Source organism: Orcinus orca, chromosome 10 (genome assembly GCF_937001465.1).
Source record: "Orcinus orca chromosome 10, mOrcOrc1.1, whole genome shotgun sequence".
NCBI lineage: Eukaryota > Metazoa > Chordata > Mammalia > Artiodactyla > Delphinidae > Orcinus > Orcinus orca.
In genome coordinates this window covers 83794239-83924478 of record NC_064568.1, presented here as the reverse complement: position 1 = coordinate 83924478, position 130240 = coordinate 83794239, and the positions used below count along the sequence as shown (strand labels likewise).

General features: G+C 40.0%; 1 long non-coding RNA gene and 27 other non-coding genes across 28 annotated transcripts; 10 read left to right on the top strand and 18 right to left on the bottom strand.

Annotated features, from left to right (window-relative positions):
* The first annotated feature begins 1878 nt into the window (after positions 1–1878).
* TRNAQ-UUG (transfer RNA glutamine (anticodon UUG)) lies at positions 1879–1950 on the top strand. Its single transcript has one exon. It is a non-coding gene; the product is annotated as a tRNA-Gln (tRNA).
* A 4086-nt stretch (positions 1951–6036) lies between these two features.
* TRNAS-GCU (transfer RNA serine (anticodon GCU)) lies at positions 6037–6118 on the bottom strand. The gene has a single exon. It is a non-coding gene; the product is annotated as a tRNA-Ser (tRNA).
* Positions 6119–12093: 5975 nt separating this feature from the next.
* Positions 12094–12165, top strand: TRNAA-AGC (transfer RNA alanine (anticodon AGC)). Its single transcript has one exon. It is a non-coding gene; the product is annotated as a tRNA-Ala (tRNA).
* A 15654-nt stretch (positions 12166–27819) lies between these two features.
* On the bottom strand, positions 27820–27891 carry TRNAA-AGC (transfer RNA alanine (anticodon AGC)). Its single transcript has one exon. It is a non-coding gene; the product is annotated as a tRNA-Ala (tRNA).
* Positions 27892–33262: 5371 nt separating this feature from the next.
* TRNAA-CGC (transfer RNA alanine (anticodon CGC)) lies at positions 33263–33334 on the bottom strand. Its single transcript has one exon. It is a non-coding gene; the product is annotated as a tRNA-Ala (tRNA).
* Positions 33335–38561: 5227 nt separating this feature from the next.
* TRNAK-UUU (transfer RNA lysine (anticodon UUU)) lies at positions 38562–38634 on the bottom strand. Its single transcript has one exon. It is a non-coding gene; the product is annotated as a tRNA-Lys (tRNA).
* Positions 38635–42633: 3999 nt separating this feature from the next.
* On the bottom strand, positions 42634–42705 carry TRNAA-UGC (transfer RNA alanine (anticodon UGC)). Its single transcript has one exon. It is a non-coding gene; the product is annotated as a tRNA-Ala (tRNA).
* A 4299-nt stretch (positions 42706–47004) lies between these two features.
* On the bottom strand, positions 47005–47111 carry LOC117198903 (U6 spliceosomal RNA). Its single transcript, XR_004480159.1, has one exon. It is a non-coding gene; the product is annotated as a U6 spliceosomal RNA (small nuclear RNA).
* A 745-nt stretch (positions 47112–47856) lies between these two features.
* On the bottom strand, positions 47857–47929 carry TRNAF-GAA (transfer RNA phenylalanine (anticodon GAA)). The gene has a single exon. It is a non-coding gene; the product is annotated as a tRNA-Phe (tRNA).
* Positions 47930–48938: 1009 nt separating this feature from the next.
* TRNAA-AGC (transfer RNA alanine (anticodon AGC)) lies at positions 48939–49010 on the bottom strand. The gene has a single exon. It is a non-coding gene; the product is annotated as a tRNA-Ala (tRNA).
* A 1743-nt stretch (positions 49011–50753) lies between these two features.
* On the bottom strand, positions 50754–50825 carry TRNAA-AGC (transfer RNA alanine (anticodon AGC)). The gene has a single exon. It is a non-coding gene; the product is annotated as a tRNA-Ala (tRNA).
* A 2108-nt stretch (positions 50826–52933) lies between these two features.
* Positions 52934–53005, top strand: TRNAA-AGC (transfer RNA alanine (anticodon AGC)). Its single transcript has one exon. It is a non-coding gene; the product is annotated as a tRNA-Ala (tRNA).
* A 5906-nt stretch (positions 53006–58911) lies between these two features.
* Positions 58912–58983, top strand: TRNAA-AGC (transfer RNA alanine (anticodon AGC)). The gene has a single exon. It is a non-coding gene; the product is annotated as a tRNA-Ala (tRNA).
* A 5439-nt stretch (positions 58984–64422) lies between these two features.
* On the top strand, positions 64423–64495 carry TRNAF-GAA (transfer RNA phenylalanine (anticodon GAA)). Its single transcript has one exon. It is a non-coding gene; the product is annotated as a tRNA-Phe (tRNA).
* A 476-nt stretch (positions 64496–64971) lies between these two features.
* LOC117198901 (U6 spliceosomal RNA) lies at positions 64972–65083 on the top strand. Its single transcript, XR_004480156.1, has one exon. It is a non-coding gene; the product is annotated as a U6 spliceosomal RNA (small nuclear RNA).
* A 4580-nt stretch (positions 65084–69663) lies between these two features.
* TRNAT-AGU (transfer RNA threonine (anticodon AGU)) lies at positions 69664–69737 on the top strand. Its single transcript has one exon. It is a non-coding gene; the product is annotated as a tRNA-Thr (tRNA).
* A 925-nt stretch (positions 69738–70662) lies between these two features.
* On the bottom strand, positions 70663–70735 carry TRNAF-GAA (transfer RNA phenylalanine (anticodon GAA)). The gene has a single exon. It is a non-coding gene; the product is annotated as a tRNA-Phe (tRNA).
* A 728-nt stretch (positions 70736–71463) lies between these two features.
* TRNAA-UGC (transfer RNA alanine (anticodon UGC)) lies at positions 71464–71535 on the top strand. The gene has a single exon. It is a non-coding gene; the product is annotated as a tRNA-Ala (tRNA).
* A 3967-nt stretch (positions 71536–75502) lies between these two features.
* Positions 75503–75574, top strand: TRNAA-CGC (transfer RNA alanine (anticodon CGC)). Its single transcript has one exon. It is a non-coding gene; the product is annotated as a tRNA-Ala (tRNA).
* Positions 75575–79104: 3530 nt separating this feature from the next.
* On the bottom strand, positions 79105–79176 carry TRNAA-AGC (transfer RNA alanine (anticodon AGC)). Its single transcript has one exon. It is a non-coding gene; the product is annotated as a tRNA-Ala (tRNA).
* A 3868-nt stretch (positions 79177–83044) lies between these two features.
* Positions 83045–83117, bottom strand: TRNAR-CCG (transfer RNA arginine (anticodon CCG)). The gene has a single exon. It is a non-coding gene; the product is annotated as a tRNA-Arg (tRNA).
* Positions 83118–84301: 1184 nt separating this feature from the next.
* On the top strand, positions 84302–84374 carry TRNAK-UUU (transfer RNA lysine (anticodon UUU)). Its single transcript has one exon. It is a non-coding gene; the product is annotated as a tRNA-Lys (tRNA).
* Positions 84375–86832: 2458 nt separating this feature from the next.
* On the bottom strand, positions 86833–125185 carry LOC117198882 (uncharacterized). The gene is made up of 5 exons (XR_004480144.2): positions 123958–125185; positions 123439–123546; positions 90892–91002; positions 90640–90769; positions 86833–88074 (listed from the first exon to the last, which is right to left on the bottom strand). It is a non-coding gene; the product is annotated as an uncharacterized LOC117198882 (long non-coding RNA).
* TRNAA-UGC (transfer RNA alanine (anticodon UGC)) lies at positions 88151–88222 on the bottom strand. The gene has a single exon. It is a non-coding gene; the product is annotated as a tRNA-Ala (tRNA).
* TRNAF-GAA (transfer RNA phenylalanine (anticodon GAA)) lies at positions 91622–91694 on the bottom strand. The gene has a single exon. It is a non-coding gene; the product is annotated as a tRNA-Phe (tRNA).
* TRNAA-CGC (transfer RNA alanine (anticodon CGC)) lies at positions 102181–102252 on the bottom strand. Its single transcript has one exon. It is a non-coding gene; the product is annotated as a tRNA-Ala (tRNA).
* Positions 106579–106650, bottom strand: TRNAA-AGC (transfer RNA alanine (anticodon AGC)). Its single transcript has one exon. It is a non-coding gene; the product is annotated as a tRNA-Ala (tRNA).
* Positions 123740–123811, bottom strand: TRNAA-AGC (transfer RNA alanine (anticodon AGC)). The gene has a single exon. It is a non-coding gene; the product is annotated as a tRNA-Ala (tRNA).
* Positions 125186–130240: the final 5055 nt, after the last annotated feature.

Genomic DNA, 130240 nt, shown 5'->3' with positions numbered 1-130240 from the left:
ATCCATATAGTGAGCTTCCCCCCTAACGGCAGGAGTAGCTATTCCTGTGAGCCATGCTGTAAACAGTCCTGTGAAACTGGCCCCAGAAACCTAAGAAGGAAAATCTGGACGTGTTTTCAGAGTCTAACAAGTCATTACAGGTGGGCAACCAGGAAATTCCCACCTGGCTCATGCTCCTTCAAGGCAGTGTGCTCTGCCAGGCAAGGTATTCAAAGATGCACGGAGCAGGCAGTGCTAGAGTGGATGCAGGTAAGCAAAGAGAAAACGCTGTTTCAAGAGGAAAAGGCTGTGGCACGGGTGGATTCTGCTGGAGGTCTAGAAGCCTAGGAATCATTGCAAGTGTCAGCCTTAATTCCTCTTCCTCCTCCCCACCCAGCCTGCCCCCACGGCCTTGTTAAGAGCGCTCAATAAATAATAGATGTCTGAGGAATATTTGTTGAATTGCTGAATGCCTCCTTTTCCCCATTCTCTCTCTGCTTCTACTTTGTTCCCTGTTATTACTCACATTTTGGCATTTCTGATTCAAGAGACTTTGAAGGATCAGAAGGTCTTTTTTAGAGATCTCTAAATCAAAAATTTTTACCTTTGAGGTTTGTAAATGGTCTTGAGTGAGTCGCTAAACCCAGTGAAATTGTATATACAATCTTTGTCTATGTGCGCGAGTCATCAGATCATCAAAAGGACTGAGATGGAGCTCCCCATTCATTTTCCTAGCCACTATTAACATGTTGCACTTATCTTTTGTGGTTTCCCCCTAACCAACTGTTAACCCTTTGCAGTCAGGGATTCTATCTTCTACATTTTTCATTTTCTGCATTCTGTGATCACCGCCATACTGAGCACAGGAGGCAGTCAGCATGGAGTAAACATGACTTCTAAGTCCTCTACTGAAGGGCATTAATTTTTTTTGTAGATTTTTCACTTTTAATTACTAAAGTGACTATATCTCACAAAAGTGAACACGACAAAAAGTGAGAAGCTCCTTGATTCCCAATTCCGCTTCTTAAGCTATTTAAAAATGTATATATAAACTCACAAACTATGACTTACAAAAATTAGTTCATGCTATATATTACAATTCAGCAAATTTCTAGGTTGTGTTTATTTGTTTTAAACTTAGATTAAATCCTCTCCAGAAACTGCCAAACCAACATGTGGGTACCTACATCTATCCCATTCTTTTTAGTATATTATTTCCGTTGAATGGATGGGCATATTTTCAAGTTTCTGATATTGCGAAATATTACAGTGAACAACCTTAGACATATATTTTAATTTTTTAATTTTTTGTATTTCTGTAGGATGGCTTTTTTAAGGAAAAATTGCTGAGTAGAGATTATTTTGATAGATATTGCCAAACTGCTCTTTGGAGGGGTATTTATCATGAGTTTCACTAAGTGTGTCAAGACTGCTCTCCAAGGCCCTGGAAGGGGTCGCCCTGTATGAACATATGTTTTTGTAAAACTTGCAAAAGTATATTATAATGGAAATTAGTTAAGACTGCGACCTCTTTTTATTCCAATTTTTCCTCAGATACGTTATATATGCTTTAGAGTAGCTGTATCTGTTGAGAATGTCTATTCTTTTTCTTAAAAAGGACCCCCTTGTGTCCTTTTTAAGAAACTTGTGTAAGTTTCAGACTTCACAAAATCTGGATCCGCCTCTGCTGGTCTTCCGAAAATTAATTTATGCTCCCAACAGAAGCAGAAGAGAGAGTGCCCGGATTGCCCTGAATGATATTTTGCCCAATGCCTCTTCCCCAGCGACAGTAAAGCGTCAGATTTCATTATCAGCGTGGTCTCACTGGGTTAGAGCTATTGAAAACTTATGAAGGAAATATTTAACTATGATTACAGACGGAGGTTTACCTTTTCGGTTGGTCCCATGGTGTAATGGTCAGCACTCTGGACTTTGAATCCAGCAATCCGAGTTCGAATCTCGGTGGGACCTCTCTTGGGGGAACATTTTATAGTTCTTGGGATCATATCTGAACCGGAAAGAAAGCGTTCCTCTGCTTTACACATTTGTGGTCGTGTGCAATAGTCTTGGCTTCTACGACTCTGTTCAAACAAAAGGACAGAATACTTCTCCTGGGAACTAACGAATTCTTTAAAATTAAGCTTTCCAATCGCACAAAGTTCAATAGCAAGGAGGCTGACTAGAAATGGTCAGCCTCCCAGCAACCTCATGAACTTTTCAGGGCTCGGGCGGAACAGCTCCAGCAGCGCAATTCCTTGATGGAGACCGCATCTCAAAACCTCCAAGGTACCAAGGCCTCCTCGCCGCGCCCGCTCCTAAGCCCCACGTGCCGAGTTGCCGAGCCTCGGCCGGGAGCGCGCTTTCTCCGTCCGAGGTCACTTCTCACCTCCTCTTCCCATTCCCATTTCACCGAGACAGTTCACTCTCCTCTGCCTTCTCTCATTCCTTCTTCTCGTTCTCATCACCCACCCCAAATGCGAAGCCGGCTTGGAAACTCCTCGAAAGCCTGCAGCCGCGGAGCGCGCAGTTCCTGCCGTCCAAGCAGAAAAACTCACGTCTCTCCCCGCGTCTCCCCTTTCCCGCAGCTCGGGCCCGCGGGAAATGGAGCGAACCTCTGAACGCGACCTCCTCAGAAAGTGCCAAACACCTGCACCCGAAGCATCCGGGAAACGGTTCTATGGAGCTGAGGCTCAGGGTAAAGAAATGTCCCCCTGAAAAAGTACTCTGTGTGTAGACAGAGATCACGTTGGAGACAAAGCTGATCAAACGTAGAAAGTCCAGTTAGTTCTAGATAGCCACTCGTTTGCCATTAGAATGAGAAACGCAGGCGAGTGGGAGGAAAGATTTCCTTCAGCTGGACAGGAACTAAATTAGGAGGAGACAGGTATCTATGTTCTGTACAAATTAATCTCTTCTGTGTCATAATAGGCAACCCTTAAATCCAGTGATCTATTTTCAGGTTCCTTCTTGCTTCAACATTTTAATGTTCTCATATGTAACCAAAAAGTAAATCAAGTCCTACTCTCACCAATTCCAGTAACTCACTAAACTATAAATATTTCATTGACTCATATTATGATTTACCATTGGCTACACAGAGACTTTGTAACAAAGTAAGGTTACTAAGTTTATGAAAACAGATTCTTTTGTTTCCCACTATGAGCACTTGATTGTATCTCTACGTAGATGGTCTGTGATGATGCTAATTGCAGGGGGAAATAACATTTTCTGCTTGGAGTGTTGCCTTAGCAGGTGTGGTCCTTGTTGATGCTAGTATGATCAAAAGTATCCTCCAAAGTATCCTCTCTTTTCTGAACTGACCTGATAGCCTTCCCGGGGTGGGGAGTTTCTAACTGCATTCTCTCCAACCAATGCCACCTCCAGCCTGTGGTTCTCAGACATCTGCAGCACTAACATCCTAACCCAAAGCCAAAACCTCAAATAGACTCCAGAGTTCCAACCACCCTCCTGGAACTTTAGGAAATGACGTAACAAAAGGGAGAACCACTTCATCTCAAATACTGAAGGAAAATTAATGACATAATCATTATGGTCATATTTAGCATCAAGGACCCATCTGTCCTAGCTCAAATTCAGTAAATCAGACATTATTCCAAGCCTCTAAATTACAGTAATGAAACATACCTGGCTGGAGGAGGTACCTGCACTTAAGTGACCCAGGGCTGGAGAGAAGGCCAAGGAACAGCTGATATAGGGAGGCAGAACCAGTAACAGACGCATGAGAGGCTGGGAGAGCATGTGGACACTTCTGTAGGGACCTTATCTGGTCTGTGGATCTCCCATTCTTTAAGGAAGCTGAAGGAATCCCTGTGGATATTAACAAGGACTCCCTCCTTGACCAAACTTGTGTCAAGCTCCTCTGAGCCCTCTTACAAACCATCTTTGGCCTGCCCAGCCCAGTTTTAGTAAAGAATCCTGTTGATTCCAGTCTGGGCAAGAATCCCGCTAAGCCAGTTTATCTAGAATCCCCCCAACACCTTTGATGTCCAGTCAAGTTCCCCTTCCTTCACTCTTGATATTTAATCAAGTTTCTTTCAGTAATTTTCCACCCAATGACTCCTTACTCTGCCCCTTCGGTTAAAAATCCTCAGCTGCCTCTGTTGCATTCCGAATGGAGTTTAATCTTCCTGATTGCAATAGTCTTAAAGTCTTCCTTGTCTGTTTGACTCCATCTGGTGCAATTTTTCTTTCACAGTTTCCTCAAAGAACTGATAGACACATCCTGGGAAAACTGCTTTTTCAGAAAAGAGAGCTAACTCAGGATTTGAGGGTGCAATAAATGTAGAGAATGTGTGTCCAATGTAGATGACTGAATTAATTAATGGTAGCCAATTTCCTGAGGATATAAAAACAGATTTTAAAATTTGTCCAAGATATGAGGATGTGGCTGGTAAAATTGAAGGCAGGAGCAGATTTCCTGGGCTGAACATTTACAGAAATAAAGAGCATTCTGGGTGATTGGATGTAATACATAGATACCTCAGCCAGACACAAAGCTTTAAGATCAACATGAGAAGCATCTGGATGCTTTATTAAATTACAGATTCCAGAGCACACTCCCTGAGATCATAATTTAATAGATCAAGAGTGAGGCCCAGAATTCTTCATTCACAACAAGCACTTGAAGCAGCCTAGAGATCATACTTCAAATACTGCTCTCACCTTAAAAAAATAAAATAAAATAAAGCAAAAAATATTCTATCTTTATAAATGTAACAAATATTTTGTTGTAGTAAAAGAAATGAAAATTAAATTGCACTGCAGTATCACTATCACCTACTAAAATAACAGAGAAGCCAAAGTTGACAACATAGCATATTGGAGAGGGTGAAGGGAGAAAGAACCTCAGTCATCACTGGCTGGGAGTATAGATTAATAAAATTCCTTTGGAGGGCAGTTTGGCAGGAGGTGTGAATATTTCAAATGCACATATCTTAGGACTCAGCAAACTCCTTTCTAGAAATTTATCTTGCAGTATTACAAATGCACATATTCAAAATTACATATACATATATATGAATAACTTTATACATAAATGTTATTTATGTATAATATTCTCTCTGTATAATCTCTCTCTGTATAATATCTCTCTGTATAATATTATATATAAATGTATAAAGTTATTCATTGCAGCATAGTTTGTAAAAGCAAAAGATGGGGGGAAAAACCTAAATGTCCAATAGAGGGCTGGTTAAATAATATACAGTAACCCATATGTTGGAATACCATGTGTCCTTGGAAAAGCATAAACTGTCACTTTTTTTTATAATATGGAAAGATATATTGCTTAGGGGAAAAGGGGAAGGTACAGACCAATATGCATAGTATGTTATCATTTGTGTTACCCCTTTTTGAGATAAAAAGATATATTTATTGCATGTGGTACATATTCATATATGCTTAATATGATTCTGGAAGGAATTAATAACAATGGCTATCTGTGGCGAATGTAATTAGGTGGTTGGAAAATAAGAAAGGATGCAAGAGTTTTCTGTATAGCTGTATATATATGATATTTTAATAAATATTTAAATAATTTTAAATTAAACTATATTTTATGTATAAAATACTTAAATAAATTTATTTTATAAAATATTTTATATACATATAAAAATATTTTGCCCCAAAGTTCTGACAAGTTGGAGATCACAGCAGAAACTACACAATACTGACATTCTTCTGTTCTGCTAAAGGAGGAATCCTTGGATCTAACAGGAAATGTCATGTGGGATATATTTTCAGTTTTGTCTCTTTAACAAACTTGGTGAAAATTGCAGTACAGTTAAAAATAGGCTGAAAATACCCTGCAAGTGTAACACAACATATAATAATTTGTTGTGTATATCTAGGCAATGTTTTATTATATCGCTCTTCCTCGAAAAAGTCCGTGTGAATATAAGTACACCTCCTGCTCTGAGGCAAGTTGCTATAGTTGTTCATAGGCACTATCCACATGACAAGTAGGAAGTGAGTCAGTGAAGAACACCCTGCTCACACAGTGGCCACCCTGAAGGCGCCAAGGTCCAGAGAACCTCACGACGAGGGTGGGATTCGAACCCACGCGTGCAGAGCACAATGGATTAGCAGTCCATCGCCTTAACCACTCGGCCACCTCGTCTGATGATATTGGGACAAAATCATGTCCTTCATTACTGCAGTTCCGTTCTGTCGTACTATATCTAATTGCCTTTCTTTTCTGGTTTAATTCTGACTCAATCCTCACAATCAGATATTTTTTTATATACATTTCACAGCAACCATAAAACTGAAAATGACACTTAGAGTGGTTCGATTACTTGGCACATACAAAATGAACAGGTAAAACCAGTACACGTCGGTATTTAAATACATAGGTCCTTGTTAAACACATGAATGAATGAACATAGCCAGGATTTCAACCCTGATTTGCTGACGCGGCTCCAGTCAGCTGCCCTGTGTTCTCCCAGAGAGTAGGGTGCCTCTGCCGCTGCACTCTGCATTCGAGGGGCCGAATTCCCTACGTCCTGATTAGAACACGTCCCGGGATTCCTGTTTTCTGGGAGAGACCAGGAAACATCAAAACCTGGCTCTGTAGTTCTTATATTTGCTTCTGAAATATGCTGGACTGCTGAAAGACTCCTTCATTTCGGTCTTGTTACCTTCTCTGGGGCTTGGGATTCATCAGTCTGAGACACACGGCAACGGATGAAAACGTGGTTGAAAAAAAGTATCAGCAGAAAACCCGCAACTGTCCTGACCGGGCCGTTTTGTTTCTAGAGCAGATTGGCGTCTTAGAGCAGATTGGTGGCCCTTCCCCACCGAGAAGGGCCAGGTGGGGAAATCTTCACTAGTGCAGGAGCCAGGATGCCTGGGTCCTGTTGTGGTTCTGTCCCACTCACCGTGTGACCTCGGGCAGGCCACTTCACCAGTTCCATATCCACTCCTTCCCTCTCGCCTCCACAATTCCACCACCACCACGATTCTTCCCCACCCTCCCCACCCCCAGGAGGAAGATGAACTTGACAACTTCAAATAAACTCAGCATCAATAAACCCCTGTCACTCGCTAGGGTTCAACTGCTTTTCTACATTTAGTGCAGACTTTTGGAGAGAAATTTGAAAAGACTCTCACATGCCCAAATGCTGTAGCTCCTTCCTTCCTATGAAATCTCTACTTCGGTTCTCAACTTTGGCAAGAGTGACCCTCTTCTTTCCCTCTCATGTTCTTTTACTGAATTTCATAAACTCACCTTCAACATACAACATACCCTGAACCACTTCTTTCCCACTACAGGTTTTGGCCCATAAGGAGAAGTCCAGGCTCAGTTCCTCCACCTCTCTGCTCTTCTGATGTTAAATATTCATCCCCACAGTTGTATTTCTATTGCCGTTTGGCTTCAAGATAACCTGCTCCTCTGCTGATCCAGGTCGGCTTCCTGCAGTTCTTGTTCCCAACTGCTCTGATTCCCAGGCACCCTAGGCAGGGCTCCCACATCTAGAGCTTTATCACTAGTCACCCTGACCTGTGCTCCACGTGCTCCTGAATGACTTTAGGCCCCATATAATATCATATTTGTTTGTTTTGAGTGACCTCCCTAGAGAATTCTCCAACTCTTTGTGAGACCAGAAATGTCACAAAGAGTGCACTATCTAGGGGCTAATTGTTGGGAAGTAGGAGGTCCATCAGAGCTTCTAGTCAGTCATAATTGGTGAACATTTCCTTTAATTTTCCAGTTTTTAGAGCTGCATTCTTTGCATTACTTGACTTGTGGCTGCTTCCTCCATCTTCAAAGCCTTCAGTGTAGCATCTAGCTTCAGTCCACACATTGCCTTCTTCTTCTTTGCTTCCCTCTTATAAAGACAGTTGTGATTATATTTAGGACCCATCCAGATAATCCAGGATAATTTTCCCATACCAAGACCCTTGATTTATTCATATCTTCACTCTCCTTTACCAAATAAGGTAACATTTACAGGTTCCAGGGTTTAGGACCTAGATATCTTTGACGGCTGTAATTTGGCTTACACAGTACATATATTTTTGAACCCAGTGATATAACTCCTGGGCATATCTCCGAGATATTTAGGGAAAACTTTACAACGATGCTTACTGTAAACAGGCACAACATCTAATTTTGTCTTCAATCTAGTCATTAGTCCTCCTCTTTTCTCTTCTCTACTCTTCTCATTCTAAATATTATTAATGTGTGAGTTCTCCCACAGAAAAGCCAGAGTATTGGGGCTTGGTGTGATCCCTAGTTTTTATTTTCAATCCTTCTTGAACATTATTTTTCCACTCTCATAGCTTTTTCCTCTTTACCTTCTCCTGCCAAAAATCCATAAAGAACAATTTAACCTAAAGTAGGTTTTGGAAATTTCTACTTCCATAGGTAACAAAAAACCTTTTTTCCCATCGAAAAATTACCTGGATCCTTATTTTCTCTAACAGCAGTGAGCCTGTTATCCAGACCATGTTTTCTGAGAAAAAGTATTTAAAGAACATTTTTCTGTAATATGATTGATTTCACAGAGGGGTCATATTTTTCCCTGCGGTTCCCCTTGTATCTTCAGAGATCCTTATGACCAGTAAATAATATACAGTCCCAAAGACATGGGGAATTCCTGAGCTGGGGAAGATGGTGGTTATCAAAGGGATACAACTAGATTACTCCAGGTTGAGAAGTTCCAGTTTAATACCAACAACAGTAAGAATAGCCACCAAATAGTAAAAGCACACTCTGTTCTAGGTCCCAGTGAATAAAAGTTTTGTACATTTCTTCTTTAAACCTCACAACAGTCATGAAATATAGGTATTATCATTTTCAGTTTACATGTGAAGAAACTGAGATTTAGAGAGATTAAATAACATATCCAACCCAGGCACCTGAGACATCTCCAAGGCCATTTCAACCCCCAAATCTAGCAGGTTGCAAGGCTCTGTAAACAAATAGATAATACTGTTTCCCTTTTCTCCCTAGGCCAGTGTTCTCTATTGCAAAATCCAAGTGGTGTTTGCTCCTGAAAAAATGTCTGTCTCACATTAGGTTTCACTGGACTTTCTCATTCAGAAAGCAGAATTGCCCAGCATGACCTCTGGGGAGGGTAAAGGGATCTTGCTAATTTGCTCCTTAGGCCTCTTTTGTGGTTTCTTAAAACCTTTTAAAAACTTTCTGAGGAGATGTTAAAATGAGTATAAATTGAAGAAGAGGAAATATATGCTATAGAGCATTGCCCTGTGGAGAGTATGGACCTGAAATCTGGCCCTGTCAGTACTGATCTTGAGGATGTTTGGGCATCTCCAGAGGGAGCTGCAAGTTGGAGGGACAGAGGCAAGACTCCACCATTGGATTTGAGAGTATTTTAGGAGGGGAAATGCCAATAAAATGATCCAGATATCACTTCTCATTGCCTTGTCTGCCTAAGAACAAAATGGAAAAACAACAACAACAAACAAAAACAAAAAAAAACAGAAAGAGAAAAAAGAGAACTCCCACTTAAGTGTAGAAACACTAAATCAGGGGATTCAGGTCACATACAATTCTCTAGTACTCTGAAGATAAAAGCTTACCAAAAACTAGTTCATTTAATTTTCCTTTTCCCACATAAAAAGATTCTTGTTGAACTTTGATAGTGCATCTTGATGCTCTGTGTTAGCCACTATACATCATGTCTTAGGAAACAATAACGAATTGCTCTTTTCTTTTACTTCAAGGTTAATCATGATATCCTTGGTAAACACTTTACCGTGGAAGGGAAATCTCTTGTGGAGATAAACCCCAGGCAGAAACAGGAAGAGGAACCCCCCAGCGACTGAAATAACATATCTCTGAACACTGTTCTTGTGTTTGAAAACTTCATATTGAAGTATAACAAACATACAGAAAAAGTACACAAATTATACTTGGCAACTTTTCATACAGTGAACCCATTTGTGTAACCAACACCCAGATGAAGAAAGAGAACATTCCCAGTATCCCAGAAGCTCTTCTCCTGTCCTCTTCTAGCCACTACCCACAAGACAGGAACTGACTTAATTTCTTATACCATACATTAGTTTGGGCAGTTTTAAAATTTCATACAAAAGGAATCATACACTCTGTTAGTTTCTTTCACGCAACAAGTTTATGTTTGTGATTTTCCCCCCCTTATCCCTATTTGCTTTGGGTATATCAGAGGAGGTAGGACTCAGTTAAAAAAACAAAAACAAATTCCCCAGCCCAAATTCTCATCCTGATCATCAGCTCCCTCATCCACTTCTGTTGAGCAGAATCCCAGTGTTGGGTGTTTATTTACTGGACATGAGGACAGACTCAGTCTAGGAGAGTGTGAACAAGACAGTGGCTTAGAAAGTAAAAAGGACTCAAAAAAATGAGGGAGACATTTCAAACAGACATAGGAAGCCAGTTTGAAGGGACTCCCAGTGGCCAAATCTGGGACTATTTGTGCACCAAAGTAGTTAAGTATCATAATCAATTATAAAGCATCAAAAAACTAGAAATCCATACAAATGATTGTTTAGTAACATGCCAAGCACTGACTGTAAATATGGTGGAAGGACTGGAGTTGGAAAATCATTATTCTGTAACAATTGTAACAAAGATTTTCTCAGACTGTGCATGTTAAATCTTGGGGGAGATTTTGATGAGGAACAGGATATTTGCAGTCTGAAATCACTGTCCTACAAAGCAGGGATCAAAATTAACCTCACCAGTGAGTGACAGATAGTCCTTACCTGTCTCCAGGTATGGTACTTTGAGAAGCACACAGCATTATCTACGTAGTAATCCACTGGGGAATGCATAGTCTGAATCTAATCGGGAGAAAACATCAGTCAAAATCAAAGTGAAAGACATTATATTTTTAAAAATAAAAGAAAAAATACACTATTATTGAAATGGCACATTAATGTCATGAAAAAAAAAGAAAGGCTGAGGAAATGTCCCAGATTAAAGAAAACTAAAGGCATGTCATCTAAATACAATACCTGACACTAGACTAGATCCTGTACTCTAGGGGGTAATTGGTCAAATTGGAATGCAGACTGCAGATTAAATACAGCTATTTATTTAATGTTAAATTCACTGAAGTTCATGATCGTACAGTGGTTATGTAGTAAAGTATTTAAGGGTAAGTGAACATGATATACTGCAGCTTACTCTCACATGGGAGAGAGAGGGAGGACATAGGGTTAAATATTAACAATAGCTAAGTCTGGGTAAAAGGTATATGGTTATTTGGGGTAATATTTTTATTTTTTTCAAAATTTTAATAACTTTGAAATTCAGAGGGAGAAAAAGAGAGACTGCACTGGACGTGCCGGAGAAATCAATGCGTGTGAATTGGGCCCGGGCCAACTCTTTAAAGTATAGGAAGCTTCCCCCCTTCCCAAACCTTCCGAGGTACTAATAATTCTTCATAGCTCCCTGGTTCCCAAGGGATTGGTCGAGGAGAAACAGAAGCCAGTCCTGCCTTGCCTGCTCACCTTTTATCTAAATAACATCCCAGCCCAGCCCAGCCCACCCTCGACTAGCTCCGCAAGGCAAGGGGACTCCAGGGTTTTGCCGGAGGTAAGTGTTGCTAAATTGGACGATCTGGGCGCCTACAGTCCAGGACATCGTGAGCTCGCTGGGATGTTCCCTGCCATCACCACGAAACACTCAGTGGATTTTTCTGGCTTCCGGAAATGGAGATGATTTGAGGGTCTTTGTTCCAAGGGAGTTGGTGCTGGACGCGGGAACTGGAGCTCTGCAGGCGCGGACCCGCTTTGACTCCACCTCTGCTCCCTTCCCAACGCCACCTCCTCAGTGGGTACCCCGGCTGCCCAGCTACCTGAAGCCTTACATGTGGAAAGGGCAGGAATGGAGGGAGGCTGGAGAGAGTGAGAGACAACAGATTGTCGAGACAACAGATTGCCTCTTTTCAGCCTCCTTCCTTTGGAGTCTCATTCTGTTGCTTTCTTATGAGGCCGCTGCTCAGTCTGTTTCGCAAATGGAGAATTTTACGCAAATGGAGAATTTTACATTCACGTTTCCTCTGCAATTTACTAAATCTTTGAGAAGCAAAGAAATAATGATTATAAATCACGAAAGGAATCCGAAGAAAACCAGTTGCAGTTGGGGGTGTAGCTCAGTGGTAGAGCGCGTGCTTAGCATGTACGAGGTCCCGGGTTCAATCCCCGGCACCTCCACCAGTTTTGAGAGGATGCATTTGTGATCAAACCACTTTTCCTTTCATCTCTCCCTTTAAACCTGGTGTCTTCTTTCATTCAATTTTCTGCCTACCTGTACTGCCTTTGTAGTACCCAGTTTCACCCCGAGAGCGTTGCCACCACCAGAAATGTCCTAAATCCTACGTGACAAGCGTTTTTGAAAGATAATTGGCCTGATTTCCTTGGATGCCAAGTTAAAAACAGAAAAGAAGAAAACAGAAAACAACAGACTCTAGGCTTCATTCACTTTCTTCTGAATTCTGAAGAGTTCTTAGAGCAAAAACCAAACTGGAGGTGGAATAGCAGGAAAATATCTATGATTTCTTCCTTATGAGTGTCCAACCACCCCATACTTAGTTTTCTTAAATCACTAGATATGGAAGCAGTGGGCTCCAGTCATAACCACAAGGTTCTATGCACAGAGAAACAATAAAGCACTGTCTGTCATTGTACGTGATGCCTTCCAAGTCTAAACTGAATGATACAGAGTGAATGAAGACTGGCTGCTTCAGTGAATCCAGACCATTGCCGCTTTGCTGAGATAACTTATTGGGAGTGTGAGAGATCAAGCATCTAAATATCTCCTGTTCAAGAAAATTTCAATCAAAATAAATGACATGGGCTCATTTCAGAAATAAATCTGAGTGAACGACCACTTCCACTTTGCCAACACAAACAAGTATCCCACAATAACAATATGTCTTAACCAATCTAAAAATCAAAGCTGATTTGCTTAGGCCCACCTAGTCTGAAACATTGGTTTCATAATATAAGAGGGAAAAAAAATAAGTTGTCCCTTTTAAATATATTGATTTCTAGGAATTAGTTTTTATTCTGGAAAATAATTCTGTACAATATATATTTTTAGTAAGTTTTTATCATCTGTACCACCTATTTAAGTCACTTTAAGTATATCTGTGGTCACAGAGATTTAATTTCTTCATGACAAGATAAGGATATCCACTATCGTTACTATTTTAATGCTATAATGGAGGTACTAATCAAGGAATTTAGCATGAAAAAGTAATTAGAGGAGTAGGTAGTGGATAGAAAGGGATAAAACTCTCTCTATATATCTTGGTAGGGTTATATATCTAGAAGCTACTCCTCAGAACAGAAAAGCTACTACAAATGGACAATTTAGTAAAGAACCTGGTTGTAAAATTAATACACACTCACACACACACACACACACACACAAGTCTTCCTACATCCAGACTTTGGAGGGTTTTGGTTATTGATTCATTATTTTGAAAGCTGACAAATGAAGGAAAAGAATCAAGTACTTATACTACCTCACATACGGAATGTATGTCAGGATAAACATACAGTTGATGAGGAAAATTTTTTTTCTTTAGAAGAATGACAGCTAATACATGCAGAAGGAACGATAAAATAGAGTCAACATTTTGCAGCTGATATTGCTATAATGCATCCTGGTCACAATCATCAGTGGTTGCTACAACCATGAGGTGAAATTGGATGGGGGAGCTCTAGAACAGATGGAGCGGGCTGACATACCCGATCAATTCCTCTCTAAAAGTGAGACTGCTACACAACATGTGCCTCTTGACACAGTGAAATAGAACATGCCCGGGACCACCAATGAAATACTTTTATTAAAAAATTAGTGCTTTGTCTAATCTAATAGATGGAACCATCTGTTTACAGTAAATATTGGGAATATAGGAATATATTTAATAACATCACAAAAATGCAATCAGTCAAATCCAGAATGTGGGACATTCTGGACAAACGGACCCTCAAGAAAGAAATGGCATGGGGGATAAAGGGAGGTGGAACTGATACAGATTAAATGACATGTAAGGAGAATAATAGACAAATGCAACATATCTGGATCCTGATTCAAACAAAGTAATTGGAAAAAGAAACAATCAAACACATACTGAGGATTTGATTATATTAAGAAGTTTTATTATTTTTGCTGGTTGTGATGTTATTGTGGCAGTGTTAAAAAAGAAATTTTATAACTATTAGTTGTACATGGGAAAATATTTATAGTTGAGATTAATATCTGGAACTTGATTTTTATTCCAGGAGGGGAATAAAAAGCACAAAAAGAGACAAATAATAACAACAAAACTATGATAAATGCCGAAGTTGGGTGGTAAGTACATGGGTATTCATTATAGTATGATTTCTACTTTGTTTTAAAATATCCAAAACAAAAAGCTAAAAATTTAATACTTTATTTATATAATATGCTTTATATTGTATATTAAATATATTTAAATTTTTATTTTCATCAAAGAATCACTTCTATTTCTTTTTTGTTTTTTCTTCTTTCTCTAGTTCCTTTAGGTGTAAGGTTAGATTGTTCATTTGAGATTTTTCTTGTTTCTTGAGGTAAGATTGTATTGCTATAAACTTCCCTCTTAGAACAGCTTTTACTACATCCCATAGATTTTTGGATCATTGTGTTTTCATTGTCATTTGTCTCTAGGTATTTTTTGATTTCCTCTTTGATTTCTTCAGTGATCTCTTGGTTATTTAGTAACGTATTGTTTAGCCTCCATGTGTTTGTGTTTTTTATGGTTTTTTCCCTGTAATTCATTTCTAATCTCATAGCATTGTGGTCAGAAAAGATGCTTGATATGATTTCAGTTTTCTTAAATTTACTGAGGCTTGATTTGTGACCCAAGATGTTATCTATCCTGGAGAATGTTCCATGGGCAATTGAGAAGAAAGTGTAATCTGCTGTTTTTGGATGGAATGTCCCATAAATATCAATTAAATCTATCTGGTCTACTGTGTCATTTAAAGCTTCTGTTTCCTTATTTATTTTCATTTTGGATGATCTGTCCATTGGTGTAAATGAGGTGTTAAAGTCCCCCACTATTATTGTGTTACTGTTGATTTCCTCTTTCTTAGCTGTTAGCATTTGCCTTATGTATTGAGGTGCTCCTATGTTGGGTGCATATATATTTATAATTGTTATATCTTCTTCTTGGATTGATCCCTTGATCATTATGTAGGGTCCTTCCTTGTCTCTTGTAACATTCTTAAAGTCTATTTTATCTGATATGAGTATTGTTACTCCAGCTTTCTTTTTTTTTTTTTTTTTTTTTTTGCGGTACGTGGGCCTCTTACTGTTGTGGCCTCTCCCGTTGCGGAGCACGGGCTCCGGATGCACAGGCTCCGGACGCACAGGCTCAGCGGCCATAGCTCACGGGCCCAGCCGCTCCGTGGCATGTGGGATCTTCCCGGACCGGGGCACAAACCCGTGTCCCCTGCATCGGCAGGCGGACTCTCAACCACTGCGCCACCAGGGAAGCCCCTCCAGCTTTCTTTTGATTTCCATTTGCATGGAATATCTTTTTCCATCCCCTCACTTTCAGTCTGAACGTGTCCCTAGGTCTGAAGTGGGTCTCTTGTAGACAGCATATATATGGGTCTTGTTTTTGTATCCATTCAGCAAGCCTGTGTCTTTTGGTTGGAGCATTTAATCCATTCACGTTTAAGGCAATTATCTATATGTATGTTCCTATGACCATTTTCTTAATTGTTTTGGGTTTGTTTTTGTAGGTCCTTTTCTTCTCTTGTGTTTACCACTTAGAGAAGTTCCTTTAGCATTTGTTGTAGAGCTGGTTTTGTGGTGCTGAATTCTCTTAGCTTTTGCTTGTCTGTAAAGCTGTTGATTTCTCCATGGAATCTGAATGAGATCTTCCTGGGTAGAGTAATCTTGGTTGTAGGTTCTTCCCTTTCATCCCTTTAAGTATATCATGCCACTCCCTTCTGGCTTGTAGAGTTTCTGCTGAGAAATCAGCTGTTAACCTTATGGGAGTTCCCTTGTATGTTATTTGTCATTTTTCCCTTGCTGCTTTCAATACTTTTTCTTTGTCTTTAATTTTTGCCGATTTGATTACTATGTGTCTCGGCGTGTTTCTCCTTGGGTTTATCCTGTATGGGATTCTGTGCTTCCTGGACTTGGGTGGCTATTTCCCATGTTAGGGAACTTTTCAACTATAATCTCATCAAATATTTTCTTGGGTCCTTTCTCTCTCTCTCTTCTCCTTCTGGGACTCCTATAATGCGAACATTGTTGCGTTTAATGTTGTCCCAGAGGTCTCGTAGGCTGTCTTCATTTCTTTTCATTCTTTTTTCTTTATTCTGTTCCGCAGCAGTGAATTCCACCATTCTGTCTTCCAGGTTACTTACCGATTTTTCTGCCTCAGTTATTCTGCTATTGATTCCTTCTAGTGTAGTTTTCATTTCAGTTATTGTATTGTTCATCTCTGTTTGTTAGTTCTTTAATTCTTCTAGGTCTTTGTTAAACATTTCTTGCATCTTCTGGATCTTTGCCTCCATTCTTTTTCTGAGGTCCTGGATCATCTTCACTATCATTATTCTGAATTCTTTTTCTGGAAGGTTGCCTATCTCCATTTCATTTAGTTGTTTTTCTGGGCTTTTATCTTGTTCCTTCATCTGGTACATAGCCCTCTGCCTTTTCATCCTGTCTCTCTTTCTGTGAATGTGGTTTTTGTTCCACAGGCTGCAGGATTGTAGTTCTTCTTGTTTCTGCTGTCTGCCCTCTGGTGGATGAGGCTATCTAAGAGGCTTATGCAAGTTTCCTGATGGGAGGGAGTGGTGGTGGGTAGAGCTGACTGTTGCTCTGGTGGGCAGAGCTCAGTAAAACTTTAATCCGCTTGACTGCTGATGGGTGGGGCTGGGTTCCTTCCCTGTTGGTTGTTTGGCCTGAGGCAACCCAACACTGGAGCCTACCTGGGCTCTTTGGTAGGGCTAATGGCAGACTCTGAGAGGGCTCAGGCCAAGGAGTCCTTCCCAGAACTTCTGCTGCCAGTATCCTTGTCCCCACGGTGAGCCACAGCCACCGCCCCCCCCCCCCCCCCGCCTCTTCAGGAGAACCCCCAACACTAGCAGGCAGGTCTGGTTCAGTCTCCCCTGTGGTCACTGCTCCTTCCCCTGGGTTCCGATGTGCACACTACTTTGTGTGTGCCCTCCAAGAGTGGAGTCTCTTTTTCCCCCAGTTGTGTCGAAGTCCTGCAAACAAATCCCAGTAGGCTTCAAAGTCTGATTCTCTAGGAATTCGTCCTCCTGTTGCCGGAGCCCCAGGTTGGGAAGCCTGATGTGGGGCTCAGATCGTTCACTCCAGTGAGTGGACTTCTGTGGTATAAGTGTTTTCCAGTCTGTGAGTCATCCACCCAGCAGTTACAGGATTTGATTTTACTGAGATTGCGCCCCTCGTACCGTCTCATTGTGGTTTCTCCTTTGTCTTTGAATGTGGGGTATCTTATTTGGTGAGTTCCAGTGTCTCCCTGTTGATGATTTTCCAGTAGTTAGTTGTGATTCTGGTGTTCTTGCAAGAGGGAGTGAGAGCACGTCCTTCTACTCTGCCATCTTGGTTCCAATCTCGCAATCCTCCCTTTCTTGAGCAAGGATTAAATTAGCCTTTTACATGTTAAGATTGAACAATCGTGATTTATTTAACATTTTGAATATAGAAGCTAAAAATAGGTATTGTGGGGTTACGAGGTTAGGAAACAGAAGCTGGTCTTTCAATAAAATAAAATTACAGTTAAAGTTATTGAACTTAGCATAGGGAAGGCCTACTTAAGACACACAAAGAAACCACTACATAAATAAAAATATTGGTTCACTTGCCTTGGTCAAATATGACCTTTTGACAAACTGATAAACCAGGATAGACCATTTATACATATATAAGCTACATATGATGAAAATTGTTATTAAAAATAAATGAGAAGCTTCTACAAATCAATTTCCAAAGGAAACCAATTAAAAATAAATAAAATAGTTTATTTTTTCTTATCTAATCAACAATTTGGATGAAGGTGGAACTTATGTAAGGCAACCTTGATTGTTGAATATATTAACGTGCAGTGAAATATGTAATTGGGTGTGTGTGGTGTCTGTGTTTCAATCTAAAATGAACTGCAAGTGCCATTTATTTTTACTTAAAATACTTTGGACAAGAGAATTTAATATCTTGTCCCAAAACTCTCCCGTTAGCTAATAGGCACTTATTTTGAAGTCAATCTGATAAATTATAGTACTATTTATAGCTTTATACTTCAAGTTAGAAAGAAAGAATGGAAGGATGGAAGGAAGGAAGGGAAGAAGGAATTTCATGTTGTGTTTTTGCCAAAACAAAATTTTTAAAAATTTAAAGGACATTACAGGGGCAAAGTCTGAATAAGGCCTGTATATTAGATAACAGTACGATATCAATGTTAATTTCTGATTTTGGTACTGTGGTTATATTAGAGAATACTATTATAGGAAACATACACTGAAGTAGGTAGAGGTAAAAGATCATCATGTCTGCAACTCTCAATGATTTATATATATACATATATAATAAATTAAATGAGATTAAATATTCAGATCTGGGAAATTTGAATGATGATAAATAGGAATTCTTTGTCCTGTTCTTGCAACTTTTCTGTAAAGCTAAAATTACTTTAAAAGTAATAGTTAAAAGAAAAGGTAAGAATAAAATATAAGTTCAGATAATCAAATCCCTTAACAAAAGCCCACATTTGGTGAATGGCAGATCCAGGAAATGGATAGATACTTTATCACCTAAAACTCGATGCTCCTTTCTTTTCTGTGCATGGTCAGTCACTTTATTGCCAGACTTTTCTCTGCATTCATATATAGACAGATTTTGTTTTTTTACAATAAGAGTTTGGTCCATTGAATGAATAGTGCTTTCTTTAGAGGGAAGAAAACATCTCTGAATTGAATTGAAAGCCACTTCACTTTTTAATCTATGCCCCAGTGCAGAATCTTAGGAGTTTTCTGTTGAGTTTGCACTGTAAGGAGACCAACTGAGTTCTTTGCTGAGTATGAGGAGACTACAAACCTCCATTAAACCTCGTTACAAAACCGCACTTGGGGTTCAAATAACCTTAGAAGAGCTGACCTCGAATTTCTCTTATTTTGGTAGTTAAGAACTTCCAATAAGAAACAGAATGGAGAGTTAAAATTTCCAGAGAACTCCCTGTTAGCACAAATACCTTCTCACTCACTAAAACATTGGTGAATTCATCATCATTAGATAGAGAGAGAAAGGATAGGATTATGAATTATTGATCTAAAATTAAGGAAAAGGAATGGATGCATTTACTTTATTTCTGTCAAAGTTTTACTCTAAAACTGTCTTGGAAAAAAAGTCACTGTCAGCAATGCTTCCCCTGGAGTTGTAGAAATAGGTTCTTTCTCATTTGGGGGGATTTTCTCCCTAAAACTTGATGCCAGTTCCCTTTTATTATTTTTTACATTTATGTTTTCTGCACCTCTGGTTAAGTTGCTTAAAATCTACTCTTTTTCATTTTAAATCTATCTTCCAAAAAGAAAACAGTATGCTCTGCCTCTCTTTCCTACATAATTCTTCCCCTTTTTTGCAACTCAAGTGTCCCCCTCTGTGACTTCCCAGATTAAACAGAATTTCTCATATATGTTCTCCTAAATCTCAGTCATTCTTTTTTGTAGCATTTATCATAGTCATGATATTATATTTCTGTCTGTGATCATGTAATTGATTTCTATCTCCTCCTTCCTTCCCACTAAGCTCTTAACTCCTTGGAGGTGGAGACCAGACCTGTTCAGCTCACCTTTCCACATGCTGAATGAGTAGGCATACAATACATAATTTTTGGAATGAGGCGATGAACGAATGTTTCATAGGTATCAGCTAAAATAGATAAAGGTAGATCTTCTGCTGCTTGGGGCCAGCTGTAAGAGTTGTTTTTCTGCACAGATCTTCTTTCAGAACTCATTTCATTGATCTCACATCCAGAAATATAACTTCTTGAACCTGATATGCTGGCCCAGAGTCATGATACTGATGACCAGATGTTTGCCTCTAATGGTCCAATTTTAGTCAGCCTAGGAGAGGGAATAATAGTCCCATAAAAATCAACATCAAGAAGTAAAATATGCCCCTATAACCGCCATGTTTCCTTAATACCAATTTGGGATTTACTTTATTGGTTTATGAAAGTCAAGGATTTTTTTTTCAGTGGTTCATGGACACCTAAGATCTTAAGGGGATCAGTGAACACCTTCAAAGAATATAAAAAATTTATCCATATGTCTGTTGGAGCATTTTTTCGTGGTGATCATTGGCAAGTTTTCATCAGATAATCTAATGAGTTTATGTGCCATACAATTTTAAGAACTATTATTTTAAACCATACTGGATACTGTTTGATTTTATAAATAAGATTATTTGACATTTTAAACCATGACTTTGAACTGGAAAATATTAGGTTTAGACCCTAATTTGGTCATTTATTTCCTAGCTGTGATTTGGGCAAGCTACTTCATTTCTCTCCAATTCTCAGTTTTCTCATCTCTAAAATATGCATAATAATGCTTACTTTTGTGAGTGTTTTTAGGGATTTAAAGGTATGTGAGGAAACACAAAAATGCAACATAGTAAGTGTTCGATAAATTGCAGCCATTTTTCATCTATGTATAACTTAAGTAAGATTGCTTGGTGTTTGAGAAACCAGCAGAATATATTTTTAAATGATTTGAATAAAAAGTTTTCCAATTTTACTCTGGAAATCTCTATTCATAATTGATATTGAACACCTAAGCAGTTAAATTCCAGTACAGTATAACCATATGATAGACCATCAGTAGAGAGCCTGAGGGTGATTGAGAATGCAGGTGTACGAGAATGCAGGTGTAATTAGAAGAGGTGAAAAAAAACCTCCAACCACTGCGATTAAAGAAAATATCAGACAAACGACTTTTAGGAGGGAAAACAGACACCTCATTAGGCCCTGCTGGGATTCAAACCCAGGATTATCCTATTTACGTGACAGGCTCTTTAGCCAACTTAGCCACAGAGCCTGCGGTTCGAAAGTTAAGGCCTCCTTTCTGTTCAAATCGTACTCAATTAGGTGAAAACCTGAGTTAATTAGAGTCACTGCTCACTTTCTTCTCGAATAAATCGACCTTGCAGAGCAGACAGACCCGCGATGGAGACTCCTGGAACTTAAGACTCCCATCAAGCCTAGCAAAACGCATACACGCACTCACACCGTAACAGATAGAACAACCATGGAATGGGAAAGAGTAGATACGAGCCGAGTGTTCGTTGTGGAGGAGGGGACTTCTCTGAATGAGGCCAAAGAAGTTCTTATATTCCATCCGATTGTAGTAATTTAGAATCCTCAAGTAAGTGGATATTCTAAAAGTAGAGTGAAAAGCTTTAATAGCAGAATAGGTCAGTTAGAACTTCAATCAAATTAATGGCATTCCTGGTTGTTAGAAGAGGGCACACTTGTGCACTGAAAAACAAACAAAACGGAGACAAACAACCCAAAATTCCAAACACATTCAGACTCTGCTAACAGCTGTCCGCTTGTGCTCTGCTTGGGGAAGTAGGAGATGGTCATTCAGGAGGCAGCTCGGTCAGAGTTCACTTAAAGGTTTTATGATTCAAATCCCAGGAGCCTTTGCCTGCCCGGGCTGGGAAATGACCTCTGTTCCTGCAGCTCTTAGGAAGGTGCACAGATGGAAATCACAGCTCCCTAGGCTCTGGGAGGCGTCGCAGATCGGGAAATTCCTCCTTTTCTATACTACCTTCTTCTTATTGGTTCTTCAAAAGGATGTTCTTTAGTATTTTCCTCATGGACCCTCAACTTGTAGAAGCTAAACAAACATTTACTGATTGTACAATTACGAAATTAAGAATCCATTCTTAAACTGTTAACACTTGCCTCCTGGTTTTCTGCCTGTAATTGGAATAAGGCTGGCGCTGAAAAGGGAGTGAGTTCATCAAATTAGCAGATGCCACGGCATATCCACCCAGCTTCTGCTGCCTGGTTAAAATACAAAATGCGAGGACTCCAAAATTCTTTATTTAACCAAGTAAAGGCTGAAAGGAGCTCTGGGCCTGATAATACCTTTGAATCCCAAAGTCTTTTTTAATTCCTTTCTTGGGTCAAATGGTCTGGCACTGACATTTTCTATCCCATTCAGAATGTTTTTATAGTGAATATAAACTTATTTTCTTGCTAACCAGGATAGTCACTTTTTAATTTAATATATGCTAACAAATTTCTATGATAAGGGTCATGCTACTACTCCATTTACGGTTACTGTATATTTGGAAAATATACAGTTTGGAAAACAGCACCTTCAAAATAATAATGGACAAGGAATCATGGTGCTTCTGAATTCTAATTGGCTCAATTGTTTATGATCAGGACTGTATAAATTTCAGTTACAAAAGCACAATTGGGATGACAGCATTTTTGGCTAAGTATTGTTCAAGTATTGTCCAACAAGAGTGATATTACTGAGTACCTACTATGTGTCAGGGGCTGAAATTAGTTCTATGGATACAACTAGGTACCAGATGGCCAAAGATGATAGAAAATAGAACAAGAAACTTTAATAAAAATTTAATATGATAATAAAAGAAGCACAAGATGATAGATGAGCACCTAACAAGGGCTTGTAATACTCTGTACTATGAACACTGCCCAGTTCAATACATTTTTTGATGATTTCTCTTTAATGTATTTCATTTTTTGTAGAAAAAGTATATTTTACATATATATATAATGTATAACTGTACAAGTAGTACTTGGAAACATCTTTAAAACTTTCATGTTAATCCCAGGTATTTAACCAAAATAGGAATCTCTGCCAAGGTGGAATGAAATAAATCTGACCAAGGCCCAACAGTAGGAAGGTCTGCAAGGCGCATGAAATAAAATTATCATGAGAGTAGAAAGAGTCAGAATCCATGGAACCTATTCCAATGAGGTCCTTCCGGAAATAGCCTTGCACTCAGGTAAACAATACGTATGAGAACTGAAAGAGCAAATAACATATGAGACCCCAGGACAATTTGATGCACAAGTGCTTGATTAATGTTAGACCCAAAATAACTAAATGAGGGATATGAATATGGATAGTGGAACAGGGGATTTTTCGTAACTGCAATGATTTCTCATTACCCTAATGAATGCTTCCTCTGTTGAGAATAGGGTGATTCAACATAATACTAGCTAGTAGATGTTATCAGTTGAATTTTGTCCCACTAAAAATTCATATGTTGAAGTCCTAATCCCCACTACTTCAGAATGTGACTGTAGAAGTAGTCGAGAAAAAGGGTCATTACTAATGTAATTAGTTAAGACAAAGTCATCCTGGAGTAGGGCAGGCCTCTCTGTTACAATATGACAGCGGTTCTTGTAAATGGGGGAAATTTGGAAACAGACATACACACATGTGAACATGAAAGTGGAGATTGGGGAGGGGGATGCACCCATAAACCAAGGAATACCAAAGATGGTCAGCAAACCATCAGAAGCTACAGGAGAGGCATAAGAAGATTCTCCCTCATAATCCTCAGAAGGAACTACCCTGCCAACACCTTGATTTTGGATTTCTAGCCTCCAGAATCATGAGATGATAAACTTCTATGGTTTAAACCATGTAGTTTGTGTTATTTTGTTACAGTAGCACTAGGCATCATCCTCTGAGTATGAGCTAAGTTTTTTCCTAAATTTTGCCCCGAACTTAACTGAAGACAATCTATTTTAAAAAGGGTTGAGAACTATATTCAATTTTCTATGATAAACCATAATGGAAAACAATATATATAAAACAATATGTATATATATACATTCTTATGTAATATATATATATTTCTATATAGATATCTGAATCACTTTGCTGTACAGCAGTAATTAACAAAACATTGTAAATCAACTGTATTTCAATAAAAATTAAAATAAAAAGAGAACCAATGAATAAGGGGTGATGGGAGGTAAGTGTGAGAAGGGCTCAAGTACACTAACTAAAAAGCTGAACAAAAATTACTATAAATTTTTTATAGATATACATACATGTAGTAAAAGATTAAAATGCAGATTGAAAAGATACTAATGGACTTCAGGATGGTGGTTACTTTTATGGAGAGAGGAAGGGGAATGGGAAGTGAGGGGTGATGCTTCAACCATACTTCTAAATTATTTCCTTAGGGAAAAAAGAAGATCTGGGTAAAGGGTACATGACATCTATTATAATATTCTCTGTATTTATGCTTTACTATTTCATAATTAATTTTAAGTTGAATAAAATAAAATATATTTGCATAAACTTTCACATTATCGTATTAGAAAAATAACAAAAGTAAAAGTAAAGATTAGTGCACTTGCAAAGCCCCAAGTATTCACATATTTGCTTTACATGTAGTAGAGCCTCTTCCCTTAACAGATATTGCCAGAATTTCTCTAGTTTCTAGAAAATAACAGAGCAGAGACATAATCTTTGCCATTAAGTAGCTAAAATGTTAGTTGACAAAACAAAATGTATCTATGGATAATGATACTGTAGCTTTACCTAGGCCACATGGAAATGGGCTTTCCCTGAAGCACAGTGACATAAGTAAAGGCAAGCCTTCCAACATTTTATGTCAAACATACCAGAAAGCTAATACAAGGGGAAAAAATAAAGGCAATGACTTGGAATAGCAATCTAAAGTTTCCTCACTTTGTGAAACAACCATTCAAAATAACTTAGAATTTACCCTAAAAGAAAAGTTCGGGGGAAAAAAGTAGTAGGACCCCTTAAGGATTAAGCACAGGAAGTTCTATGTGAGCAAATTAGCTCTCCCCAGTATAACTTTTTTCTGTCTCTTCAGTTTATTTTCATTTTTAACTTTTATTGGTGAATAGCTTATTTAGAATACCAAAAGATATGAATATTGCATTTTTATGCACCTAGCACATTTGTTACTTTGTTCATTACTAGAAAGTTAATCCTTTTTTTGCCATTTGGTAGCAACTGTGAAATAGCTATTCCAACCCCCTTATCCAACCCTCCTCTCCTTTGATCACCTCACACTCTATGAATTCAAAAAATGATCATCAGATTGCCTTCCCTGAATGTTTAAAATCTCCCAGATTTACAACATTTTCCTGAGGTCCTGTTGTCTAGAATGCACTCGGTGCTTTGTGACCACCTAGAGGGGTGGGATAGGGATGGTGAGAGGGAAGGGATATGGGGATATATGTATACGTATAGCTGATTCACTTTGTTATACAGCAGAAACTAACACAACAATGTAATGCAATTATACTCCAATAAAGATGTTTTAAAAAAACAAGCCTTCCATTATAAAGTCTTAGCCCCAAGTTATCAGTATCAACTCCCCTTTTTCATGAGGAAATTTTATTTCAGAAAATGTAGTGTCTTTCCTGCTTCAAGTCTAGGTCAGAGCCATCTCAAACTACTGATAGATATCCCCGAATTTAAACTTTGGGGTGGGGGGAAGCTTAGAGTATATTTGTTCTGTCCTGGAAGGCACTGAATTATTAAGTGATCTACTTTCTTCCCAGTGACCAGCTTTGCAAACACAGGGATCTCAGGAAGTAACAGTTTTCATTTCACAGTCCTTGAACAACTGTGGTAAGATAAAAGAGAGAGAGAGGTGTTTCTCTTTACTTAGCAGAATGGTATGTGAAATTAAGTTATATCCCATGGATCACCCCTGTCTGCCCTTGACTTGGCCAGTCTGGGGGCTGCTCCTGTATCTGTGACTACCTCAGTCACCAGTGGTGTTTCTAGATAAGCTTAGACTAACTGAGAAAGGGATAAGCCTGCAGGTATACCTCTCTTATGCCTCCTCCTACCTTTGTGGATATTTTGAGATAATTTAAATAGAGAATTTCTAGACCAGTGGTTCTCAACCTTAGCTGCATATTCAAATCACCTAGGGGGATTTTTAAAACGCTAGTGTCCATTCCACACTCCAGACAAATTAAACTAGAATCTCTCAGAGTGGGATCCAGGCATCAGAAAATTTTAGAGCTCTCCAGGTGACTCCAATGTGCAGCCAAGTTGTAGAACCACCGCTTCACTTTTAAAGAAATTTGTAGGCTCAGGGAAACTGTATTGATTTCATCTTTCCCTCCCATCACCCAGTACACACTTTACCTACCAGATAAAATAATTTAGTTAGGACACTGTTCTTGGATTGCACCTAAAACTTTTTTATTGGTTAAATTAAGGTGAGTCTTTTCATGTGGTTTGGAATAGAGAAATCTTAAAAACAATCTTTGATGAAGTTGATCATAGTCTGGTGACATGAAGTGACAAAAAAATCAGGTGGTAAGTCATAATTACAACTCGAAACTGGTTCCTAGGTAGAACTGTTGGTATCTCACCACTACTAGACTTGAGTGTGGGTAATATGGCATATTGAAAATGGGAGGAACAAGAAAGGATAAAGTCTGTGAACTATTTCCTTATTAACCGCTCAGCTGGTAGATGCTATGGCTACTATTTTAAGTTTGTTCAAAGTGTTCTAATATCTTTAGAGCTATACCAGAGTTAAACTATTGTAGATCTGTAATAAATATTGGCAAGACCAATTGTTCAATACATGACAGCACAGGATGATTTAGCTAATAGAATGCAAGCTTCAGCGCACCACACTTTCAAAGGCCCATTTTAAGACCCATACTTTAATTTTGTGGTTTTTCTTAAATAGTCAAGAGGCACAAGCACTAGATCCACCCATGAATGACAGACCAAATCATTAAAGAGTCCAACATAAAGGATCGCAGCCATTATTATTTTTTAACACTGGGCTCTTGTACCTCTAAGAATTTGGTACATTCCATCCCCTAAGGTTCAGGAGCCCTTAACTGCAGCCAGGCAAGGGACGCCTGGAGCTGCTGGAGGCCTTGCTGAGAAATAAACGAAACAACAAAAAACTGTTTTCTAAATTCCCTTCCCTTGCTAATGTGACAAGGTGTCGCAAATTGGAAGTTGAGACAAAAGCACCAAGATACAGGAGATGCTGCATTCCAAAGGGGAATAGCACTTCAACAAAACACACAAAGGAGTGAGCCAAAGAAAGTCCTTACCCACATGAATGGTGTAAAAGGGCTAGGTTTAGAAAGAGAAGCGGATTTTTGGAGAGAATTAAAGTCAGTAACTTTAGAATCAGTGAGGCAAATTCAGAGATTACAAAAGAGATCAGTATAGAAGGAATCAAATCCACAGCGATGTGAACGCTGCGAGCTCTGGCAAAACGCACTGAGGGGGAAACATGTCTGCGTCGAAATGTTTCTACTTCACTCCTTTGTGTTCGATTTCTGAGAGAACTGTCACGTTTTAAGAAGCGAAATTTACCCAATACTTTCACAGCCTCCGGCCTGGGAAAAGCGTATTTTCTTTCTAGGGGAGCTTCCCGTGAAATCCATCTTTCTTATTGAGCCTCAGAGTATGAAACCAGAGACAGAAGCTCAGCCTACCGTCCCATCTCCCGTTCGAAACCCCGCAGCAAAATTAAGTGAAAATACTAATCCGTTCGCAAATCTTCCATTTAGAGTTTACATGAATAACTGTCATTTTGTTTTTTCATGGAACAGGGACTAAAGTCACTCTTGATTTCACTTTGTGGAAGACCATCTCTAATCCCTGCTGAGGATGGAAAGGAATAAAATTTTTAAACGGAAAGGTTACTAGCATAACCCGAGCAAACTGTTAAGTACCTGGAGGCAAGATGGTTAATCTTCAGATTCTACAGGAATGGGCTGTGATCGTAAGGCAGAAGAGAATTGTTTCCGGAGCTAGGAAACAAAAGGTTGGAGATGCTGGGGATCGAACCCGGGACCTCATGCATGCTAAGCATGCGCTCTACCACTGAGCTACATCCCCATCGCGCTTGAAAGCTGTTTTCTAAACTACCTTCATGAAATAAAACAAATTTACATTTTAAAACAAAATTATTTTGTTCTTTTCTAAACGATACAATTTTCACCTTCTATTTTATAGAACTCTGTTACCAAGGAATTCCTATTAACCTGTATCTTGCAGACATTCAGTGACTGATGAGAATACACTGATCTCGGAAATCTGAGTAGGAAACAGTCTCACAGACCCTCCTTTTCTGAGCGCTTGTCTCGTTTGCCAAAAGATATGTGGAACAAAGGAAAATTCCTTACAGGAAGGATAAGAAAAATACTTTGCCAATGACTGTCTTTAATTATGAAACCTACCAATCTATCCCCAATTCCCCTCCCCAATTCTGCACCCTAGTCCCGGACTCCAGAAACCGCTATGTAACTATTAGAAAACAAGGAGCCAATGACGGTATTTCTGATAGAAAAATAAATTCCTTCCACTCTTAGCAACTGGGAGGGCTAAAGGGTAAAGATGTTGGATTGCTTCCTAAGGCCTCTGATCCTCATTTTATCCAAAGAATACAAATCAAATCCAAGGAATACGAATCCTCGGATCTTGTTCTGATTCTTTGGAAAGAAAAGCCAGGAAGTAAGAAACGTGTTACTTTTAAGATTGAGGCAAAACCTCTGCTTCCGGGTTGCTTTATTTTTTCTGCAGAGGGAGTGATCCTTTGGAATTCAGATCACTCTCAACAAGGGTCTCAACAAATCAAGAAGGTTTTATCCCTGCCTAGTTCTGGGAAGTCCCCAGATATAGTAACCTGTGAGCAAACCTGGAAGAATGAATAAGAATGTCAAATAGAAAGGAAACGAAAACTGAGGATACAACATGCATACAGGAGTGGAACTGTATGTAGTTCAGAACGGTTTGAGTTGGGAGGTGCAAGGTGGAGATGAAGGCAGAGAAATCAGCTTGACCAAGATGACACCTGCATTTCTCATCTTTTCACCTTGCTAAGAGAACCTAAATTTTATTCATGTAGTAGAGATGGTGGTTCCAGACAGTTTACATAAAACATGAGTCATCTAAAATAATTATGGTTTTTCCATTTCTTTTTGCCAGGGATTGTTTTAATGGTAGATCCATGACCCTCTGATGGATAAGTTACACTAGGCAATCAGCCTAAAATCTTCGGATTTTTTTCAGGATAAAAAGAGAAACATGTGAGGAGAGCCACACATCTTAATTTAGCATTGCTATTTGATTTTCAAATAGTAGTCTGCAAGCTTGAGAGAAACATAAAAATTGTATATTTTTTGTAAATAATGATTATTCCTTTAAGAGAAATGTTAAAAAGCCTTGCTGTGAATATTAGTTATCTATTGCTGAATAATACTCCAAAGTGTACAGGGTTAAAAAAAATAATATTTATTATCTCAGATTCTGTGGGTCAGGAACTCCAGTGTGGCTTCGCTGGGTAATTCTGGCACCAGGTGTCTCTTGAAGTTGAACTCAGGGTGTCTACTATGCATGCAGTGCTCTGAAGGTTGGACTGCGTCTGGAGGATCTGCTTCCAAGATGGCTCATTCACATGTGGGTAGGAAGCCTCAGTTCCCCCTCATGTCTTGGTGACTGACTCAAGTGGGAGAAGACTGCACAAGGGTGTGATTACCAGGAGGTAAGGATCATAGGGGGTCTTCTTGAAGGTTAGCTAAGACACTGTGTTATCCTTAATTGTATATCAGTACTTATTACAATACCCAGTGTAAGTAAATATTTGAATCATTTTTAAAATGTAAATGAGTGGATGGATAGAGAGATGGATGTTTGCATAAATGAATAAACAGGAGAATACTTTCAGTGGCTACTTAGGAAATTTTAAAAGTGAGAAATCATGAAATTTGGCTTCAATCCTCTCAATTCCATTCAAAGAAATGGAAAATGTATAACTTATCAAAGCTAACATAAAAAGTTATAGAAAATCTGATTTAATATATTGCCATTTAAAAAATTGAATCGGGAATTGAAGCAAAATTTCCATAAAATTTGATTTCCAGTCTGAGATCAATTTACTGGCATGTTCTATGAAATCGTAAAGGAAGCATTAACCTCTGTGTTGTACAAAATATTCTGAAAAACTATAAATTATTTTAGGAGATTAGTATAATACTGATACCAAAACCCAGTGGAGAAAATACAAGAAGGAAAAATTATAGGACCATTTCACTGTAAGTACAGAGACAAAAACGTATAAAAAACTAGCAAACAAAAAAAAACAAAAAAAAACTAGCAAACAGACTTCCAGTTTCTGGTTCCATATATAAGAGGCTGGGAAGTCACCACTCCATTCTATCAAGAAGGAAAAAGCTGAGCAGACTGAAAAATCAACACCTCTTCTTGAATCTATAAGAGAGGTGTGGACACAGGGCAAACGGCTGCCCCCAAGAATGGAGAGATAGACAGGTGAATAAAGGGAGTGATGACTTACCTGAACAGTGACTCACAAGTGGAAACCACAGGAAGAACCAAAACCTGAACTGTAATGATAAATTGCTTAAGGATCCATGTAAGCAAGTCTGATAGTTAAAAACTCCAGGGACCCTGAGTCATGGCCAGGGCAGGGTGGAGGTGGCATCCCCACAGTTCTGTGAGTTTTACCCCTAGGAGTTTGACCAGATTCTCATATTAAATATGCAAATATTGGGGGGAAATTCCTTCATGCTTCCAGCAGAGTGGGGAGAAGAGGAACCCTGTTGAAATATGCCAGAGCACTCTGTTGTTCTTAACAAGGCCTGCCTACTAAAGAATCTATTTAACCAGACCCTAACTTGCTGGGGTTTTGTCAGAGCCTAATTGTCCTGAAGGAAGGGAAATACTCAGTTCCAGCTGGCTCTAGACTTTCACATGAGAGAGGGAAAAACCCAACTCCAGCATACTCTAGCTATGTTGTCCCACCTAAGTCGGGGCATTTGCGGGGGCGGGGGGTACAATTGAGAAACAGTTGTGAAGTTCACGACCCAGAGGTAAAAGATCATTAAAAGACTGAGACCTAATCATTGGACTAGAGAAAGCTTCTCCTCCCCCAACATCTCACCACTACATTACTAAAGTCCTATATATCCTTTTATCAAGTAAACCATGTCAGGCTATACAGAAAAAATTACACAACATATCAAAAGGCAAAAAACAATTTGAAAAGGCAGAGCCAGAAGAGAACCAGACATTGCAGGGATGTTGGAATTATTAGACCAGAAATTTAAAACAACTATGACTAATATGCTAAAGGATCTAATGAATAAAGTAGATAGTATGCAAGAACAGATAGGCAATGTAAGGAGAAAGATGAAAATCCTAAAATAAACAACAGAAAAAGAAATGCAAAAGATTAAAAACACAGTAATAGAAGGAAGAATGCCTTTGTTAGGTTTATTAGTAGAGTGGACATAAGTAAGGAAAGACTCTGAACTTGAGGCTGTATCAATAGAAACCTCCAAAACTGAAAAACAAAGAAAACAAAGGCTAGGGAAAAAAAAAAGAACAGAATACCCAAGGACTCTAGGACAAGCACAAAAAATATAACATATGTGTAATGGGAATACCAGAAGGAAAAGAAAGAGGGAAAGGAGCAGAATATTTGAAACAATAATGACTGAGAATTTCCCCAAACTAATGTCAGACAGCAAACCACAGATCTAGGAAGTTCAGAGAGTGCCAAGAAGGATAAATGAAAAAAGAAACAAACAGAAAACTATATATAAGCATATCATTTTCAAACTACAGAAGATCAAATAGAAAGAAATTACTCCTGAAAGAAGTCAGAGGAAAAACAAAACAAAACATCTAGCCTATAGAGGAACGCAGGTAAGAACTACATTTCACTTCTACTAAGAAACCATGAAAACAAGAATAGATTAGAGTGAAATATTTAAAGTGTTGAGAGAAAAAACCACAGCCTAGAATTCTGTACCCTGCAAAATTTCAGAAGTGAGGGAGAAATAAAAAATTTCTCAAACAAAAATGGAGGGAATGTGTTCCCTGTAGACCAGTCTTGCAAGACATGTTAAATGAAGTTTTTTAGAGACAAGGAAAATAATATAGGTCAGAAAGTCAAATCTTCATAAGGAAAGGAAGAATATCAAAGAAGGATATGGGAAGGTAAATAAAAACTTTTATTTTCCTTAGTTGATCTCACAGATAACGGTTTGTTCAAAATTATAATAGCAACAATGTATTTGATTATATGGTTATACAAATATTGTATATATACTTATGTATGCTTATATATAACTGAAATAAATGATAGCAATGATACAATAGCTAGGAGGGAGGAAAAGTAGGATTTTTTTTATTACAAGGGTATTTACACTACCTGTGAAGAAGTATAGGGTTATTGGAAGGTGAACTTGGATTAATTGTAAATGTATACCACAAACTCTATAGAGGGGCCACTAAAAAAAGTTAAAGAATTATAACTGATAAGCTAAGAAAGGAGAAAAAAAGGTTTTTGTGGTTCCTCAAAAAATTAAAAATAGAACTACCATATGATGCAGCAATTTCACATCTGGGTATACATTATTAATATTGTGATTTATAATAAATGTATATTTGGCCTTCAGCCCTGCTGCTGGCACAGAGCTCCTAAAATCCTTAGAATTTCCTAAGTGAAGAGAGAGACAAAGGTGTTTTGTTATGTTAATGAGGTGAGCTTTGGCCTGCTTCTAGAGTTAGGGGCTGGTTGCTAGGAGAACAGTCATGCTATTAAGGGTGCCTTCCATTTCCACAGGCTATTCCTAACCTTTACTACATTTCCAGACCTCCTGTACTGGACTGTGACCAGTTTTTCTGCACAGAAACGTTGAGTAATGCCAAAGATGCAGTGAGAAATAAAATGGTAACTAGGTTAGTAACTATGCATAAAGAAATTCCTCTATGGTCATAGGGTGTACCCTTGAATACTGATGTGCAACTACCACATCAATACTAAAAACATGCTACCTTCTCCTCCCCTTAAAAAAAAATTACTGAGATATTTTATTTTTACTGATTATTTTCCAGTGGATAGTGGGAATGGATAGGACCTCCTTTAATTGAGCTAAATAAATCTTTGATATGCAGCTGTATTCCCTTTTCCTGGGTGCATTCATAGGATGAATTTACTTGTGAATTGTCCCTTTGGCTTTGTACTACTCACTGCGTAATAAGACACCCCAAGGAAGTTTCCAGGAAGCAGGGGAAATGGCGGTGGTTATTTAACAAAACGGAAGAGAAATAAGCACATAGATGGAAAATAGCTCGATTTAAAGGGAATGATAATGGGAGAAAAATGAGAAAGAGCTAGAATATTTTATTTAATAATGTAAGGCCAAAGGCTGAATTTGACAGCAACGAAAACGAGATGACCTACTGGAGATGCCGGGGATCGAACCCGGGGCCTCATACATGCGAAGCATGCGCTCTACCACTGAGCTACATCCCCTGCTGGAGGCCAATCACCGGGCAGCATTCCTGTCCCTTTAAAATCTCAAAGCGTTGTGCACAATTTTGGGTTTTTTTGTTTCCAACTAGAGAGTAGCCGTCATTGAAGACGAATTACATCTAAAGCCTCTTTCGGATTATATCCAAGTAGCCCCCTTCCGAGACCCGCCGACAACATCCAACTCGTATTGTTACTGAGAACAGAGCCCAATTTTAGTAGCTTCAGCACAATTATTCTTATTTTAGTAGTTTCAGCACAATCGTTTTTTCTCCCGTCAGTCAAATCGAACCCCCGGTGGAAAGAACTGCGGGATTTTTCAGGACCCTTTGAAAAATGGTCTACGAGCCAAAACAAAGGCTCATGGAAAATGAGACCCAATTTTTTTGCAGCAGAGTAAGTTGAATGGTCAAATGAATCTTTGGAGCTGCGTCTTCCAACTTGATCCCGCTTGGAGGAAAAAAAAAAAAGAAAATTGTCCAGATAGATGAAATGTGAAAATCCTGCCCTCATATTTGTCCCCAGAGGCAACGGCTTGTCCCACAGAGACCTTCGAGTCCACCTGACCACAGATAACCGGAGTGGTTATCTGTGAACTTTGGCTTCATAAAGAATCTTAGATTTAAAGAAACCCGCATTCCTTTGTTTCCCCTTTCCTTTATCCAGGGGCCAGCTTCTCGTTCCGCAGGCTACTTTACCCCGTGGAAGAATGAACGTGGACAAGACCTCCTAAACCAGCATCCGGGTCCGGAGCGCTTCTGCACCCGCAGCCCCGCTGCACTACCACAATCTACTGAAAAGGCTTTTCTGACCCCAGACCCAGATGCAGTGATTTTTGTCTCTCACTTCAGAAGTCATACAGCAGAGAACAGAAACTCTTCAAAAGTGAAAATGGCAACACCAAAGGCACGATTCATGATGATAAATTGGACTTCATTAAAATTAAAAATTACTGCTGCTCTGAGAAAGACACTGTTAAGCCATGGGCTGGGAGAAAATATTTGCAAAACACGAATCTGATAAAGGGATGGTATCTAAAATATACAAAGAACTCTTAAAACTCAACAAGAAAATGAAAAGCCGATTATAAATCAGGCAACGTATCGGAACAGATACCTCATCAAAGAAGAAACATAGATGACAGATAACCATATAAAATGATGCTCCACATCGTACATCATCAGGGAATTGTAAATTAAAGCAACAATGAGATACTACTACACACCTATTGGAATAGCCAAAATTCAGAACACTGACAATACCAAATGCTAGGGAGTTGTACGAACCCTACTCCATTAATTTCCCTCAGATATCTACCTACCCACAGTTTTCTGCTCTCAAAAGCCTTTAAAACCCTTTTCCTTTATCTCATCACTTCTCCACAAATTTATTTTTCTTTCCTAAGACACTATATAAGCTCAGGGCTAACTACCCCTTTGAGTCATTTATCATTGAATCCTCCCATGTGTATGCATGATGCATGCATTAATAAACTTTTGTTTCTCTGTTGTTAATCTGTTTTTTGTCGCTTTAATTTGCACAGTTCCAATTAACGAAGTTAAGACGGGTAGAGGAAAAGATGTTTTTTCCCCTCTTCTACACTACTTTATCATCCTAAATCCCAGATTGAGAATATTGAAGAGCCAACAGCCAACCAATGAGGGAAAATATACAATGTGCCTTTATTGTTTAAGCCACTGAGATTTTGTGGATGTTTTCTTTTACATCATGATCAAGCCTATGCTGAGTGACACGGGGAAATTATGCCTTTTGTTATATGAATAGCAATTCTATTTTCCCAGTCTGAATTTTTCATTGACTTTGCTTGTGTATTTTTACTTTGTTTTACAGGAGGCTTTGTTTTGTTCTGTTTTACTCTATTATTATTCAAATAATACATATTTATTGCAGAAAATTTGGAAAGTAAGAAAAGGATAAAACTACTAAACAAACTCTACCTATACTCTTACCACTCTTTCAGAAGCTCTCTTGAAAAATCAAATTTGTTAAAATTTTCCTTTAAATAATTTTGGAAATTTTTTTTGTTTGTTTTTTAGCGGTACGCGGGCCTGTCACTGTTGTGGCCTCTCTCGTTGTGGAGCACATGCTGTGGACGCGCAGGCTCAGCGGCCATGGCTCACGGGCCCAGCCACTCCGTGGCATGTGGGATCTTCGCGGACCGGGGCACGAACCCGTGTGCCCTACATCGGCAGGCGGACTCTCAACCACTGCGCCACCAGGTAAGCCCTAATTTTGGATTTTTGAATCACAATTGATTCAATAGCCTTCCCCACTCCAAAGTTATTAAAAATTTCACATGTGTTTTTGAAGTACTAGTAAGTTTTGTTTTCATAAATCTCAAACACCATTTAGAATTCATCCTGCTGTGAGTTGTGGGATATGGAGTCAAAACTTTTTTTCCAGGTAACTACCCAGCTTTTGCCACACCAATTATTAAATAGTCCATTTTTATCCATAATGGGGGATTATAACCCATTGTGCTCAGTAATTACCGTCAGAAATAAAGTATGGATACATAGTATTTGAATTGTGCAATTTATCTAACAGACACACATAGAACTCCTGATGAGAACAGAGTTCCCTCATAATGAAAATAGCATTATACCAATTAGAAGACTCTAAAGCCCAACTAATATCCTTTGTTTTACTCTCCTCCCTTCTTTTTTTCCCTGAAAGATATTGTAACTCTCTTTCTTTTCAAATGTGTATCTGAATTTCCTTTCAGATGAAAATTTTACCTTGTTTATGATAAAGTCCTTTGTTGAAAATATGTACATCTGAATCTCTTTTCAAATATATATTTTATCTTTTTACTGTGACACACTGTTTTCAAAGCATATACGTACTTGAATAGCTTTTTAAAAGTATATATCAATCTTTTGAAGTTGACTTTCTTGTGAACAGAAGGATCTCTCTCCCCAGTGGCTCCCAAAGTAATTTCTTGAAAACTGAGGGATTCAGAGTCTTGTGGAAATGTGACCACTGACTTAGAAATTTTAAATATGGCTTTCTGTATACAGGAAGTAATGGGGGGAATATCCACTGGCAGAAATATCCAATGGCATGTTTCCTCTCAAGTCTTAACACATGCATTTTTATGAGCGAATGATTTGGGTAGAAGACAATCTCTGTCACTCACAGGAAAACATATATTAGTCTTTAGGTATAGGAAAGATAAAGGATGGTAAAAGGATATTAAATATTAGCACTTTATCAGAAAGAATTCAGGTAACCTTACATAGTGGCAACTTACCAGTATTTGCACATAGCCGCTCCTGGACTGTAGTTCTCAATAAGTTCCCAAATAAAACTGAAACTCATAGCTCCTACATTGTGCATTTTTATTTCAGTTGACACATGTTGACTGGAAAAAAAAAACACCACAATGTGAGAGTTGTGAGTTAAGTTTTATTTGGGGCAAAGTGAGGACTATAGCCCAGGAGACAGTGTCTCAGATAGCTCTGGGGAACGGCTCCGAAGACGTAGGGGGGAAGGTCAGTATTATATAAGATTCTGGTGCAGGGGGTATGTGCAGTTAAGCACACATTTTGGTAGAGGCTTGCTGATGTCACCGTTAATGATTTTAGTGCTTTTCTAGATATGACAAGATGTAAGAATTTGGGCTCATAAAATCTCCTGAAAATATCTAACTATTTGAAGGCCTGTTGTGCCAGTTTTTCCCAGAGCACAGAGTGCCTCATTTCTGATCTCCACTGCAAACTCCTTTCAGGGTGTGTTGAAGGTCAGCGGCTGCAGTGGCTAGTGATTTAGTCCTTGTAAAGACAGATGGCAAGTGCCAATTTTTAGTTGGCACGCCTCACAAATATGAGTGAAATTTTGCATATAGATTTTGAGTTGAGTTACAAAACTGCTCTAATTTGCACATCTATATATTTTCTTCTGTTTATTCAAATGCATTAATCCTTAGAACTCTGCTGTCCAATATGGTAGCCACTAGCACATGTGATTCTTGAGTAATTGAAATATGACCAGTCCAACTTGAGATGTACTGTAACTGTAAAGTACACAGCAGATTTCAAAGACTTAGTAAGAAAAAAAAAGAATGTAAATTATCTAGGTAATATGCCTTTATATGGATTATTTATTGAGATGATAATATTTTAGATATACTGAATTAAATAAAATGTTATTAACTTCACTTGTTTCTTTTTACTTTTTTCAATGTGACTACTAGAAAATTTTAAATTATATATGTGGTTGGCATTTGTGCCTCATATTATATTGGGCAGTGCTTCCCAATTTACCGTGCTTTTGCTTATATCAGGAATGTACAAGACCCCACTTGGAATCCAGTTTGCTTCCGTCACAATGTAATGATTTACCAGGAACAATGGACATGATCCTAGTTATGCTTTACACCAAGACGCAGAGGCAAATTAAAGCCAGCCCAATTTCCCCACCCCACACATTTCTCTCCCTCATTGAGACCTGTCACTTTTCTGTTTCCTATTCCTTATTCTGGCAGTCAGATGAATCTATTGGACAAACTGAGAGACAAGTTCTTCCCGACAAATGGTGTCCTTCCAAGTTCAAAATCTACTTCATGGGATTTCTGTGAACATGAACAAAACTCTCCTATGGTCAGAAGCGGGCAAAAAGGAGATGAGATACCAATCACCTCACCTAGATTTCTAAGCATTTCCCGGGATTTCTAAGGAAGTTCAAGGAACATTATACTAGAGTCCAAGATTAGTCTAGCTTAATACACCTTTTTTTCTGGGAATACCGTTAATGAGTTCCCAATCTTCAAATCACAATAAGCCCTTTTACATTCTCACTCTACATACTGTCTCTCTTTTCCATAATAATAAAACCCCTCCCAATCACAGATTGCTGCAGAGTTGCCATCTTAGTGATCACTGTAGTTGCCAAATATCTCCACAAGACTCCAGCTTAAATTTTCTTAAACAGGCATCTTAATCATGTTCAAACCCAAGCTACTACTCGTTCCAAGCTCTATCTAACACCCACAAAGCAAAAACACAACAGACTGCCAAGAGGTATAAGGGGATTCATTCTTCTCCGCACACATTCCACAATCGAAACCCCCACCCCAACCCCCTTCTCCTGTCTACTTGGGCGAAGGTATGAAACATTTAGGATTAATCTGCTTGCCTCTGGCAGTTCATAGCCCAGAACAGGGACTTTTTTTTTTTTTTTAAATGTTAGGAAAGAAAAAGCTCATTTTCGCCCGAACAGGGACTTGAACCCTGGACCCTCAGATTAAAAGTCTGATGCTCTACCGACTGAGCTACCCGGGCCCGCGAGAAATATCTTCTCTTACAGCCTATTAAAGGTAAGTTCGTTAGGTTGGTTTCAATTTTCAGTTCTCAAAGCGTTAAAAAATAAGTCGCCGGCACAAGTACCTCACATACTCAAGCCAAAAGCAGCCGGCGGATCTCACTTCTACACTAACTAGCTGCCACCACAACAGGCAACACGTTTGAAACAATTTGACTTCCCTCAAAAATCCAGCGCTCTGAGGAGCTACCTCAGCTATTGAAAGAGCCCCACGATGCTCTCAAAAGCCAACAGTTTGGGTAAAAATGAGGGGGATCTTCTTGTGGGACAAAAGTTTGCTGCTCACTTCCCTAAAATCACGGAAAGCCAACATTTTCTTGTACCTATAGGATGCAAAGAAGAGAGGTGGAGCTTGGACACGTCCTTCCTACCCATCTACCCAAATCCTATTCATGTTTAGAGATTCATATTCAAGCCCTCTTCGCCCTACTTCGCTAACTCCAACCTCGCCTCCTCCCTCTTCCCATTCACGCACTGCTTCGCCTTTCCGCTCTGGTCCACTCTGCCAGCTCCTGCGTGAGATCTTCCCAATAACTCAGTCCACTCCATCCAGGTTCCGGGTGGTTGACACTCCAGTCAGGGTTTCCCAAACCTGCCAGATTTTGAGTCTGCGGAGCTTTCTAATAGTATAAATTACTGTCCGGCCTCTTCTAAATATGCTTTCGGACTTCATCCAAAATTCATATCTGGATTACCTGTCGGACAAAATAGGCGGAAAGTGGTTTTGCGCCTGACTGCCTGAGGTGTGAGATGCTCTCTAGGCATGCAAAGTGCTAGTTCCTTTCCCAGCCCACACATTTCCCCGCTCTCTCACATTCCGGAGAGAATTCCTTCCGAAAGAGGTTGTGTATTGTTTCCTCCTCCCTCTTCCCTCCTTCTGTCTTTCAAAACAGAACCTCAGTAAGGAAAGCAGTTGCCGGGTCCCGACCGAGTTGCTGCCCTAGGTTTGCTAGACACTCTCTGTCGCTCTGCATTTCTTGGTAGGTTTTGTAAATTCTTTCCGCTCTGTCATCTCTTTCCTTCCGGAAGGACCTAAATCCCCCTCTATCCGCCCCGTCCCTACCACCCTTCCGCAATACTTTACGCTGAAGATTTCCCTGGTGGCGCAGTGGTTAAGAATTCACCTACCTAAAGCTAGGGACTAAGGGTTTGAGCCCTGGTCCAGGAAGATCCCCTGATGCCGCGGAACAACTAAACTCGAGTGCCACAATTAGCCTGTGCTCTAAAGCCCGCGAGCCACAACTATGGGGCCCACATGCTACAAATACTGGAGCCAGAAATACTTGACTTTTCTATAAAATACTTAACTTTTCTTCTTTGTATTCTTCTGCATTACCTCTGTGGTCTTTTAGGCAGCTTTGGAGGCAGAGGAGGATGAAGTTGGGGGAAAGGAAGAATTTGAAGACAAGAAAAATGCCCCATTCCTGGGACTTTCTTTGGTGATGGAATGGAAATACCTTCCTGAGAGCTAGCTGTGGAGCAGACTTTGAAGCAAGCTGAGAGAAGTAGGGAAGATACCCGAAGCAGAAACAAAGAGCCGCAAGGTCCGAAATCAATCTAAAGCCAGCCATTCTTTTGTTTTCCTGCAATGCATACCAATGACTCCTAATTCTCCAATTCCAATGTGTCTTTTTCAGTCCGTGTGCTACTCTCATCTCAGGCGCCTTCTCTTCCATAGCCATGTAAAAATCCAGGTCTCTAGATGCAAGCTATCTGCTGAATTATAGACTCAGGTATGACCTTGCTTACCAGACATCTTCATCATCATGAAGTTGCTTCCTACACATTTCAAATTCATCTCATGTTCAAACAGTGCCAGAACCAGTGATTGTCTGTGGCAGACACTTACCCCTTTTCCTTTAGTAGCTGAAGGTTTTCTGTCTTCTCTTTCCATCTGGACCTAAATTTCCAGAGGTAACTTTCTGAGTTCCCTTCTTTGTACTCACTCCCCTGAATTTTTTGCTAGGTCTCTGGCAGTCAGGAGCAGCGGAGGTACAGTCCCCTGCTGTGATGATGTGGGAAACCGGTGGTACCATGGAGATGACCAGAGAAGGAGTGACAAATCCCAAGGTCCAAGCTGAAGCCACTTGAGGCACACTGACCATCAGGGAGCCAAAGGTGAACCTTAGAGGTCCTAGGTATTAGTTATTTTCTTTCCCTGGGAAAAGTGCCCAGAATATGGATTCCCTTGGGGGCTACAGTGTCTACAGTCCCAGTGCTCTTCAGAGACTTTCTGTCTTTCATGATTCTGCCCACTGCCTTCATTTATCTGAGACTGTATGGAGGCTCCATGTCTAATCCAGTGAGTATGAAGAGGAAGAGAGAGAAGATGCATCAGGGTTCCTGGCATGGAAAACACCAAGGGCAAGCTTTTGTTCTCTGCCAGGAGCTGCTAGGAGCCACTGGAAGGAAAATAAAGAGGACAACAGATAGCTCACTCAAAAAGGAATTTAAAAGCAGTCTCTACTTGGCATCCGCCCTAAAATAGACACTGCCTTGTAAAAGCATTTCTCAACTGGGAGGGTCCAAAAACGATGCCCTTGGATGTCTGTGCTTTAGGGGTTTACAGCAGCTGCTGGGTAAACTGGGCATCCTAAGGTCCAGTGTCTGTGGAGTCCTGTCTTCTCATCTTCCACTGTGAGTTGCTAATCCTACCCTCTCAGCCCTCCTAGCCTTTGAGAGGCTAAATGGAAATCTTTTTTGTTTGTACACATGAACCAGCTTCCCTCCCTCTGCAAAATTCAGCTTTTGCATTATTCTACTCTTTTGATATACAAACTAGCAACCAAAAAAAAAAACTGAAAATGGAACTGATTTTGATATATTCACCTAATGCACAATTATGTATAGCAACAAAGTTGTTGTATAATTTTAATTAGCTCTTTGTTTATACCAATAGTGTTTATTTTAGGAAACACAAGAAATTTATGCATCCGTCTGTTTTTATCCCTCCCTCTTCATCTCCCCAACCCTGCACACACTACCCCTTTGGTTGCATCTCAGAAATCTTTGGTGTGATGTTAAATCATGTATTCCACTTTATGACTTTATTTAAAATTCTAAAAACAAGAAACTGGAATTCCGTGGGCAAATGTAGGAAATGTAGAAGGGAAGACATTTTAATTCATTACTCGCCAATATCCTTGCAGCTTTATTTCAGCCAGGAGTGTGTGTATGGGGTTGGGTGTTTTCTACTACCTGGTCTGTGAAAATCTCCAATGAGACCCAATTTATCATCTGCCAAAATCCAGCTTCTAACAAAAATTTTTAATGCCTTAAGCCTAATTTCCACCCAAATCAAACTATTCCTGCCAGCTAATAGCTTCCAACCCTGAAACTTCCAATTATGTTCCCAATGTTCACGTTGACAGTCTCATCATTCCTTAGCACTGCTGTTTGGGTTGTTCAATGTTCTCTCAGTCACTCACTCAGAAAGATTTGGGACCCACTTCCCCCACCTCAACTGCTTGCGTCCAGTAATGGATGGAGGGGTGGAGGGAAAGGAGGTGGGGATGAGAAGGGGGAGGCAGGGGAGGCAGGTGAAAGCTTTTCTCTTGTCTGTTAGATGATGCAGATCTGACTGCTCATACAACGAAAAGAACTAAAAGAATAGGGCCGTTTCTCTTCCCCTTTATTCTGTCCTTTTTCTGTTCTGTCTTTATTTGCATATGCCAGTTGTGGTGGGAGGCTTCTTGCTTTGGAAGTGAAATGTCTGATGGGAATGTCTTTCTTTTCCTTTCTTCCCTTCTTCCCTCCTTCCCTCCCTCCCTTCCTTCCTTCCTTCCTTCCTTCCTTCCAGTCTTCCTCTCTTTCTCTCTCCTTCTTCTTGTCTTTATTTTGCTGTTGCCCCACCCTGGGAGGTGATAAGCCAGAGGCAGCAAAAATGGGAAAACTATAAAAGCAATCCACTGCCCTTCTTTTCGCAGAGGATATGAGAAAAGGGGTTGATAAAACTTAAGTGGAGGTGCCAGGGATTGAACCAGGGACCTCGTACATGCAAAGCACGCGCTCTACCACTGAGCTACACCCCCATACCTCTACCTTTTTCTAGCTATTTCATAAAATATTATTTCTCCGTCTTTTTTTTTTTTTTTTTTTTTTTGTAAGCTAAGAGTTCTCTGGAGAAAGTCTATCAGGTTAAATTACACTATTTCTGAAATTACTAAACTGGATACAGTCTAGTGGCTTCTCCCTGGCCTGCAGTTATTTAATTAACCCAGGAACAGTTGAAAGAATAATGCTTTCTAAGAGATAATTGACTGAGAATGTCTTACTTTTTTCTTTTTCTCTCTTTCTGTTCTTTTTCCTTCATGCTCCTCAATAATACTACCAATGGAATTGATTGCTCAAGATTGATGTTGTGAATCTGCCATGTTTGTCGTTTTGGGTTCAGGAAATCCTGAATGAGCCAGATCTTTCTTTTTTGTTTCCTTCAATTAAATGTTCCTTGGGAAGACAGACATCACCAATGATGTTGAGGCCCTTAGAGTGGAAAGGGATCAGGAGCAAATGGGTATGAAGTTAACTGTGCTATGAGCAAGAAAAAGTGAGTTAGGGAATATAAAGAGGAAAGTGGGAAACGTTTGTGCCAACATGGTTTAAGAGAGTAAAAGAAAAGGGCAGGAACAAAGGTGCTAGAAACCAAACCCAGTACTTCATTTTGTGCACTCTACTCTCACATAATCCAAGAAATTCGGAAAAATACCTGTCCCCACTGATTTCCATTATTTGCTACTGGTTCTCCAAGAATAAGTCTAGAAATGAAAAGCAAGGATTTAGAAATTTTAGAAGATCTTGTAAATTGCTTTCACTCCCAAGTTCATGATCAGAGGACTTGACTCATTTTAATAGTGTGTAGATCTAATGGGGTGCTGTCCAATTGCTTGGTGTATAGAATGTGGAGAGGGCAGCATACTAGAACGGGAGAGACAACACTTTATTCAACTTAGGCTTTCAGCTGGCACACTTGCACATAAACGTAGGTTAACAAGAGAAAAACAGAGCTTATTAATGTGTGCAACAGGCATCACACAGAAGAAACCTAAACAAAAAGTAACTCAAAGTGGCGGCTTAGCACCGCGGCTAATGAAATATATTCAACAAAGAACAGTAAATTTGTAGACAAATGACAGGATCGAGGAATGCAGTTTTCATCTTCCAAGGGCAGAAAACTGTGGGAAATTAAATATATGGGAAGAAACTAGTGGAGTAAGATTTGTTTGCAGATTCCTCTGGTGCGTCTCTGGGCTGATAAGAGTTTGTCTCCAGTAAAAGGAGAATTTATATCCTGCCTTTGGGTGGATATGGGAGGGTAGAGAGAGCTTTCCTGTGTGTGTGTGGTTTTTTTTTTTTTTTTTGCATCTTAATTAACTTCAGCTCAAAATAATTTTCGTGTCAAAGAGGCATATTTTGCGTGACATAATCTGGTTTCATACATAGTCATGTGCAGAGGGAGCATGTTACAGTGTGTGATATATTAGAGCTAATTTGTCACTTCAACTCAAAAGTGCATGAAGATCTGAGAAATTATGAGTATGTCTTTCTATATCTTATCATATTTAAATCCTTTTAAGTTGCTTTTTAAATTTACAGTTTGATGTCATTAGTTTAAAAAGCCATTTAAAATTACATTATTTCTACTTAAACTAATTTACTGAATGCTAAACTAGATGTATTTCACTTTATTTTATTTTATTTTTTGGCGGCGCCGCGCGGCTTGCAGGATCTTAATTCCCCAACCAGGGATTTAACCCACGCCCTCAGCAGTGAAAGCGCGGAGTCCTAACCACGGGACCGCCAGGGAATTCCCATATTTCACTTTTTTCCCACCCACCCCCCCCCCCGCAAAATAAGGAGGTAGCTCAATATGAAGAGGATAGAAGTGATTCCAAAAACCGAAGGCCAGTTTTAGGCAGAAATACGAACACTCACAAGGAGCTGGTCTCATCACGCAGAATGAGAAACACTCGCCTGCGGTTGGAGGTGCCGCGGATTGAACCCGGGGCCTCGAGCATGCCAAGCACGCGCTGAGCTACACCCCCTTACTCTTTTTGCTCTTGGAATAAAATTAAATGGCAATATCTAACTGCCTTGTGTTTCCAGAACCTGAAATTGTTAGTACAAAAATCCCTTATGTACGATTCCGTTATTTCTGAAATTCCTTTATTGCATTCTCTTTCCAGTCTACATGAAGAGAAAGGCATCTTCATGCTAGGCAGAAAGGTACATTCCTAGGATCTATTCACACTTGTCAACCTACAAAAGGTGAATAGAAGAAGGAAAAGAAGAGCTAGAATCAGTGACACTCAAGGAACAACTGGGAGAACTAGCCCCACAACTTAATTTCTTCATACAGATCCCCATTGTAAGAATTTGCTGTCACCTAGAATATCATTCTGTGTCAGAATGTAAGAAAGTGCTTAAAGATGATAGTAAGCTCAACAGATTACAGTATCTTCGAGACAATCTTGGAAACACTGAGCATTAAAATGAATAAGAAACAATAAAGGAATACAAAGTAATGGATGAAATAAGACTGCTAGACCAGAGAGTTGACTGAAATACTAGGTCTGAGTGAGGAGATAGCCAGCGTCAAAGGATCCTCAACTTTGCTCTGAGGATGGTAAGAATGACTCTGTTGTCTGTTACACAACATGGGGGCTTCAAAAGTTCAGTCTGAATTGAGAGGCCAGTGGCTCAAACAGATTACTCAGACACTTGTTGAATTAAAGTTCTAAAATCACATGTACTTTGGCTAGAGTAAGGTTCCATAAGTTCATTGAGGGTTCATTCATAGAAAAATCTAGAGCCATTTTGTGACCTTCAGTGATGCCTAAAGGATTAGTGGGCTAGAAGACATAAGAAACCCCCAAACCCTTGAAATAAGGCAATTATAGCTTTCTCTCTAGATTTTTGTCGTGGCTCCATTACTTGAATAGGCAGGAAGCTCTGGGAGCAGCATTTTTTCCCCAGCACACACCAGGCACTTATCGCTAGCTTATCACCTTCTAGAATACGGTGGAGGAAAAGCTAAGGAAACAAAAATGTGACTCATGTTTTTAGTAGGATGATGTTTCCTTTAACTGAAATTATCTGTAAGTCCCATGTTCTTCACTATAGAAAATGTACATTGCTTCCCCGACCCTCACCAAACTTGAGGAATTGGGAATGGGTCTTTCCACTTTTTATTTTTCTTATTTATGCCCTTTAATTTATTGATTTCAAACTTTTCCCAAATCTAAGAGCCAGTGCACTTGAACTGAATGAAGAAGCCTCTTCCCAGTGAGTGATAGATGATGAGCATCACTTACTGCCAGGTGGTGGAGAGTTTGAGTTTTGAGGCATTGAAACTTGTTGGGTTTCCCAAGGGAAACTTGAAATCCTGCTCACAGAACTCTAGGTTGAGTTCTGACTGTGGTCAATGTGACACATTTATTTTTTCAAACTTTCAAAATAAAAAACAGTGCTTGTTTAATGTAGCTGGAGGTAACAAGTGGATAATAGTAATAACAATGGGTTACATTAAATGATTATATCACCTCCTTGATAAACAGACTCCCTAAGAGGTGAAGTAATTAGTTGGCCACTAGTTCACAGCCAACATGTAACAGGGCAAGTTTCAAAGCCAAGCAGATTTCCTAGAACACCTGCTCCAGATCCTTCTTTACAGTCAGGAATCCTGAAGTCAAAAGACAGATAGAATGACTTTTGGATTCATTTCCGTTTGAAAATGTCATTATCACTCACAGGGAAAGGGATGGCCCTACATAATTTCTTAATGTTGAGCAGCTCTCAATGCTGTGGGGAAATGAGAAAGAAGGGAATGAATTCATAAATATGTACCACGAAATAAAACACCTTAAATGCAGCAATATGGCCTGCAAACCCTACTATGACATTTTGTAGGGGACGCTACAGCTCTGGTTCTGGACGCCTCAAGGAACGGAGGACACAAAGACAGGAGAGAGGAAAACAAAGTATTTCTGAGAGTGAGGCATTATAGCATCTCTTTCAAATGGAATTTTCTCTGCAATAAAGAGAATGCCAAGGAGTTTGCGACTAGGACAATATCTACCAAATAAATCAGTTGAATACGTGTCCACTAGCTAGACCTGTAGATTCGGGTAGCTCACTAGGTAAATTTCAGAATTTTTAATCTGGGGAAACAAAGTTTGAATCCCTAGGGGTTCAGGTTCCATGTGTTTACATTTATTCTCCAGTTATTTCTAATCGGCAAAAGGCTACTGAAGTCTTGCCTGCTTGATGTTCTGAATATCTACAATGGACTCTTCTACCCTAGTGGCTGGTAAACTATTGCGTTCGAGCTAAGAATGGTTTTGGAAAGTTTCATGGATGTGCATGTCATCCTTGCGCAGAGGTCATGGGAATTTTCTCTGTATCTTTCCAGTTTTAGTATAAGTGTTGCCGAAAGGAGTACCGTTTTTTATTTTTAAAGGTGAAAAATAAAACAAAAAATAGTATTGGGTGATATGTGAAGTTTATATGAAATTTAAATTTCGGTGTCCATATATAAAGTTTTATTCGAATACAGCCACTTCATTTACACGTCGTCTATGGCTACTTTAGGGCTATCACGGAGAGTAATTGCAACAGAGACAGCACGTGGCACCCTTTCCCCTTCCCACTGCTGCTGTGCGCACTACGCATTGCAGCGACTCAGTGATCTTTCCTCAAGTTTTTCAGTGTCCTGTGCATCTCTGAACCATAACATTTTATTGTTATTACTTTTATTAGTAGTGCTTGCACATCATGTGAAAACAAAACAAAACAAAAAGTGTGAACTGTGGCGCAACATTGTTTTTATTGTGCAATTAGGCTTTAGCATGCTAAAGGAACTCAACATTCGTGGGCATCATCCGAGTGAATAGGTACCGGTCCACGGCCTGTTAGGTACCAGGCCGCACAGCAGGAGGTGAGCGGCGGACGAGCGAGCGAAGCTTCATCTGCCGCTGCTCGTCGCTCCCCACCGCTCCCCACCGCTCCCCACCGCTCTCTATCGCTCGCATTACCGCCTGAACCATCCACACCCCTGTCCGTGGAAAAATTGTCTTCCACGAAACCGGTCCCTGGTGTCAAAAATGTTGGGGGCTGCTGCATTACGACGTTCCTTATTAATGCGCAGAAAGGAAACTCACCCCTGGGATCAACTAAAACTCTTAGTGTGCCGAAACCCGGGATCGAACCAAGGACCTTTAGATCTTCAGTCTAACGCTCTCCCAACTGAGCTATTTCGGCTACCTGAAAACCCCCTCTTCCTGACATTTCTTTTTTAATATTTAGATTGTTTTCAACTTCCGTTTTAGACGTTTTCAGATTCCTTAAGCGTGGCTGCCTAATTGTCCAATATACTTGCCTATCTGGAAAGACCTGGAATCTATACCTTCCACGTATGCCAGTTGCATCCAATTCCTGGCAGTATTGGATGAACACGTAAAGGTGGGAGAATTTGAAAAGAGGTAATAATGAGGGATTCAATAGAAAGCCTTTCCGCTCCTCTACATCCTGTCAGTTGACCCAGATACAGCTCAGAATCTAAAGGAAACTAAAGAAAATATTATTGGGGGGGGGTCCCTTATTTTTCTCTTCTTTTCATTCTTTCATCTCTCACAATCTCCAAAAATGCTGAGAAATGGAGTCCAATGATGCTGTGAATTTGCTAAAAGAATACCGTATACATAAATATTACCAGACTAAACTCTTGAGACGATATTCCCAACTGACAGGGAAGCAACTTTCACAAAATTTAGAAAATTTGAAACGGCATATCTCATCATAACAGAATTTCTTCACAAAAATTCCTTCAAAAATGAAAATGAAACTACAACCAAATCAGATTTTGATTGGCTCCTTCGTTAGCCAGGCAAGGAAATCATTTAGCATTGTGATGTTATAAACAGTGCACAGCACCATTTCATATTCAAGTATAAATAGAATATATGAGCAGGGCCTACACACATGAGTAATTTGCATGAGAAAGTAGCTTATGTTCCCATGGCTCCTACACTTGATACAATCCTCCATTCGTCAATCTACCTCTATAGCTTCATAGGGAGTTCCTACAACTAAAGAAGAAGAAGAAAAAAGAACCAGACTTGGTTTATAGGTGGTTCTGCTCATATACTGGTGAGCAGAGGTGAGCAGCTCTGAGGAGGTGAGCACTTTTCTCAACTCTGGGAGCTGCTAAACCACTGTAAAGAATAATTAATGTTATTCTGTAGCAGTTCTCAGCAAAGAGACTCCTAAGTGGAGGTGCCGGGGATTGAACCCGGGGCCTCGTGCATGCTAAGCACGCGCTCTACCACTGAGCTACACCCCCGATGTTGGGGGCTTATTTCATTCATATTAGAAATCAGTGAGGATTTGGTGAGTCTCGCAAAACCACCAATTGTTCTGTGAATTAACTTAACGAGCTCTAGCGGGTGCACTCCACCCAAAGTGCACTCCACTCACAAAGGTGAGCAGCTTCCATAGTACCTGAATGTTGGTGGTGAAGGTAAACCCTCTCAGTGGGCGTTACTTCAAGCAGGGCACGTGACTGTTCATTTTGCTTGTAGAGTAGGGATCTACACTAATTTATGAGAGGTGGCTAATAGTTTGGCTGGTAATTAGGAGCTTGGAAGGAAAATTATTGAAAAAGTGGTGACAGAGAGGTCTGGGAAAGAGGCGGGTAGTTAGAATTGCCCAAATGTGCAGTCTAAGGATATTTGTTTCCATGTGAATGCCCTCCAGAGAACAACCTCCTCAGAGGCGATCTAATAGGCAGTTGGACACGATGACCCATTCTGTTGATGTCTGGAAGCTTCTCTTTAGCCACCATTCTACTTGCCCAGTGAGCTCATGGACAAAGTGGCCATGATGACAGGAACAGAGGTCATACACAGGTTCAGCAACATGCACCTCTATGCACCGAAATGATGTAGTTCAAACCACTGCTAAGTGACTAAACTACCAATATCACAGACAAACTTTGAGCCCTCACAAGCTATCATTCCATGGGGGAAGCAGCTAAACCCCTGGTGTCAGGTTCATTATATTTGACCAATTCTGTATTAAGGCGACAGTGTATATCTCACTGGAATAAGTACTTAACCTGGATGTGGATTTTCCTTCACCTCCCACAATGCTTCTGCCAAAACCACCAACCATGGATTTACTGAATGTCATATTCAACAGCATCCACAGCATTGTTTCTGAGACAAGAAGCCAGTTTATAGCAAATAAAATTTGGCAGTGGGCTAATGTTCTGAAATTCACTGGCCTCACCGTAAGCCCCTAACCCTGAAGCAGATGGCCTGATAGGATGGTGGAATGACCTTTTGAATACTTGGTTATTGTATGAGCTGAGAGACAATACTTTGGAGCGGGGAGGGGGGGCTGTGTAATGATATCCAGGATATGGTGAATATTCTTAATCAGTGACTAATAATGGGAATGTGTGTCTCTCTCATCAGGACTCATGGATGCACGAATCAGAGAGAGGAAGTGGTCTTTTCACTGTTATGGCTAACAGACACAGGGGCATTTTGCTTCCTCTCTAATCCACTGATAACTTTTATTTGGACTCCAAAGTCTTTAGGTGATTTTTCTGGTGTCTCTTTGTGATTGGAATTTATGAATAAAAGGCATTATTTTATTTAAAAAGATAAAAACAGTGTGGAAAGGGTGTTTATTGAGTGATGTCAAAGAAAGCTTGACAGCCTAAAATCCCTAATTTCACTAAATCAGTACTCTGATGAATTCACTTTAGGAACTGAAGGGAGGAATGTGTGGTCAGCTAATTTGTGTAAATTACGGAGAGGGGACTAATTCCTCACGACAAAAATCTGACCTCCTTTCATAATCCCAATAAGGATACGTAACTCCTCATGACAAAAATCTGACCTCTTTTCATAATCCCAATAAGGATGGGTGACACTATTTTGGCTAAATCAGAACACCTGTGGATTCACTTAACCACCTGCAACCTTTCTGCACTTTTCTCAACCCTGGGAGCTGCTGAACCACTGTAAAGAATAATCAATGTTATTCTCTAGCGGTTCCCAACAAAGAGACCCCAAAGTGGAAGTGCCGGGGATTAAACCCAGGGCCTCGTGCATGCTAAGCACGCGCTCTACCACTGAGCTACACCCCCAATGCTGGTGGCCTATTTCATTCATATTAGAAATTAGTGAGGATTTGGTGAGTCTCGCAAAATCACCAATTGTTTTGTGAATTAACTTAACAAGGTCTAGCGGGTGCACTCCACCCAAAGTAAATGTCTTAACACCAGATTACTTGCTCAGAAAGACTGATGATCCATTGTTCCCTACTTCTGCTGACTATAGAAGATAATCATGCTTGGAGGTAGAAGAGTAGACAAGCACAGAGAAGGAATCATCACTGGGCAGATTTGCTTCTCCTTAGCCCACAGCTATTGCATTGACCAAGGCACAGTTGAAAGAATAATGCCTTCTTAAAGATAATTGACCGAGAATGTCTTACTTTTTTTCCTCTTTCTGTTCTTTTTCTTTCATGCTCCTCAGTGGTACTGCCAGTGGCACTGAGTCCTCAAACCTGATGATGTGAATCTGTTGTGTTTGTTGCCTCAGGTTCAAGAGATCCTACATGAGCCAGATTTTTCTTTTTTGTTTCTTTCAACCAAATGTTCGTTGGGAAGACAGACTTCAACAGTGATGAGGCCATTGGAGTGGAGTAAAGGGTTATGAATTTAACTTTGCTATTGAGCAGGAAAAGGTAAGGTAATATAGAGAGGAAAGTGGGAAAAGTCTGTGCAAGCATGGTTTAAGAGAGTGAAATAGGACAGTAATGGAGGTGCTAGAAATGAAAGGTTGCATCAAAGATGCTGGCTTGGAAATGCTGGATGAACATATGGCAAAATTAAGTTAAATGAAGCGATTTAGTATCCATATCAAGGAATATCAAGAAAGAAGTTATTGATTTAGAGAAGAATTGGATTGTCAAACCTGAATCTTTATGACCCTATTCTTTCATCTGCTTTCAGTTTTCACTACTCTAATCTGAGTGGTGAACTTATCCTTCATTTAAGAATGCTTAATACTATCTCCTGGACATTCCAGACAAATTTGGACATTCCAGACAAAGGGCAAAACTCTACCAGTGATGGCATGTCAGCTACAGGGATGTTTTGTCAGTAAGGAAAATGAGAAGGCTCAAGTAATTGTTAAAATGTCCAGGGATGTTCATCTCTTTCCCTCATGTCACTGGTTAATTAAGCAGTGAAATCAAGATACGAAATGTCACATAAATTCTCACACATATATATCATACATATAGCACTGACACACACACAATAAAGAGATTATTCTTTTATGTGTCATTTCACAGTGACTAAACCTCACAATACTCCCCAATGCACACACACACATAAAACCTCAAAGTAAAATGAAATTAAAAGTGTGATGCTGAGTAGCAAGTATATTGGAATTTCTTATCCTGCAACTTTCCTAGATTTTTCCAAGTAAACTTTATATTTTTATTTTAAAACTGTAAATGAAATCACAACCAAAATAGGTCAGTTAACAAAGCACAGTTGTTGGATTATGATAGTTCCATTTGGATTCCAAAGGTTTGATATAAAATTCCTGTAAGAAAATGAGATGTATTAAGAAACCTGGGAGACTGGCTAGTTTTGATGTCACTCCCATGATTACATATGTGTTGTCTGTGCATGTGTTCAAAACAGAATAACAGCAAAAACCCCTAATCATTGATAACAATGATGGCATTTGGACTGGAGAAGCCTGAGCCGGAGGCTAAATTCTGCAGTGAAGGGGAAGGAAATGATGATGAGAGATGACAGGACTAGGGGAAAATAGAGCGTCAGAAGATAGTATATTAGGAAGGTTTGCCTATCAGAGGAAAGAACCTCCAGAAAGGACCTCTAAGCAGCAACTGGCATCTGTACCAGAAGGAAAAAAAAAGTCTTTAATACAATTCACTTACACTGTAGATTTCAAGACGGTGATCCTACAACATATGTTTGGCTGAATCACCAGATGTTAAGGATGGGTAGACATAGTGGGTCTCAAATCTGAGTGGAAGGAGCGTCTTCTTGGGAGACCGTGACTTTGATGCTATGTCAAGCACAGTGGCACGGAATAGCTTGGCGGAGCGCTTCTTGCAAGAGACATTTACGTTGGGTGGAGTGCGCTCCCTAGAGCGCATGTAAGTTAATTCATGGAACAATTTCTAGTATGAATGAAATGGAACGACCTTGTCGGGGGTGTAGCTCAGTGGTAGAGCGCGTGCTTAGCATGCACGAGGCCCCGGGTTCAATCCCCGGCACCTCCACTTGGGCATCTCTCTTTATTGGGAACCGCGGCAAGCAAACCAGGAGTGGCTTAGGCTTTCTGAGTGAGAGAATATCCAAGTTTCCTGCCTTGTCCTGGTGCCACAATCTTCTTTGTCACTGTGGAATACAACGATGCTCGTGCTGAGTTACTCAAACCGTTTATTCAGGTTTTTATTAGCCATTTGCTCTCTAGCCATTTTGAACAATCACAGCTACGCCTTGGGATACACACAGCATAAGGGATGCCTGCCCCTACCCTTACTATTCTTAGGTATTGTGTGATGACTTCTGAAGTAGCCAAAGTGAAGCCAGGTACTTCTGATCCTCATGTGTCTTTGGTGGAAATAGCATTGGGCTTAAAGCAAAGATCCACAGGAGAGGAACAGAGGAAGTCTGTTCAAACTATTGCTCTTCAGACTCCCGCTGGGAGAAGTGTAGAATACAAGCAGTAAAGGAGAACACTGAAAATGTCCTAAAAGATATCTAGAAGAAAACTGGGTTTGCGAGGACTGACTTCTGCGTATGAGTAAGAAACAAGAATGTAAGGACTAAAGAACCTGCTCTCAGAGACTGAAACGGTCGACTTTCAGGTCGAAAGTTTGATGCGCTATCCGAGGTGCTGACACTTGTATTCTTGGACATCTATTCAAAAGTATTTGTTTGTTGTCCGGCTTACCTTTCTTTCTCATTTGTCCCTAACATTCCAAGCCCAATGCGCTAAAAGTCAGTTGCTGCCTCAGATACGTAAGCCCAAAGACACCGGCAGACCCTGCTTCTACGCTCAACATTGCTCCCACTACGGTCACACGGGAATCCAGATGTGGCTTTCCAGCTGCTCTTTATAAAGCTATCAATTCCAGCAGTACTGCACCGCAAACAAAAATTCAACCACACGAGCGCCCTACAAAGTGCTCAACTTGTTTAACCCGCGAGGAAAAGAGCAACTAGTAGCTCTCAGACTACGATAACTGGAACAAAACAAACTGGATTCTTGTGGGACATAACGTTTTCACCTACTTCGCTTAGAATAATGGAGCTTCTCTTGCGGTGGACCTGTAGAAATGCAGAAGAGATAAAGACCTTGGATACATCCACATACTCCCTCATCCAAATATTACTCGTGTTTAATTCTCATTCCCAAACTTTCTTCTAGCGTCTCGTTCTCCTGTCCTCCTTGGCTGCTTCTCCCACTCAACTGTCTTCCCCTCCCCACAGGATACTCTCCGCTCTTCATCCCCTCTCTTCTCCGTCCCCCTTCAACTCTCCCTTTCTCAGCATTAGTCTAGGAACAACCGAACCTTGCTGACCTTTCAGAGTCATTAGTCACATGTCAACTAATACTCTTTTTTGTTTTATTTTTTCAACCTTTTAACGTTCCCAAACCATTCTTAGCTCTCAGGCAATAGTTTACCAACCACAAAGTATAGGGTCTCAGAACTTGTAAATACTCAAACTTTAAGAACAGGCAAGCTTTCAGTAGACTTTTGCCAGTTAGAAATAACTGGAGAATAAATTCGAACAGAAGGACCTGAGCCCCTAGGGATTCAAACTTTGTTTCCCCGGTTTAAAAGCTCCAAAAGTTTACCTAGTGAGCTACCCAAATCTATAAATCTAGTTACTGGATATACATTCAGCTAATTCATTTGGTAGATATTATCCTAGTTGCAAATCTCCTTTGCATTCTCTTTATTGCAGAGAAAATTCCACTTGAAAGTGATACTGTAATCACTAGCTCTCAGGATTACTTTGTTTTCCTCCTTCTTTTCTGTCTTCCATTCCTTTAGGTGTCCAAAACCAGAGCTGTAGCGTCCCCTACAAAATGTCACAGCAGGGTTTGCAGACCATATTGCTGGACTTAAGGTATTTTATTTCCTGGTGAGTATTATGAGTTCATTCGTTTCTCTCTTCCCAATTTCCCCAAAGAATTGAAAACTGCTCAACATTATATGATTATGTGGCACCACTTCTTTCCCTATGAGTGATAATGACATTTTCAAAGAGGAATAAATCCAAAAGCCACTAATCTCAAGTGGTCCTTTGACTTCAGGATTTCCATCTCTAAAGAAAAGACCTGGAGTAGGTGTTCTAAAGCAAATCTGCCTGGCATTGAAACTTGCCCTGTTACATGTTGGCTGTGAACTGGTGGCCAAGTAATTACTTCATCTCTTAGGGAGTCTGTTTATCAAGGAGGTGATATAATCATTTAATGTAACCCATTGTTATTACTATTATCTGCTTCTTACCCTTAGCTACATTAAACAAGCACCTTTTTTTTTTATTTTGAAAGTATGAAAAAATAAATGTGTCATATTGGCCACAGTCTGAACTCAACCTAGGGTTCTGTGAGCAGGATTTCAACTTGCCCTTGGGAAACCCACCAAGTTTCAATGCTCAAAACTCAAACTTTCCTACACCTGGCAGTAAGTGATGCTCATTATCTATCACACAGTGGGAAAAGGCATCTTGATTCAGTTCAAGTGCACTTGTTCCTAGATTTGGGAAAAGTTTGAAACCAATAAATTAAAGGGCATTAAACAAGAAAAAAGTGGAAATACCCATCCCAATTCCTCTAGTTTGAGGGGTAAAACAATGTATGTTCTCTATAGCGAAGAACATGGAACTTTGAGGTAATTTCAACTAAAGGAAACATCATCCTACTAAAAACATGGGCCACATTTTTGTTCTCTCAACTTTTCTCCCACCATATTCTAGAAGGCAGAGAAGCTGATATCAGTTCCTGGTGTGCTCTGGAAAAAAAAGTTGCTCCTCCCAGAGCTTCCTGCCTATTCAAACAATGGAGCCATGACAGAAATCAAGAGATAATTGCCCTATTTTCAAGATTTTGTGGTTTCTTGTGTCTTCTAGCTCGCCAGTCTTTTAGGCAACATTGATGATCACAAAATGGCTCTAGATTATTCTATGAATGAACTCACAATGAATGTATGGAGTCTCACTCTAGCCAAAATACATGAGATTTTAGAACTTTAATTCAACAAGTGTCTGAGTAACCTGTTTGAACCACTGGCCTCTCAATTCAAACTGAAGTTCTGGAAGTCCTCAAGTTCTTTGACAGACACCATAACCATTCTTACCATCCTCAGAGAAAAAGTTGGGGATCCTTTGATGCTGGCCACCTCCTCACTCACACCCAGTAAACCAGTCAATAATCTTGTCTAGGAAGAAGTTGTTCAAATTTCTAAATTATCAATGATTTGTAAAATAAAAATCTTACCGGCACTTTCCAGTTTACAGGCCATATCTTTTCCTCCCTAGTTACTTTCTACATTTCTCTAAATTTGTAACCTTAAAAGCAATACTGAGGTTTCTTTTTTAATGTTGTAAGGAACCTTCCTTAAATCAACAATATCCCTACAGTAGAACAGAATAAACCACTGCAAGTCAATAGATGTTACTCTGGTTTCTAGCTCTTCGTATTCCTGTTGAGCCAAGAGCTCCATGTCAGGAGGGTAAATGCATGGACAAGATTCTCCAGAACAAAGCTGGGTTGTACTAGTCTTGGCTCATATCTAAGTAAGGGAAACAAAGAAATAAACAAAAAACTACCAGGCTCTAAAACAAGACCTAAATCCTGAACCATCAAATTGAAAGTTTAATTTTCCATCAAATTATCCAGGATTAAAGACATTTTGTTATGAAAACCTCTGCAATTCAAAGAATTTAGGTTTCTGCCTAACCTATATTTTTGATCCTTTCTTTTGCTTTATAAACCCAATGTGCTAACAAATAGTCACTCCAGACAAATCTTAGGTACAGAAGCTCAAAAGTGTCAGCAGATTCCATTTCTAAAACAAAAGGGTCTCCTCACAGCTACAATGGGGTCGAGAAAATGTGGTTTCTTACTGCTCTCTTTAACGCCACAAATACCAGTGACTATTTGCCAAAACCAAAAACTCAACTGCACGCATGCCCTCCTATGTACTGTCTGTCTTGTTTTGAAAGAAAGAGCAGTGAGACGTTCTGCAAACCTTGACATGCTTAGAAAAAACAAGCCAAGTATTACGTGGAACAAACAGTTTCAGGCTACTTCACTTAGGGTAAAGGGAACTTGTTTCCTGTTTACCTAAAGGAAGAGTCAAAGAGAATGCACCCACCAAAATCCTATGCCAACACGAAGTGTTCTTCACCTTCCCTCCTCCACATTTGGGTCAGATATTGTAAATTCATTCCCATCTCCCCATCAAGGTCTAAACTTCCAGAGGTAGCACACACAGTACTATGGTTTAAATCACTATGCGTTACCTTTTATGTCTTTCTGGCAGCATTTTGGCACAATGAGGAAGGAAGTTGTAAAAAGGAGGAATATTTAAAGCTTTTTTTGGAGATAATTTCAAACATAAAATACAGTTGCAAATCTATCTTATATATCCAGATTCATCTATTGTAACATTTTGCCACATTCATTGGTTCTCTTGCTCTCTCTCTTGCTCTCTCTCTCCACACATAGATTTTTTCCTAAACCATTTGACAGTGTTGGCAAACATATCCTTTTACCCCAACATACTTCATTGTATCCTTTTACCCCAACATACTTCATTGTATCCCTTATGTAAGCACAGTAAAATTGTCAAATGTAGAGAATTTAATATTGATACAAAACTATACCCCTCATACACAAATTTTGCTAATTGTCCCGATACTAGCCTTTACTCCATTTTTTTTTTTCCAAATCCAGGACCTCTCCAGGGTGACACATTTCATTTATGTTAATGTATTTTTAGACTCCTTTAATTTGGGACCATTTCTCAACTTTTCTTTGTCTTTCATGATATTTTCGTTCATTGACATTTTTAAAGAGCATGTTACAGTTGGTTTGTATAATGTGTTTCAATTTCGGTTTGACTGCCTGATTAGATTCAGATGATGATGCATTTTGGTCAGAATACAATAGGAGTGTTGCTGTGTCCTTCTCAGTTTATCTCATCAGAGGTACATGATGTCAGTGTCCCCATTATGATGAAGGTAATCTGATAATTTGGGGTAAGGTTTTCTCTGCTGAGTTTTTTAATGGTCAAGTTACCATTTTCATAAGAAATATGTGAGGATAAATACACTTTGATAAATACATCTTTCTTTATCAAACTGTCACCCATAGCTTGGGCACTGATTGATGAATTTTGCCTGAATCAATCATCACAGGACAGTGGAAAATGATGGTGCTGTCATTTCTTCCACACAATAATTGGCATACTACGTAGGGTAAACTTTCTTTTCCTTCCTTTCTTCCTTTCTTTCTCTCTCTTTCCTTTTTTCTTTCTTTCTCTTTCCCTTTCTTATCAGTATGAACTCAAGTATTCTTATTTTATCCATCCAGACTATATTCTTTTTGTTTATTACTCATTTTAATGCTCAGTGTTTCCAAGATTTGACTCATAAATACTGTGCTCAATTATCTTTGAGTACGTTCTTACATACTAGCTCAGAAAGATATTCTAGGCTCATCTTGTACTTTTTCTGTCCCAGCCCTCTGGTGACAACAAGTTCTTCCAGGAGCTTTGGTTCCTTCTAGTGGAAATCTGTATTAAGAAATTAAGATATGGGACTAGCTCCTTTCATTGTTCTTTGAGTGTCATTGATTCTAGGCTCTTCTGGGAGACAGGGTCAGGAAAGGGCTCTTCTTTGCCTTCCTCTATTCAAGTTTTGTGTAGCCGGGTCTTTGGGGGTAGGTTGACAAGCGTGAATCAGTCCTAGGAACGGTGACTTTTTGCCTAGCATGAAGTTGCTTTTCTCCTCATGTCACCGCGAAAGAGAATGAAAGAAAGGAGTTTCAGAAATAATGGTGTTGTGCATAAAGGATTTTTGTGATAACAATTTCAAGTTCGCAAAAAAAGCAATGCAGATAGATATTGCCATTAAATTTTCTTCAGCCAAGTTTGTAAAAGTGTAAGGGGGTGTAGCTCAGTGGTAGAGTGTGTGCTTAGCATGCACAAGGCCCCAGGTTTGATCCCTGGCACCTCCAGCGGGAATATCTTACATCTCGTTCAGCGTTTCTTTGGTCCTTGGCTTTCTTCTTATTCCCTGGTTTTCTTACATGTTGAAACTTCTTCGTCACTCATAATTCATGCTGATTTGCTCAAACTTATTTGTCCACCTTTAAAAGCCATCCACTCTAGTCACTGAGCAGTCACTCCTATGTTGGCTACAGTCTTTACTACACAAAAATTAACTACTGGGGAAAATTAGAGTTCTGAGAGCGGGAAAATCACTTTGACCATGGTCCCACCCCACCTTTCATCAAACTAGCATCAGGAATCAGTTCAACGGGGTTTTTCCCGGATTTGGAGAAAGTTTAAAATGAAGAGGCTAGAAAATCTGAAGTCAACCTGCTCTAGTACTTTGGGGAACAAAGTTCCTTCTCTGGCATGAAGAGCACAGGATTCTCCGGTAGTGAGACGTAGGACAGACTGGCTGCATAATTTGCTGGCCACAAGGCTCTCTGAAATGCACTGGTCACAGACACATGAGGCTGGCCATGATGACAGCTATAGGAGAGAACGCTCCAGCCAAAGAAGCAAGCCACTCTCTTGAGTCCTTGCCCTCTCTTAAAAGCTTGAGAGTGGATGTTCACCAGTGCCAGGTTTGAGCTGAGAAGGCAGGAGATACTCATTCACCACACAGACTTGCTGTCCTGTCCTGTCCTGTTTGGATCCCAAAGGAAAGAAGTAAAAAGAGTATAGGAAAACTTCTTTTCTCCTTCTACTTGTTCTGAACTCTCACTCTGGGTATGCTTGGGAGAGCATCACCTCTTGAAAAGGCTGCTAAAGGAGATACACAGCTGGAGTCCTAAGCACTTTTGGAAACATCAGAGAACACAGATTTAGGATACTGGTCTCCAGAAATTTGGGATAGTTGCTTGGTACTTGTGGGATGATTCCACCTTTTCCTACAAGTAGTTTTAACTTCGTGATCCTATTAATAACAATGATTTTGATGAATCAATATGAATTTGATTATACAATCCAGTTTATGAAGTAAAAAAGTTTTTGTGTCTCACCTAAACCAGGGGAAAATGTAGAGGGAGACCTGAATGCAAAGCAAGAGGTTTGAGGGAAAGAGAAAGGCTATTCTTGGTCACAGAAGAGGTGAATGGTTTGATTTATGTTAGTTTACTGTTTGTTGCAAACAATTGGCCACTTTCAAGAAGCCAAGTCACATAAAGTGATTGGCCATTGTAAAAGTTTCATTTCAGCAGTTTGGGAACATTGCATCTCTCTTACCTGATAAATTTGGCTGACTAGACGTGCAAAATCTCCAGTAGTTCTCTGAAATTAACCTACATACACTCTAGGGGGCGCACTCCACCCAAGGTAAATGTCTCGTAAAAGAAGCGCCCCACCAAGCTACTTCGAGCCATTGTGAAGTCGAGGTCTCCACGGAAGACACTCCTTCCACTCTGTCAGAGAGACTTGAGACCCACTACGTCTGCCCATCCCTTGTATCTGGTGATTCAGCCAAACATGTTCTAGGATCATGTTCTTGAAATCTACAGTATAATTGAATTGTATTAAAGACATTTTTCCTGCCGGTAGAGGAGTCAGTTGCAGCTTACAGATCCTCCCTGGAGCGTCCTCAGATACGCATACCTTCCTAACATACCTAACATACCTTCCTCTGGCGCTCTATTTTCCCCTGTTCCTGTCACTTCCCCATCGTCATTTCCTTCCCCTTCACTGCAGAATTTAGTCTCTGGCTCAGGCTTCTCAACCTTAATTGCCCTCAGTATCATCAATGATTTCAGCGTTTTAGCTGTTGTTCTGTTTTGAATACACACACACATAATCATGAGGGTGCCCGCAAAATAAGCTGGTTTCCCAGATTTTAAATATATCCCCTTTTCTTATAAAGAAAATTTTGCTTTTGTTTTGTTTTTTCCAACCTTGGAATCCAAATGGAACTATCATAATCAACTCTGCTTTGTTAACTGATCTATTCTGGTTGTGATTTAATTTACAGATTTAAATATGAAAATCTAAAGTTTACTTGGAAAAATCTAGGAATGTTGGAGGGTAAGAAATTTCAACACACTACTTAGCAACACGTTTTAGCTGCTCCGCGGCATGTGGGATCTTCCCGGATGGGGGCACGAACCCGTACTCCCTGCATGGGCAGGCGGACTCTCAACCACTGCGCCACCAGGGAAGCCCAGCAACACATTTTTCATTCATTCCTACTTTGAGATTTTCTTTGTGTGTCTGTGCATTGGGGGGAGGGGTGCATATTGTTACGGTCAGTCACAAGACACTGTGAAATGACCCATAAAGGAAGAACTTCTCTACTGTGTGTGTGTCAATGTGCTATGTATGGTGTATATGTATGAGACTCTATTTGACATTAGGCGATCTTTATTTCACTGCTTTATTAACCTGGTGACATGAGGAAAATACCTGAACATCACTGGACATTTTAATAACTACCCAAGCCTTCTCATTTTCCTTACTGACAAAATACCCTTGCAACTGGCATACCATCACTGGTAGAGTTTTGCCTTGTCTGGAATGTCCATATGTTAAGGGCTCCAGAAAGAACAATATTAAGCATTCTTAAATGAAGGATTAGTTCACCACTGAGATTAGAATACTGAAAACTGAAAGGAGAAGAAAAGTAAGGTCATAAAGATTCAGGTATGACAATCAATTTCTTCTTAATGTCGAAACTTCTTTCTTGATATTCCTTGACCTCAATACTGAATCACTTTATTTTTATTTTATTTTGCCATATATTCATGCAACAGGTTCAAGCTAGTATCTTTGATGCAACCTTTCATAATGCCTTGGCAGTCATAGTTTTTTAAATTAAGTGCCATTTTATAAAAATCCCTTGGATCACTAATGAAATTATGAAAAATATTAAACATCTACTCCTATTGACATTTTAGTTCAATCTTCCTTTCACAGAACTCTTTTTATTTTGAATTTATTTCATTTTATGATGTTAATGTTACTTATGTTTTAAGTATGTTGGTAGTTTAGTCATTTTGCAGTGGTTTCAATCTGCTCTATTTTAGTGTACAGAAGTCTATGTTACTGAGCTATATATGACTTCCATTTTTGTCACCGTGGCCAATATTTTCATAATCCCATTGGACAGGACAGTGACGGCTAAGGAGAAGCTTCCAAACATCAAGAGAACGGGTCATCTTGTCCAACTGCCTATTAAGATCCCCCTCTTAGGAGGTTGCTCTTTGGAGAGCATCTACATTGAAAATAATCCTTAGATTATTTAGTAATCTATCCTTCTGCCCATTTAGTAAAATCTATCCCTCTGTTTCTTTCCCAGACCTCTCTGTCATGACTTTTCAGCAATTTTCCCTCCAAGTACTAATCATCCAGCCAAACTATTAGTCACTTGTCATGAATTAGCGTGGATCCCTCTGCTCTATCTGTCCTTCCAAGTAAAATGAACAATCACGTGCCCTGCATGAAGTCACGCCCACTGGGGGGATTTACCTTCACCACTGGCCTTCAGGTGCTATGGTAGCTGCTTACATATGTGTGGCGTCAGCATAGGGTGCAGAATTACTGATAAACCAGTCCTGTTTTGTTTTGTTTTTTTTCTTCCTCAGTTACAGGGAACTCACTATGAGGCTATGAATGGGGGTTGAAGAGATAAAGTACCAAGTGTAGGAGCCATGGGAATATAAGCCACTTTTCTATGCAAATGACTCATGTGTGTCGGCCCTGCTCATATATTCTGTTTATACTTAATAATGAAATGATGCTGTGCATGCACAACTTTATGGCTAGATGGATTAGAGAACAAGTAGGTCACGACTGGAAGCTCAAGTCTCATAGTGACTCATGCCCAAGCATTTATTCTCTCTCATAACATAGACCAAAAACGATTTTTTAACAAGAGAATAAAAATTTGAGGAGGATGTCATAGTTTTGCACCAAATCCCAAAGGTTTGCCCTGTGATTCACTAATAGAAGAATGCCAAAAACTCCAAATACCATCTCTGTCTTACATAGACATTTGAGTACTCTGCTGGGTCATACAGGTAAAGTGATAGTGTAGCTTTCGTACAGCCTGGACCTACTGCAGAACTTTCTCTTGTTCTGGGCTTTAAATAAAACTGGTAGCTTTCCAGGCTACTTGTTAAGACCATTACATTATTAGGTCTGGAAGACTCTATATTGCCTCCAAAATTCAAAGAGGTCCTGTAGGGTTACCTTTCTCACAAGTTTTAAAATTTGTTCAACTAAGTCTTTTTCTGTTCCCTTCATAATTTTACCACCACCGGTTGAAACATATTGTGGCAGGTTGTAATGAATTGCTCTTTGTTCAACTTCTCACAAAATAGTCTCACCTGGAGTTTTTCCATGTAGACTATTCATGTAGGTTATTTCTTCAGTCACTTCAAACTGACATTGACTCCTTGAATAAACTACTGAATAATGTCAGTAACATCTGTTAGACTGACTCATCAAGAGTCAAAGAAAATGATGCCAGATCATTTGCTTATTTTTAAAATCAACTCGATGTTGCTCCTGATGTCCTCAAGGCTCAGTCAGCGGGGTCTTAGATTTCTTTTCTCTAGACTTTTTAAAAATTTTTTGGCCACACCCTGTGGCTTGTAGGGTCTCAGTTCCCTGACCAGGTGTTGAACCCCGGACTACAACAGTGAAAACCTGGATTCCTAACCATTAGGCCACGAGGGAACTCCCTGGATGTATTTCTTTGGCTACTACAAGTAAACACTCTGTAATTACTTCTCCGTGATAAATGGTTTCCTTGCATGACTTACAGAGGAGCCAATTATAGAATGACTTGGTTGCAACCTCATCTTCATTAAAAACATTTTTGTGTGTGTGAAGAAATTCTATTGCAATGAGATATGCCATTTTAAAATTTCTAATTTTTGTGACAGTTGCTGTCCTGCCAGTTGGAGTACTGTGACGAGTGTTTATGAACCTGTATATACACTGGTAGTGAACCTGTATATTGCATTCTGGTAATGAACCTGTATATTGCATTCTTTAAGCAAATTTATAGCGTTATTGGATTCCATACCTCAGCATTTTTGGAGATTGTGAGAGAGAAAGGATCAAAAAGAAGAGATAAATAAGGGATCCAAAAAAATATTGCCTTTAAGTTCCCTTACTTTCTGAACAGTGTCCTGGGTCAAGCCACAGGACGCAGGGGAGCAGAAAGGCTTTCCATTGAATCCCTCATTATCACCTCTCTTTAAAATCTGTTTTATACCTGTCCATCCCGCGCTGCCAGGAATTGGATCCAACTGGCATACATGGAAGACAATTTATTCCAAGTCTTCCTGGGTGGGCAAATATATTGGCCAACTAGAGAGCCATACTTAAGAAACCTGAAACCTTCCAAAGACCGAAGTTGAAAATAATCTAAATATTACAAAGAAAAGTCAAGAAGTCATTTTTTTCGGTTAGCCGAAGTAGCTCAGTTGGGAGAGCGTTAGACTGAAGATCTAAAGGTCCCTGGTTCAATCCCGGGTTTCGGCAAGCTTAGCATTTTAGTGAATACGAAATGATGCTCACGATACACCATACTCCTTTAGTATGTTAAAGCCTAATTGCACAATAAACACAATGCTGTGGCCATAGTTCAGCCATGCAGGAGCTCGCAGTTGAGGCCCACGTTTATTGTTTTTAAGTGATGTGTAAGCACTGCTACTTTAAAAAAAATAATAAAATATTATGTGTGCGACACTGAAAAACGAGGAACGATCACTGAGTCACTGTGATGTGTACTGCGCACAGCAGCAGTGGGAAGGGAAAAAGCTACCACGTACCGTCTCTGTCACAAGTACTTCCTGTTGTAGCCCGACAGCAGACATAGATGATGTGTAAATGAATGAGGTTGCTGTATTCGAATAAAACTTTATATATGGACACCGAAATTTGAATTTCATATAAACTTCACGTGTCACAAAATACTATCCTTCGTTTTATTTTTCCATCTTTTAAAATAAAAAACGGTGCTCACATACTTCGGCAGCACATATACTAAAATTGGAAAGATACAGAGAAGGTGAGCATGACCCATTGCGCAAGGGTGACACGCAAATTCGTGAAACGTTCCAAAATCATTCTTAGCTCGCAGGCAATAGTTTATCAGCCACTAGGGTAAAGGATCCCATGCAAATACTCAGAACTTTAAGAGCAGGCAAGATTTCAGTTGCTTTCTGCCAGTTAAAAATAACTGGAGTCATATCCCGGCCGCCCCGCCTTCCCCAATAACTACAGAACAAGTGCGAACATTGCAATACTAAACTGCTAGGGATTCGAACGTTGTTTCCCCAGCTAAAAATTTGAAAGCTTAACTAGCGAACTACCCAAACTTATAGATCTAGGTACTGCACATATAAACAACTAATTCATTTGGTAGATCTTGTCCTAGTGGAAATCTCCTCTGCATTCTCTTCATTGCAGAGAAAACTCCATTTGAAAAAACTCTATAATAGCTAGCTCTCAGGAATACTTTGTTTTCCTCCTCCTTTCTTTCTGTCTTCTGTGTCTTTAAGAACCAGAGCTGTAGCATCCACTAGAAAATGTCACTGCCTGAAACGGAAGTGTTTCATTTCGCCACAAGTATTGTGAATTCATCCTTTGTCTCTAATTTCCCCACATGCAGTTAAATTCTCAAGGAAGCACGCTACTCTTCCTCACATCCCTCTGCATTATGTTTCTCATTTTTATTGCCGGCTGTGTAAGCAGAGGGGAAGAAAGTTGAAGGAGTGAGCATTTGAAGATACAAGGGTAGGTTCCATAATGGGCTTCTCTCTTTGGGTGGATGGAACTGCTACTCAGGCAGTCCCTTGGCAAGCAGACCTCAGAGCCAGCTAACTTTGGGAAGACCAAGTGTCTTTTCATCTGGGCTGCAGTGCCCCTTCTCTTGATGTAGCCACAAGACCAGATTCAGAGTAGGAGCTTCACAAAATAAAGGAACTGAACAGACTAAACTCTTCTGCCAACTATTAGATCCTCGAAGACATCCAGAAAAGGAAGGTAATTAGTCAAAAACTTTTTCTCAGCAGCCACATGTCCGGGTGGATGTAGCTGAGTTGTGGCGAGATTACGGAGCATGGAAGAAGTCCTAGGTTTAATCTTCCCTATCTCCATGCTCGCATTTCACAGCTGCATTTTCCTGACCATGTCAGAACCTCTTCTCTTTTTTTTTGGTTTTTTCTTACTTTTGCTTTTGCATTTCTCTACTCATCTTTTCCTGCTCACATTCAAGGGAGACTACTTATCTAATTTAGTTGGTTGCCTTAAGCACTCAAGCATTTCTACCCCAAGGCCTTTGGAGTCCATTACCGAACCTGATTGTGTCAGAACAAGGAAGGCTGCGTGGAGTGGGATAACAAAGGAAGATACTGTTCACCCAGGGCAGTAAACATACCAAACGCACATTCACAAGCCAGTAAATGATTCATTTGCAAAAATAATTGAGGATGGGAGGGGGGAGGGGGGAAGAATGGGAAGAGAAAAATATAAGAGGACCATGCACAACTTCCTACCCCTATTTTCTCAGCTGTGCCTTTCTTGAGACACAGGTTTCTGAGGAGCAGAAAGCCTGCCCACTAATTTTCTTCCACTCCCTCCTTATCTTCCAGGCTCCACTGAGGGCAACTCAGTGCATCACCAGACATTGAAGTCTACAGATCTCAGTTCTACCTTGCATGGGTAGACGTTGCACAATAAATCCACTTCTCATAAGAATGCTGTTGTTATCCAAACCTCAATTCATTAAAATGAGTATTTGAGTTAGTGAGTGTAGAGTTTTCTAGTGTGACTGAAATAGCTAGATTGAGAGATCCTTTAGCATGAGAGTACTCGTATCTGTTCCCATAGTATGGTGGCGATGGTCATGTTTAGTCAATAATTCTTTCCCAATTCGCATGTAGAAGCTTCCTGACCACAGACACCCTCCTCCATCCTCGAAGTGAATTGTCTAGGGGGCTGAAATGGGGGGGATCGAAATTCCATGCTTTGTCATCATATATAAATATATTAAGGAAACCCTGCCAGGTACATGTCAGAAAATCACACAGAAAACACTGGAGAAGCCAGCAGCTAAAGTTGAAAGGCTTTGGGGGAAAAATGGCCATCATCAGCTGCATAGACAAAAGTGATCCCATCTCAGAGGTTTCAGCTATTTAATTTTATTCTTTCGAATTTCTGTGCCAATCTTTCCTGTCAGTCATTGCATTCTCAGAGGGAAAGGAATGTGAGGGCTTTGTTCTCTCTACTACTCTTACTCTGCTGCCCCGTATCTGTTCTTAAAAATTGCCCTCCTTCAAACGAAAATGAAGAGTAGGTGCATTTCTGAAGTTTTGTTCTGATGCTATTTGGAACAAAGCTCACAAGATGAAGTGTGTAGTAAGAACTGAGAACAATCTCAGAATGTGATAGTGCATGAGCGACAGCTGGAAGTTCTGATTCAGCATAGGTGGGGTTCCATTCCAGGCTGCCCAATGGGGTTGAGTTCATGCACTCATGTCGTGGCATTAAACTGTTAAAAACTAACCTTTCTGTTACAAAATTTTAAGACAACAAATCAGCTAGCTTTTTTTAATCATTGATAATTCTTTGGCCAGATAAGGAAGATGCCAACAGAATGAACTGTAACACCCTACTGACAATATTAGAATCTGGTATCTGGGTAACAGACCCAAAATAAAAGGAGTTTTATGGAACCATTAACAAGCTTTGAAGACTGGTGGTTACTTTCCAAGGAAGTCAGCATTAAACTTTTGGAATCAAAGCTCATTATTTCATTTTCTTTTTATCATGTGCAAATAATCATCATTTCCCCCCCGGCCCAAAATTTTATAATTCTCTCTTTTTAAAAACTGTCTCATTACTATTGTTTCTAAGCCAAGCCTGATTATTTTTAAAAGTTACTATGGTAAATCCCTCAACCTCTGTTGCCTACCTTTCTTCAAGAACCCAGGAATCATTCTGCCCACCCCTCTCCCTCCCTAACCACCACTTCCAGATGAAGTTTGTCATCAGATTGTCTTACTTCCACTCACTTAACTTTCTAGACCAATGGTGGTTCTCTAACCTGGCTGGCCATCTGTAAAATATGAAGAAGATTTTAAATTATAAAGATTCCTGCCTTATTTTTAATTCATTTAGGAGTTGTGTGGTGGGCCCAGGAATCTATACTTTCATCAAGTTCTCAAGCCATTCCCCAGGTCTGGGTACTACTGACATTCGTTTACAACATTTATGTACCTTTTTCTCTCTACCTTGGAAGGTTGCTTGTGGTTGACTTTGCTATTTATCATAACATTAATGTTAATATATTTAAATTTTTATTTAATATATTAAGTGTATATTAAGAAATATTGATATATTTTCATATATATTTCCAGTGACATCCCCAGAGCCAGTTGAGCTTCTGTCTTGTTAATGGGCAAAGAGGGGAACTGACCTGTGGTACAGAGGAACTGGAGAGTTAGTTATGTTATTTCTGTCCTCAGGAAGATAGGACCTCACACCCGTAAGAGAGGTCGGAATGAAACTTCAAAGTAAGACAGAAAATGAAATGATTTAGGATTACCTTAAAATTAAAAAAAAGAATCTTAAATTCGTATCTGGGTTGACTGACAGGTCAAAATTTGGCTAAAAGCAATAGCGTCTACTTTGAGCTTTATTGGTTTTAAGGTTTGGGGAATTGTTCAGTTGCATGAAGGGTGTGACAAAAAGTTAATTTGCTTTTCATTTTCAGGTCATGTCCCCAAGCCATGTATCATCCCCCTCCTGTTGTCTTCTTTTGGTAGAAGACTGCTTAACACAGTCGCAGTATTTGATGGGACGGTCTATTCTGAGGTTTTCAGAACCAGGTCTTTAGGATCCCACCACAGGGTTCCCGATCACCTGCTGGGCCAAGAGATTTGCGAGCAGGGACTGTCTTGCCTTGTCTCGTCTTCATTTAGCTCCCAGTGGTTTTGTGTCCTCTCTCCAACTGGACCTTTATTTCCTGAGGCAACTTTATTTTCCTCTTCGAAGTTTCTGCCCAGCTTTGTCAGCCGCGGTTCTGCCAGACAGGAGCAGTGGAGGGGCAGGGATACTGGTGTAAAGATGTGGGAAAGGCCTGGTAGCGCAGGGCCTTTTCCAGAGAAGGAGAAACCAACCCAGATGCCCGCGGCGAAGCGTGGGGACTCTCAGACGCCAGCACAGAGAGGTTGAAGTAACCCTGACCACAGGTGGACGAGGTAGATTTTGAGCCTTTATGGTTTTGCTAGTTTCGTCTCCTGGAGAAAATGGTTCACTCGGAATATTGATTTCCTTGCAGTTTACCAAAGTCAGTGTCCCAGTGCTTTCTGAGGAAATCTACGCATAGTCTCTGCCTTTCTATCTTGCTTGAACTTTTCTGCCTGAGTTTCCCTGAGGCAGTATCGAGGCTCCACGCCAAATACAGTGAGGTCATGCAGAGCGAAAGGAAAAAAGACAGATGAATAACGCTTGGGTCAAAGCTGTTAATCATTGGTTGGGTGGCTCTGACCCCAGTCAAAAGCCAAGAGTATGAAAGTCCACGAAAAGATGTCTTATTATTAAAAAGAGATGAATATATAGTTCCCGTCTCAGGTCCTATTCTGAAATACAGCAATACAAATGCATTCTCTGACAGAAGAAAACCCTAACACATTCACAGCGTGGGCTCCGTGGCTTAGTTGGTTAAAGCGCCTGTCTAGTAAACAGGAGATCCTGGGTTCGAATCCCAGCGGGGCCTCTCTAGGTGTGACCTGTTTCTCCGAGTGCATCTTTTGCTCTCCTAAAATTCGACTTTGGCGGGGTTTTTCCTACCAGCAGCCTACCAGCCACCCATTAATAGGTAGTTTCCAACGGCTTTGGAAACAAAATGGAACAGATTTTGTTACATCCACACAACGCAGGACTATATTAAGAAAGCAAAGAGCAGGACTGATTTTAGTGTACTGCCTATTTTCTTAATGTTTCCTTTTGGAAATACAAACCACATCTTCCCTTGGGATTTTCCTTGCAATGTTATCTCAGGTATCCCAATCCTAATTTCATGTAAAGAATTAAGAACAACGAATTGAAATTCAGAGAGGGACTGTAGACTCTGGGCGTGGATTTTAATATGAAACTCACCAGTGGTCGAGCTTATAATTCAATGATAGGTGTGTGGGAAGACTGAGAGTGGGTGTGGAGGTAAGATGTAATTAGCCCAAGAAATTTGTGAAAGCATAGAATGTCGATTTAATGTTGGTCAGGGCCGGCTGCATAATGTACGGGACCAGGGCAAAATGAAAATGTAGGGTCCCTTACCCAAAAAACAGGGAAAGATGCCGGTAAAGATAATAAAACATAAATTTAGCTTTTTTTCTTCCTCGCTCTCTCCACATGTTATGGTATTTCTTAATTTGCCATTTGATGTCATTATTATTAAGGGAAAACAGCATCGTAAATTATAAGAACGAATTTTACTATTCATTAAAGATGAATCAAAATTCAAAACTCACAGGCCATTGCAGTCGCACGCATACGGGAGAAGCAAGGAATGCCGGACATTTCCTTTGCTCACGTGACATCAATTACAAGACCTCAATTTAAAGATTGGAGTTTCAAGTACTAGGTCGCGGGAGTTGCTAAGATTGCCCCTCCTACCGGCTGTAGGCTGAAACACTCAGACTTGCCGAAACCAGGGATTGAACCAGGGACCTTTAGATCTTCAGTCTAATGCTCTCTCAGCTGAGCTATTTCGGGTCCTTAAGAATAAACTTCTCTGACACATTTTTCAAAACTGAGATTGTTTTCAACCTGTTTTTAGAATGTTTCAGACTCTGCAAGTGTTGCTGTCTAATTGTCCAATATATTTACCCACCCCCAAAAGTCTTCCATGTATGGTGCTTGCATCCAATTCCTGGCAATGTGGGATGGTAGGTGGAGAGAGAAGTAATAGGGATTCATTAGAAAGCCTCTCTGCTACTCTGGCACAGCTCAGAAAATTACAGAAAAAAAATTTAATTTCTTAGAGTCCCTTATTTTTTCTTCTTTTTGTTCGTTCTTGCATAATCTTCAAAGATGCTGAGAAACAGATTAATTTTTGTGAACGTGGGATCAGTTTTTTGTTTCCTGTGATGATTTCGAGTGATGATAAAAGGTGATAATTTCCTTTCTTTTATGCTCTTCCATCTACTCTGTCTTTTGGCCCAGGTGAGAAGGTCTTGGAGAGGACTGACCCGGCTGAGAAGAAACCACGAGCAGGAAAGGTAAAAATTTGGGTTTAGAATTTACTATTCTTTTTTTCTTTTTAGAATTTACTATTCTTGAGTAACATTTGGTAGACATCCACCAAAAAAATCTAATTTAAAAACTGTAGAAATAGTGGAGTTAACAGAATAAATTTTCTGACAAAAGAAAATAGCTTTGCCAAAGAATACGGAAAATGGGCATATTTCCTAATATATCAAAAAAAGAGTCCACTACTACTCGGGGGTGTAGCTCAGTGGTAGAGCGCATGCTTTGCATGTATGAGGCCCCGGGTTCAATCCCCGGCACCTCCACGAGCACTTTGTTTTCTGCTCCCCAATATATTTTATATTTTTACATTCCTTCAGTCCCGCGGAATCTGCTCTCCTACTTTTCCACCTTTCGTCACTTTTTTCCCCCTGCTCACATGGAAAGTAAACATGATTGCTGGGACAGCAGAAGGAATAAACGAGAAGGAAAAAAAAAAAAAGAACAGGCTTATTCCACATCCGCGAATGTCCCCAATTTAACCAGCTTTTTCACCTGAACTACCATTTTACCATACTACTTGAGAGAAGGAAGATCCAAAGTAAGACGGGAAAAAAGAAAAAGAAAGAAACCTGTGTGCAATTTCTTTGGCCAGAATAACTAATCCTAAAGACAGTAGCCACGTGAAAAATTAGGGTGCTGTGAGCAGGATTCCAACCGTCCCTGGAAAAACACTTTGAACTGCAAACCAAATGCCTTAGACACACAACTATTCATGAACTTTTATCACATACCTGGAATAGAACACATGAATTCGAACAAGGACTTCTGTTTCTCCAGTAAGAGCCCAGAAAAAGACAAAATAAAGAAAGCCCCACCACCAACCTGCTTTAATTTTGGAGACAAAGTGATGTTCATCCCCTGCCCTAGAGAACACTTGACTTTCAGATAAATTCAAGTAATGGAGAGGTCTTGGTTTCTAAAAAGTCAGCCATCTCTTTGTTCCCTTCCCATCCTTTCCACTGAATTCTCAAAACGTTGAGAAGCAGATGCTCAGCAGCAAGTGGGTGCGGTGGAGGCAGGAGACGTTCCTTTTCAATAAACCAGACCCCGTGGACAGTATTTCTGCTCAAAGGTTGTCCTTTGGGGACTGGTGGAATTGATGCTGTTTCCTTTTACAGACAGCTTAAGAGATCTGCAATTTCTGCAGAGATAATCACTTTACGTGGAAGCTGATGGCAGAAAATGGGACTTTTATTGGTCTTCTAAGGAAACTTTAGGACCATAACAATAACCAGTATAAATCAAAGAAGAATGAGATCAGCCTAGGAGCAATCTCATTTCTTTGTTTTTCACAAGCCCTAACAATAACCTCCTTATCTATTCGTCTTTTTTTTTTGGCCGTGCCACGCAGCATTTTAATCCCGCGACGAGGGACTGAACCCGTCACTCCTGCAGCGGAAGCACCGAGTCTTAACCACTGGGCCGCCAGGGAAGTCCCGTTACCTACATGTCTGAATGCATAACTTTAAGTTCTCACTCTACCTACTCTTCGGAGTCTTTCTACTCCTAGCCACATACGTGTCCAAACTTGAGGTTCAGAGATGTCCACAGAATTCCAGATTCAGGTTATAATGTGTGTAGGTAGACATCCTCAAGAGGCCATCTTGTAGGCATTTAAAATATGTCATACCAAAACCCAAACTCAACGTTACCCCTTTATTACCCCGTCTTATGCTCCCGACGCAAAAATAAATCAACAAACCAATAACAACAACAAACAGAATTCCCACCACTTCCCCTGTTTTTATTAGCTTTGTGAAAGGCATCACTGTCTGCATAATCCAATCTACCTGTAAGTCTTCCTAAGTACTAAGTATTGGACTCCAGTAAGAGTCCAAATCCTGTGTTGTTCTACCATGTTACATCAAATTTCTCCCTTGCCTTTCGTCATTCAATTCACTGTTTTATTTGTCTAGCGGACCCTTGAAAGCACCTCTGAAGTTGTCTTTCAGTCTAGATTAAGACAGAGCAAAACATCACTGGATTGTATACATTTATGACTTTCTCATTCTATTGCTGCCCTGGATTTGCCCCTCAAGGCCTGCTTTTCAGAAGCTAGTTGAAGCCAATGGCAGGATGTGAGAAGTGAAGGAACACCCTAATATGCTCTAAAGACCTTCCTAGAAGAAAGCCAAGTTCCATCTGGCTTCCAAATAAAAGTTGGAAACAATGTAGGGGAAAAGGAAAAATGACTCCTCAATAAGAAGCAGGGCAATCATCAGTTATAGATTTACTGAAGTATAGGGTCTATCTGGTTGTGTAGCTCACTGGTAGAGCATAAGCTAAGCATGCAGGAGAATCCAGGTAATCTTGGACTCCATTATTGCTTTTCCCTTTCCTCACAAATACTATATTTCAAGAACACATCCAAATTTCCCCATCAAAAAAATTCTTTAGTCATTTTTTTCCCCTGCTCACATCCAAAGTAAATCCATTACCCAAAAGATTGCTTTTAAGCTGATCTATTTCAACTCTATGACTCTGGCATCTACCAACCTAACTGCATCACCACAAGTAAGATAAGAAGAAATAAGAGAGTGAGCCCATGCTCCCTTTTGTTCCATATCACAGTTTACCCAGGAAAAGGAAAGAAAAAGATACAAAGGAAAGGAAAAGAGGCTCATAGTCAATTTTTGTTAATGGATTCCTTTGTGTTCTCGGCTCTGCCTATGTCAATTAAAAGACTGAAGACTGAGGAACAGAAAACCTACCCACTGATTTTCTCTCCTCACTCCCTCCCACACCCATTGTTGCTAGTAGTTGAAACTAATTACCACATGTGGCAGGATATCAAACACCAACTTTCTCAAAGTGAGGGAAAAAGGGAACAACATCTCTCAAGGGTTGCTGTGCTTTCCAAACTTGAAAGTGGAGAAAATTATTAGTGCTGATGACAGTAGAGATTTGGTCAACATAGCTTAGTTGGAAGAGCTCTAAAGGCTGAACTAAAATCAGGATTCCCTCCCCATGATTTGAAAAGCCCACAGTTTGTGTCAAAACAAATTCTCCTTCCTGTAACATGTCACCCTAATACAAATGCTTCTGAATTCACTTTCTCAAGAAAAGGGCTTAGAGGGCTAAGGCAAGAAGAATTGGAATTGCGTGCCTCCAGTCGTCCCTGCCTTCACCAATAAACACTTACGTCCGGTATTTTCAAGCCATTAAATGAAAAGCTTCCTGGATTACTTCCATCAGTATCATATGAAGATCATGATAAAGAAGTAAGTATAGTTTAGGGCTTTGGACTCATGGAGGTCATTGGCCTTATACAAAGCTGAAAGCATCCCAGCGAGAAAAGAGCTATTACCTCTGCTCTTTCCCACGCGGCCAATACTATCAGCTTTGAGTTACCCAGGACCTCCTCGAATTTTCATGTTCTGAAGAATTGCAGGTTTTCCCACTGTGATAATGGGTTCCTTCAGGGAAAGCAGTTTGACAGTTGCTAGGTTCCCCAATGTTGTTTCGCTGCCTTGTGTTTGTCCTTTCATTCCCCCAGTCTAGAAAAATGTCACTTTTTTCTTTTCTTTTTTCTTTCTTTTTTTTTTTCTTTTGCTGTGCTGCGTGGCTTGCAGGATCCTAACTCCCCCACCAAGGACTGAAACTGCGCCCTCGGCAGCGAAAGCGTGAAGTCCTAACCACTGGACCACCAAGGGAATTCCCATGACAGCTTTTTTTTTAAGTTGATAGAACTTTAGATTTTTTTTAGTTGATAGAACTAAAGATTTTTTTTCCCCCTGAAATCCTTTGTAGACATAATCCTCAAGAGGTGGGGAGATGTGGAACCAGAACTGAAAACAATCTCAGAACATGTGGTGATGCGTGAGCAAACAACGAGTGTCAGCTGGATAAAGGATGTTTGTTGGCCGTCATCCGACCCAACCTGGTGTGGAATTCAATTCGGCTGCCTCTGGGCTGAAAAGCACTTCATCTGAGCCAGTACTGCTGGAGATTTGTGTTGGAAATCCGTGACTTTTCCAGGCGAAAGAAAGTAATTTTCACGTAGTTTCTTCTGAGTGGACCTTGCAGCAGGCTAACAGAAGTAGGAAAGTCCTAGAATCAGAGACTGTGTCAGTCGGACTGTAACCTGAGTGAAGCCGCTAGACAATACCCAGTTTAGTAATTTCACAAATGGTGGGATTTAACCCAGTGGATTTTCTCCATTAGAAAATAAAGCCAATCTCAAAATAAAAGTAGTATTTTATAAATGATCCCCAAGGAGCTCCTGCAGGAGGGGGTGTAGCTCAGTGGTAGAGCGCGTGCTTCGCATGCACGAGGTCCCAGGTTCAACCCCCGGCTCCTCCATCTAGGTTTTTTCCTCATCCTCCCCTTTCATTTTTGTCATACATTTTGCCATGTTTCCTCTGCTCCCATTTAAAAAAATACGTAGTCCAATGGATTCCCTTCGATATTATACCATTTCTACTCCACGGGCCCTGGAGCAGGGAATCCGAGATAAGCAACGGAGGTGCAGGGCACAGACCCCAAGTATTTTTTGGTGAGTGAGTGGGTGGACGTTGGCCCAAGGTAAGGTGACATTTACCAAAGCCTTTGCCACGTGAACGTTTAAAACATGATTTGGAAGACTGAAGAACTAGCTCACGCTCGCTGGAATAGCTTAGATGAGCAAGTGACCAACGGATTTTAAAGGTTAGATCCTAGGTTTGGGCAGCACAGTCATTTGTATTCCATGTTAAATCAACTTCCACAGGAAATTTACACAAAATATATACTAGAAGACACCCACTAACTCCCCACCATCCCCTCAACCAAAACACCTAGCTGAAGTAAATCTCAGAAACCCTGCAAACAGCGGATTTAGATTCCTTACCTTCTACATTTCCTCGCTGAACTTCACTTTTCTGTTCTTAAATCATTAAATGAATTAACAACACCTCATGTAACACCACACTGAAGTCCCAGAGGAAGATGTGGCCAAAGGTGTTTGGGTGGAAGTAAGAATAGATATATAATTTGCTTGTATTTAACAAAACAAGCAAACAAACAGAAACAACAAACAGAAACAACTCGTTTAAGAATCAGTACAAACTACAGAATATCATTGCTCTGCACTTTGTTCTCTCTGCAAGTCGAGTGTTGGGTGAATGCACAAAAACGGTTCCATTTTTCTTCACCAAAACCTCTGCATGATAACTTTTGTATTTGAAAAGGATGTTTTAAAACGTGAAGTCAAAATTTTTTAAATGACATCTATTTTCCCTCATTTGGAGAAACTAAAATCATGTTTCTCCTAGGTCCTTCAAGATCAAGAGAAAGCAGGGATCAGTCACAAGCTCAGCTTCCTCTGGGACTCAAACCCTGGACAGATGCTCAAACCAGCCAAGCCACTAAGCTCCCTTCCTACCAGGGCTATCTCTGGGCTGTCTCCATCCAAGTATGTTGTTGTCAAGCTGCTGTCTAAACCATTTCAGGGCAAAGATTAAGTGAATGAGTTTTCCTTCTATTTCACTCTCATTCTCTAGACTTCTAACATGGGAGAGTAGACAAAGCAGTGAAAAACAGCTTAGACCACCTTTTCCCATTTTGCCAAACACGGATTCTCAGGACATTATTCCTTTTGCTCTTTACAGCCTCACTGTATTTAGCATGGAGCCCTCCTTCTGCCTTAGGGAATCTCTCAGGCAGCTGTCAAAAGCCATGAGACATAAGAAGTCCCCATAAAGAACAGTACTCTGGCCACTGTAACCCATGAGGGAATACATATTTTGGATCCGTTTTTCCAGGAGAAGGGAGTATCTAAACCCTAGGGCTGTGAATCCTCAGCCATGGCCATGCATAGCCCATGTTAACTCAAGTGGCTTCAGGCTGGAACTCTGAATTCCTTCTCCCGGTGGCCTCCACCAGAAGGCAGATCCCACGTCATCACATCGGGGGGCCCTGCACCTCTAATGCTTCTGGCTGTCAACCCCAGCTGTAAATGCTAGAACAAGGGTGCAAAGGAGCAGAACCTGAAAAGTTCCCTGGGGAATTTAGATCCAGCTGGAAAGAGAAAACAGGTCACTCTAGCAAACTCTGGAGCCCAGTGAAACTCCAAACTCTGGAGCCCTGCACCTCAGTGGCTTTGTCTTGGGGACTGTGCAGTTCTGTTTCTGAGATCCACAATGACGCTTAAGGGAGACACTTCGGAGGCTAAGCAAGAACGGCGAAGCAAATTAAACTTTTATAAGAACCTTCCCGCTCCAACCCGATGCTCTTGGACAAATACTCAAACCTCAGCCATCACAGAGATGCAAGGAATAGACACTTTCCTCCTGTTGCCAAAATCTGTGGTGACCAAAGGTGAGTTTTAGGAGTAATCCTAAATCACTGTGTCTTCTCTTTTACTTTTTCTCACGAGTGGGAAATCTGTATTTTCCTGAATATCGGAATCAATTACATATATATCAACTCTTCCATTCCTCCTCTGCTCCTCCCCTTCAAAAAAAAAAGGCCCGAATGAGGCTTAGTTGGCTCTGGAAAGTCGCTGAAGTGGGCGCTTAGAGGCGAAACGACTTTTAAAAGTAACTTGGTGAATAATATAGGCAGCCTGAAGCGACTCACCAACACAGAGATAAAAGGTTTTAGACTAGAATGCAATGTTCCCGAACCTGGGAAACCGTCGGATAACTTTGTAAATATACGTATGCCCATTTCTACCTTGTAGCTCCTGAGTGCACTCAGAATCACGGGATGGGGGGGTGGGGTGGAGATCTATAGGATGGAAATGCCTCCCCAGATGATTTTGTTGATCATCCAGGTTTGAGAACTGTTAATCAAGAAAGTGGAGCTGCGGGAACTGAAGTGAGCTGCTTGGAAACAACTAGCCTGGAGGAAGTGGTGAAACAGAATGAAAGGAGAGACGGGAAGGGAAAGTGAAGGAGAAGGTGAAGCAGCAGGTGATGAAGAAAGTGGATGGGGGTGGGGTGGGGTAGGAGGAGGCAGGTGGCTGCGGTTGGGGAGGAGGAACTAAAAGAGGAAAGGGCGAAAGAAGGCTTGGGACTAGGTCTTTACGATGCCCACTATTTGTTTGGCCCGGGAGGTAATTTGCTCCCGCGTTGCCTGTCTCCTCTGCTCCCTCTAGGGATGCAGGAAACCAGAAGGTTATCTTCCTCCTAAGGGAAGCGGGCTTAAAAGCGTTTGTGCCACAGAAAGGAGCAACCCTTTTTGCCCGAGTCTGGCTTTGAGAGAGACTAGCTGCCTTTTCCAACACTGGAAATAACTTTTTCAACTACGGATTTTGGAAGCCTCTGAGTTTCGTGAGAAGCGTCTTTCCCATGGACAGTATCTTAAACACTCCTTCACCGAGAAAAACCTGGGAACACAGAGCTCCATGGTTGGTGATTGGACCGACCTTTTGCTGCCCAACCAAGGTTCGGTGTGTGGTGAAAGCACAGGGGCGAGTGGGGAAAGGAAAAGGAGAAGGAAAATTTCCTCTGGAGCCCGCAGCCTGTCCATTGACACAAACCAGCTGAGAGGAAGACGGGATGGGAGGTGGGAGGGGTAATCTAAAAGAATTTTCCCAAAGGCCCCCTTCCCCCTTTTCTCTTTCAGTCTGTCTTTTTCTTCCCTGCTTCTTAATAATAATGAAAAAAATGCAGCAAAGGAGAATGGACCCTACGTGGCATACTCGGTGCTCCGCCTTCAGGAGACTGATTCTGAGCGAGCAGTTTCTGTACTTAACTTGGTTCCTGGCTTTATTGTACTGAAGTAGTCAGGTTGGGAGATCCAAGGAATGTCAAGGCCCATAGTCACATGATTAACCGAAGGATACAAAAGTTAAGGTCTACACAAAGAAAACCGAGAAGGACCTCAGCTGTGAGGGAGTTGAGGACAAATGGAGGTGCTGGGGATTGAACCCAGGGCCTCGTGCATGCTAAGCACGCGCTCTACCACTGAGCTACACCCCCCCACACCGTAAGTTCATTTTCCTATTGTCCCATGTTATTTATTTATCACTGTATGACGGTGTTGGCAAGCCAAAGTCCATTATGTTCAGTTCCTCTGTTTCTGAAACCTCTGGACTGACTCCTGTCTCACAGCTAGGGCAGGAAAAAGAGAAATGCATTCTGGACCGAAAAACCCTTAGGTCTTCCCACAATCCTCCTCCCCATCACGAACTTTTAGCCAACTGCCTCTTGTGTCAGTTCTAGTCCACCACGAGGGAGAGTCCCAGAACTGAATCTTCTGTTATGTCTTTAGATTCTCCCTTCTTTAGAAAGTCCTCCTCTGCCCACGAAGCTGCCAAAAATGCAAAACGTAGCGCTGGGGATACAAAGGCGCGCTCCGTGAGTGCAGCCGAGGGAATGTAGGTCCAGGTGTGAAGTTAAGACAAGAGGTGAATTAATTCACAATACTTGACCGAAACAAAGAGCGACAAGTATGTGTCTCAGGCAGTCTTGCGTGCTCTTGCAAACCACTGCATTCGGCATCTGGACTCGGGACGTGACAGCAGCTTTGTTACGGCGACGCTATCGCTCTGGTTTTGCAGACAACACAAGAGTGGCGGCAGACAGAGGTAAGAGTAGAAATGTGGGCGCTCCTGTTGTTACAGCATCACATTATTTGCGCAAGGAGGAGAGCGCAAGGGAAGCTGCGCGCAACCTGCGAAACCAATTCGCTGTCTGTAAACCTTCCCTATGCCTGAACAAGTCTGAAAATTTCATCAGTACCCAGGGCGCAGAACGTCGACACCTCCCACCTTTAGGCAAACATTGGTGCGACTGTTAAGCTAGGTAAGATTTTTGGATAAAATCCTAAACCTTCTGTCAGGAGAGGGAATGGGGAGGAGAGGACAGGTACCGACCGGGATGGGTTACACTATCACCATACTAGAAAGACGAGCGGCTGGGAAGTGGAATAAGCAGAAGAGGTGTTGGAGAAGGGAGAGTGGCCTGGTTCTTGGAAGGGAAAAGGATGAAGCCAATGAAGGGGAAGAAAGAGGCAGCAGAGGAAGAAGATAGAAGAGGACTAGTTTGGAGATGGGTCTCAATGGAGAGGCTCGGAGGTAGAAAGTGACCAAGCCTGGCATTTCTGCTACACTTTCTGCAGGCCCTCGGGAAGAGAAGAAGGCTCCTTCCTAAGGTAAGTGATTTGAAAGCATGTGTCCCACAAAAAGATACGTCCCGTTTTGCCCAAGATTTTGTGACTCTGAGAGTGCCTTGCTCCACTTTCTGTCACGGCAAACACAGGCTGAGCATTTTCAAGGGCGCACCTGTGGTTGCATATCTCTGGAGCAGTAGACCCCGGTATTAGAGATTTTAGAAAGTCGACGTTATAAATATCCCGATGCAGCGTTGAGTTTAGAAACAAATTCCAAACGCAGTTTTGTGTTTGGGCATTTCAACTGCCATCAACTAGTTTTTAGCATGTTTGGCTTTAAAATACAAGGGAAAGAGTGGAAGGAAAAGGTTAAGCAGTGACTAAACGTTTTTGGTTTGAATAGATTCTTACTGAAACCTTCGTACTCTTGGGTAGCTCAATCGGACCTGCATCAGGCCCTTAGTCTGAGCACCCTGGATTCACGACCCGGTTCTGGTGTAGACTCTTTCACTTTCCCCATAATTTCATGTATACATACATACACAAAAGCCTACTGAAGCCAGCTTTCGTTTGGAGCACGTTACTAATCACATGCTTATTCTTTTGTTTTAGCCTCTGTTGAATGTTATTTAAAATCATCATAGAAATCAGACAGTGGCATAGGTCCTATAAGTCACCCTCCTGTTGAATGTGGGCGCTAACCGGTACAAGAGCCCTGTTAGAAATGCATTCACTCTCTGCAGCAAAACCTTTGCTCTAAATCCTTTTAAATGCTCTCTTCTCTTGTATATCTAAAAGAGAGATCATTTTATTTTATAAAAAGAGTTTAACTTTAGAACAGTTGTAGATATAGAGAAAAATGGAGAGGACATTACAGAGAGTTCCCCTATACCCTGCACTCAGTTTCCCGTATTGTTAACAGCTTACAGTAGGATGATACATTTGCCAAGTTAATGAACTCAAATTGACACATTTTTAAAAATGGAATCTACAATCTATTCAGATTTCCTTACTTTTGCCTAATATACTTTTTCTGTTCCAGAATATTGAACCAGAGGTGCAAGAGAGGATCTAGTTTAATGATTTTTACATTGGTGAAATTTATCTCAGTGGACTTTCCCTTGCCAACTTTTAGGTTTCCCAAAACCATCCAAAAATGGCACTGATATGTTATAAAGAATTTCTAGGGCAAGGTGATTTTTAGTGTTAAGCAGGTGCCTTCCACATACAAGGTCCTGAGTAAAACCCCTGTAATTCCATGTGTGTTCTTTACTCTGTAACCCAATCCTTCTTGCACCTTTTCATTCATTTTTTCATGATTTCCCCGCTCATACGAAAAGAAAACCAATGATTCAGTGCATTGCCTTTACAGCTGTTCCAGTTCTATTCCATAGACCTTGGTTCCACATAGGGTGGTTGTTTTGGTAAAAGGAAGATGGGATGGGAGAGGAAAAGTGGGGGGGGGGGAGTCCATCCTAAATCTCCACCAAAAAAAAAAAAAAAGAAGAGGCCCAGGGTATTCCCTGGAGGTCCAGTGGTTAGGACTCTGCACTTTCACTGCTGAGGACGCAGGGTCAATCCCTGAAATCCACACTATGAAGCCAAAAAAGGAAAAAAAAAAAAAAACCAGTTAAGAAAAAGAGGCCTACCCCAACATTAAGAGGAAGTTCACCTTCAGTACAGGGAAAAAAGATGGAAAGAAGAGGGAAAATAAAGAACGTGACAGACATTTTTGTTGAGTCTCATAATTTTTGAGTCATGAAATAGACAGTAGATGGAGGAACAGAGATGCTTCCCACTGAAATTCCCTACCCCTCTTCCTCAATTACTTTCAGCAATGTTTTGTTGTTTTCAGTGTACAAGTCTTTCACCTCTTTGGTTAAATTTTTCCTAGGTATTTTATTTTTTCAGATGCTATTGTAAATGGAATTGTTTTTTAAATTTCCTTTTCAGATTGTTCATTGCTAGTGTAGGGAAAAACAACTTACTTTTGTGTGTTAATCTTATGTCTTGCAGTTTAGCTGAATGTGCCTGTGCTCCTGGACTTTACTTTGTTGGAAGGTTTTTGATTACTGATTCGATCTCTACCTGTTACAAGTTTGTTCAGATTTGCTAAGTAGGAAGCTATGCTGAATGTAGAAGGAGGATCCCTCTGCCAGGTGAATTTCTCAAATATTGGTGCCCTGTATTTATAACGAAGGCAAATAGTAGAAAGGTTAGAGAATAATCCACTTATTAGCTTTGAATAAATTCTCAGGATAAGTTGAATTCCTGAGCTGGATAGTTCAGTTGACAAGCATCAGACTCTCACTATGAGGGTCCAGACTGCAAGTGCATGTTCAGGGTTTAGTATCTCCCCTAGCCCTCCAAGCACATATCCTTAACTCCTAGATAGAAACTCTTTGAAACCCAGCTTTCTCCAGAGAAATGTTTGCAGTCAACTTTTCTTCCCCTTCCTATCCTTTTCTTGGCCACTGTCTACCAGTTCTACAGAAGGATTCTGAGGCAGAAAATCCAGGGTCATTATGGTATCAATAACTATACATGCATTAGTATTTCACTACTGGGTATTATCTGGTGATTAGATGCCAATGACAAAACGCAAGGTATCGGTAATTAGTGGGCATACTAATTTTGGTTTTTTAAGACTCTTGCCTCATTTCAGGTTTTCTTCTCAAGGCCAGCCCTTAGAAAGTCAAATGAAAAGGATTCCGTTTCTTGCCTAGCAATAAGCAACGACCACGAAGGGACTCGAACCCTCAATCTTCTGATCCGGAATCAGATGCCTTATCCATTAGGCCACGTAGCCAGTTAGTAAATGTCTGTATTCAAACCTGAAAGCTGAAACGTGGTAGGTTTCTGTTTTCAAATTTCTAACTTCATTGGAAAGAAGATCTCATTAATAACATTCCTGACCCAAAGGGAATAAAACTGCATCAAGTTCCTGACAACAGTTACTTAAAATTAATAAACGGTGAGGCGATCAGAAGTGACACAGCCTTTGAAGGCTTTCTTACCTAAGTCTGATGCAAGTTAATGATGATGCAAGTTCAGTGGAGAAATATGAGCCAAGAACTAAAGTCTGCAATGAAGGGATGATGATAGTGTAAGGAGAGGGAGCTTCAGAGTTTGGTACGTTCTGACCTGTTCCATCTCAAAGATACAATGGCGCATCCTCCAGGGAGAAAAGTCTGTAAGCTCAAACAGGAGCAGTGGAGGGTTAAGAGCTAGGGCCTGGACTGAATGAGCCTGGTTAGACCAAGGAAATGCCTTCTGCTGTTTCCTATGAAATTGTTTTAGTTAAACCCCTTTCCTTCTTGAAATGGGTTCAATGAGAAGCATAGATTGGATAATGGTCCCTTGCTGTTTTCCTGTTTGGAGAGCTACTGGCTCCAGTAGAAGCTGAAGAATGTAAATCCTCACCACGTTGGGCAGAATGCCTGGCCAGCATGAGCTGTTCCACCTGGTTCCCACCCTCCCGTCAGCCAGCTCCAAGACTCCCTTGCCAAAGGGATGTTTGGGGCAATTTCATCCATCAACAGAAAGGGACCCATTATGGAACACTTTCTTGCATCTTCAAATTCCTCCTCCTTCAACTCTCTTTCCCTCTGTCTACAAAGGCTGCAAGAAATATGTACAAGACAATGCAGAGGGAGAGAAACAGAAATAGTGTGAGTGTTGCCTGGAGAAATTTAGGTGAGGTACTTGGCAAGAAATGAAATCCTCTTTGTCTAGCAATGTAGTCTGAAACTTGGCAATGCTTTGTCTAGGGGATGCAGCATCTCTGGTTCTGAAAACCTAGAGAAGGAAGACAAAGAAGAGAAGAGGAAGGAAAATGTTCCTAACGATTATAACATCTCTCTCAAACAGAATCTTCTTAGCAATGAGGAAAATCCAAGAAATCTGACTTGGGAACTAATACATGAAGGATAAAACGAATTGTCCAAATGTGTGAAGATAGATATGATACTAAGAGAAAAACTAATACTGTGGGCCTGGATAGCTCAGTCGGTAGAGCATCAGACTTTTAATCTGAGGGTCCAGGGTTCAAGTCCCTGTTCAGGCATACTGCTTCCGTTTTATCTTTATTCATACAGGAAGAGTTGGGGGAAATGATATCCTGATTTTACACTGATTGAAACTTTGCTCATTGCTTTATAGGTGTGAAATGATTATGTGATAAATTTACCAACCCCAAGGGACAGTCCTGGGAAGTCATTTGGAATAGGGATTGCTGACCTGAAGATATGGATTTTATGTGGTTGCTTTATAGGTGTGAAATGATTACATGATAAATTTACCAAGCCCAAGGGACAGTCTTGGGAAGTCATTTGGAATAGGGATTGCTGACCTGAAGATATGGATTTTATGTGGTTGCTTTATAGGTGTGAAATGATTACATGATAAATTTACCAAGCCCAAGGGACAGTCTTGGGAAGTCATTTGGAATAGGGATTGCTGACCTGAAGATATGGATTTTATGTGGTTGCTTTATAGGTGTGAAATGATTACATGATAAATTTACCAAGCCCAAGGGACAGTCTTGGGAAGTCATTTGGAATAGGGATTGCTGACCTGAAGATATGGATTTTATGTGGTTTTTAGAAGAGAGTCTCTTTCATCAGTTGACTGGGGAAAAAATCAACCAAGGCTTCTGAACTCTTAAAAACAAAGGGAGAAAAAGGACTTGAAACCAGAGACACATGGCACTTTACCCGTATAGAGAAACAATTCAAATGACAGCGGCTATCTATCTCATCAGAAAACATAGAGGTCAGAAAGAGTGGTACAACATTTTCCAAGTGCTTAAAGAACAGAATTATAAAAAAAAAAAAAAAAAAGAACAGAATTATCAATCCAGAATACAATATCCAGAGAAAATATCTTTCGGGAATGAAAAGAAAATCAATATATTCTCAGATAAAGGAAAACTAAGATAATTTGCTGCCAGAGAACTACCTTAAAAGAATGACTACAGTAAGTTCTCCAAACAGAAAGGAAATGATAGAGAAGGAATATTGAATATCAGGAAGGAAGAAAAAAACATGGTAAGCAAAAAAACATGGTAAGTACAATACACTTTCCTTGTCTTGAGCTTTTAAAATTATGTTTGAAAGTTGAAGCAAAAGTATAACACTGTCTGATGTGGTTCTAAATGTATGTGAAAGAAATAGTTAAGACAGTCATATTACAAGTGAGGAATAGTAAAGTGACAGAAAGGGAGGTAAGGTTGCAACATTTCACATGAACTGGTAAAATGGTACACCAGTACAGTCTAACTTAAATATCTATAATGGAATTCTTACAGTAATGACTTTTAAAAATCTATACAAAAGGATACAATAAATAATAGTATAGATAAATGAATATGGAATTCCAAAATATATACAAGTAGTCCATAAAAAGGCAACAAAAAAAGAGAGAAGTGAACAATAAGAATAACAGAGAACAAACAGAAAACAAAAAAAATAAAATGCCGGACTTAAGCCCTACATACCAATAATTACATTAAATGTAAATAGCCTAAATGCACTAATTAAACCCACAGGGTAGATTAGAAAACATGACCAAACTATATGCTGTCTGTCTACAAAAAAATTCACCTCAAATATAACCTGTAAATATACAGGCAGTTTGAAGTTAGGAAGATTAAAAAAAAAAGGCATGTCATGCAAACATCAATAAAAAGACAGCAGGAGTAACTATATTAATGTCAAATAAAGTCAGTTTCATAACAAAGAAAATTATCAGAGGCAGAGAAGGACATCATATAATGATACAAGTGCCCATCTACCAAGAAGGGCATAGTAATCCAAAATACGTATGCACCAAACAACAGAGCTGCAAAATATGTGAAGGAAAAAAAAAATCTGATAAAACTGAAAGATAAAATATGCAAATCCACTTGAAAAATGCCATCAGCCACCGGAATCCAATCAACATAGAATGGTTCATCCAATACAAGCAGAGTATAGATTCTTTTCAAATCCATCAGAACGTATTCCAAGATAGAACATATCCTGGGACATAGAATAACCCTCAACAAATCTAATAGAATTGAAAGATACAGTGTGTTCTCTGACCACAGTGCACATTAGTCACAGAAAGATAAGAGGCAGATATTCAAACACTTGGAAACTAAACAGCACAGCTCTAAATAACCCACAGAATAAAGAGGAATCTCAATGGAGATTTAAAAATAAATAGAATGAAATAAAAATACAATGTATCAAAATTTCTGATACACTAAGACAGCACTAAAAATTTCTGATACTTATTAAAACAGCACTGAAAAGGAAATTTATAGCACTCAGTGCATACAAGAAAAGAAAAATCACAAGTTAGTCATCTAAGTTTTCACTGAGATAGCCAAGGGGAAAAAGAGCAGAAGAAACCTAAGGCAAACAAAAGGAAGAAACTAATAAAAACAATACCCTTGTCAACGCCTGGGCCAGCACCATGGTTGGGAAATCCGGCATCGGTTTGTCTCCCGGGCTTTTGCAGCTCTGGTTCTGAGACGCACAGAGACCAAGTTGGGGACAAGAACAGACAGCAGGATGCTGCATCGATTTTTGCCCCTCTTAGTATATACGGAATCCTTTTCTTGAATGAAAGAACACCAGGGGGGAGGTTCAGCCGCTGGGCCCGACGTGCAAAATGAGCTCGCCGGTTGCCAAATTAGTTCTTGAGATCTCATTGTCCCTGTGGAAAGGGGAGACGCTTCCCACCTTCAGCCAAAATTTGTTCCGACAGTCAACTCAGGTACTAGGTTTGGAGGAAATTCTGAATTATCTCTGATGGGCTAAGCCAGAAATCGACCTTGTTTAAAAGCTCCCCCCGATGATTCTGAAAGTCAGCCAGGTTTGGCAGTTCTCGGCTTTAGAGACTCCAAGACGAGTGGGCTGATATCTTTGGGAAAGTTAACACCAGGAGGGAGATTAGTGCGACAGCAGAATACAGGTAACGATAACGAAAGGCAGGCGTGGAGTCCGCGGCTTCAGCGGCCACAGGAAGGTGGAGGAGGAAAAAAGTGGACGAGTGCTTAGGTTGGCGTTAGTTTCAGATGGGCGGAGAGGCGGTTAGTTACGCGTCTCTGCTGCGCTTCCTCTGGGTACGTGGGGAACAAGCAGGCCCATTCCCGGTAAAAGAAGTGAGCTGAGACCGCTTTCCCGAAGGAAGATCCCCTTCGTTTTGTCCGACTGTCGCGGTTTTCAGAGAGCCTCGCTGCTCTTTCCGTGGCTGGAGCACTTGAGAGAAGTCCTGCGGTTGAGTTTCTGATTTTAGTGTATCCCGGTGGTATTGGAGGTTTCAGACCGCGCGGCAGGGAGGCCACAGTGTCCGGATCCCCACGTGCTAGTGGTAGAAGAGCGCAAGGTAGAAACAGGGACCGCATTTGTCTTTAGACTTCACCATCTGAGCTATACGTAGGAGTGAGTGTTTTTGTTGTTGTTGTTTGTTTAATGTGTTGAGCTTGGAATGCAAGACATGGAAGATAAGAGGGGTAAGGTAGTAACCAAGTATTTTTAATTTGAAATGTTTTTCAGAGGCTGAACTCTAGATAGTTCGGTGTGTAGGTTGTCATGACTTTAATCTCAGGGCCAAGATTTCGAGACTGTTCCTGTTGGCATCCCGTTCTTTCTCCCACTTCCTTTTTGTCTTTCTTCTGCTTGTTGAAGTCGTCTTGGTGAGGTCGAGGCTCACAGCAAGAGAGGAGGGACTTCACCAGAATCCATTGGGTTATGTTTTTACTTTGTATGTGTACAGGACTATAACGGGAAAAAAAGGGTTAGGAGAACTAAATCTGTATTCCTTGAGGTTTGAGGGAAAAGTGAAACCAAGGCCTGGAGATGCCGGGGATCGAACCCGGGGCCTCATGCATGCAAAGCATGCGCTCTTCCACTGAGCTACACCCCCTCTCCGACAAGTTTCCTGATAATGCTTCTTTGGGAATAAATTTTATTTCCTGAGGCTCTGGATCCTTGGGTGTCTAGGCGGTAGAGGAACCAAAGAAGGATACTGATGCTTTGGAGTATAGAACTTGAAGTGGAAGGCAAAAGATTGGAAACCTGTGTCAGATAACCAAAAGAAGTTGCCACCATAGCTTTAAAACATAGTTGGGGAAAAAAAAAGAAAACATAGTTGGGGTCTCCTATTATGCTTGGCAAGAGATCAAATCAAGTCCCAGTTTTTGGACCTTTTGATTTCCTCCAGATATGTCTTAACCTGAGACACAAGGCCATTGAAATTCAGCTTCTTTCCTGCCTAAAATGCTTCATGATCTTGGTTGTTTGCTCCATTGGAATATTAAGGACCAGATTTGATGGAGGAAAGCCACAGGCAGTAAAAAATCCTAGAACGATGCATTCAACATTGCAATGTAAGGGGCTCTTTTTCTTTTCTAATCTAGGCACCCAGCTAACTTAGCAGGCCCCGCCAATAATCCAAAATCTCTTCTTCATAAGATTCATAAGGCATGAATGAAACAACAGCTTCAGGGATGGAGAGGAATATTAAATTATGAGAGCGAGACCAAAGACAAATAGCCGCAAGACATTAGGGATAAAGGGGAAAAAAAGTATTTATTTATGTGTTTGTTTGTTTGTTCATGCATTTATTTAGGGAGGGGAAAAAAGCCATGTCATTACCAAACAGAAGAAAGTGCAGAAAAGGGGTAGGTTTTAAAAATTCTTTTGGAAATGGGAGGAAGTTTGGAAGACGGAGAAGATGGGCAAGCCTTGCTCATGTTAAATTCAAGATCTATGTGGTGCACACTTGTGAGAATGTTACATGGTGAACTCACACAATTACCCCTGCCTCCAGATTTGGATTTGTGAGTGATCAGTAGATACAACTATGTGGAGGATGGATAAAGACAGAAAAGTATTCTCATTAGTGATATTCGTAGGAAAATAAATTTGCTCCCGGACATCTCTTGAACCCTGGGATTTATTGTGGTTAAGGCTGTGTTCTTTGAAATATATAAAAAGACTGCAAGAGAACCCATTTCCTGGCACCAGATTTCCAGTGGCTAACCCTTTCTCCTTCTGGTTTGCTCATTTATGGACTTTTGCCAATATTCATAAAATAACATTGAGTTCCTTTTGAAGCTGAAAGAATATGGTTTGTCTGACAGATTTGTTCTTTCAGTTGGCTCATGAAATTTTTAGCCCATGAAGTGCTTAGGAGGATACCTTGACTGTTTGATGTTGTAAAATATTAGGTTTATGATGCTTTCCAATATTAGGAAGGTTTTCAGACACACTGCTTGGTCATAATTTTGTGTTACACCTGGTGAAAACTGCATGTCTATTGGGGTCTCAGGAATTCATAATAATAAGGTATGCCTTTTTTTTTTCTTTTTGCCCCATGAACAAAGTGGGGATTTTTAAAATTAAATATTTAGAGTTATAAAAATTGTTGAGTAACTATGTTGTACACCTGAAACTAATATGATATTGTAAATCAACTATACTTCAATTTTTTAAAAGTCTACAGCCATCTTCAGACTATGGATTCATTTAATACAGAATTCTTATCAGGAATTAAACTTCTAAATTGAGTGACAGAACACACTCATGCCATATATACTCAATTCAGAAAATCTGAAAATCTATGATGTGTATGTTTAACCCTGCACTGTCCAAAATGGTAGCCACTAGCCACTTTGAGTATTGAACACTTAAAAATGGAGATGTGCTGTAAGTGGAAAATATATATCAGGCCTCAAAGACTTAATATGATATTTAAAATGTAAACTATATCACTAATAATTTTTTGATTGACTATTTAAATGATGTTTTTGATACACCAAGTTATTTAAATATTCTTCTTCAATGAAGGCCACTTATTTTTATTTTTTATGTGACTACTAGAAAATGTAAAGTTACAAAAGTGACTCATTTATGGCTTTATTATATTGCTATTTGACATCCCTAGCTACAGAAGACATGACATGTTTAGATGCTGTTCTGGGAACACCAGAACCAAGGAATATAGAGCACAGTCTACCAGTTTCCTACTATGTGTGGACATGACACAAAGCATTCACTTGCATGATCTCCTTTGGTATTTACAGTATCCCTTTTTACATAGACATCATTAGCCTCATTTTTTAGATATTGAATGTGAGGCTAATTATGTTTTGTGAACTACCCTAGACCTCCCACTTCAACAGAATCATTACTGTGTTAGGCAATAAAATACTCAATGATGCTGTTTGTCCAATCAAATACTTCTTAATGAAATAAAATGCAAGCTTCTGAATTGAGGAGGGATAGATTGTTAATGGATAAGTTTCTAATGCCAAGTTCCTGTACAGCGAATGTCCCTACCTTGACGTTGCTTCTCAGTTTGTACCAATTTTCCATTTGCAACTTGATGCAGTTCTGATGTTGAAATAGTGTTTTATTTTCTTCTTTCAAAGTGTCCAAGAGTTGTCGGTGGAAAACAGACACTATGAAACTGACACAGAAATTTGAAAAGAAGAAAACAGTTCAGAATGACACAAGAGTAACCTATTATCCCTAACAAAGAGTTTCAAGAAATAAAGTCAAAATTAAAAGGAAAAAATGGGGTATTGGTACCTGAGTCTTGACGACTTTACTGTCCATTTGCTTTCATTTTTCAGTATTCTAGGTCCCCTTGTGAAAATTCAACAGAATAATTCTTAAAGAAGTGCTTATTCTCATTCTTTCCTGGATAACAAAACAGAAATAACTTAAGATGTGCAAATTCTAGACAGGGGTGGAAGGCTGAAGGAATGAATGTCTTGTCAAAAAGAAAACTCTGCATGTTCTTGTAATTGTTTAAAAGTTCAATGATGTTCAACAAAGCTCCTTATTCTAGCAGTTTAAAAACGGGGTGGACTCAAAATACAAACCCATATTTTCTGATTGGAAATTTTTCCTTGCATATACCACACCCACATATATACACTTACACAGTGTAGTAGTTCTTTTTTCTGCAGGTTTCCCCACCACCACCAACAACAATTCTTGTGATTAAAAAGATCACACGCACACGCACAACATAAAGGCAGAAATGAATTGTAAGTGCAAGGCCATGTAGCATATTGGAATTTCCTAGCTCCTAGGAAAATAATTTCCTAGGTTTTGAAACTTTAAATAAAATATCACTGTCAGGAAACACTTCGTGGAAGACACTTCACACACACACACACACACACACACACACACACACCCCTTGGTCGCGCTTGCAAAAAGCCGTAAAAATTGTAGTTATATATGGATTTTGGGAATTGGGGCATAACTGTCGTGTAACGTGTTAATAAATTACACCACAGTAAAACACTACTGCCGAAACCCGGGATCGAACCAGGGACCTTTAGATCTTCAGTCTAACGCTCTCCCAACTGAGCTATTTCGGCCACCTGGGAACGCTCGGCTTAGCTGTTCTCCCAAAATTTAAAGTTTTCATTTGTGCGGGCCAGTCTACTCTTATTTTGTTCAACATCACCCATTCGTTCGCCCCAAAGTATATGGGCTCCCCTGAAATCCATGTCTAAAAATAGGATCCAGTTTTAGGAGACTGGATGGGTTGGTAGAGGAGGAGGGAAGTATAGGGGGAGAAATGGATTCGGCTACTCCACTACTCAAAGACAGCTCAGAAAACTAAGGCAATTCAAAATGAAATTATCGAGCCTCGACTTTCGGTTCTTTTTCTGTCTTGCTCTTCAATGACAAGGCTAAAAGGATTATTGGGTACGTTAATATGGAGACGGGCTTCTTGCTTCAGCTTGAGGAAATCCGGAAGGAACCAATTCTTTTCTTCTAGTCACTTCCTTTCCCTTGTCTTCCTTGTGCTGACACGTGGTTGTTAGTGCGGAGACACAGAGAGTAGAAACCGGAAGCATTTAAAGACAATCCATCGGATAATGTGTCTATTTCCGTGTGAGCAAGCAAACCGTAAAGGGAGAAAAATAGATGCACGTGTATGGTTTCCAGCCCTCTCGTAAGGAAAGGATAAACCACCACTGAACTACACCTCTCACGACAGAAAGGTCGTGAAGATCATCTTTGAAATAGTAACCATATTTCTGAGGGGGGTCTTCAAAGATACGGTAGTTAGCCAGATAGAAAAGCCACTGCCTCAAATCCTACTCATTTCTTAAACCTCTAAACCCTATCCTCTTAAGCTGCTACACTGGGAGAAATGTAAGGGTCGCAAGCCAAATAGCACCGTTTCTGCTCTTAACACATTTAATCCTATCAGCTCTTTCCGAGGTTCCCGCCCCAGCAAACTGCCTGGAGGCGTTTTTTCTGCAACCACCAGGAAAGATTTCCAGATGGAACTTTTTTTTTTTTTCTGACTTCAACCTCTCTCTCTTTTTCTCTTTCCTATTCTTACAAAAATTTTCAAGTCCTCTCCTTCTTAAGAAGAGATGAACTACAGTCTGAGAGAAGATATTTCAACACTCATGTTTTACGAAAGACCATTATCTGTGAAGAACTTCTACAAAACACTAAGAAAAAGACTAAAATCTCATTAAGAAAGAGCAAATTAACATGCACTTCACAAAAAGAGGATACCCAAAATAGCCAATAAGCAATTTAAAAGGTGCCCAACATAATTTGCTATGAGGGAAATGTAGATTTAAAAACCAAATGAAATAATACTTCTCTTCACCAGAATCAATTACCTTAAGAGAACTGACAATATCAAGTGCTGCTGAGCACGTGGAGCAACTGGAATACTCACTCACACAACTGCTGATGAGACCGTAAACTGGTGCACACACATTGGGAAACTATTTGGAAATACTGACTAAATCTAAATATACATGTAAGCTATGCCCCCAAAACTCCACAGCTGCATTTATACCCAAGAGAAGTGCATGAGTATTTCCCTTGAAAGACAAATATAGGAATGCTAGTGACCACATTAGACATTTCAGCCCAACTAGAAGCACTCTAAATGTACATTGACAGTAAAATGAATTAAAAAGTTGTTGGGCTTCCCTGGTGGCGCAGTGGTTGAGAGTCCGCCTGCCGATGCAGGGGACGGGGGTTCGTGCCCCGGTCCGGGAAGATCCCACATGCCGTGGAGCGGCTGCACCCATGGGCCATGGCTACTGGGCCTGAGCGTCCGGAGCCTGTGCTCCACAGCAGGAGAGGCCACAGCAGTGAGAGGCCCACGTACCGCAAAAAAAAAAAAAAAAAAAAAAAAAAAAGTTGTGATGCACAGTATTCATACAATGGAATATTACCAAGCAATGAAAAAGAACTGCTGCTGCTACTAGCAATAATATGGATATATCCAACTTTTTAAAAATTGAGTGAAAGAATCCACACTCGAATGAGTACATACTGTATGATTCTACTTATATTATTTCAAAATGCAAGAAAAAGTAATCTATGGTGATAGAGGTCAGAGAGTGGCATTGATTGGGATGAGGCACAAGGAAGCAGCTGGGGGCTGAAAAATCATGTATCTTTGCCAGAGCTGTTGGTTACATGGGTGTGTGCATACGTAATAACCCATCAAGCTGAATCATTAAATTTCATGCATTTTTGTTTACATTAATTAAGCCTCAATTTAAATAACAAGAAAAGAAGAAAAAGGATCTCCTTGGATACCTCATCACCTCCAGTACATCTTATCTCTTCATTAGTGCAGACTGGTGCCTGGCTAAGAATTGTATTTTACCTATCTGTGAGCATTAGGAACTTTTTATAAGAAGTGAAAAGTGCCAGGACATAGGACTCCTTTTGTTAAACAAAATAGAAACAATTTCGGGGGCTTTCAGGATTTCAGAAATAATAATCTCTGGAATGAGGAAAGGGCAGCACCCAAAAACCACCTGCTCAGTGAATTTTAATAAACCCCTGTGTATATCTGGACAGGTTCTGAAATCTCAATCTCCAATTCTGAAAGGGTCGAGCTTTTTGCCTTTAGCCAAAATTTGGTGTGAGTGGAAATTCGGATGCAAGTCTTTGGATGACTTCCACTAAAAATATTTTAGATTCTCTTACTGATTCTTTCTCCCCCCAGCATTTCTCTATCTACCCAGGGCTTTAGCCCCAGCCATGCACCTAGCCCCCCACCAGACCAAGCATCAGCCTATGCTGGGGAAAGGCTGATCTGGGAACATAAGGAAAGGAATTAGAAAGCAATGTGGAAATTAAAATATCAGCTACACATGAGTGTCTCAATACAGAGATTAAAATGTGTGTAAATGCGACTAGTAGTGCGCTAAGCTACTGTGCAAATTTCATTCTGGAGCACACAGTAGGGAGGAGAGGAGTGCCAAAAGAGGGAAGAGGCGGGGTGGGGTGAAGTGGAGGAAGAAAAGGAGAAAAGGGACAGAGAGGAAGTGGGCAAAGGAAAAGCATCCTCAAAATGATTAGGATGTGAGGGGAAGTTGATGGGGCGAGGTGGGGGGGTGTCTAAGCTCCACGTCTCTCCGTGGTTTCGTCCGGGTATGAGGGAAGAGATGAGATCTTTTTCTCTCAAGGGAGGTAGGCTTGTCCCAGAAAAGGATTTGGCTCTTTATGTCGAAGACTGTTCTGGCTTCGGGAGTGCCTCGCAACTCTCCATTGCTGGATAGACAGGCTGAGTGCTTTGGGGGACGAACGTGAGGGTGAGATTTCGTTTGAAATTCAGGAACCTCTGGGACTGGTAGTTTGGAAGCTGCAGGGATGCCCCGGTTTGGGGGCGTGGATGCGGTGGGAGCAGAGTCAACAGTAGAAGCGGCAGCTTTGAGGTTGAACACAACCGAGACTGTGGAAGCATCTTATTTTTTTTAAGGTTTTGCTTGTAAAGCAAAAAATTGAGAAAGTTCCCGTCTGCTTGCTGCACATATTTCTAACTCTTAGAAGCTTACTGAAACACAACTTTCTCCTGAAGAAACTCTTCCTGGCATTTGCAACAGGCTCCTTTACTCCTCACACGATGCTCTTGCTTCAAAAGGAGGGTCTGAAGACTCTGGTTGTGGAAATCCACTGTCACTGAACAGTCGGTGATACCTACAGATGAAGCCATGGTCTCTTCACTCCTAGTACAGGCACAGAACAATATAGATGAGTCCCTCACAAGTCAAGTGGATGACCTCAAGATTGGCTGTACAGGTGGTTTGTGACTGCCTGGTGGACAGTTACAGCTTCTGGAGAATAAAAAAAGGGGAGGATGCATTATGGAAGACCTCCAGGTTTCTTGGCTTCTGTAGATGGAGAAAGAGACTGCTTTTCTGCTTTCTGAATGTTTAGCAGTTTGCTGGCTTGGTTTTCCCTTTGGTGGCTGAAAACAAGAATAGATTTTTAAAAAAGTCCCTATCAAACTACCAATGGCACTTTTCAGAAGACTAGAACAAAAAATTTCACAATTTGTATGGAAACACAAAAGACCCCGAATAGCCAAAGCAATCTTGAGAAAGAAAAACGGAATTGGAGGAATCAGGCTCCTGGACTTCAGACTATACTACAAACCTACAGTAATCAAGACAGTATGGTACTGGCACAAAAACAGAAATACAGATCAATGGAACAGGATAGAAAGCCCAGAGATAAACCCACGCACATATGGTCACCTTATTTTTGATAAAGGAGGCAAGAGTATACAATGGAGAAAAGACAGCCTCTTCAATAAGTGGTGCTGGGAAAACTGGATAGCTACATGTAAAAGAATGAAATTAGAACACTCCCGAACACCATACACAAAAATAAACTCCAAATGGATTAAAGACCTAAATGTAAACATTTAAACACTATAAAACTTAGAGGAAAACATAGGCAGAACACTCTATGACATAAGTCACAGCAAAGATCCTTTTTGACCCACCTCCTAGAGAAATGGAAATAAAAACAAAAATAAACAAGTGGGACCTAATGAAACTTAAAAGCTGTTGCACAGCGAAGGAAAACATAAACAAAACAAAAAGACAGCCCTCAGAATGGGAGAAAATATTTGCAAATGAAGCAACTGACAAAGGATTAATCTCCAAAATTTACAAGCAGCTCATGCAGCTTAATATCAAAAAAACAAACAACCCAATCCAAAAATGGGCAGAAGACCTAAATAGACATTTTTCCAAAGAAGATATACAGATCGCCAACAAACACATGAAAGGATGCTCAACATCACTAATCATTAGAGAAATGCAAATCAAAACCACAATGAGATATCACCTCACATCAGTCAGAATGGCCATCATCAAAATATCTACAAACAATAAATGCTGGACAGGGTGTAGAGAAAAGGGAACCCTCTTGCACTGTTGGTGGGAATATAAATTGATACAGCCACTATAGAGAAGAGTATGGAGGTCCCTTAAAAAACTAAAAATAGAACTATCATACGACCCAGCAATCCCACTACTGGGCATATACCCTGAGAAAACAATAATTCAAAAAGAGTCATGTACCAAAATGTTCATTGCAGCGCTATTTACAATAGCCAGGACATGGAAGCAACCTAATTGTCCATAGACAGATGAATGGACAAAGAAGATGTGGCACATATATACAATGGAATATTACTCAGCCATAAAAAGAAATGAAATTGAGTTATTTGTAGTGAGGTGAATGGACCTAGAGTCTGTCATACAGAGTGAAGTAAGTCAGAAGGAGAAAAACAAATACTGTATGCTAACACATATATATGGAATCTAAAAAAAAAAAAAAAATGGCTGTGACGAACCTAGGAGCAGGACAGGAATAAAGATGTAGAGTATGGACCTGAAGACATGGGGAGTGGGAAGGGTAAGCTGGGACAAAGTGAGAGAGTGGCATGGACATATATACATTACCAAATGTAAAATAGATAGCTCATGGGAAGCAGCCACATAGCACAGGGAGATCATCTCGGTGCTTTGTGACCACCTAGAGGGGTGGGATAGGGAGGGTGAGAGGGAGACACAAGAGGGAGGAGATATGGGGATATATGTATATGTATAGCTGCTTCACTTTGTTATAAAGCAGAAACTAACACACCATTGTAAAGCAATTATACTCCAATAAAGATGTTAAAAAAAAAAAGACGGTGTATCCTGTGGATTTCTGCTTAGGCATTGTGATATCAGAATCTGAAGCTGTGCAAAGAGCTCTGATCTGGAGATACAGGTTGTTCAGTAGTTTGGAAGGAGGGTGTCCCTGGAGAGTAAGTAGAGTAAGGTTGGAAATGATCTGTTGGGATTGGGAGAATAAGAGCTCTTTCTCTATTTGTGGGAAACAAAGAAATGAACTTTCCCCTAGATTGATCTTGGACCCCAGAGTTCAGAATATTTGCCATTTCAGACTGGAAACTTTCTTCGAACACCCAGAGAAGTACTATTTCCCTTTACAGATTTCTGCTGAGGTGACTGCTATCTTTTCCTTGTTTGTCATTTGTTTGTAGTTAAATGACTTTTATGTAAGCTCCAGAGTTTGAGGGGCTCTGAGCCAAAAAGGGCCCACCAGCACACCGTCATCAACCACTGGCAGTGAAATCTAGTGAAATATTTTAGTGAAATCTTCTCAGCCTCCTTCATCCTGGTTAGGAAGGAGCTAGAATAAAAGAACCATAGAAGAACTTAAGTGATTCACTTTCTGACAAGGAATCAGATGGCTTGTCCATTAGGCCACACAGACCCGCGTTTGCTAAGGCTTTCAGATTCCATACAACTGGAAATTGGGTGGTTGGGAAAACTGCTACTTGCTTTTTATAACCTATTGACAGTGGCCCACGTGCTAGTGATTGCTGAGAGTGCTTGGAGAGATGCAGTCAATAATAGAGCAAACAACAGATAACTTTAGTGAAGGAGCACAATTCCTCCCTGTGTCCCAAAAAGGTTAAGAAAGAATTGCCATAGCCAAGACGACTGAGTTTGACAAAGATATTTCAGGAAGCAAGAGTTCTTAGGGTATGTGGGTAAGAAGAAAATACAAAAGTGGAGGTCCTGCAGATTGAACCGAGGACCTTGTACATGCTAAGCCCACGCCCTCCCACTGAGCTATACCCCCTCACTCTTATCAGCTTCTCAAAAGACTCTCTGTGACCTTCTAGTGACCAGCATTGCGTCTTTGAAGACCAAGTTATCAAAATAAGCCACCTTAAGTTCAATTCTGCTATTTCTAAACTCCTTACACTTTATCCTCTCTCAGGCATGGCTACTCCAGGAGAAAGGGACCTTAATGGTGGAAAGAAAGGCACAGAATCTGATCACAAAGTTGGGTCCCCATCAGATTAGATTGCTTGGATTGTGCTTGCATTCCATCACTTGGGTGAGTCATGGGACACAACATTCTCCCACAATTTATCCGAATATTACTCTCTGAATTCTTTTGACTCTTGGAAACATTAATGTTTTACATAGTCAAAAAATAAAACTGACTCAAGTGTGTGTGAAACTAGTGCAAAATTGAATATGAATAGAAAAAAAATCTAACTGCATTTCAAAAGGATAACATAACCTCATTCAAGAGAAAAAGAAAGAACACATCCAAATAAATGTTTTACACAGTACTTTATCCCAATTGTAAAAACAAGAAAAAAAAAAAGCAAACAAATCATAACCTCTATGTAGCAGGGTTATTTTTTGTAGTGTTAAGGGTATGTCAATTCTGATATTTTGTGTGAATTTTATTTATTTTTATGAGTGCGTGTGTGTGTGTGAATTTACTTTTGTGTGGTTGGGAAAATGAACACATATATTGTTGTTGGAATTCAGGGCTCTCACTGTAAGAGAAGGAGGTAAGTAACGAATAGCCCTGTTGGCTCTGGATATGAAATATGTGTGTGTGTGTGTGTGCGCGCGCACACGCCTGTTTGTGTATCTGTCATTTTCCCTCCAGATCTGTCTGCTAACAGGGCCTAGAAAAACTAATACCTTAGTAGCAATAAGCAATGCTAGTCCCATATCTTGATTTTTGAATACCAATCCCCACTAAAAGGAAACAGCTACTTGTAGGATTCACAGACTCTAAGACTGGATGAGGGAGAGTACAAGATGATCCTAAGTTATCTTTCTGTGCTAGAATATAACTGCTCAAAAATCATGAGGACAGGGCTTCCCTGGTGGCGCAGTGGTTGAGAGTCTGCCTGCCGATGCAGGGGACACAGGTTCGTGCCCCTGTCTGTGAAGATCCTACATGCCGCGGAGCGGCTAGGCCCGTGAGCCATGGCCACTGGGCCTGCGCATCCAGAGCCTGTGCTCCGCAACGCGAGAGGCCACACCAGTGAGAGGCCCGCGTACCGCAAAAACAAAAAAAATCACGAGGACAATTCAAAAAGGATCCAGAAACCAACTTAAGGGGCCTCTCACTGGTCAAATCTGGGGCAGTCTGAGATGAATAATGACAATAAATGATTACAATCCTTGGATACTTAAATGAATAAATATGGAAGAAGAGAAATTTTTCCTTACAGTGGTATGCCAGCTAATAAATGCAGAGGTAGTAACAAAGTTATAAAATTACCATCAGAATAATAATAGACTCTGGCAAAATTCATAGATCAGTGCTAAAAGCATAGGTAAACTTTTGATGAGGATCGGAATATCTATATAGTCTCAAGAGTATCCCTTACTGATTACTTATTAATTATGAGGGAATGAGTTTATGGGGAAAGAAACCTATTAGACACAACTTTAACCAAGTAATCAAAGCTGACATCACTAACAATGGGAGAAACTGACATCACATGCCCCTTGGTGTGATAGAGGGAAACATAATTTCTGTGATATTCCTCCCAAATGTTCATAACCTGAGCTTAGTCTAATCAAAACATAAATTGAAGAATATTCTGCAAAATCATTGGCACGTGCTCTTCAAAAACATATCAATCTCACAAAAGGCAAGATTGAGAAACCGTTACAGATTAGAGACTAAGGAGTAACTAAATTCATATGTGACTCTGGAATGGACCCTAGTTTGGGAGAGAAATTTCTATAAAGTATTTTATTGGTAAAATTAGTTAAATATGCACTGTATATTAGAAAAGACTTCTTATCAGTGTTAAATTTCCTGAATTTGATCATTGTGCTGTGGTAAGGAAATGCCCTTACTCTTAAGAAATATATATTAAATGTATAAAATAAAAAGATTACAATGGAAGTGTATAATAAGAAGATTTGTGGAGAAAAAGATATAATATCTGCAAATTGTTCTCAAATAGTTTAGAAAAATATTGTTTGTCCAAGTAATTATATATTCCACAGGTTTTGGTTATTGAGGGAGAGGCAACCCAGTGTTCTGAAATGATCCCAAGATTTGGACAGTAGGTGCTTCTCAAGTGGTTCCCATCATATTGAAAACATTGCTAAGCAGAGACAAAGATGCAAATTTCCCAATTTATATTAGAATTTAGCGGTGTTTTGCTCTTTTTTCCTTTCACACTCCTTACTTGTGAATTAATCAACTAAGGGCATTTGAAAGAGATTGAATTTCTTTCTCAGAGCTGAGAGGTGAGGAGGGAAAGAAAGAGTAAAGTTCTCATAGGGAAAGAAAGAGTAAAGCTGGGAGACAGAATTCCCTTCCCTCTCTAATATTCAGCGGTGAAGATGGGCAGAGATAGTGATGGATTTGTAACCATAATGGCCCTTTAACGGGGCCATCAATGGACTAGAAATTTTGAGGAGTGCCTGGAAAATGCAAAGCAGAAGTGATTATATGGGCAGGAAACAGTAGAGGAAATGGCTGGTTTTTCGCTACAGTGAAAATGTCTTAGACATTTGTGAACTACATGTCTTCTTGTTTTGGCAGCGAATAATTTCCATTTTGACATACATACCAAAAGAATTTTTTTCTTGCCACTTCTTCATGGTAGCATATTTGTTGTTAACTGACATTTCCAGGCATAATCTTATTTAGAGATTTGAAAAGAAGGAACAATGGATGAGTGACAAAATAAAAGGAAATTGGATAGTACAAAATAGCAATTTGGCATGTGTAAGCTGAGTCGTGTAAAGCTGATTCTTTTTTGTTGTTGTTCATGTTTGGCAGGACTCTAGCTTCTTGACAGCTGTCCTTTCCTGTAGCAACACCCACTTGTTCAACTAGTATTCTCCAGTTTATTTTTGGACTAAACTTTTGGTGATGGAGAGACTAATCAGAGGGAAGACTTTCTGTTTCTCATCCTAAAACTTCACATAAAACAAAGGAAACTAAAGCAATTTTTCCTCAAGCCTCTTATTTTCTTCTCCTTTTTCTCTTCTCTCAGTAATAGTGGAAAATAGAAGCCAAGGTGAAAAGTTACGACGGCACACTTGTTTTGGGTTTAGGGGATCCTATGAATAATAGGCTGAATAATTGCTCCCAAAGATAGCAGGTCCCAATCCCCAGAACCTGTGAATGTTATCTTATATAGAAAAAGTCTTTGCAGATGCAATTACATTAAAGATCTTGAAATGGAGAGATTACTTTGGATTATCCGGGTAGATCTGATGTAATCACAAGTGTCCTTAAAAGAGAGAGGCAGAGGGAGACTTCACACACACAGAGGAGAAGGCAGTGTGACCACGGAGACAGAGATTGGGGTATTGCTGCCACAAGCCAAGGAATGCCAGCCGCCATCAGAAGCTGGAAGAGGCAAGAACGGATTCTCCTCCTAGAGCCTCTGGAGGTAGCAGCACTCTGTCAACACCCTGATGTCGGTCTAGTGATATTAATTTTTGACTTCTGGCTTCCAGAAGGGTAAAAGAATAAATTTCTGTTGTTTTAAACCACCGAGTTTGTGGTAATTTGTTATAGCCTCCGTGGGAAACTAATAGACTTCTACTCTGTCAGCTGACTTGAGTGGTTTTGAGGCTCATGAAGTCTAAATAGTGCAGCATTAAAATGAACGTCTTAGATCATATGTTTACTTTTCTTGTGAGCAGGCAATGGGTAAAGGAATCAGGAAAAAGAAGAGTTAAATCTCATGGCTTCCTGAAAGCCCTCAGCTGGAGGTGCCGGGGATTGAACCCGGGGCCTCGTACATGCGAAGCACGCGCTCTACCACTGAGCTACACCCCCTTCCTGGGAAGCTGGTGGAGGTCCTTCAAGAAATATCTCACTGTATTCTGTGGGCCCGTCTCCCCAGCTGCCGTGTTTGTTGTTTTAGCAGTACTGTGTGTCGGAGCAGGATTTGTGACTGCTTTAAGATAGAGAAGGCCAGGGAGCTGTGGGTGATACTGATTCTTTATCAAATAAAACTTGAAGTGGAACGAAAAATATTGAAAATGTGTGTCAGAAAATTGACGAACTTTTCCTTGGATAAAACACTTCTTGCTATTTGCTGTTTGCTCCACAGGAATGTTAAGGGCAAGATTTTAATGGGAAAACCCCAGGTGAAAATAAAAACCACCGGCAATTCGTTCAGCGATTCATTCCCAACAGTCTATTCATCTTTATTACATCCTGATGGCAACTAAGAAGGTTCATAGAATAGTCTAGGAGAATAGTGCTCAAGGCACGCACTAAACAGCAGATTCAGGGATGGAAAGAAGTGTTGATTAAAAGCAAGTTAATAGGTATCTAGACACAGATTGGAGATACCTACTGGGTTTACAGAGCAAGAAACAAAGTGGGAGGCACATAAGAGAACCCAGTCATCCAAGAAACAGGAAGAAAAGCAAAAAAGAGATCTATTGTTCTTTTGTGCCCTCGGCAGCAAAAGCTCGGAGTCCTAACCACCGGACCAGGCCTTTACCCTGGGGAGCTCCTCCTCCCCCTTCTCCTCCCCCTCCTCCCCTCCTCCTCCCCTCCTCTTCCTCCTCCTCCTCCTTCCTCGGAATGGAAGAGAGATTATGCGGAGGAGATGGTTTTGGACATGCTGAATTTAACAGATCCATCCATAGTTTCCCGCCTGTCAGTGTAGCGCAGTGAACTCAACTCAGCGCTCTGATATGAATACACGGGAGTGGCAGTGCTCAGAAGGCACAGCACACAGAGAGGGAGCAGAATGAGAACTGAAAACGTCCTTTGAGATTTAGCGATCAGGAACTCTTTTACTGATAGTTGTGCAAAGCCAAAAAACAAAAACAAAAGCAAACAAACAAAAATGCTTCTTCGTCTGATCTTGAACCCTAGCAGTAGCACTGGTTAGCATCATGGCCTTGAAACTTCCATAGAAGGCCCAGAAAGACTTGTTTGCTGGTACGACTCCTAGTATGTGTTATATCCTCCTCATTCATCTTATGTCTTTGCCTATACTAGTAAATATATCATTGAATATCTTTTGGAATTGAGAGGACATTATTGGTCTGGCAGAATTTCTCTCTCAGTTGGCTCATGGGGCTGGTAGAATAGATAGGAGGAGACAGAAGTGGCAGGTTTCACTGAAATTGAGTGCTAGGGAAGAGGCACCCACAAAATTCTGCAAGCTCTAGTATATGAGTGTGTGTGTGTGTGTGTGTGTGTGTGTGTGTGAGAGAGAGAGAGAGAGAGTCCAGGAGGATGAGTAGGAAATTATTACACTAGGCTGTTTGAGTGTGAAAGCACAAATATGAAAGTTTCCAGAGTCATTGAAATTGGAGAAGCCTAACTACAGTTACAATAACAGAAGTTCCTCACAAGGAGTTTTGGCTTCATTTTGTTTTTTTCTGTTTACTCCAACGTACACTGAACACCAAAATTGTTTATCAATTTTCTGTGAAAATAATCAGCAATTAGCAGATGTATGAAGTGCTTTTCTAATGCATCTAAAACCAGGGAGAAAATTGTAACTGGTTGGGTGCCATTTTTTAATGACAGACAAGGATGAAAGGGTAAAGAAGATGTTATATATCAGAAACATGGATGGGTCTTGAAGACATTGTGTTAAGTGAGATGTCAGACAGAGAAAGACAAATACTATATGATAGCCCGTATATGTGGAATCTTAAAAACAACAACAACAAAAAAAAAACAGAGTAGAATGGTGGTTACCAAAGCCTGAGGGGTGGGGAATTGGAGAGATGTTGTTTAAGGGCACACACTTGCAACTAGTAGACAAATAAGTCCTGGAGATCTAATACACAGTCCAGAGACTACAGACCACAAAACTGTGTTGTAAACATTTAACTTGCTAAGAGACTAGATCTTAATTGTTCCCACCACTAGAAGAATAATTATGTGACACAGTAGAGGTGTTAGCTAACACACACACACACAAAGTTGACAGACCAAAAGGGATAAAGTATTCATGTAAAAAGGTTTTATGTAATGCTCTGGAATTTGAATTAACACTCATGATGCTTGGTGTTTACAACATTTCGATTTGTTGACCTGGACAGAGAGGTTTAGTCATATTGCTCTAAGTTCCCCACCTTGATTGAATATGAAGAAACTGTTCCTAGAGTAGGCAGTAAAGGATTAAGTATTCTTTATTCTCCTATTAAATATGTCTTTGAAAAAAATAAATCACTGCCTTTTGAGTCAGAGTGACTGCATGGCCTAGTGGATATTGTCTGCTTCCATATTCCTATGCAGCCAATGGTCTGCCCAACTGTGACCTCTCACACATTCACAGAGGGTGTCACACACATGGCCACCTCCCCTTTCCTCTCAGAGGTCCTTAATCTTTAATTCCTCCCCGAAGAAAGCTAAACAAAAGCTTGTTTAAGGATAGAGCCCCTAAATAAAACATAGTTGAATTTCCAGAATTCATCTACAATGTACTTTAAAATGAGCCCTTTTTGTCCTGGGCCAAAGTTAGACACAGCTAGCCTTCAAAGAAGTACCTCCATTTGTCACATGTTGCTTTTATTGGCATATAATTTTTTTGAAATTTCCACTCTATATTTCCTATGGTTTTCTCATACTAAGTTCTTGGCTTTTCCACTCTATCCTCTTCTCCCTTAAATTTCAGAGGTGAACTTCCTTGGAGAAGTCTATGGTTGGAAGGGAAAAAAAATCTCCATTTGGACCTGAGCCCTAATATAATACGTAAAAGCAATGGTAAGAATTCATGATATTCTTTTTCAAGTTTAGTCTATTTGCCTTTTGCAACTTGATGAATTTCTATGGTTGGAGCATGTGAATACATTTCTCCTGACACAGTAGATACAAGTGGCAAAATGACATTGTAAAATTGTACTTTGAAAACAAGAGAGAAAAATATGTCAACAGAACCGAAAATGACCTATTACTCCTATTAAAGAAAATCTGGCTCCTGAGTGCTAGCTCTTATTCTTCCTTTGAAGAGGTAAATTCCAAAGTGAAGGCATTTTAACTCGAGAAAGATCTTATCCTATTTAAGATGTTGCCGAGCAGAAACAAAGATACAAACTTCCTAGTTTATACTGGAAGCTAGCACTGTCTTGATTGCAAAACTTGCAAAACTTTTATTAAAAAGAAACTTCACCTCTAATTCAATTATGTATATTGATTCAAAAAATTAATATTAATAAATATCATATTACCATGAGAGGGGAAACAGTGTCAATTATTAGAATACAAAAATTGTTCAACAATAGAAATACATTTTTTGCAATTGTTTTTTCTACATTAGAGTAGGAAGTTGCAAAAAATTATAATACAGCCATATATTTATAATATATACCCTTTAAGTCCACATCATAGCACTCAAACCAGTGATTCTCAAACTTTCACGTGCAAAGGACACACTTGGGGATCCTGTCGCAATGCTGATTCTAGTCCAGTAAGTCTGGGGTGGAACTGACATCCTGCATTTCTAACAAGTTCTCAGGTACCACCAACTCCTTTGGTCCAAGGACCACACTGACCCTGGGTCTGGAAAATTCCTTTCCGATAGAGGGTGCAACAGTCTCAGATAAAATTACTTCTGTATATCATCTAAATTATCTAGTTAAATCCTATTCTCGGGTAAGAGTAAAGACAGAACAAAACTGGAAATTAATCTGTGACTTTTGAAATCTTCAGCCCAAGGTATTGCTCAATGTATTCCCAATGGAGCTATTGCTGCCTAAGTGTGACTTCTCCACATCCACTGATGAAAATAAATTTCTCGATTTCCCATTTTGGAACGCTCTCTTCTTGCTCAACCTTCAGTCTGATCATGGCCAAAACGGCTCAGAAAACAAAAGAAACTAAGAAAAATTGTCTTGCGACCATGTGTTTCCTTTGTTAAATTTTCCCATCCTTATCTCTTCTTTCCTGCTTTTTAATAATACTGTGACGTGCTTTTTGTTCCGGAATCTCGAGCTGCTGGATGGGCCCAGACTTTGTCTTCTCGTTCCATCTTTTCCTCCTTTCACAGCCACCCTGGGTGTTGCCAAACCCGAGAAGTAGAAACAGGGCAGCGCCAATACTGATAGCAAATAGTTGCGAAATCGGTTTACTTTCTTTTTGAGCAGGGAAAAAAAGTAAAATGGGGAGAGAAACAAGAACTTTCAAAAGTGGAGGTGCCGGGGATTGAACCCGGGGCCTCGTGCATGCTAAGCACGCGCTCTACCACTGAGCTACACCCCCTCGCTCCATCTGCGCCCTCGGGAATATATACAAAACACAACATAGCCATTTTGAGTAGGTTTTACAAGAATTAATAACAAGCTAAAGTCCAATCTACCTAATTTCGCTTATTTCCGAAATCTTAAATTTGGAACCTAAATCTAGGTCCTATGACATGCTTTGCTAAAAGAGTAAGTTGCATTCTAGACGGAAAGCCCTTATTGGTGGTCCTGGGACCTTTTCGCTCCAATCAGTCTGGAGTCACTTCCTTGACGCCTCTAGAAAACCACGGGATGAAATATTTTCTCTCCTATTTTCACTCCCTCCTTTCCTCTTTCCTTGACGCTTGAAAGGGCTGCCAGAAAGCCACAAAGTATAATGCGGGGGATGCAAAAATAGAGACCATATGAGCTTCAGAGGGGAGAGAAGACGGTAGGACAAATGGAGAGCTGTTTGTTTTGGTCGCCGAGGAAAGAGGGCGCATGGGCTATGATCGCGCCCCCCTTGGGGGTGGAATTGAAGGCCATTAGGAAGGCTACACCTGTGATGCACATTAACCCTCTGTAAAACCCTCCGCACGGTGGGACTGGTTCACTAACCACATCCTTCTCTGAGGTTCTGAGCCTCTCGCTTTCAGCCCCACAAACCGACAGAGCCTCAGATAAGATTGGAGAAGTCGCTTATACGGGCAAAAGACATAATAAGGTAATGCGGTAAATAATACTTCTCCAATCAGAGATGAAAAGGCCGTTAATAAAATGACAACGAATCAAACACTCAGTTCAAGATGTTAGAAAATGAACAAAATAAGCCAAAAAGAATGAAGAAGGAAGGGTTTATAAAGACAAACTCAGAAAATGAGTTTTTTAAAAGTAGAACTAATAAAGAAAAAAGCTGGTTATTTGAAAAGTCAACAAAATAGACAAACCTCTAACCATCCTAATCAAGAAGAGTGAAAGTAAGTGCAAATACACAAAATTAGAACTGATGGGAGAAAATAACTATCAAAACAGAAAAACATTTTTAAAATCATAAGACACAACTCAGCAAATGATTTAAAAACTTTAGATGAAGTGGATTTTATAAATGCATTATACCCAAATTACTTCTTGTAGAGACAGAGTCTAAACAGACCATTACTATAGAAAAATAGAAAAACAGTTGAATAGGTATGTCCCCCAAAAGGGCACCAAGCACAAATACTTTCACAAAGAAATTTTACCAAACTGTTAAATATCAGAGAATCATGATGCAACTTAAATTTTCAAAGCACAGAAAAAGGAGCCCCTCCAATTCATTTTATAAAGTGAGTATAGCGTTCATCACAAACTTTCTAAGTTCACACAGAAAATGAAAACTATAGTCTAATTTCACATAATACAGAACATCCAAGTGGGGTTTATTCCAGAAATGCAAAGATCACTCATTATTAAGGAAGACATTAACAAAGATTCTCTCCTCTACCAAGCTCTACTCAGGATTCCCTGAACTCTTTTTCAAATAGGCCTTGACTTTTGGATTTCTGTTTTCCTCTCTGTGTTGTCCAATTTTAGCAAGAATCCTGTTAGGTTGGTTTGGATAGAATCCTCTATCCTCCATGTCTGGTCACCCTTGATATCTAATTGTGTTCCTCATCCGCTGCCTTCCCCTGGGTGATGTCTGATCACCTTGGCCTACTTTCAACAAGAATCCTGTTTGGTTGGTTTAGCCAGAATTCTTCCTCACCTCTGATGTTTCTTCTTAGTAATTTTCTATCCACTGACCCTCACCCCCACTCCACCCTTCTGCTTAGTTATAAATTCCCACTTGGCTATGCTGTATTTGGAATTGATCCTGGTTCCATATTGAGGCCTTCTGCCCGTTGCAATATTCCTGAATGAAATCTGTTTTTACCACTCTAGCTACTGTCCAGCTCTGGTTTATCTTTAAAAACATTAATATAATCCATCAAATTGATAAAGGTAATGAGAAAAACCATATATGATCATCTCCAAGAGCTGCACAATAGACACTGACAAAAGCCAACATATATTTCACATTGTAGTGGGTTGAATAGTGTCCTCCAAAAATTCATGTGGACTCAAAACCTGAAAATGTGACCTTATTTAGTAATAGGGTCTTTGAAGATGTAATTAGTTTAAAAGACAACGTATTGGATTAGGGTGAGCCCTAAATCCAATGACTGATGTCCTTACAAGAGGAAAACATGCAGAGACAGAGATGTACAAAGGGAAAAAGGCCATGTGACGATGGAGGCAGAGATTAGAGTGATGCAGCTACGATCCAAGGATTGCCAGGAGACACCAGAAACTAACATGAGGCAAAAAAGCATTCTTCACTAGAGACCTCAGAGGGAGCATGGCCCTGCTAACACCTTGTTTTTGGACTTCTGGGCTAGAGAACTATGAGAGAATAAATTCCTATTGTTCTAAGCCACCCAGTTAGTGGTACCTTGTTATGACAGCCTTAAGAAATTAATACAAATGTGCCAAAAGCACTCAATAAAATAAGAATTGATGGACATTTCTCAACATGATAAAATACTTCAGGCCCAAAACTAGCATTTTAGTTAATTGAGCAACACTAGAGGCTTTGCAGGCAGGAAAAAATAATATTCAGTATTTCTACTGCTATTTAATATTAAGTTGGAGACAGTTGTCAAAGCAATTAACAAGACAGTTAAGGGCATAAGAATTGAAAAAAGTAGGAAAAACGATGTTATGATTCAGTTATAATTATGTATCTGAAAAATCAAAAAAAAAGAAAAACTATGAAACAATAAGAGATTTTAGTGAAGTGGCAGGTTAGAAAAATAACACACAAAAATCAATACCCTTTACATATACCAAAAAAATATATATATATATAAAAAACACAATAGAGGAAGCCATTAACAACAGCAAAGAAAGGGAAAAGGGGGTGGGAGGAAGGAAGCAGGGAGGGTGGGGAGGGGAGTAAAGGGAAAAGGAAATAAAATTTTAAAAGAAAAAATTCCTGGGTATAAACTTTAAAAATTTCCAAAATCTATATGAATAAAACTCTAACACACTCCTTGAAGTCACAAAAATATACTTGAACATTGTAAAAATATATAATATTCTAATAGAAAAAGACACAACTTCATATAATTGTCATTTATTCCTAAGATAATTTATTAATTTAATGCAATCCCAATAAAAATGCCATCACTTTTTTTCTGGAACTGAGTAATTTTTATAAAGTTTACTTAGAAAAACAAGCCATCAGTAATAGCCAGGATGGGCTTCCCTGGTGGCACAGTGGTTGAGAGTCCGCCTGCCGATTCAGGGGACACGGGTTTGTGCCCCGGTCTGGGAAGATCCCACATGCCGCGGAGCGGCTGGGCCCATGAGCCATGGCCGCTGAGCCTGCGCGTCTGGAGCCTGTGCTCCGCAACGGGAGAGACCACAACAGTGAGAGGCCCGTGTACAGCAAAACAAACAAACAAACAAACAAAAACAAAAAAAATAATAGCCAGGAAACCGCTAATATAATGAGCAAAAAAGCAAGGAGGGAGAGCTAGCCCAACAGGCTTAAAACATACCATAAAACCTCTGTAACTGGAATTGTTTGTTATTGATACAGAGAACAAAAAATCCTATAACAAAACCAGTTGCAAATAAAAAGTAGTTTACAATAAAAGCAGTAATTCATATCAACAAAGGAAAGATGAACTTCTAAATTTGTTAGCACTGAGATAATTGAATAGTCACATGAATAAGGATTAAATTGAATACATTTCTCACCTTGCATACCAGGATAAATTCCATATGTATTAAAAATTTTAATGTTAAAAAAAATGAAACTATACAAATACAAAAAGAAAACATATGTGAACTCCTCTATAACCTAAGGAGTAGCAAAATTACCTAATATGGCCCCAAATCTAAAAGCAATATTCTAAATATTTATAAATATGATTATACAAACATTAAAGGAAAAATTTTTGCATTACAAAAAACACCATAATCAAAGAAGCAAATGATAATAGGCTGAAAAAATTATTAGCAATTTATATCATGATAAATGGTTACTATTCCTTCTACATAAATAAAATTTTTAAAAGGAGTAAAAGGCCAACAAATCCATAGAAAAAATAGTTTAGAGATATGAATAAAGATTTAAGAGGAGGAAATACAAATGGTTCTTAACTATATGAAAAAAATGCTCAATTTCACTCATAATAAGGGAGATACAACTAAGTTAACACTATGATACAATTTTTTCGCCTATCAGATTGGCAAAAATCTACAGGTTGGATAGCATATTCTGTTGTTCAAGGTTGCAGAGACATTAGTCCATCTGTGGACTGCTGGTAGGAATACAATCCTAAGGGAAGGATATTTGCAGTATCTAGAAAAATTACATATTTATTTACCCTTTGACCCATAAATCTCTCTTCTAGGAAGCTATCCAAAGATATACTGGCAAAAATAAAAAGGTAAGTAGATGCATAGGACTATTTATCATATCACTATTTATAAAGCAAAAGATGAGAAATGATCCAAATATCCATCAAAAGGAAAAACTGAGACAACTATGGCACATCAATATAATGCCACTGTAAAATGGAACACAGAAGGATAAACTAAATTTTGTTTCTCAAAACAAACAATCAAACAAACAAAAAACAACCAAAAAAAGCCTTACTTATATGGAGAGAAAGGTAATACCTTAAGGACAAAAAGAAGTGAAAAAAAATGATTACTACACTATTTTAAGTAATCATTTGTTAATTGTGATTTTGGTATTGTAATTATGACCTCTTTGTGTTTATGTAATTAATCAAATAAGTAGTTATGTTGCTGTCATTAATACACTAGAAGGAATCAATAGCAGAATAACTGAGGTGGAAGAACGGATAAGTGACCTGGAAGACAGAATGGTGGAATTCACTGCTGTGGAACAGAATAAAGAAAAAAGAATGAAAAGAAATGAAGACAGCCTAAGAGACCTCTGGGACAATGTTAAATGCACCAACATTCACATTATAGGGGTCCCATAATGTGAGAGAGAGAGAAAGGACCCAAGATAATATTTGAAGAGATTATAGTCAAAAACTTCCCTAACACGGGAAAGGAAATAGCCACCCAGGCCCAGGAAGCACAGAGAGCACCAGGCAGGATAAACCCAAGGAGAAACATGCCAAGACACATAGTAATCAAATTGAAATTAAAGACAAAGAAAAATTATTAAAAGCAACAAGGGAAAAACGACAAATAACATACAAGGGAACTCCCATAAGGTTAACAGCTGATTTCTCAGCAGAAACTCTACAAGCCAGAAGGGAGTGGCATGATATACTTAAAGGGATGAAAGGGAAGAACCTACAACCAAGATTACTCTACCCGGCAAGGATCTCATTCAGAGTCGATGGAGAAATCAACAGCTTTACAGACAAGCAAAAGCTAAGAGAATTCAGCACCACAAATAGAGAATTCAGCTCTACAGCAAATGCTAAAGGAACTTCTCTAAGTGGGAAACACAAGAGAAAAAAAGGACCTACAAAAACAAACCCATAACAATTAAGAAAATGATAATAGGAATATACATATCAAAAATTACCTTATATGTGAATGGATTAAATGCTCCAACCAAAAGACACAGGCTTGCTGAATGGATACAAAAACAAGACCCCTATATATGCTGTCTACAAGACACCCACTTCAGCCCTACGGACACATTCAGACTGAAAGTGAGGGGATGGAAAAAGATATTCCATGCAAATGGAAATCAAAAGAAAGCTGGAGTAGCAATACTCATATCAGATAAAATAGACTTTAAAATAAAGAATGTTACAAGAGACAAGGAAGGACCCTACATAATGATCAAGGGATCAATCCAAGAAGAAGATATAACAATTATAAATATATATGCACCCAACATAGGAGCACCTCAATACATAAGGCAAATGCTAACAGCTAAGAAAGAGGAAATCGACAGTAACACAATAATAGTGGGGGACTTTAACAGCTCACTTACACCAATGAACAGATCATCCAGACAGAAAATTAATAAGGAAACACAAGCTTTAAATGACACAAAAGACCAGATTGATTTAATTGATATTTACAGGACATTCCATCCAAAAACAGCAGAATACACTTTCTTCTCAAGTGCACATGGAACATTCTCCAGGACAGATCCAAATCAAATCTCAGTAAATTTAAGAAAACTGAAATCATATCAAGCATCTTTTCCGACCACAACGCTATGAGATCAGAACTCAGTTACGGGGGGAAAACGTAAAAAACGCAAACACATGGAGGCTAAACAATACATTACTAAATAACCAAGAGATCACTGAAGAAATCAAAGAGGAAATCATAAAATACCTAGAGACAAATGACAACAAAAACACGACGATCCAAAACCTATGAGATGCAGCAAAAGCAGTTCCAAGAGGAAGTTTATAGCAATACAAGCCTACCTCAAGAAACAAGAAAAATCTCAAATAAACAATCTAACCTTACACCTAAAGGAAGTAGAGAAAGAAGAACAAACAAAACCCAAAGTTAGTAGAGGGAAAGAAATCATAAAGATCAGAGCAGAAATAAATGAAATAGAAACAAAGAAAACAAGAGCAAAGGTCAATAAAACTAAAAGATGGTTCTTTGAGAAGATAAACAAAATTGATAAACCTTTAGCCAGACTCATCAAGAAAAAGAGGGAGAGGACTCAAATCAATAAAATTAGAAATGAAGAAGGAGAAGTTACAACAGACACCACAGAAATACAAAGCATCATAAGAGACTACTACAAGCAACTCTATGCCAATAAAAAGGACAACATGGAAGAAATGGCCAAATTCTTAGAAAGATACAAACTTCCAAGACTGAACCAGAAAGAAATAGAAAATATAAACAGACCAACCACAAGCACTGAAACTGAAAATGTGATTTAAAATCTTCCAACAAACAAAAGTCCAGGACCAGATGGCTTCACAGGTGAATTCTATCAAACATTTAGAGAAGAGCTAACACCCACCCTTCTCAAACTCTTCCAAAAAATTGCAGAGGAAAAAACACTCCCAAACTCATTCTATGAGGCCACCATCACCCTGATACCAAAACCAGACAGAGGTACTACAAAAAAAGAAAATTACAGACCAATATCACTGATGAATATAGATGCAAAAATCCTCAAAAACTACTAGCAAACAGAATCCAACAGCACATTAAAAGGATCATACACCATGATCAAGTGGGATTTATCCCAGAGATGCAAGGATTCTTCAATATATGCAAATCAATCAATGTGATACACCATATTAACAAATTGAAGAATAAAAACCATATGATCATCTCAATAGATGCCGAAAAAGCTTTTGACAAAATTCAACACCCATCTATGATAAATACCCTCCAGAAAGTGGGCATAGAGGGAACCTACCTCAACATAATAAAGGCCATATACGACAAACCCACAGCAAACATCATTCTCAATGGTGAAAAACTGAAAGCATTTCCTCTAAGATCAGGAACAAGACAAGGATGTCCACTCTCACCACTATGATTCAGCATAGTTTTGGAAGTCCTAGCCACGGTAATCAGAGAAGAAAAAGAAATAAAAGGAATACAAGTCAGAAAAGAAGAGGTAAAACTGTCACCGTTTGCAGATGACATGATACTATACATAGAGAATCCTAAAGATGCCACCAGAAAACTACTAGAGCTAATCAATGAATTTGGTAAAGTTGCAGGATACAAAATTAATGCACAGAAATCTCTTGCATTCCTACACACTAACAACGAAAGACCAGAAAGAGAAATTAAGGAAATAATCCCATTCACCATTGCAACAAAAAGAATAAAATACCTAGGAATAAACCTTCCTAAAGAGATAAAAGACCTGTACTCAGAAAACTATAAGACACTGATGAAATCAAACATGACACAAACAGATGGAGAGATATACCATGTTCTTGGATTGGAAGAATCAATGTTGTGAAAATCACTGTACTACCCAAAGCAATCTACAGATTCAACACAATCCCTATCAAATTACCAATGGCATTTTTTACAGAACTAGAACAAAATATCTTAAAATTTGTATGGAGACACAAAAGACCCTGAATAGCCAAGGCAGTCTTGAGGGAAAAAAACGGAGCTGGAGGAATCAGACTCCCTGACTTCAGACTATACTACAAAGCTACAGTAATCAAGACAATAGGGTACTGGCATAAAAACAGAAATATAGATCAATGGAACAGGATAGAAAGCCCAGAGATAAACCCATGCACCTATGGTCAACTAATCTATGACAAAGGAGGCAAGGATATACAATGGAGAAAAGACAGTCTCTTCAATCAGTGGTGCTGGGAAAACTGGACAGCTACATGTAAAAGAATGAAATTAGAACACTTCCTAACACCATACACAAAAATAAACTCAAAATGGATTAAAGACCTAAATGTAAGACTGGACACTATAAAACTCCTGGAGGAAAACATAGTAAGAACACTCTGACATAAATCACAGCAAGATCTTTTTTGATCCACCTCCTAGAGTAATGGAAATAAAAACAAAAATAAACAAGTGGGACCTAATGAAACTTAAAAGCTGTTGTACAGCAAAGGAAACTCCAAACAAGACAAAAAGACAACCCTCAGAATGGGAGAAAATATTTGCAAATGAATCAACAGACAAAGGATTAATCTCCAAAATGCATAAACAGCTCATGCAGCTCAATATTAAAAAAACAAAACAACCCAGTCAAAAAATGGGCAGAGGGGCTTCCCTGGTGGCGCAAGTGGTTGAGAGTCCACCTGCCGATGCAGGGGACACAGGTTCGTGCCCCGGTCCGAGAGGATCCCACATGCCACGGAGCGGCTGGGCCCGTGAACCATGGCCACTGGGCCTGCGCGTCCGGAGCCTGTGCTTTGCAACAGGAGAGGCCACAACAGTGAGAGGCCCGCGTACCGCAAAAAAAAAATGGGCAGAAGACCTAAATAGACATTTTTCCAAAGAAGACATACAGATGGCCAAGAAGCACATGAAAAGCTGCTCAACATCACTAATTATTAGAGAAATGCAAATCAAAACTACAATGAGGTATCACCTCACACCAGTTAGAATGGGCATCATCAGAAAATCTACAAACAACAAACTCTGGAGAACAAAAAAGGTCATGAAGAACCTAAGGGCAAGACAGGAATAAAGACACAGACCTACTAGAGAATGGACTTGAGGATACAGGGAGGGGGAAGGGTAAGCTGGGACAAAGTGAGAGAGTGGCATGGACATATATACACTACCAAACATAAAATAGATAGCTAGTGCAGCAGCCGCATAGCACAGGGAGATCAGCTCGGTGCTTTGTGACCACCTAAAGGGGTGGGATAGGGAGGGAGGGAGACGCAAGAGGGAAGAGATATGGGGACATATGTATAACTGATTCACTCTGTTATAAAGCAAAAACTAACACACCATTGTAAAGCAATTATACTTCAATAAAGATGTTAAAAAAAAAACAAAATGGAATTACCGTATGACACAGCAATCCCACTAGTGGGCATATACCCAGAGAAAACCATAATTCAAAAAGACATATGCACCCCAGTGTTCATTGCAGCACTATTTACAATAGCCAGGTCATGGAAGCAACCTAAATGCCCATCGACAGACGAATGGATAAAGAAGATGTGGTACATGTAGACAATGAAATATTGCTCAGCCATAAAAAGGAACGAAATTGGGTCATTTGTAGAGATGTGGACGTATCTAGAGACTGTCATACAGAGTGAAGTAAGTCAGAAAGAGAAAAGCAAATATTGTATATTAATGCATATATGTGGAATCTAGAAAAATGGTACAGATGAACCGGTTTGCAAGGCAGAAATAGAGACACAGATGTAGAGAACAAACTTATGGACACCAAGGGGCAAAAGTGGCAGGGGAGTGATGGTGGTGGGATGAATTGGGAGATTGGGTTGACATGTATACACTGATATGTATAAAACGGATAACTAATAAGAACGTGCTGTATAAAAAAATAAATAAAATTCTAAAACCAAAAAGAAAGAAAATATATTAGAATTCAGTTATAACAATGAAGATCTGTAGCATTTGAGTCACAGCCTACTCCCTCCCCAGGCCAGCCTGATGGAACCTGTACTCCAAACTATACAGCCAAGAAAACAGGGCTCCATGCCCTCTACCCCCTACCCGCTTTCCACTTGGAGAACTATAATATCTTCCCTCCATTTCTAATCCTGCCCTCATCTCCTTCTTGCAGAGGTTAAGTTCTGGACAAGTGCAGCCAAAAGGTGAGGGCTCCTGTCTTTCACCGAGTCCGCACTCATGGAAAAGAGGTTCTATTTTATTGGAGGCCTGAAAATACTGGGGCCCCTTTATGCCCAGCATGAGACAGAGGTTCCAGGCCAGGAGAGAGATGCCAAGAAGACCTGAGGCTATTGCTTCTTGCCCAGCATCCAGCTACTATAACAGGAGTTATATGACTATAACAGTCATAAAGAAGTATGCCACTGTCCCTGCCCCCAGCTGAAATGCTGAAGGGAATCCTTCAAGTTGAGCAAGGTGATAAACAGAATACAAAACTGAATGAAAATATACAACTCCCTGGTAAAGGTAAACATATAGATAAATATAGAATCCTGTAAAATTTATGATGTAGGTGTACAAGTCACTTTTAAATCTGGCATAGAATTTAAAAAACAAAAGCATAAAAATTAATTATAACTCTAAGTTAATGGTTACACCATATAAAAAGATTATTTGTGTCATCAATAACAAAGTAGGGGGCTTCCCTGGTAGTGCAGTGGTTAAGAATCCACCTGCCAACGCAGGGCACATGGGTTCGAGCCCTAGTTCGGGAAGATCCCACATGCCGCGGAGCAACTAAGCCCCTGCGCCACTACTGAGCCTGTGCACTTACAGCCCGTGCTCTGCAACAAGAGAAGCCATTGCAATGAGAAGCTCACGCACTGCAATGAAGAGCAGTCCCCGCTCACTGCAACTAGAGAAAGCCTGCTCGCAGCAACAAGGACCCAACGCAGCCAAAAATAAAATAAATTAAAAAAAAAAATAAGCCTCTTTCTTTCCACTTTACATTGAATCTGTTGGCTTCAGGGGACTCTGAAGTTATCAGAAACAAAATAATGGCATGGAACAGATAAGACAGCTTGATAATATGGGAGCCCAAAATTCAAGGGTCTTTTTCCTCTGAGTCTGAGCCTCCACATCTCTGGGCCTGTACTGAAAATCAGGACTGAGAGTAGAAGGTAAAATAATTTGGTTGAGGAGAGAAAAGCCATTGATTCCATATACTGTACTTGGTTCTATACAGCTGTTTTCAATCAAAAAATGGAAGAAAAATGTATTCATAGATGACAAGAGTTTTGTTGCCTTTTTATTTTCTGGTTAAAAGACTGATAGAAGATTCTGATTTCAATCCCAGTTGGTCCTCTTTAGGCTTTTGACCTGAAGCATGATTTAAAGTAAGTGGAGAACTGCTTTAATACACTAGGTCCCTCTCACTTCACTGTCCCTGAGACCAAGCAGTCATATTCACTTAGAACTTATGGTTCTTCTCACGTTGGCACATTTGTTAGTCTCTGCAGTTGTCCCTCTGTGCTGCAGGCAGCACCTCGCTCTCCTTCATGGCAAGGATGGTGTACATGGTGGTTCTCCCTAAGGAAAGCTTAGTGTTTAAACATAGTCCAGAGGAAACGGCAAGAGAAATACCCAAGCAGAGAAAAAAACTTCCTCTGATTCACCAGTTTTTGTAGGCTATGAAAAGACATGGATCATATGAGCAAGAATATTCAAAAGCGGAAATTCTAAAACAGAATCCTATTAAGATGCAGGCTGGAAGAGGCTGTTGACTGTGCTGACTGCCAAGCTCTTCAGAGGCAAGAGGTCTGGTGAGGTCAGACATGAGTGTATTTAAAAGCTGATGAAGAAGACTGAGGTGACCAGAATTATCTATTGATATGACTATATTAATGATCCTCCTTTGATCCTTTTGTCAGATAGAGAAAGGGGGAGTATATCCTGACTTCCATGTGCTGATTGATATTCCCCCAGACAATTCATTGTCAATGGTTCATAGCTTTAAAATTTCAAGGTATACTCTGTGCTGGAGACACTGCAACTTCTTAACACTGTAAAGGAAGCTACCCCTTTGCCAACATCTACTCAGATGACTGGACTAATAGTTCTAATGTGAGCATCTTTGCTAAAGATTTAAGAGTTATCATCTATACTGAGAGCACATATGACTTCGAGTTTTTGTGATTTTGGAATGCTATAATATGGAAACACAGAGATTTTTATCTGTCTTGGGAACCTCAATTAAAAATTGGAAAATGTTAATGATTTATTAGAGAAAAATAGCATCTGAAAAATAGCTCAATTATGAATCGTGAATACTATTCTAAAGGCAGAAATTTGAAGCTAAATAAAAATGTATTGTAAAAACAGCTTCTCAATACGATTTTAAGACTCCAGAAGGACATATTCAAAAACAACAATCTACCATTACAGAAAGATATTGGCCATCTCAAAACTCTCATACATAGCAAAGGATTTTGGTGTTCCCAAGATGACCACCTGGTGGCGCCTAAGTCATTCTCCAGGACTTTGATGCTTAAATTACCAATACATAAAAGCACTTATAATGGTGAGGACAAATTCCTCCAAACTTTCCAAAGTTATGGTTAAGAAAACTTTACCCAAGAAGCTCTCTGGGTAGCTGAATCTTTTCTATCTGTATTTATCATACCTGCCCTTCCAAAAAACAAAAGAACTAAAGTTATGGCAAGGCTTCAATCCTTTATCTCAAAGACCATCTGGGTATTTACAAATAGATTTCATTCAGTGGTCCAAATTTTAAAAAAATTTATTATGTTTCAATAATATCTTCAAAAGTAAAACTGTATAATTTTTGGTTGGAGTGAAGCTTTCTCTTCCAAAAGACTAATATTTTAACTTAGTGTGGTCCAACAGAACTTTTTACAACAATGGAAATGTTGTGTATCTGTGCTGTCCAAATGGTAGCTATTAGCCACATGTGGCTATCGAGCACTTGAAGTGTGACTAGGGTAACAGCTCTATTACCAATATATAGTATCTTTTACAGTTTACAGAGTTTATTTCTCTATTTGGGAAATACCTTTAGCACTCTTAATTGACAGAGAAATTCACTTTAGAGGTGAGATTCTTAAGATTCTCCTGTTAAGACATACATTTCATTGTTCTTATCATTCTCAAAACTTTGAGAAAGTAGTATAAATTCATGTTTTTTTTAATCAACATTTTCAAGTTTTCAGAAGAGCTTTCTTTAACATACCTTCTGACAAGAGCTAGGGGAAAGACTTATATAAAGAAGGTGCAGAAGCAGAGAAAGAAAATTATTTGATTGGCTATAGCTCAAAGCCTAGTTGGCTGTTTGTGACGGGTTGTCCTTATTGTTTCTATTTTGTAACCTTGAAGCATTTACAGCCTTAGGTTTAGTTTGCTTATGTGGACATGAGAGCCACCTCAGTCTATTGGCCTCCTTGTTCGATTAATTTAACAGCCCTAACGTAGGCAGATTCGGTAGGGGGTCCACGGAGAAAGAGAACCAGGCATGGCTTTCTTGACATAAGAGAAGCCATTTTAGGCCTAAGCCATTTTGTGATCTAAGCCTGGCCACAGTGCTTGCCCTTGCAGAAGAAGAAGTCTCAGTAGTTAATGATTTTAAGGGGAACAAAAGAATATAAGAACAAACAGCTATTATCAGAACAGGGAAATAACCATATCAGAGGCAATATATCAGTTGTAAAGACTCCCAGTTTTGTTTCAAAGGTAAAGATTAGCCTGAAGCACATTCTTGAACTGTTGTGCGGATCCAAACCTTCTCTAGCGCTCAACCACCAGACTAACTGGAACCTAAGGAACGATAATGCTGACCTTTGGTGACCCTTGTGACTTCAATTAACTAGAGCCTGGACTCTGTCAACCTTTGCCCCGATTCTATGCTGAATTCTCCTCTGCTTGAGCCCCTTCGTGAATATGCATGTACCCTTAACTTAAAACTTCGCCAATTTTGCCGTTCAGGGAGACACAGCTCTGAGAAATATCCCCAGTGTTCTCCCTAGCAAGTAGTAAATCCTTCATTCTCCCACTCTTTGGCTTGGTTGTGTCTTTTGGCTCAACACTCACCAAGAGGTGAACTCAGTTTTCAGGTAACACTAAGATAATATGATCTATGCCACAAAATCCCCATAAACCTTTAACATATAACATTGTTAGAGAAATCTATAAAGTTTAGATCAATTCTTCCTTTGACAGATTCTATCTTGTTACTGACAGGGTTCCAGACATACAACTCCTAAATATGACACTTTAGCATATTGAATATTTTAAGCTGAAGGAATTTGAGAAAACAGCAGAAGCAGAAAGGGCACTCTGACCTCCCTCCATTACCTTTTTTTCCTGAAACAGGTCATAAAAGGTGACCTGTGACAGGTACTCTCCGTATGCAGGAAAGAAACACCCTTATCTCCAAAGACAAAGGGATGCCAAGAAGAAAGAAGACCCCTAAAAGACAAGCCTTGCTAAATTTCCCCCATTTACCACAATATCCTTAACCTATGTCGATGAAAAATTAATCTATAGATGATCTAAGAAAGAAATGGAAAATATTATTTGAGCCAACCTGAGGATTATAACCTGGAAGACAGTCTTTCAGAAAGCTCTGAGGAGGAACTTCCCTGGTGGCACAGTGGTTAACAATCCGCCTGCCAATGCAGGGTACATGGGTTTGAGCCCTGGTCCAGTAAGATCCCACATGCCACGGAGCAATTAAGCACCACAACTGCTGAGCCTTCGCTCTGGAGCCCGCAAGCCACAACTACTGAGCCCACATGCCGCAACTACTGAATTCTGTGCGCCTAGAGCCTGTGCTCCACAACAAGAGAAGCCACCACAATGAGAAGCCCACGCACCACAAAGGAAGAGTAGCCCCCGCTCTCTGCAACTAGAGAAAGCCCGCGCGCAGCAATGAAGACCCAATGCAGCCAAAAATAATAAATAAATAAAATAAATAAACTTATAAAATAATAAAAAAGAAAGCTCTGAGTACTGTTCCACCCGTTAGAGGTCAAAGTACAGTTATATAAGTTTTTGAGACAATATGTCATTGATAAATACGTCAAATGACATAGTGACAGTTTACACAATCTAGATCTGCATGTACAAAGCAAGTAGTGGGTCATCCTGACCCCTTACAAGTTTAAGGAGGGATGTTATCTCCTAAGGAGGTCTGGTTAATGCAGATGCACGATACACACTAAAGGGGAGAGAGGACACCCAAAAGGGCAGAGAAAAAATTCATGTTTACATTTTTCTTGTCTTATCATAAAATATGAATTTTATTTCATCATCTATCATATTCCTCCATGACTCTCCACTATGCCTCAAACCTAGCATAAAATACACAGGTCTAACTACTTCTTTGGGTCTTCATTTTCTTATGAGGGTTCCCATGTCATAATAAAACTTATACTAAATAAATTTGCGTGCTTTTCTCCTGTTTATCTGTCTTTATTGTTTCAATTTTCAGACCTAGTCAGGGACCCTAAAAGGGTCGAGGAAAATGTTTTCCTCCCCTACATTACATTCCAATTTTTCAAGTATTGTCAAGTATACAGTCCAGCAGGTACAAGTTGCAAGAGATACTACCAGACCCACACATACATGGGTCGGGAAACTGAGAATTTTGGAAAAGACAGCATGAAAGGTTAATCTTAGAACTACATCGGGAAAGGACTGTTTCAGGTATTGTTTTTGTTTGTTTTGTCCAGGTCTTGCAGCATGAGGAATATTAGTTCTCTGACCAGGAATCGAACCCGTGTCCCTGGCAGTGGAGGCAAGGAGCCTGGGTCACTGGACAGTCAGGGAAGTCCCTCAGGTATTGTTAAACACAAATATGCCCTTAAACTCTGGAGCAAACACTCAGTGGCAGGTTTAGCCTGGGCAAAAAGTGCTTATGCCCTGGGGCCTCTCCTGGCCAAGTATCTCCCTAATGATACCAGGGTTCCTAGAATTCTCTGCTCAAACCGCTCTGATCCTCCCTTCTTCCAGGCTCTGCACAGGCCTCCTTCTGAATCTATCCTCCTGGGGGCAGACCATGACATTAATGTGCATGGTCCTAGGCCTAGGAGGTGGCCCTGGAAGGGCCAAGGGTATGTATGAATCTTGGAAGTGTGTGTGATATGTTCACACGTGCATGTGTGAGGCCCTTCAAAATGTGGGATGGAGACAGGAGTGGTAAGAATAGGGGGTAGGAGTGTGTATCTTTATTTTTTGATTGATTCCCCTCCTTAACTCATCTTTTACAATTAGCCAAGCACATGCTACTTCAAGTCAGGTAAAAAGGGGAGAACTTATTTAACGCAATAAAGAACTTCTATCTAGATCCAAAGCTTACATTATACTTTAAAAGTTACACTAAAGTCAGGAACAATGAAAAAAAAAAAGTCAGGAACAATAAGTCAAAGAAATGCATATAATGTATAAAAACGGAGAGATGGAGAAAAGAAGAAAGGGAGGCTGTGATGGGAAGAGAGTGGCAGGGAAACCCATAGGAAAGCTTTCCTCTCCGAGGATCTATTCCTTCACCCAGGAACAGCTCAGAAAATGAAGGAATCTAAAGAAAATTTCCTTCACATTTTCAAAAGTTCAAATGGACTTCACATTTGTTCTTGTTTTTTCTCCTTTCTGTGTTTCTTGCCCTTAGATGATACTGCGAAACGTAACTATGTAATTGTGCTTGTTAATTTGGTACCTCGCTTGTTTTTCGGTTTCTGGAGTCCTGAGCGGTTTGGTGCTCCCCCAGCCTCTTTAATCGTGTCTTTCGCTAGTTGACTCAGCTACCCAGTGTGGTGCCACGGCCCTAGAGCAAAAATGCGTCCATATTAAAAACAAAATAGAGTCGGTTTGTTTTCCTTGTTTTTTCTGTGACTTAAAAGACCTGAAGGGAACAAAAGAATCAGAAAAGAGGCCAGACGGCGGACATTCTCAGCAAACGAGAATGTGCCCAGGAACGATTCAGTACTAAAAATAGTAATTGTTAAAGGAGAAAAACCTGGAGGTGCCGGGGATTGAACCCGGGGCCTCGTGCATGCTAAGCACGCGCTCTACCACTGAGCTACACCCCCTCCTTCTAAAAGAAGCTCAGAAATGTTCCTATGACCCGCTACTATGTTTTCAAAGAAATTTTACTTCAACAAATTCAATCTTTGAATTTTCTATACTGGATACTGTCTTGTAGCTAGGCTGTGAGAAGGCAAACTAAACATTTTACCGAAAGTCCCGTCTGGTCCTGGGCTCTCCCACTACTGGTCACCCTCTCGGACGCCAGCTCGACGGCCACCTGCCGGTGGAGAAGGGAGCAGTCCTGACTGGCCGCCCCCAGGGAAAGGTCTGGGATAAGACCTCTGCTTAAAAAGGTTGCCAGAAAACCGAGTACAATGCAGGAGGATAAAAAGAAGAAAGTCTAAACGGTGTCATGGGGTTTCAGGTCCAGGTAGGAGAGAAGACTGAAGGGGCACTGTAGACAGGCCCGCGTCGGTCGCAGCCCCCGACTCCGGTAGCTTCCCGCGTCCAGCCTCGGAGTCGGGAAACCGCATGGCGGCTGGGATCGCGAGCACCACCGAGAAGCGCGCACCGGGAAGAGGAGCGAAAGAAACCGAGCAGCCTTATAGCGCCCCCTTTCGGGCCGAATCCTCCACGGAGTGAAAAGTACGCAGAAGGAAGGCGTTTTAAGGAGTAGGCTTGTCCGTGCGCCTGCAGTCGTTAGACCCCTTACTCTCCGAGGTTCAGCCATCAGGCGCTTCCCGCCATTCTCTGGCTTTGGGTACGAGGGTCAACCCAGAAATGAGTATTTGGGGTAAATCCTAACTCCTTTTCCTAAGTTTTCTTCTGATTCTCTCTCACACCTGTGGGACTCTTGAAGACCTGAAATCACGATCTTCCTTTCGGCTCCTCCCCAGCTCCGGACCTGGCCATCCCGGCGACTCAGACCCTGTCGAGACCCAGGGGATTTGCACGCGGGGCGGGGAGTGTCAGATAGACAAGGGGCCATATACAAAGCATGGGCCACAGGCGACCCTCAGACCCAGAGGTTAAAGGGATATATAGGAGTTTTTTATACAACACTTCTGCGGTCCCTAAAGATGGAACATCATCTGGAGGAGCTTAATAAAACTACGGACTTCCGTCCCCACTCCCTAGACGCTGAGTGCGCTCAGAATCTCCAGCTCTGCTGGGGAATCTTATGTTATTTAAATGTCCCTCAATTGGTAAAGGGAACCTCCTACACTGTTGGTGGGAATGTAAATTAGTGCAGCCACTATGGGAAACAGAACGTTTGTTTCTCAAAAACCTAAAATTAAGAGTTGCTATATGATCCAGCAATCCCACTCCTGGGCATATATCTGGACAAAACCATAACTGGAAAAGATACATGCACCCCTATGTTCATTGCAGCACTATTTACAATAGCCAAGACATGGGAGCCATCTAAATGTCCATCGACAAAGGAATGGATAAAGATGTGGTACATATATATACAATGGAATACTACTCAACCATAAAAAAAGAAATGAAATAATGCCATTTGCAGCTACATGGATGGACCTAGAGGTTATCATCTTAAGTGAGGTAAATCAGAAAGAGAAAGACAAATACCACATGATATCACTTATATGTGGAATCTAAAGTATGACACAAATGAACTTATCTGTGAAACAGAAACAGACTCACAGACTTGTGGGAGGGGGGGAAGGAAGGATTGGGAGTTTGGGATTTGCAGATGCAGACTATTATATATAGAATGGATAAACAACAAGGTCCTACTGTATAGCACAGAGAACTACATTCAATATTCTGTAATAAACCATAATGTAAAAGAATATGAAAAAAGAATGTATATCTATGTATATATACATGTGTATAACTGAATCACTTTGCTGTACAGGAGAAATTAACACAACATCGTAAATCAACTATACTTCAAAAAAATAAATGTTAAAAAATAATAAATATCCCTCAGTTGAATCAGATAGACCAGTTTGGGAACAACTGGGCCTGAAAATCTAGGGACAGAAACTGGAATGAACTAGGATCCTGGGAAAGTTAACACAGAAGGAGGAGAAAGACAAGAAGGGAAGTGAGGAACAGGAGGCAGAAAGGTGGGAGGAAGAGTGCAGCAGAGGGGGGTTCCTCAAGACGCTGGGGATTTGGATGCGCAGAACAGTAGAAGTGTCCCAGATCCCTATCACTCCTGCACTTTCTCTAGGCAGGAGAGAAAAAAGGCCCCTTGCTCTAAGGTGAGAGAGCAGAAGGCATTGGTCCTACTAGTCCAGTCATTCACAAACTTTAGGTGCATCAGAATCATCTGCAGGGCTCGTTGAAATATAAATTGAGGACATCATCCCCAGAATTTGATTCAGTGGGTCTGGGGTAGGGCCCGAGAATTTGCAGTTCTAACAGGTCTTCAGATTTTGCTGATGGTTCCTGGGACCAAAATTCACAACCTTATAGGAGAATCTCATCAGTGGAGAAGGCCCTGACTTAAATCTGCATAACAAACCGTACCCTCCTTTACCGTGCTTTTCTAGGTCAACTCCTCACGTACTTCTTTCTTTGTTTTTGGCTGAAGATCATAGTTAAGCATGTATTCTAAGCTGCTTCTTTGAGAATTGTTCATTTCCCTGGGTGTCTCCCATGTGTATATGAGATATACACGTTAATAAATATGTCTGCTCTTTCCTTAATCTGTCTTTTGTTACTGGGGCTCAGCTGAGACCTTAGAAGGTAGAGGAAAAGTTATTTTTCATCCCCTACTGTTGGAAGTTATGTAATCAAATATAGGTGTCTTTCTAAAGTGCAGCAGGGAAACCAATCTATGTGGTTGTCAGGGAACAGTGTGGAGTGTTAAAGAAGGACGCTGTCTGCTTAGACCTGGGTTGCTGGGACAGCAGTGGGAAACACTGACTTTGCTTGCTTGCTTGTTTTTATGTTTGGTTGGGATTCCCAGGCAGAGGGTGAGAAGACAGACTGTAGAAAAATGCTTATGCTTTACAAGGTTTTCAGAAAAAAACAAAATTTTTGAATTTAGACATTGTTAAAAATCAAAATTCAACTGCATAAATTTAAAAGATCTTATTGGCTTTGTTCAACAATTAATGAATCAGGCAGCATGCCATCTAGCAGATAGAAAGAAGCTCCAAAGTGCTGTACAAAGTGAAAGACTTTTACAGACAGGAGGGGGCAGGACAAGGATGTTACTAGCAAAGAGTGGATTGTTTGTGGCAAGGTCACCTTCCTTTGGAGGATGGCAGGGGTCTATCAGGCAGATTATCTCACTAGTGTTGACTAGGTAATTCCAGATTGACTGGTTTAAGATTCCACTCCATAGATAGTGATTACTCTGATGGATCTGGGCAAAGTAAATTGAAAATCTTCTGGAAAGGATTCACCATTCTAAATGCCATTAAGAAAATTCATGGCCTAGGAGGAGGTCAGAAGATCAACATTAACAGGAGTTTGGAAGAAGTTGATGCAACCCTCATGGATGACTTTGAGGAATTCAAAACTTCAGTGGAGGAAGTAACTGTAGATGTGGTGGAATGCATGGAATCACCTCCACCATGAAACAAGGGGTACGCAGCTCACAGAAAGAGAAGTCGTATCTTCCACCCTCAAGTAATCTCTAGTGATGATCCTTACGTAGAGCTGCTGGACGGAGCTTAAAGTGATTAAATTAAAATGATTTCCCTGCTTAGAATCATTTTGGGTAAAAAATCAACTGCTCCATGCTGCCAGCCCATGCTGGGAAAATAAATCTTCCAGAGTGCTGAAAATAGGACACCCCCCACGGTGTCAATATCCCATGCCAGCACCTGCTTTCACAACCGATACTCCACCCAACAAATGTTGCTTGTGAATTCATCAGCCAAAGAACTATTACAATAACCCCTTAAAATGTCTTCAATTTTTGAAGAAATTAAAACTGGGGGATAAGAAGGATGGAGAAAAAGTAAAAGAGAGCAGGGAAGGCATGGGCTAGGGCAAGGAGATTGGCAGGTAGGTACTATCTCTTGCCCTTCCAAGGAACCATGGAAATGACAGAAAAGACATGTATTTGGAAGAATAAAAATGTAACTGCTCTTGAAGGGGAAAGAGATTTTGGATTAAATGGAACAAACAGGTGAAAGATCAGAATTACAGAGAAAGAGCAGAGAAATCACAGTTCTATCTGTAGGGGATGTGAGGTAAGGATGCTCTTTCCCTCCAGGTATAGGGAAAGCACCTCCACCTGAGAGTTTTATAACCTGTTTTCTCAAACTCCTTCAGCTTAAATATTCAATATACCAAGGTGCCACATTTTGAGGTAGCATGTCCTGAACCCCATTAGTAGCTTAACCTTAATTTTTAAAGCTGCAAAGATTGCATATAAAGGCAGCAATTGTTAATAAAATGCAATATCACCATGAACAAAGAAGGGAGGAAATATAAAAATCTAAGAGGATTCTCCACTGAGATTCAAAACGTCTTGAAGTTCTCACTCCCTTGAAATAAATAGAAACTGGAATCTGTACCAGACATATTTTAAGTGTGAAAGAAACTTATATGATGAAAGAAACTTACAAGGAATTTCTCCTCTCTCTTTTCAAAAGATTGGTGATGTTTCAGTTAAAGCAAAATATATGAAGTTATATTATTATTTTTGGACCTTCACTTTTACTCACTCTTTAAAACACCAATCAAGAAAATACCTCAGAATAAATTTAACTTAGGAGGTGAAAGACCTGTACCCTGAAAACTATAAGACCCTGATGAAAGAAATTGAAGAATACACAAATAAATGGAAAGATATGCCTTGCTTATGGTTTGGAAGAATGAATATTGTTAAAATGTCCATACTACCCAAAGCAATCCCTATCACAATTCCAATGGTGCTTTTCACAGAAAAAGAACAAACAATCCTAAAATTTTTATGGAACCACAAAAGATTCTGAATAGCCAAAGCAATCTTGAGAAAGAAGAACAAAGCTAGATGCATCCATTTCCTGCCTTCAAGCTATATTACAAATCTATGGTAACCAAAACAGTATGGTATAAAAAAAAGACACCTAGATCAGTGGAACAGAATAGAAAGCCCAGAAGTAAACCCACACAAAGGAGCCAAGAATATATAATGGGGAAAGGATAGTCTCTTCAATAAATGGTGTTGGGAAAACTGTACAGCCACATGCAAAAGAATGAAACTAGAGCACTACTTTACATCATACACAGAAATTACCTCAAATAGATTAAATTGTAAATCAACTATACTTCCATTTTTTTAATATTAAAAAATGTATTAAAGACTTGAACAAGAAGCAAAGAAGAGGCAAAAGAAATAAAAAGTACAAAACTGAGTTAGGGGAGACCAATTTTTATTTGCAAATGGTATGGCTGCTAAGGTGAAAATCCAAGAGAATCCATTAAAGAGTTTAGACTTCAAAAGTTTGTTTTCTCCTCTGGAATGTAACCACCAGTTTCCAAAGAGTGCAACTTAATTGCTATGCAAAATTCATTCCCAGCTAGTATCCCTAGTCCGCCTTCAATTTTCTAAATTTGTTTAGTAGAGGGTATTAAGATTCCTTCAGTCTGTATTTTCACTCTTGGCCAAAGGATTATTAATAAAATCACTAATCTAGAATGTTCTTTTCTTAAAATTATGTGCCCAAATGGTTTCATTTCTGCAATATGGTCCATAATAGAACTGAAAACGGCAGGTCTGTAGTTCGTTGAGCTTTATATCTTCCCTCATTTCTTCTTTTCCTCTCTGAAATGTAAATTTTAAGGTTTTTAATCCTAAAGTTACTTTTACAGCAGTGCAAATATTTGTCACTTTTTTTGCTCTGCAACAGCTTATATAATCTTGTGTTGGAAAGACAGGGAAGCACACTTGTTATTACTCCAAATCTCGTGCTCATTCTGGGACACCCTCCACCCCACCCTCAGTAGTCTCTCCCTCATCAATGTCCCTAGATTCCAGCCCTGAGCGAGATGTCAAAGTCTACAGTAGGCTCTCCAAAAATCTTGATTGACAGGTTAGGCGATAATTTGAGTTTTGTGTTAACCCCAAGAGAAGCTACCGTAGGAGAAAACAGTGGGAGGGATGGGAGACGTTGGTGGGGAAAAGTCTTTTTGTGAAAGAGTGTAAGATAAAGGAGGGGAGAAATTTCTCTTTGATTTGGTTTTGTTTCAAATAGCTGGCCATTTTCGAGAAACCAAAACCATTGAGTAAATGGATACATGAGTGTTACTGCTTTACTTCTAGGGCTGGACGTTTCACATCTTTCCTATTCACCCACACTTTTGATGATCATGGTTCTTCCAAAAAACCCTACTGCTCTGTGGCTTAACCCATAAACGAACCAGTGGACATCTTCTTGTCAAAAACAAGTCAAATTTGGGACGTATCCAAGTCAAGCATGGAAATCACCAAGTTCCTTGACAGCGTCCATTCACTCCGTTCTTTTTAAACCTACAAGCGTATATGTGTGTGTGTGTGTGTATATATATATATATAT